The sequence below is a fragment of the Poecilia reticulata genome, chromosome 12 (assembly GCF_904066995.2).
Source record: "Poecilia reticulata chromosome 12, P_reticulata-male-v2, whole genome shotgun sequence".
In the NCBI taxonomy this organism is placed as follows: domain Eukaryota; kingdom Metazoa; phylum Chordata; class Actinopteri; order Cyprinodontiformes; family Poeciliidae; genus Poecilia; species Poecilia reticulata.
The window spans coordinates 27,630,920-27,760,894 of record NC_088841.1 but is presented as its reverse complement, the minus strand read 5'-3'; the positions used below and the strand labels follow the sequence as shown (position 1 = coordinate 27,760,894).

General features: G+C 46.0%; 8 protein-coding genes and 1 long non-coding RNA gene across 14 annotated transcripts; 6 read left to right on the top strand and 3 right to left on the bottom strand.

The window, feature by feature from the left end:
- The first annotated feature begins 8,569 nt into the window (after positions 1-8,569).
- Positions 8,570-22,627, top strand: lmbrd2b (LMBR1 domain containing 2b). 2 transcript variants are annotated; one of them, XM_081613568.1, is made up of 18 exons: positions 8,570-8,772; positions 12,183-12,391; positions 12,468-12,592; positions 13,671-13,772; positions 13,843-14,019; positions 14,116-14,326; positions 14,399-14,473; positions 14,552-14,665; positions 14,735-14,918; positions 14,998-15,179; positions 15,273-15,430; positions 16,397-16,502; positions 16,595-16,692; positions 17,780-17,883; positions 17,960-18,006; positions 18,090-18,195; positions 18,270-18,396; positions 21,215-22,627. In XM_081613568.1, the coding sequence occupies exons 2-18, from the start codon at positions 12,218-12,220 to the stop codon at positions 21,276-21,278; spliced, it is 2,154 nt and encodes a 717-aa protein (XP_081469694.1). In that variant the 5' UTR covers positions 8,570-8,772; positions 12,183-12,217; the 3' UTR covers positions 21,279-22,627. The 2 variants fall into 2 exon arrangements, with proteins under 2 accessions (XP_081469694.1, XP_081469695.1); XM_081613569.1 differs by having other exon boundaries at positions 8,571-8,772; positions 15,297-15,430.
- Positions 22,628-28,993: 6,366 nt separating this feature from the next.
- Positions 28,994-35,130, top strand: LOC145554254 (uncharacterized). Its single transcript, XM_081613785.1, has 3 exons — positions 28,994-29,791; positions 30,478-30,859; positions 32,620-35,130. Exons 1-3 carry the CDS (start codon positions 29,524-29,526, stop codon positions 32,630-32,632), a joined length of 663 nt encoding a protein of 220 aa, XP_081469911.1. The 5' UTR covers positions 28,994-29,523; the 3' UTR covers positions 32,633-35,130.
- Positions 35,131-38,453: 3,323 nt separating this feature from the next.
- On the top strand, positions 38,454-41,509 carry LOC103474048 (uncharacterized). The gene is made up of 7 exons (XM_081613906.1): positions 38,454-38,656; positions 39,624-39,684; positions 39,788-39,869; positions 40,451-40,560; positions 40,632-40,755; positions 40,935-41,005; positions 41,081-41,509. Exons 1-7 carry the CDS (start codon positions 38,454-38,456, stop codon positions 41,300-41,302), a joined length of 873 nt encoding a protein of 290 aa, XP_081470032.1. The 3' UTR covers positions 41,303-41,509.
- Positions 41,510-42,555: 1,046 nt separating this feature from the next.
- On the top strand, positions 42,556-45,776 carry cfap53 (cilia and flagella associated protein 53). Its single transcript, XM_008424765.3, has 8 exons — positions 42,556-42,701; positions 43,114-43,343; positions 43,411-43,584; positions 43,815-44,118; positions 44,191-44,409; positions 44,475-44,691; positions 44,823-44,925; positions 45,481-45,776. Exons 1-8 carry the CDS (start codon positions 42,636-42,638, stop codon positions 45,701-45,703), a joined length of 1,536 nt encoding a protein of 511 aa, XP_008422987.1. The 5' UTR covers positions 42,556-42,635; the 3' UTR covers positions 45,704-45,776.
- A 4,177-nt stretch (positions 45,777-49,953) lies between these two features.
- On the top strand, positions 49,954-77,546 carry myo5b (myosin VB). Of its 3 annotated transcripts, none has more exons than XM_081613428.1 (39): positions 49,954-50,062; positions 57,829-57,939; positions 59,416-59,587; positions 60,624-60,768; positions 60,874-61,030; positions 61,172-61,315; positions 61,392-61,473; positions 61,553-61,660; positions 61,740-61,849; positions 61,923-62,188; positions 62,262-62,343; positions 62,418-62,558; positions 62,686-62,808; positions 63,126-63,209; positions 63,287-63,421; positions 63,492-63,589; positions 64,235-64,321; positions 64,497-64,608; positions 64,864-65,075; positions 65,146-65,302; positions 68,162-68,401; positions 68,534-68,770; positions 68,840-68,933; positions 69,011-69,141; positions 69,734-69,853; positions 69,935-70,069; positions 70,150-70,215; positions 71,159-71,392; positions 71,684-71,748; positions 73,332-73,530; positions 73,606-73,699; positions 73,936-74,088; positions 74,321-74,472; positions 74,569-74,658; positions 75,078-75,228; positions 75,379-75,673; positions 75,762-75,936; positions 76,451-76,531; positions 76,662-77,546. In XM_081613428.1, exons 1-39 carry the CDS (start codon positions 50,033-50,035, stop codon positions 76,812-76,814), a joined length of 5,421 nt encoding a protein of 1,806 aa, XP_081469554.1. In that variant the 5' UTR covers positions 49,954-50,032; the 3' UTR covers positions 76,815-77,546. The 3 variants fall into 3 exon arrangements, with proteins under 3 accessions (XP_081469554.1, XP_081469556.1, XP_081469555.1); XM_081613429.1 differs by lacking the exon at positions 49,954-50,062 and adding an exon at positions 53,663-54,332; XM_081613430.1 differs by lacking the exon at positions 71,159-71,392.
- Positions 77,547-81,927: 4,381 nt separating this feature from the next.
- Positions 81,928-92,275, top strand: il7r (interleukin 7 receptor). Of its 2 annotated transcripts, XM_081613530.1 has the most exons (9): positions 81,928-82,292; positions 82,391-82,583; positions 85,639-85,768; positions 85,846-86,000; positions 89,175-89,326; positions 89,402-89,558; positions 89,633-89,744; positions 89,811-89,883; positions 89,949-92,275. In XM_081613530.1, exons 3-9 carry the CDS (start codon positions 85,758-85,760, stop codon positions 90,423-90,425), a joined length of 1,137 nt encoding a protein of 378 aa, XP_081469656.1. In that variant the 5' UTR covers positions 81,928-82,292; positions 82,391-82,583; positions 85,639-85,757; the 3' UTR covers positions 90,426-92,275. The 2 variants fall into 2 exon arrangements, with proteins under 2 accessions (XP_081469656.1, XP_008422986.2); XM_008424764.3 differs by lacking the exons at positions 81,928-82,292; positions 82,391-82,583 and adding an exon at positions 85,088-85,296.
- Positions 92,194-98,243, bottom strand: capslb (calcyphosine-like b). 2 transcript variants are annotated; one of them, XM_008424762.3, is made up of 5 exons: positions 98,129-98,243; positions 97,346-97,484; positions 94,128-94,305; positions 93,759-93,968; positions 92,194-92,629 (listed from the first exon to the last, which is right to left on the bottom strand). In XM_008424762.3, exons 2-5 carry the CDS (start codon positions 97,480-97,482, stop codon positions 92,528-92,530), a joined length of 627 nt encoding a protein of 208 aa, XP_008422984.1. In that variant the 5' UTR covers positions 97,483-97,484; positions 98,129-98,243; the 3' UTR covers positions 92,194-92,527. The 2 variants fall into 2 exon arrangements, with proteins under 2 accessions (XP_008422984.1, XP_008422985.1); XM_008424763.3 differs by lacking the exon at positions 98,129-98,243 and adding an exon at positions 97,976-98,122.
- Positions 98,244-103,882: 5,639 nt separating this feature from the next.
- Positions 103,883-112,398, bottom strand: LOC103474067 (uncharacterized). The gene is made up of 6 exons (XM_081613905.1): positions 112,369-112,398; positions 112,002-112,283; positions 111,866-111,931; positions 110,559-110,582; positions 109,438-109,501; positions 103,883-107,397 (listed from the first exon to the last, which is right to left on the bottom strand). Exons 1-6 carry the CDS (start codon positions 112,396-112,398, stop codon positions 105,884-105,886), a joined length of 1,980 nt encoding a protein of 659 aa, XP_081470031.1. The 3' UTR covers positions 103,883-105,883.
- Positions 112,399-117,895: 5,497 nt separating this feature from the next.
- LOC145553966 (uncharacterized) lies at positions 117,896-120,173 on the bottom strand. The gene is made up of 3 exons (XR_014090028.1): positions 120,021-120,173; positions 119,237-119,293; positions 117,896-118,652 (listed from the first exon to the last, which is right to left on the bottom strand). It is a non-coding gene; the product is annotated as an uncharacterized LOC145553966 (long non-coding RNA).
- Positions 120,174-129,975: the final 9,802 nt, after the last annotated feature.

Below are 129,975 nucleotides of genomic sequence, written 5' to 3'. Positions count from 1 at the left end.
TTAGCTTAGTTTATCTTAGATTATCTTAGTTTAGCTTAGATTAGCTTAGTTTAGCTTAGTTTAGCTTAGCTTAGTTTATCTTAGATTATCTTAGTTTAGCTTAGCTTAGCTTAGTTTATCTTATCTTAGTTTAGCTTAGCTTATCTTAGCTTAGTTAAGTTTATCTTAGATTAGCTTAGTTTAGCTTAGCTTAGTTTAGCTTAGTTTAGCCTAGTTTAGTTTAGCTTATCTTATCTTAGTTTAGCTTAGTTTAGCTTATCTTAGTTTAGTTTAGCTTAGCTTAGCTTAGTTTAGCTTAGCTTAGTTTAGCTTAGCTTAGCTTAGCTTGGTACTTCCTGCTCCTCTCTGCCTGCTCAGCGTTGCCTCAGCAGGATGTTCTGTTTCTCACTGTTGTTATGTAAGGACTGTGGAACAGAACATTTGGACCGACCCGCTGGTTCCGGCCCGTTTCCCGTCAATATTTGCTCAGGTGTAAGTCCACTTGACGGGTTCAGGAGAGGAGAGAGCAGGTCGACGACCTCTGACCCGGATCCGCTTCAGGTCCTGCTGCTGATGAAAACACTCCTCAGTGTGGCCCAAGGCACGTACTCCTGCACCAGAACCAGAACCAGAACCAGAACCAGAACCAGGAACAGGACCAGAACCAGGACCAGAACCAGAACCAGGACCAGGACCAGAACCAGAACCAGGAACAGGAACAGGACCAGAACCAGAACCAGAACCAGAACCAGGACCAGGACCAGAACCAGAACCAGGAACAGGAACAGGACCAGAACCAGAACCAGAACCAGAACCAGGACCAGGACCAGAACCAGGACCAGGACCAGAACCAGAACCAGGAACAGGAACAGGACCAGAACCAGAACCAGAACCAGAACCAGAACCAGAACAAGAACCAGAACCATAACCAGGACCAGAACCAGAACCAGAACCAGAACCAGAACCAGGACCAGGACCAGAACCAGAACCAGGAACAGGAACAGGACCAGAACCAGAACCAGAACCAGAACCAGAACCAGAACCAGAACAAGAACCAGAACCATAACCAGGACCAGATCCAGATCCAGGACCAGGACCTAGACCTGGACCAGAACCAGGTCCAGAACCAGAACCAGGACCAGAACCAGATCCAGGACCAGAACCAGGACCAGAACCAGAACCAGGACCAGATCCAGATCCAGGACCAGGACCAGGACCAGGACCAGGACCAGGACCAGAACCAGATCCAGGACCAGGACCAGGACCAGGACCAGAACCAGATCCAGGATTAGATTAGTTTAGCTTAGATTAGTTTAGCTTAGTTTAGCTTAGCATAGTTTATCTTATATTAGATTAGTTTAGCTTATCTTAGATTAGATTAGTTTAGCTTAGTTTAGATTAGTTTAGTTTAGCTTAGTTTAGATTAGTTTAGCTTAGTTTAGATTAGCTTAGCTTAGTTTAGCTTAGCTTAGTTTAGCTTAGTTTAGCTTAGTTTAGATTAGTTTAGCTTAGTTTAGATTAGTTTAGCTTAGTTTAGATTAGCTTATTTTATCTTAGTTTAGTTTAGCTTAGTTTAGATTAGCTTATTTTATCTTAGTTTAGTTTATCTTAGTTTAGTTTAGCTTAGTTTATCTTAGTTTAGTTTAGCTTAGTTTAGCTTAGTTTAACTTAGTTTAGCTTAGTTTAGATTAGCTTAGTTTATCTTAGTTTAGCTTAGTTTAGCTTAGTTTAGATTAGCTTAGTTTATCTTAGTTTAGCTTAGTTTAGATTAGCTTAGTTTATCTTAGTTTAGCTTAGTTTAGTTTAGCTTAGATTAGTTTAGCTTAGTTTAGCTTAGCATAGTTTATCTTATCTTAGATTAGTTTAGCTTATCTTAGATTAGATTAGTTTAGCTTAGTTTAGATTAGTTTAGTTTAGCTTAGTTTAGATTAGTTTAGCTTAGTTTAGATTAGCTTAGCTTAGTTTAGCTTAGTTTAGCTTAGTTTAGCTTAGTTTAGATTAGTTTAGCTTAGTTTAGATTCGTTTAGCTTAGTTTAGATTAGCTTATTTTATCTTAGTTTAGTTTAGCTTAGCTTAGTTTATCTTAGTTTAGCTTAGTTTAGATTAGTTTATCTTAGTTTAGTTTAGCTTAATTTATCTTAGTTTAGTTTAGCTTAGTTTAGCTTAGTTTAACTTAGTTTAGCTTAGTTTAGATTAGCTTAGTTTATCTTAGTTTAGCTTAGTTTAGATTAGTTTAGCTTAGTTTAGATTAGCTTATTTTATCTTAGTTTAGTTTAGCTTAGTTTAGCTTAGTTTATCTTAGTTTAGTTTAGCTTAGTTTAGCTTAGTTTAACTTAGTTTAGCTTAGTTTAGCTTAGTTTAGATTTGCTTTGTTTATCTTAGTTTATCTTAGTTTAGCTTAGTTTAGCTTAGATTAGTTTAGCTTAGTTTAGCTTAGCATAGTTTATCTTATCTTAGATTAGTTTAGCTTAGCTTAGATTAGTTTAGTTTAGATTAGTTTAGCTTAGTTTAGATTAGTTTATTTTATCTTAGTTTATCTTAGTTTATCTTAGTTTAGATTAGCTTAGTTTATCTTAGTTTAGCTTAGTTTAGTTTAGCTTAGTTTAGATTAGCTTAGTTTATCTTAGTTTAGCTTAGTATAGATTAGTTTATCTTAGTTTAGTTTATCTTAGTTTAGCTTAGTTTAGATTAGTTTAGCTTAGATTAGTTTAGCTTAGTTTAGCTTAGCATAGTTTATCTTATATTAGATTAGTTTAGCTTATCTTAGATTAGATTAGTTTAGCTTAGTTTAGATTAGTTTAGTTTAGCTTAGTTTAGATTAGTTTAGCTTAGTTTAGATTAGCTTATCTTAGTTTAGCTTAGCTTAGTTTATCTTAGTTTAGATTAGTTTAGATTAGTTTAGCTTAGTTTAGCTTAGTTTAGATTAGTTTAGCTTAGTTTAGCTTAGTTTAGCTTAGTTTAGATTAGTTTAGCTTAGTTTAGCTTAGTTTATCTTAGTTTAGTTTAGCTTAGTTTAGCTTAGTTTAGATTAGCTTAGTTTATCTTAGTTTAGCTTAGTTTAGATTAGTTTAGCTTAGATTAGTTTATCTTAGTTTAGCTTAGTTTAGATTAGCTTAGTTTATCTTAGTTTAGTTTAGCTTAGTTTAGCTTAGTTTAACTTAGTTTAGCTTAGTTTAGATTAGCTTAGTTTATCTTAGTTTAGTTTAGCTTAGTTTAACTTAGTTTATCTTAGTTTAGATTAGCTTAGTTTATCTTAGTTTAGATTAGTTTAGCTTAGTTTAGCTTAGTTTAGCTTAGCTTAGTTTAGTTTAGCTTAGTTTAGATTAGTTTAGCTTAGTTTAGCTTAGTTTAGATTAGTTTAGCTTAGTTTAGATTAGTTTATCTTAGTTTAGATTAGCTTAGTTTATCTTAGTTTAGCTTAGTTTAGATTAGTTTAGCTTAGATTAGTTTATCTTAGTTTAGCTTAGTTTAGCTTAGTTTAGCTTAGTTTAGATTAGCTTAGTTTATCTTAGTTTAGTTTAGCTTAGTTTAGCTTAGTTTAACTTAGTTTAGATTAGCTTAGTTTATCTTAGTTTAGCTTAGTTTAGCTTAGTTTAGCTTAGTTTATCTTAGATTATCTTAGTTTAGCTTAGATTAGCTTAGTTTAGCTTAGTTTAGCTTAGCTTAGTTTATCTTAGATTATCTTAGTTTAGCTTAGCTTAGCTTAGTTTATCTTATCTTAGTTTAGCTTAGCTTATCTTAGCTTAGTTAAGTTTATCTTAGATTAGCTTAGTTTAGCTTAGCTTAGTTTAGCTTAGTTTAGCCTAGTTTAGTTTAGCTTATCTTATCTTAGTTTAGCTTAGTTTAGCTTATCTTAGTTTAGTTTAGCTTAGCTTAGCTTAGTTTAGCTTAGCTTAGTTTAGCTTAGCTTAGCTTAGCTTGGTACTTCCTGCTCCTCTCTGCCTGCTCAGCGTTGCCTCAGCAGGATGTTCTGTTTCTCACTGTTGTTATGTAAGGACTGTGGAACAGAACATTTGGACCGACCCGCTGGTTCCGGCCCGTTTCCCGTCAATATTTGCTCAGGTGTAAGTCCACTTGACGGGTTCAGGAGAGGAGAGAGCAGGTCGACGACCTCTGACCCGGATCCGCTTCAGGTCCTGCTGCTGATGAAAACACTCCTCAGTGTGGCCCAAGGCACGTACTCCTGCACCAGAACCAGAACCAGAACCAGAACCAGAACCAGGAACAGGACCAGAACCAGGACCAGAACCAGAACCAGGACCAGGACCAGAACCAGAACCAGGAACAGGAACAGGACCAGAACCAGAACCAGAACCAGAACCAGGACCAGGACCAGAACCAGGACCAGGACCAGAACCAGAACCAGGAACAGGAACAGGACCAGAACCAGAACCAGAACCAGAACCAGAACCAGAACCAGAACAAGAACCAGAACCATAACCAGGACCAGAACCAGAACCAGAACCAGAACCAGAACCAGGACCAGGACCAGAACCAGAACCAGGAACAGCACAGGACCAGAACCAGAACCAGAACCAGAACCAGGGCACGAACCAGAACCAGGACCAGGACCAGATCCAGATCCAGGACCAGGACATAGACCTGGACCAGAACAAGGTCCAGAACCAGAACCAGGACCAGAACCAGAACCAGGACCAGAACCAGGACCAGAACCAGAACCAGGACCAGATCCAGATCCAGGACCAGGACCAGGACCAGGACCAGAACCAGATCCAGGACCAGGACCAGGACCAGGACCAGAACCAGAACCAGAACCAGGACCAGAACCAGATCCAGGACTAGAACCAGAACCAGAACAAGAACCAGAACCATAACCAGGACCAGAACCAGATCCAGGACTAGAACCAGAACCAGGACCAGAACCAGAACCAGAACCAGAACCAGAACCAGAACCAGGACCAGGACCAGAACCAGAACCAGGAACAGGACCAGAACCAGGACCAGAACCAGAACCAGGACCAGGACCAGAACCAGGACCAGGACCAGAACCAGAACCAGGAACAGGAACAGGACCAGAACCAGAACCAGAACCAGAACCAGAACCAGAACAAGAACCAGAACCATAACCAGGACCAGAACCAGAACCAGAACCAGAACCAGAACCAGGACCAGGACCAGAACCAGAACCAGGAACAGGAACAGGACCAGAACCAGAACCAGAACCAGAACCAGAACAAGAACCAGAACCATAACCAGGACCAGATCCAGATCCAGGACCAGGACATAGACCTGGACCAGAACAAGGTCCAGAACCAGAACCAGGACCAGAACCAGATCCAGGACCAGAACCAGGACCAGAACCAGAACCAGGACCAGAACCAGATCCAGGACCAGGACCAGGACCAGGACCAGAACCAGAACCAGGACCAGGACCAGGACCAGGACCAGAACCAGAACCAGAACCAGGACCAGAACCAGATCCAGGACTAGAACCAGAACCAGAACAAGAACCAGAACCATAACCAGGACCAGAACCAGATCCAGGACTAGAACCAGAACCAGGACCAGAACCAGAACCAGAACCAGAACCAGAACCAGAACCAGGACCAGGACCAGAACCAGAACCAGGACCAGGACCAGAACCAGGACCAGAACCAGAACCAGGACCAGGACCAGAACCAGAACCAGGAACAGGAACAGGACCAGAACCAGAACCAGAACCAGGACCAGGACCAGAACCAGAACCAGGAACAGGAACAGGACCAGAACCAGAACCAGAACCAGGACCAGGACCAGAACCAGGACCAGAACCAGAACCAGAACCAGAACCAGAACCAGAACCAGAACCAGAACCAGAACCAGAACCAGAACCAGAACCAGAACCAGAACCAGAACCAGGACCAGGACCAGAACCAGAACCAGGAACAGGAACAGGACCAGAACCAGAACCAGAACCAGAACCAGAACCAGAACCAGGACCAGGACCAGAACCAGGAACAGGAACAGGACCAGAACCAGAACCAGAACCAGAACCAGAACCAGAACCAGAACAAGAACCAGAACCATAACCAGGACCAGATCCAGGACCAGGACCTAGACCTGGACCAGAACCAGGTCCAGAACCAGAACCAGGACCAGAACCAGAACCAGAACCAGGACCAGAACCAGAACCAGAACCAGGACCAGGACCAGATCCAGATCCAGGACCAGGACCAGGACCAGGACCAGGACCAGGAACAGGACCAGAACCAGGACCAGAACCAGAACCAGGACCAGGACCAGAACCAGAACCAGGAACAGGAACAGGACCAGAACCAGAACCAGAACCAGGACCAGGACCAGAACCAGAACCAGGAACAGGAACAGGACCAGAACCAGAACCAGAACCAGAACCAGGACCAGGACCAGAACCAGGACCAGGACCAGAACCAGAACCAGGAACAGGACCAGAACCAGAACCAGGACCAGGACCAGAACCAGAACCAGAACCAGAACCAGAACCAGAACAAGAACCAGAACCATAACCAGGACCAGAACCAGAACCAGAACCAGAACCAGGACCAGGACCAGAACCAGAACCAGGAACAGGAACAGGACCAGAACCAGAACCAGAACCAGAACCAGAACCAGAACAAGAACCAGAACCATAACCAGGACCAGATCCAGATCCAGGACCAGGACCTAGACCTGGACCAGAACCAGGTCCAGAACCAGAACCAGGACCAGAACCAGATCCAGGACCAGAACCAGGACCAGAACCAGAACCAGGACCAGATCCAGATCCAGGACCAGGACCAGGACCAGGACCAGAACCAGATCCAGGACCAGGACCAGGACCAGGACCAGAACCAGAACCAGAACCAGAACCAGGACCAGAACCAGAACCAGGACCAGAACCAGAACCAGAACCAGAACCAGAACCAGAACCAGGACCAGGACCAGAACCAGAACCAGGACCAGGACCAGAACCAGGACCAGAACCAGAACCAGGACCAGGACCAGAACCAGAACCAGAACCAGGAACAGGAACAGGACCAGAACCAGAACCAGAACCAGGACCAGGACCAGAACCAGAACCAGGACCAGGACCAGGACCAGAACCAGAACCAGAACCAGGACCAGGACCAGAACCAGGACCAGAACCAGAACCAGAACCAGAACCAGGACCAGGACCAGAACCAGAACCAGGAACAGGAACAGGACCAGAACCAGAACCAGAACCAGAACCAGAACCAGAACCAGAACCAGAACCAGAACCAGAACCAGAACCAGAACCAGGACCAGGACCAGAACCAGAACCAGGACCAGGACCAGAACCAGAACCAGAACCAGAACCAGAACCAGAACCAGAACCAGAACAAGAACCAGAACCATAACCAGGACCAGATCCAGGACCAGGACCTAGACCTGGACCAGAACCAGGTCCAGAACCAGAACCAGGACCAGAACCAGAACCAGAACCAGGACCAGAACCAGAACCAGAACCAGGACCAGATCCAGATCCAGGACCAGGACCAGGACCAGGACCAGGACCAGAACCAGATCCAGGACCAGGACCAGGACCAGGACCAGGACCAGGACCAGAACCAGATCCAGGACCAGAAGCAGATCCAGAACCAGATCCAGGACCAGGACCAGGACCAGAACCAGGACCAGGACCAGGACCAGGACCAGGACCAGAACCAGATCCAGGACCAGGACCAGGACCAGGACCAGAACCAGATCCAGGACCAGAAGCAGATCCAGAACCAGATCCAGGACCAGGACCAGAACCAGGACCAGAACCAGAACCAGGACCAGGACCAGAACCAGAACCAGGAACAGGAACAGGAACAGGACCAGAACCAGAACCAGAACCAGAACCAGGACCAGGACCAGAACCAGGACCAGGACCAGAACCAGGACCAGAACCAGAACCAGGAACAGGACCAGAACCAGGACCAGAACCAGAACCAGGACCAGGACCAGAACCAGAACCAGGAACAGGAACAGGACCAGAACCAGAACCAGAACCAGGACCAGGACCAGAACCAGGACCAGGACCAGAACCAGAACCAGGAACAGGAACAGGACCAGAACCAGAACCAGAACCAGGACCAGGACCAGAACCAGAACCAGGAACAGGAACAGGACCAGAACCAGAACCAGAACCAGAACCAGGACCAGGACCAGAACCAGGACCAGGACCAGAACCAGAACCAGGAACAGGAACAGGACCAGAACCAGAACCAGAACCAGAACCAGAACCAGAACAAGAACCAGAACCAGAACCAGAACCAGGACCAGGACCAGAACCAGAACCAGGAACAGGAACAGGACCAGAACCAGAACCAGAACTTAAATAACTTAAGATGAAGTGTTAAATATTTATGTGTTAATTAATTTTGTGAAAATATCAATAAAGCTTCTATAAAAATGTAATTTGATATAATTTGATGTTTGGGAATGAAGAACTTTAAACTCATCTCCAGATTATAATCTTTAATCTGACCTGTTGGGATCAGAGTGTAGTAATTCTGGACCGGACCAACACGAACCACCGGGTTCTGGAGGACCCAGGTCCATTTTTCTGAACCAGAACCGTGGTGACCACCAGGGGGCAGTGACGGCCCGCCCCGCCCCGCCGCGAACCACAGAAGAAGAAGAAGCTGTTGTTTTGCTCAGACGTCACCATCCGTGCTGGAGACCCGGGATGCTGCTCCGCTGATGTTCTCCGGGAGAACCGCGGACTGTGTCGGTGAACTCGGTGGAGGATCCGCTCGGCGCGGCGCGGGGAGCTGCGTGGCCGGCCGAGGAGCCTCTGGAGGCGGACACGGCGCCACTCAGACCGCGGTAAGGGGCGACACGTCAGCGGAGGATGGTGGAGCGGAGAGACCGACCGCCGGAGCGAGGCGGAGGGTCTCCGTTGGTCCGCCCTGGGGGTCCCGGATGGTCCCGGGTGGTTCTGCTCGGACCGGTTCGCAGCTGGACGGATCCAGAACCAGCGACTGTCTGTGTGACTGGGTTGACTCCGGGTTCGGTTCGGTTCATCTGGGTTTAAGGCTCACAGCTAACATCACCGAGTCACCCGGAAGTCTGGACTTCCCTTTTCTGAGACCAGACATGCGCAGTGCGTCCCTGTGAGCTCAGAACCAGAACCGGAACCAGTCCAGTTACCCAGAGCTTCGGTTTCTGTGTTCATGACGCAATGATTCAGCCGCTTATGACCACAGAAGGACCGGTCATCGATTACGTCACGAGTGGGCGGGGTCAAACCGGCTCGAACTCAGAATCAGAACCAGAGGTTCTGGTGTCGTCCAGGTTTATCAGGACGCGGCAGGAACCAGGGAGGAGATGGGTCCGGAAAGAAGGTCCAGTTTGTGTGCATCAGAACCAAACTGGACCTTGAACCCGGTTCCCTTAAACCTCTCTGAGTCAGAGCCACAGAAACCTGTATGGACCGGGACAGGTCCGAACTGAGCAGAACCGGTCCGATCAGAACCATTTATCGCATAATTTACCATGATGATCCACAGTAAATGATTTTTATCATGAATTCTGATTGGCTGTTGCCTCGATAAATCCCCGTTGACCACAGACATGACGCCTCATGGGGCGGGTCAAAGGTCATGGAGCGGGTCAAAGGTCATGGGGCGGGTCGGCCCGTTGCTGCGATACCTAACAGCGTCCGCCATATTGAATGTGGCACATGTGCCAGTAAGCTAATACGAGTAAAAGGACAGAACTTTATAAAGTGCCGTTCTACAAAGTATTTTAAGTTCATTCCTGCCATCAGGGGCTTGGAAAAGGGGCTGGAAAATGATGACTAGGGGCCGTGACCAGCAGGGGGCTGGTCAGGGGCTGGTCAGGGCCTGGCGGCGCCCCTGCACTTCATCGACTCACTAAGAGAGTTTCTAACAATTAAAAACTTTGTCATTGGGGCATTTCTGAATAAATACAATGTTATTATTTGATAAAAAATTATTCTAATTATTCTGATAAAAGTGTTTTATTAAAGAATATATTTACGTAATTCCATAATTTAATGTACATTTAACGTTTCAAGACAAGAAACAAATAATTTTCTTGTTTTTATTTTTTTTATACGTTATTGAGAAATTACTTTAGATTTATAAATCAGTCATTATAAAACATTAAACTATATTTTTCTTACTTTTTTCCAGAGAATAAATATTTATTACAGTTTGTCAACTATTGACAGCAAAGAGAAAATAATTCTAACAGAGTAAATTATGTTTATTTCATTACAAAAGCTACATTATTGCACTAATACTTCAGATTGAGATATTTAAAAATACACACAAAGTGAAAGAATAAAACATGTATTTCTTATACTGGGAACACTGGTCACAGTCTGCTGGTCACACTGGGAGAACTCCATGACTTCTGAGACGTCCTGGTTCACAGGCTAAAGCCAAGAATAAAAGAAATTATCCCAAAGTGAAATAGAAAATACATAAATGTTTCCTTCACATTCATAAAAAGCCATTTTCAGCATGTTGGGCTCTGACTAGTAGCATCTTTATAGCTAAATACCGACATGGAGAAGCTGAGCTGGAAACAGACTGAAGACCAGCAGCTCCATCTCTGATCCTGACTGACCTTTACTCACTAAATCCTCTGGTTTTTAATTCACTTCTCTAACAGCAGTTTCTCATCAGCTCTCAGTAGAAAACAGTATGAAACGTTAGCTGCTACGCTAACAATCAGCAGTTATATTAGCTGCTATGCTAACAATCAGCGGTTATATTAGCTGCTATGCTAACAATCAGCGGTTATATTAGCTGCTATGCTAACAATCAGCGGTTATATTAGCTGCTATGCTAACAATCAGCGGTTATATTAGCTGCTATGCTAACAATCAGCGGTTATATTAGCTGCTATGCTAACAATCAGCGGTTATATTAGCTGCTATGCTAACAATCAGCGGTTATATTAGCTGCTATGCTAACAATCAGCGGTTATATTAGCTGCTACGCTAACAATCAGCGGTTATATTAGCTGCTATGCTAACAATCAGCGGTTATATTAGCTGCTACGCTAACAATCAGCGGTTATATTAGCTACTATGCTAACAACCAGTGGTTATATTAGCTGCTACGCTAAGAATCAGCGGTTATATTAGCTGCTATGCTAACAGTCAGCGGTTATATTAGCTGCTATGCTAACAACCAGCGGTAGCTGCTACGCTAACAATCAGCGGTAGCTGCTACGCTAACAATCAGCAGTTATATTAGCTGCTACGCTAACAATCAGCGGTAGCTGCTATGCTAACAATCAGCGGTTATATTAGTTGCTATGCTAACAATCAGCGGTTATATTAGCTGCTACGCTAACAATCAGCGGTTATATTAGCTGCTACGCTAACAACCAGCGGTAGCTGCTATGCTAACAATCAGCGGTTATATTAGCTGCTACGCTAACAATCAGCGGTTATATTAGCTGCTACGCTAACAACCAGCGGTAGCTGCTATGCTAACAATCAGTGGTTATTTTAGCTGCTATGCTAACAACCAGTGGTAGCTGCTATGCTAACAATCAGTGGTTATTTTAGCTGCTATGCTAACAATCAGCGGTTATATTAGCTGCTACGCTAACAATCAGCGGTTATATTAGCTGCTACGCTAACAAACAGCTGTTATATTAGCTGCTATGCTAACAGTCAGCGGTTATATTAGCTGCTACGCTAACAATCAGCAGTTATATTAGCTGCTATGCTAACAATCAGCGGTTATATTAGCTGCTACGCTAACAAACAGCTGTTATATTAGCTGCTATGCTAACAATCAGCGGTTATATTAGCTGCTACGCTAACAATCAGCGGTTATATTAGCTGCTATGCTAACAATCAGCGGTTATATTAGCTGCTATGCTAACAATCAGCGGTTATATTAGCTGCTATGCTAACAATCAGCGGTTATTTCAGGCCAATTTAGCTACATAGAAAATATTTTCCGGTTGTTTAGAAGCAAATTTCTGGCTGCAAAGTGATTCTGATCTTCCATCCTTACCTGGGAAGGTAATGAGAATAAATCCAGTTTGTTTCGTAAAACAGTTGAAACACAAAGCAAAGGACTGAAGGAGCTCCGATCCTCTGCTGCCACATTCAAGATGGCGGCGATTTAACTTGGGACTCAGCGCTCAGTGAGGTGTCTACGGATTCATGTCTGTGGTTTTAACCCCCATCAGTCGTTGCGGTTTGTGACGGATTCGTTCTTCCGCTGTGCCTGGTTCTGCTGCAGGCTGCTGTGTGACCTGCGGGGGGCGCTGCGGCACCATGAGCGGCGCGGCGCTCGGCCTGGAGATCGTCCTCGTCTTCTTCTTGGCTCTCTTCCTGCTGCATCGCTACGGAGACTTCCGGAAGCAGCAGCGCATGGTTCTGTTCGGCACGCTGCTGGCCTGGTACCTGTGCTTCCTCATCGTCTTCATCCTGCCGCTGGACGTCAGCACGGTCGGTACCGACCGGGCCCGGCGCCACGCCGCCCGCTGAAACCAGCAGGTCCAACCTGTGTTTCTGCCCCCTACAGACCATCTACAGGCAGTGCATCGAAGACCATGAGGAACACCTTCCTGTGTCCACCGTCAGCCCGGCCAACCGGACCGGGTCCAGTGGGCCCAACCCGCCCAACGCCAGCATGGCTCTGACCAGAAGGTAGGAAGATGAGCCTTCCTGTTGTTATGAATATGAATATTTATGGTTCCAGAATAAACCCAAAGTGACAAAGATGATCTCAGCCAAAGACCGTTTTATCAATCATTTAATCTATCGATTATTCTGATGATTAATTGATTAATCGGATAACTAAATTGTCTCATTCCACAGATTCTCCATTTAACCACTTAGTTTTTCACACCATATTGGAAATGCATCAAATAAATAAACACGTTTTCCTCTTCAGAAGCTAAAACTGACCAAAGTGTTTCATTAAGTTCTGGATTCATTTCTGCTCTGAAAATGTTGTTTTTTCATCTCGTGGCTGTTTTTCAGTGTTTGTTCTCCGGTTGACATTTAGGACTTTACTAAAAGTAGGTGATGGTTATTTCAATAATCGATTAGTCAGCATTAATCCTACATGTGTAGGACCCTCTGGTCCTACATGTGTAGGACCCTCTGGTCCTACACATGTAGGACCCTCTGGTCCTACACATGTAGGACCAGAGGGTCCTACACATGTAGGACCGTCCTACATGTAATTACATTGACCAATTACATTAGTCAATGTAATTTTTCTCCTGTCTGCAGGACGTTAGTGTTGTTTTCCTCCTGGTGGTCCGGTACCGTCGGTTCTGTTGGGACCAAACATTTGTTCCGTTTCCAGCTGCTGTGTTTCTCTTTCTAACGTCCTCAGTTTCACTCGCCTCTGGTGGGTTTTGGGTTTTCTGAAGAAGAACGTTTTCCTCAGAGGATCCTCAGCCTGGCGGGCCACCAGGCTTTCCTTGCTCCCCCACCAGGCTGAACACTGTTTGTTTGTTTTCCTTTCTATGTTTGCCTTATTTATGACTTTATTGTTGGTGTTTAGGTTTTGTTGACGCAACACAGAACTGCCCAGTGGTATTTTCAGACTTCCTGACCAGGACGCTCTGGTCATTGGTCAGTGAGGGTCTGGAAGCGTGTGATTGGATGATTTATTTCCTGTTGATGTGCTATTGGTCAGCCTGCCTCTGGAATCTCGGGGATTGGATGATTTTCCCCGTTCTGGTGGAAGCTGACGTTTGGTTTCCGTCTCCAGGCCCGTCCCGTCGCCGTGCCACCGGCCCTGGAGCTACATCCCTGAGGGCATCATGCCCGTGTTCTGGAGGGTGGTGTACTGGACCTCTCAGTGCCTCACCTGGTGGGTTGGACCCGGATCCGCCTCGCCTGCCGGTTCTGGAGCCGCTCTGACCCTCTGCTGCTGTTCCCAGGCTGCTGCTGCCCTTCATGCAGTCGTACGCTCGCTCCGGAGGGTTCTCCATCACCGGGAAGATCAAGACGGCGCTCATCGAGAACGCCATCTACTACGGGACCTACCTGCTGATCTTCGGCTCGCTGCTCATCTACGTGGCGGTTCATCCCGACTGGCTGCTGTCTCACCTGTCCTGGTGAGGCATGCTGACCTGACCCCGGGTCACTGCCTGGTTCTGGGTCAAGCTTGGAGCAGGTTTAGCTTCAGCTGACCCGGTTCCCCCCGTCCCCAGGTACCAGCTGCAGACCATCGGCATCACGGCGGCCAACACGTGGGGCCTGTTCCTGCTGGTGCTGCTGCTGGGCTACGGCCTGGTGGAAATCCCGCGCTCCTACTGGAACGCCTCGCGCCACGGACACCTGCTGATGAAGACCTACTTCAAGGCCTCCAAGCTGATGACGGAGAAGGCGGACGCCGAGGAGAACCTGGAGGACGTGATGGAGGTGAGCGGCCCTGAGGGCGCCGACTGGGTTCTGGTTCTGGTCGGGTTCTACTGTGGCTGTGTTCTGCTGCAGGAGGTGAGGAAGGTCAGCGAGTCCATCAAGTACAACCATCCGCTGAGGAAATGCATCGACACCATCCTGAGGAAGGTAAGCAGCCGGTTCTGGTCCTGATGCAGGCGGGTCCGGTGGAGTCGACCCCTGACTCTGACCTCTGACCCCCCCCAGTGTCCCGTGGACTACCAGGACAAGATGGGTCGGAACATGGACGACTACGAAGACTTTGACGACAAGCAGAACTCGTACCCGACCGAGAAGAGTCTGGTCAAGCTGCACAAGCAGGTGAGAGTCGCGGCCGGCCCGGTCCGGTTCTGGAGCCGCCGTCCATCTCACCCCGCCCTCCGTCCTCAGGTGATCTACGCCGTGCAGAGGCACAACCGGACCCGGGTCCAGTGGCAGATCCTGCTGCAGCAGGCCGTCCACCTGGAGGACGTGGCCAAGAACGAGACCAGCCTGAGCCACCAGTTCGTCCACAGCTTCCAGTCCGCCGAGCCGCCGGGTCGCTTCAGCCGCTACGTCTACACCCCGACCGTAGGTGGGTCGCCGCTCCCCGCCGGCACCGGAGCCCAGAGGGACCCTGACCTCTGACCCGCCGCCTTCTGCTTCTGTCCCAGAGTGGTACTGGGAATGCCTCCTGAAGCGCTGGTACTACCGGCTGGTGTCGGTGGTTCTGACCCTGTTCAGCGTGGCCGTGGTCTGGTCCGAATGCACGTTCTTCAGCACCCGACCCGTCCTGTCGCTGTTCGCCGTCTTCATCCAGCTGGCAGAGAGCGACTACAACTACCTGTACATCGAGGTGAGACACCTGGGTGTACCGGGTCCGGTCCCGACCCGGAGCCGTGGATCCGGTCCCGACCCGGACTCTGTTTCTCTGGTGATTCCTGTTCAGGGTGATGTGCTGTGTGTCCACCAGATGGCGTGCTTCATCACCATCTTCTTCCTCTGCACCTGCGTTTACTCCACCGTGTTCCGGATCCGAGTCTTTAACTATTACTACCTGGCCTCCCACCACCAGACGGACGCCTACAGCCTGCAGTTCAGCGGCATGTCAGTGGGGGGCGCTGCACTTCTTTCCCTACGCTTCATCATCAGGGTCTTTGGTCACATGTTTAAAGTTTCATGGAACTTTTTTATTTATTTTATTTTTTATTTTATTGCTTTTTGCAGTTTGTGTTTTTATCTTATTTAATTTTTATTACTTTATTTTTAAATCTAATATTTGCTACAGTCAGAATGCAGGGAGAGAAACGCTGCTGACCCTGTTCAGGGTCTCTGGGTGGTTCTGGGTCCTGACCCGGTCCTGACCCAGACCCGGTTCTGACCCAGACCCGGTCCTGACCCGAACCCGGTCTTGACCCAGACCCGGTCCTGACCCGAACCCAGTTCTGACCTGGTCCAGACCCAGACCCGGTTCTGATCCGGTCCTGACCCAGACCCAGTTCTGACCCGAACCCAGTTCTGACCTGGTCCAGACCCAGACCCGGTTCTGATCCGGTCCTGACCCAGACCCGGTTCTGACCCGAACCCAGTTCTGACCTGGTCCAGACCCAGACCCGGTTCGGATCCGGTCCAGACCCAGACACAGTTCTGATCCGGTCCAGACCCGGTTCTGGTCCGGTCCAGACCCAGACACAGTTCTGGTCCAGTCCTGACCCAGACCCGGTCCTGACCCAGACCCGGTCCTGACCCGAACCCAGTTCTGACCTGGTCCAGACCCAGACCCGGTTCTGATCCGGTCCAGACCCAGACACAGTTCTGGTCCAGTCCTGACCCAGACCCGGTCCTGACCCAAACCCAGTTCTGACCTGGTCCAGACCCAGACCCGGTTCTGATCCGGTCCTGACCCAGACCCGGTCCTGACCCAGAACCGGTCCTGACCCGAACCCAGTTCTGACCTGGTCCAGACCCAGACCCGGTTCTGATCCGGTCCAGACCCAGACACAGTTCTGGTCCAGTCCTGACCCAGACCCGGTTCTGACCCAGACCCGGTTCTGACCTCTGGTTCCTCCTCAGGCTGTTCTGCCGCCTCACTCCTCCTCTCTGCCTGAACTTCCTGGGTCTGATCCACATGGACTCGGCCATCTCTCACCAGCAGAAGCTGCCCACGGCCTACACCTCGGTGAGGCCGCCCCGTCCAGAACCACGATCAGAACCGGGCTGTTTGGGCCCATCAGGACCAGAACCGGGCTCAGCTCTTCCTCTGTGTTTCAGATCATGGGCTCGATGCGCGTTCTGTCCTTCATCGCCAACGGCTTCTACATCTACTACCCCATGCTGATCGTCATCCTCTGCATCGCCACCTACTTCAGGTCGGCAGCCTCCCGCTCACCTTTAACCTTTAACCCGATGACATCATCCAGTCATCAAACCTTATTAACACAGCAGTAAAACATCCTGTAGCTGCTGCTGAGGGCAAATCAAGAATCAATTAATCAGATTGATTCCTAATCAAAAATGGCAAATACTCAGTGGAACAGGAAGCAGCTATAAACGGGTTCCTCACCGACCCGGTGAGTCCGCCATGACCCGGTGGACCGGTGAGGAAACACCAACCATCAGGGATCAGTTGGGATCAGAAAGGATCAGTTAGATCAGAAAGGATCAGTTAGGATCAGTTGGGATCAGAAAGGATCAGAAAGGAACAGTTGGGATCAGAAAGGATCAATTAGGATAGGTTAGGATCGGAAAGGATCAATTAGGATCAGTTGGGATCAGAAAGGATCAGTTAGATCAGAAAGGATCAGTTAGATCAGAAAGGATCAGTTGGGATCAGAAAGGATCAGTTGGGATCAGAAAGGATCAGTTGGGATCAGAAAGGATCAGTTGGGATCAGAAAGGATCAGTTGGGATCAGAAAGGATCAATTAGGATAGGTTAGGATCGGAAAGGATCAATTAGGATCAGTTGGGATCAGTTAGATCAGAAAGGATCAGTTGGGATCAGTTAGGATCAGAAAGGATCAGTTGGGATCAGAAAGGATCAGTTGGGATCAGAAAGGATCAGTTGGGATAGGTTAGGATCGGAAAGGATCAATTAGGATCAGTTGGGATCAGAAAGGATCAGTTGGGATAGGTTAGGATCGGAAAGGATCAATTAGGATCAGTTGGGATCAGAAAGGATCAGTTAGATCAGAAAGGATCAGTTGGGATCAGTTAGGATCAGAAAGGATCAGTTGGGATCAGAAAGGATCAGTTGGGATCAGAAAGTATCAGTTGGGATCAGAAAGGATCAGAAAGGATCAATTAGGATCAGAAAGGATCAGAAAGGATCAATTAGGATCAGAAAGGATCCTACTCTTATTAAAATAGGTGGAAAATAATTAGATGTACTGTAGAAAATGTAAATTTCTCAGAAAACTTGCTGCCCCTCTAAAGATGTTCTTGCTGCTCTGGCCCAGTCTGGGAACGCGCTGCCTGAACCTCCTGGGCTTCCAGCAGTTTATGGATGACAGCGAGATGACCTCTGACCTCATCGACGAGGGAAAGGAGCTGATCCGACGCGGTGAGAGCGGAGTAAAGATGGCCGGAATCGCAGCGACCCAGAATGTTCCTCAAACCGCCGGTTTCTGTTTCCACAGAGAGGAGGAAGAGGCAGAGGATCGAAGACGGAGAGAACCGACGGAGAGTGAGAGGAAGAACGGCCGACATGACGGCGGTCCGCTGCCCTCTGCTGGAGGAAACCCCTCACTGCGTCTGTCTGTGTTTCAGGAGTGGAAGGAGCGCTACGGCAACCAGAGGGAGGACTTCGCTCCGAGGAACCGGAGCAGCCACGAGATGACGGAGACCAATTACTCCGAGTCCAGCAGGGACAGACGTGAGTCAGAACCGGAAGGGGAGCAGAACCAGAACCGAAACAGAACCCTAACAGAACCTGTTTGTGGCCTTCAGAGGTGAAGTATTCTCGCTCCGCCGGCCGGGCGGACAGGGACAGCATCGAGCTGCTGCAGGACGCCGAACCGCTGGACTTCAACGCCGACACCCTGACCGACGACAGCCTGGAGGCCGAGGCCGGCAGGTAGACAGGAAGTCCGACACACACCTGGTCCAGTCACACCTGGTTCAGTCACACCTGGTCCAGTCAGTCACACCTGGTCCAGTCAGTCACACCTGGTTCAGTCACACCTGGTCCAGTCAGTCACACCTGGTCCAGTCACACCTGGTCCAGTCAGTCACACCTGGTCCAGTCACACCTGGTTCAGTCACACCTGGTCCAGTCACACCTGGTCCAGTCAGTCACACCTGGTCCAGTCACACCTGGTTCAGTCACACCTGGTCCAGTCACACCTGGTTCAGTCACACCTGGTTCAGTCAGTCACACCTGGTCCAGTCACACCTGGTTCAGTCAGTCACACCTGGTCCAGTCAGTCACACCTGGTCCAGTCAGTCACACCTGGTCCAGTCAGTCACACCTGGTCCAGTCAGTCACACCTGGTCCAGTCAGTCACACCTGGTCCAGTCAGTCACACCTGGTCCAGTCAGTCACACCTGGTCCAGTCAGTCACACCTGGTCCAGTCACACCTGGTCCAGTCAGTCACACCTGGTCCAGTCACACCTGGTCCAGTCAGTCACACCTGGTCCAGTCACACCTGGTCCAGTCAGTCACACCTGGTCCAGTCAGTCACACCTGGTCCAGTCAGTCACACCTGGTCCAGTCACACCTGGTCCAGTCAGTCACACCTGGTCCAGTCACACCTGGTCCAGTCCAGTCCAGTCACACCTGGTCCAGTCAGTCACACCTGGTCCAGTCAGTCACACCTGGTCCAGTCAGTCACACCTGGTCCAGTCACACCTGGTCAGTCACACCTGGTCAGTCACACCTGGTCCAGTCAGTCACACCTGGTCCAGTCACACCTGGTCCAGTCACACCTGGTCCAGTCAGTCACACCTGGTTCAGTCACACCTGGTCCAGTCAGTCACACCTGGTCCAGTCAGTCACACCTGGTCCAGTCAGTCACACCTGGTCCAGTCAGTCACACCTGGTCCAGTCAGTCACACCTGGTTCAGTCACACCTGGTCCAGTCAGTCACACCTGGTCCAGTCAGTCACACCTGGTTCAGTCACACCTGGTCCAGTCACACCTGGTCCAGTCACACCTGGTCCAGTCAGTCACACCTGGTCCAGTCACACCTGGTCCAGTCACACCTGGTCCAGTCAGTCACACCTGGTCCAGTCAGTCACACCTGGTCCAGTCAGTCACACCTGGTCCAGTCACACCTGGTTCAGTCACACCTGGTCCAGTCAGTCACACCTGGTCCAGTCACACCTGGTTCAGTCACACCTGGTCCAGTCACACCTGGTCCAGTCAGTCACACCTGGTCCAGTCAGTCACACCTGGTCCAGTCAGTCACACCTGGTCCAGTCACACCTGGTCCAGTCACACCTGGTCCAGTCAGTCACACCTGGTTCAGTCACACCTGGTCCAGTCAGTCACACCTGGTCCAGTCAGTCACACCTGGTCCAGTCAGTCACACCTGGTCCAGTCAGTCACACCTGGTCCAGTCACACCTGGTCCAGTCACACCTGGTCCAGTCACACCTGGTCCAGTCAGTCACACCTGGTCCAGTCACACCTGGTCCAGTCAGTCACACCTGGTCCAGTCAGTCACACCTGGTCCAGTCAGTCACACCTGGTCCAGTCAGTCACACCTGGTTCAGTCAGTCACACCTGGTCCAGTCAGTCACACCTGGTCCAGTCAGTCACACCTGGTCCAGTCAGTCACACCTGGTCCAGTCAGTCACACCTGGTCCAGTCAGTCACACCTGGTCCAGTCAGTCACACCTGGTTCAGTCACACCTGGTCCAGTCACACCTGGTCCAGTCACACCTGGTCCAGTCAGTCACACCTGGTCCAGTCACACCTGGTCCAGTCACACCTGGTCCAGTCAGTCACACCTGGTTCAGTCACACCTGGTCCAGTCACACCTGGTCCAGTCACACCTGGTCCAGTCAGTCACACCTGGTCCAGTCAGTCACACCTGGTCCAGTCAGTCACACCTGGTCCAGTCAGTCACACCTGGTCCAGTCACACCTGGTTCAGTCACACCTGGTCCAGTCACACCTGGTCCAGTCAGTCACACCTGGTCCAGTCAGTCACACCTGGTCCAGTCAGTCACACCTGGTCCAGTCAGTCACACCTGGTCCAGTCACACCTGGTCCAGTCAGTCACACCTGGTCCAGTCAGTCACACCTGGTCCAGTCAGTCACACCTGGTCCAGTCAGTCACACCTGGTTCAGTCACACCTGGTCCAGTCAGTCACACCTGGTCCAGTCAGTCACACCTGGTCCAGTCACACCTGGTCCAGTCAGTCACACCTGGTCCAGTCACACCTGGTCCAGTCAGTCACACCTGGTCCAGTCACACCTGGTCCAGTCAGTCACACCTGGTCCAGTCAGTCACACCTGGTCCAGTCAGTCACACCTGGTTCAGTCACACCTGGTCCAGTCAGTCACACCTGGTCCAGTCAGTCACACCTGGTTCAGTCACACCTGGTCCAGTCACACCTGGTCCAGTCAGTCACACCTGGTCCAGTCACACCTGGTCCAGTCAGTCACACCTGGTCCAGTCACACCTGGTCCAGTCAGTCACACCTGGTCCAGTCAGTCACACCTGGTCCAGTCACACCTGGTCCAGTCAGTCACACCTGGTCCAGTCAGTCACACCTGCAGTGTATTGTTGTAATAATTCAGTATTCTCCGTCTCTCCGTCTCTCCGTCTCTCTGTCTCTCTGTCTCTCTGTCTCTCTGTCTCTCCGTCTCTCCGTCTCTCCGTCTCTCTGTCTCTCTGTCTCTCCGTCTCTCCGTCTCTCCGTCTCTCCGTCTCTCCGTCTCTCCAGGCCTGCAGGTGGACGTTATCTCTCCATGTCTTCGTCTCGGAATCGGATATTTGACGACGTCTAGCGTCTCGGCTGCAGCTCCCCTCCCGCCACGCATGCTACTGACCAGCGCGCCCTCTGACCCCTGACCTCTGGGGTCAGCAATCTGAAGGATCTTTCTGATTATTTATGAATGATGAAGCTGGTTTCCTCCACGCCCATCATCACTGATGAAGGTCACATTAAACTGTATTTCTATTTAATTTTGTCCCCCATGTTGCCGTCGGTTACTGTCGTAGTGAAAACCCTGGATGGCTATGAATAATCTGCACTGACCTGAAATGTCTGGACTGCTGACTGGAACCTCTGTGCTCGTCACATTAAACCACAGGTGTCAAACTCAAGGCCCGGGGGCCAAATCTGGCCCGCCGCAGCTTTTTATGTGGCCCTCTGGACTCCAAATTACATCAATAAGTCCTTCCAGTTTTTCACAAATCTGCAAAAAATCACACAAAAATCAACCAATTTCCACATTTTTCCCTGATTTTACTGCTAATTTTCTCAAAATTGGTCAAAAACGTTGAATCCGTAACCGATATGACGAGTGATGGTCACATTTGACATCATACATTAGCGTAAATATTGTAAAAAAAAAATAATGATTACAAATATTTCTTAATATTCACCACAAAATCTGTCATTTTGATTGCAAAAATAAACACTAAAATAATCACAAATCCCAGAGGAACAGCTATTTATTGATATTTTAACAGTTTTATTGGTTTTATCAATAGATTCTGGTGCAACCGGCCCTTTAAGAACGTTCAGATTTTTGATTCGGCCCAAAATAAAAACGAGTTTGACACCACTGCATTAATCGGTAGCCGGGAGCATTTTGTTGTTTTAGTGTGTAGAAACTGAAGTTTTGAGGCATTTAAAGAACTGAATTCATCAGTTCAGAATCAATCGCTCTCCTTCCTTTCATCCCAACTAAAACTCAGCGCCGCTTTCAGAAGTCTGTCCACCTGGTTAACTTAAAAAAAACTGGGTTTTATTTCGGTTCCACTGCTTTGTTCGTTCGTTTGTAACCTGGGAATAAAACGGTCCGATCACTCGGCCCTGAGGGACTCCAGGCTCTACACATGAAGTCACTGCAGAATAACAGTTTTCACATCACCTGCCTTCTGCTTTCGGGAACGAGAGAGCGATGCTGATGAAGGATGACGGTCGCCACGGTTGTGTATAGATGATGTTTTTTGTATTCTCCGGGTTAGTTGATCATGTGACTTTTGTGTTTGCGGCTCCTGGTGACGTGAAGCCTGGAGACTTTCTCTGTTTGGTCTCTGGAGCTTCAGTTGTACAACAGAAATGTTCAGTTTCCTCTGCTAACCGTGTTCTGTCTGAAAATAAAAGCTGTTCATGCTGAAACACGCAGCGGTTCTCCTGTTCAATGAATGAATGAATGAATGACCCTGGGGATTGATCCGGCGGTCCTTTCACGAACCACAGTTTGGTCCAGTTTGCTCTAATCCAATTCCAGTCCTGTTCCTTTGGTGAGGTGTGACCTCTAATTGACCTCTGACCTCTGCTCCTCCAAACCTCGGTCTGGGTTCGGTTTGAATGTGAACACCAAGTGGACCGGAGAGACCGCTCCAAAAGCAGGAAGTGGACTACAGCGCAGGGCATTCTGGGTACATACAACCCAAAGCTAACATGTTAGCCTAGCGCTAGCAGCAGAAATGGCTCCTGGTCTTTAGCCTAAAGAGAAATCCTCCAACCGCAGCGCAGGGCATTCTGGGTAAATCCAACCAAAGCTAACGTGCTAGCCTAACGCTAGCAGCAGAAATGGCTCCTGGTCTTTAGCCTAAAGAGAAATCCTCCAACCGCAGCGCAGGGCATTCTGGGTAAATACAACCAAAGCTAACATGTTAGCCTAGCGCTAGCAGCAGAAATGGCTCCTGGTCTTTGGCCTAAAGAGAAATCCTCCAACCGCAGCGCAGGGCATTCTGGGTAAATCCAACCAAAGCTAACATGCTAGCCTAGCGCTAGCAGCAGAAATGGCTCCTGGGATGAGTTCATGAACCGCTGCGCTGAAACAAGGAGGAGAACTACTTCCTGTTTGAACTGTGATGGTCTGCAGAGGCGTGGCGCCCTCGGGTCAGTGAGGTCCAGAGTTTCTGTGGGACGGTTCGGACCTCCGTTCCGGACCCACTGAGCTGAGAAACAACGACTGACGAAGAGATTCAGATTTAATGAACGGAGAGAGTGAGACGCTAAAGGTCTGGGGAGAAACTTTGACTAGTCCCTCCTTTAAATGTGAGCAGTAGTGGTGGTGCTGGATGAGGTGGAAGCAGGAGTGACTTCCTGTCTGTGACGTGAAGCTGCAGCGTTCAGTCCGCTGCGTGTTTCAGATCTCGGCTGCGGATCTTCATGCAGACGTTCTGCCGTCAGTCATGCACGTTTCTGAACGACGCAGCTTCTCGCGCCGCAGTGCAAACGTCAGGTTTCTCTCATGTGTACAGTCAAATTCACTCTGCAAAGAAAAACCTAAATATTTACCAAGAATTATTGTCTAGTTTCTAGTGCAAATATCTTTAACACTTTAATTAAGACAAAACAAACTTACTTAGTAACATTTTAGCAAGATATAGGAGATTAATCGTTCTAAACGTTCCTTCATATTGATATTTATTAGTCCCACTGGCAGATTATTCCACTTATTTTACATTTTCCCCACATAATAAATCATCTGCCAGTTAATATTAAATAATTATTTAAAAGAAGCTCCCGTATTTTGTCAGAAAGTTACATGTAAGTTAGTTTTAGCTGCATGTGTGCTGAGCTATTTCCACTAGAAACCAGACAGAAATCCTGGTGAGACTGTATTTCTGCAGTATTCAGTAGAGTAACACGTGCGTAGTTCAATAACTAGCTGAAAAACACTTTGCTCAATTGAAACTTCATTTTCTGAAGATGATTTTCTGGTCTGACAGGTTTATCTGATCTATTTTTAGTGTTTAACGCAGTTTAAACCTTTTAGAACGAGTTTCTTAATCTTGAACAGGTTTGTGTTGGTGATTTAAAACCCGAAGAATTAGTACAAAGGAGAATAGAGATCTGCAGGAGAGTTTCAGCTCAGACCTCTGGAGTCTTATCATTAAAGACAGGAGGTAATAAATTAACACATGCAGGAAGGTGGAGGACAGAATCACCTGAATTACTGTGATAAAGGGAACTTTGGTCGGTTCACGTAACCAGGATGAGAAGTTTTATAAAACTAACATCTGACATGGTGCAAAAAACTGAATATAACATAAAATGTTTTAAATCATCCATCCATCCATTTTCTTAACACCCTTTGTCCCTCAGTGGGGTCAGGAGGTGCTGGTGCCTCTCCAGCTATCGTTTCGGGCGAGAGGCGGGGTCACCTGGACAGGTCGCCAGTCTGTCGCAGGGCAACACAGAGACACACAGGACACACAGCCATGCACACACACACTCACACCTAGGGGCAATCTGGAGAGGCCAATTAACCTGACAGTCATGTTTTTGGACTGTGGGAGGAAACCGGAGTACCTGGAGAAAACCCACCATGCAGGGAGAACATGGAGACTCCATGCTGGGAATCGAACCCAGAACCTTCTTGCTGCAAGGCAACAGCTCTACCAACTGCGCCACTGTGCAGCCCTTGTTTTAAATCACTAACATTTAATTTGTAAGACATTTTTCTTAGTTATTAATAGCATGTTTTTGACTAAAAATTCTATTATCTAGTTTTAGAATTAATTTAGTTAATGATGAATGTATTTGAAATTATTTCTGACTATATTAGAATCACATGAAAATGTTTTGTTTAGTATTAGAAAATACTTAGGTTTATGGTGAATGAATGTCTTAATTCTTATTTGTTTCTAATTCCTAATTAGAAACAGGAATTGTACTTCATTATTTTCTGTTTATTATCTATTGCTTTTGTTTGATATCAGGACTAAACTTTGGAGATGCTGAGTGCAGAAGAACAAATTGGGTTTTTGGAGAACTTTTCATTGAATTAAAAGTACAGAATTAAAGGTTTGTTCCTGGCAGAGCAGAAGAGAAACCAGAATTTAACAGCTACCTGTGAGGTTCTGGTTTCTCTTGGCCCAGATGGCTGTAGAGCAGTGGTGTCAAACTCATTTTTATTTTGGGCCGAATCAAAAATCTGAACGTTCTTAAAGGGCCGGTTGCACCAGAATCTATTGATAAAACCAATAAAACTGTTAAAATATCAATAAATAGCTGTTCCTCTGGGATTTGTGATTATTTTAGTGTTTATTTTTGCAATCAAAATGACAGATTTTGTGGTGAATATTAAGAAATATTTGCAATCATTATTTTTTTACAATATTTACGCTAATGTATGATGTCAAATGTGACCATCACTCGTCATATCGGTTACGGATTCAACGTTTTTGACCAATTTTGAGAAAATTAGCAGTAAAATCAGGAAAAAATTTGGAAATTTGTTGATTTTGTGTGATTTTTGCAGATTTGTGAAAAACTGGACGGACTTATTGATGTAATTTGGAGTCCAGAGGGCCACATAAAAAGCTGCGGCGGGCCAGATTTGGCCCCCGGGCCTTGTGTTTGACACCTGTGCTGTAGAGCCACAGGAGGCCGGATAGTGTTAAGAAAATAAATTTAAAATAAGTTAGTTTTAAAGTTTATAACATATTCTGACCTATTGATCTATATTTTACTGTAGTTAAAGCAGATTGTTTGCTATTATCTCTGATCTGCTCTTTGTCTGTCTGGAAACAATCAGTAGGAAGTTCCAGCTTTTCACACTGATCTGTGAAAGCCATAAACCACCATGAATTCAGAGAGTCTGCTTCCACCTTATTTAACGAAAGGTGTTGATCTTGTGAACAAATCGCAGGAACTTTCTAAATTCAAAAAGGGCCAGAGATGCCTTCCAATTGGTCAAGTAGAGATACGCCCTATTTGAATACATTAAAGAGGAAAACACACCTACAGGTATAAAAGTTTGTGCACAAGGGAAACAATTCAGAAAAAACGCTGATTTATTTTACTTCTGCACCAGCTCTTTCTCCAAGGACGTCCTGGATATTTTCTCTGTCTTCTTGTCTCAGGTAACAATGTTTGTATCTGTGTTTCTTCAGTTTCCTGTTCTATCTAGCAGAGGCAGGACGTGTCTGTAATGAATGCATGTTTTACAGACGTCGATATGAAGCTCACAGGCCTGCAGGAAGTTGGCGTTTTTCTTATTAAATTCTTCTGGGACCAACATGGAGCTGACTCACATTTTAAACCTGCTGGTGTCTAAATGTCCTGAACTCTCAGCTTCTAGGCACCACAGATCTGGAACAAACTTCCAGAAAGCTGAAAAACTGCTGGGTTCCTTTAGATCGGAGCTAAGTTGATTAGCTGTAACTGAAACATTGATCAATATGTTTTTGCTTTTTCATGCTTGATGTGTTTCCTTGTAAATCTCTGTGATGATGTCAGGAACCCAAGCTGCTCCGCCCGAGGCCCTTCTCTTTCTGGATCCGGCTCTGGTTCCAGACATGATCTGCGGGTCGGACTCACCTGAAAGCTGAAGCTTGAACATTTCCCTGTCGTCTTTTTCTGCCTGCAGATGTTTGCTAAAAAGACGAAGGATCTGCTGAGATCCCTGGGAGCCCAAAACGATCTCATATGTGACAAAAACCTGAACTTCCAGGTTGAGATGTTTTCCCTGGTGAAGGTCCAGAAGAAGTTCGTCCACCAGGAAACGACGCACGACTTCACTGAGTGCACATTATTGGATCTGCACGCCTGAGTTGGCTCCTGCAGACTTCGCAGGTGATCTCCGTGTTGCTAACGGACCAAATGTCTCCGGCTGCACCTGACCGCCTCTCTCTGTGTGTGGAAGGGCTGACCGCCAGAGGCCGCCTGCTGGACGACATCAGCAGGTCAGGCGGGGGGAGTGCAAGCGTGGAGGGAAAGGTCCAGATGGGTCCCGGCCCGGTGGCGGCCGCCGCCGTGGAGGCCCAGGTGGAGGCCCAGGTGGAGGCCCAGGTGGAGGCCCAGGTGGAGGCCCAGCTAAAAGATGACTAGCTAATGTTAGCTAAAAGATGACTAGCTAATGTTAGCTAAAAGATGACTAGCTAATGTTAGCTAAAAGATGACTAGCTAATGTTAGCTAATAGATGACTAGCTAATGTTAGCTAATAGATGACTAGCTAATGTTAGCTAAAAGATGACTAGCTAATGTTAGCTAATAGATGACTAGCTAATGTTAGCTAAAAGATTACTAGCTAATGTTTGCTAAAAGATGACTAGCTAATGTTAGCTAATATATGACGAGCTAATGTTAGCTAAAAGATGACTAGCTAATGTTAGCTAAAAGATGAGATGGCTAGCTAATGTTAGCTAAAAGATGACTAGCTAATGTTAGCTAAAAGATGACTAGCTAATGTTAGCTAAAAGATGACTAGCTAATGTTAGCTAAAAGATGAGTAGCTAATGTTAGCTAAAAGATGACTAGCTAATGTTAGCTAAAAGATGACTAGCTAATGTTAGCTAAAAGATGAGTAGCTAATGTTAGCTAAAAGATGGCTAGCTAATGTTAGCTAAAAGATGAGTAGCTAATGTTAGCTAAAAGATGACTAGCTAATGTTAGCTAAAAGATGACTATCTAATGTTAGCTAAAAGATGACTAGCTAATGTTAGCTAAAAGATGGCTAGCTAATGTTAGCTAATAGATGACTAGCTAATGTTAGGTAAAAGATTACTAGCTAATGTTAGCTAAAAGATGACTAGCTAATAGATGACTAGCTAATGTTTGCTAAAAGATGACTAGCTAATGTTAACTAATATATGACTAGCTAATGTTAGCTAAAAGATGACTAGCTAATGTTAGCTAAAAGATGAGTAGCTAATGTTAGCTAAAAGATGGCTAGCTAATGTTAGCTAAAAGATGACTAGCTAATGTTAGCTAAAAGATGACTAGCTAATGTTAACTAATATATGACTAGCTAATGTTAGCTAAAAGATGAGTAGCTAATGTTAGCTAAAAGATGGCTAGCTAATGTTAGCTAAAAGATGACTAGCTAATGTTAGCTAAAAGATGACTAGCTAATGTTAGCTAAAAGATGACTAGCTAATGTTAGCTAAAAGATGAGTAGCTAATGTTAGCTAAAAGATGACTAGCTAATGTTAGCTAAAAGATGACTAGCTAATGTTAGCTAAAAGATGAGTAGCTAATGTTAGCTAAAAGATGGCTAGCTAATGTTAGCTAAAAGATGAGTAGCTAATGTTAGCTAAAAGATGACTAGCTAATGTTAGCTAAAAGATGACTATCTAATGTTAGCTAATAGATGACTAGCTAATGTTAGCTAAAAGATGACTAGCTAATGTTAGCTAAAAGATGGCTAGCTAATGTTAGCTAATAGATGACTAGCTAATGTTAGGTAAAAGATTACTAGCTAATGTTAGCTAAAAGATGACTAGCTAATAGATGACTAGCTAATGTTTGCTAAAAGATGACTAGCTAATGTTAACTAATATATGACTAGCTAATGTTAGCTAAAAGATGACTAGCTAATGTTAGCTAAAAGATGAGTAGCTAATGTTAGCTAAAAGATGGCTAGCTAATGTTAGCTAAAAGATGACTAGCTAATGTTAGCTAAAAGATGACTAGCTAATGTTAGCTAAAAGATGGCTAGCTAATGTTAGCTAAAAGATGACTAGCTAATGTTAGCTAAAAGATGACTAGCTAATGTTAGCTAAAAGATGACTAGCTAATATCAGCTAAAAGATGACTAGCTAATGTTAGCTAAAAGATGACTAGCTAATATCAATACAGCACCTTAAGCTTAACAAGTAGCCTGTAGTTCGATCCCGCTCGCAAACACAGCCAGACAGCTATTTGTAATCCGTAGGGGGCCCAGAAAAGTTTGGGAACCCCTGCATTAAATAAAGAGAACCCATAGCGTTAGATCTGGCCTTAGATACCAGGAAGCTCTACATAGTGCTTCAAGAACAATAAATAAATACAATTCTATAATATCAGGAAGCTGAAGAGTCTATAAATCTATTTTCCAGGTGAGTTGTGGACGTGTAAGTTTACAGGTAAACTGAAGCCACAGGTGTTTACACAATAAAAATTCATGATGACATCATGTTCACCTTTCAGCAGGTGTTTCCTGTCAGAGCTGCTCCCACCTGGTTGAACCTGCAGTCAGCTGGTCTCATCCTGTCAGGTCTGGTCTGGGATCAGGTTTCCATAGCTAACACATCTATCCAGACTCCTGGGAGCTGCAGGTTGCTGATGCTTTATTTTGACAATGGATTGGTTTTTCCGGGACGTCCTGTGGCAACACCGACCTTCGACCCTCAGCAAATCGAGGCGCAGGCTGTCCCAGAACACCGCTTCGTTCATCCAGCTGTGTGACGGCAGCGAAGCCACAATGAGACGGATCCTTTACCACCTTCTGGACCTCAGCGCTCCAGTGGAGCGGATCCAGAACGAGACCAGAACCTGGATCAGGGCAGCAGCTGGTCTGCTGGCAGCTGGAGCTCTGCTGGCTGTATTAGTAGCTCCTGCTTCAAAAGGTTGGAGCTTTGCTGGCTGTATTAGTAGCTCCTGCTTCAAAAGGTTGGAGCTTTGCTGGCTGTATTAGCAGCTCCTGCTTCAAAAGGTTGGAGCTTTGCTGGCTGTATTAGCAGCTCCTGCTTCAAAAGGTTGGAGCTCTGCTGGCTGTATTAGCAGCTCCTGCTTCAAAGGTTGGAGCTTTGCTGGCTGTATTAGCAGCTCCTGCTTCAAAAGGTTGGAGCTTTGCTGGCTGTATTAGCAGCTCCTGCTTCAAAGGTTGGAGCTCTGCTGGCTGTATTAGCAGCTCCTGCTTCAAAAGGTTGGAGCTTTGCTGGCTGTATTAGCAGCTCCTGCTTCAAAAGGTTGGAGCTCTGCTGGCTGTATTAGCAGCTCCTGCTTCAAAAGGTTGGAGCTTTGCTGGCTGTATTAGCAGCTCCTGCTTCAAAAGGTTGGAGCTCTGCTGGCTGTATTAGCAGCTCCTGCTTCAAAAGGTTGGAGCTTTGCTGGCTGTATTAGCAGCTCCTGCTTCAAAAGGTTGGAGCTTTGCTGGCTGTATTAGCAGCTCCTGCTTCAAAAGGTTGGAGCTCTGCTGGCTGTATTAGCAGCTCCTGCTTCAAAAGGTTGGAGCTTTGCTGGCTGTATTAGCAGCTCCTGCTTCAAAAGGTTGGAGCTTTGCTGGCTGTATTAGCAGCTCCTGCTTCAAAAGGTTGGAGCTTTGCTGCGTACGGAGCCGCTGCTGCTTGCGGTGTTGTTGCTCTACTTTGTTTCATTGCAAGGCAGATGGTTGCACAACTGCCTCATGTTCACCGGATGAACAGCCTGACGGAGGAGTTCAGGCTGGTTGTGAAAGAACTGAAGAACTCTCTGGAAGGGGTCAAGAGTTCATGCGGGAACGTCCGGAAGGAGTCGGTCGGAGCTGAAGCCGTAAAATTCATCAGACTGGAAATCGGCATCCTGGAGCTGCTGAGCCTCACAGAGAAACTCCGACCTTCATCCGGGCTGAGCTACGAGCCTCAGCAGGTTGAGGCGGCGGAGAGGATCTCTGACGGCTTCAGGAGGATGAAAACCGACCTGGAAACTTTGTACAGGTGAAGAAACTCCGACCTTCATCCGGTCTGAGCTACGAGCCTCAGCGGGTTGAGAGGATCTCTGACGGCTGCAGGAGGATGAAAACTGACCTGGAAACACGAGAGAACGGCTTCAGCGTGAAACGGGCTGAGACGGTTTCAGCTGATGATTATCAGACGGAGCCCAAAGAAACAAGAACCACGACTGAACCGGTTCAGATCTGATCCGACCGACTGGTGAAATCTGTCAGATTGATCTGATTATTGATCCGGTGACGTTCCAGACTCACACAGCTGAAGTCCAGCTGCTTCACGTTGTTTCACCTTAAGATTTAAACCTGTTTACTAACCTTTCATTTATAAATACTAACAGAAACAATTTCAAACTTTAGGTTTTTCTTTTTACCTTTTAGTTCAAACTTATCACGGCTGTTTTATAAAAACTGTTTATAAAATGCAGTATTGATGATCTTTCTGTCTTTATTTTGGTTTCTGTGTCAAATCGTTTTTCTGTCTGTTACTTTTATTGCTTCTATATTTAAATAATTCACTATTTGATTGTGTGATAGAGCCATTGGACCCGTTTCCCCTGAACTGGGTCTGATTTGCTCATCTGGTCGCTCTGCCTCTTCATCCTCTCAGATGAATAAATGTCTCTAGGATTCTCTAAAGGTTTGTTTCCTGAATTAGAAAAACAAAACTCTAGTGAATACCTGCCTTATTTGGCCTTAAGGACTTTAACTAGGACTCATCCTAGAACCTGTGGCTACATCCAAAGATAGACTTCAGGTCCTCAAGTTTAAGACGCATCATATTCTTCAAGTCACACTTTAAAAAAATGTTATTTTTACAGGTTTTCCCCAGATGATCCAGAACAAATGGTGCAAACAAATCCATGTAGGTTCAGAACCAAACAATCTGAATCGTTCTTCATCACGTTTTCTGGGGGTTTTCTGGGTTTTCTGGGGTTTTCTGGGTTTTTCTGGGTTTTCTGGGTTTTTCTGGGTTTTCTGGGTTTTCTGGGTTTTCTGGGGTATTCTGGGTTTTCTGGGGGTTTCTGAGGTTTCTGGGTTTTCTGGGTTTTCTGGAGTATTCTGGGTTTTCTGGGTTTTCTGGGGTATTCTGGGTTTTCTGGGGGTTTCTGAGGTTTCTGGGTTTTCTGGGTTTTCTGGAGTATTCTGGGTTTTCTGTGGTTTTCTGGGTTTATTATCTGATTCCAGTTTTCATTCATCAGCTTGTTTCTGTTTTACCTCAGTTCTTTCTTACTGATTCCAGGTTTATTAAGTTTATTTCCTTCTTGTGTCTAGGGGCGGCGTGAGGGTCAGCAGTGGCAGGGTGGGGTCATGGGGGTTGGCGGTGGCGGCGAGAGATCGGTGGTGGCAGCGTGGGGTCAGCAGTGATGTATAGATACCGCTGACCCCACGTGATCTATACATAGATGATCTATACATCTATGTATAGATCCCATAGATGTATAGATCTATGTGATCTATACATCACATAGATAGTGAAGTATAGATGGTGAAGTATAGATGTGTAATCAGGAGTTTAGTGTCGTCTGATTGTTCTGCTGTGATTTTCTCAGTGGTTGGTTGTCAGTAGCTTGAAACCCATCATGAACAGAAATAAGTGAATTCAATGTTTGAAAAACTTACAGATATACTCTGCTACCACAGCGCCACCTGCTGACCGGACTGAGCCGTTCTCATTCTCCTGCTACCACAGCGCCACCTGCTGGCCGGACTGAGCCGTTCTCATTCTCCTGCATTTTGTCCTTCCAGAGCCGAGAGCTGAGGTTTTGGTGAAGGATTTCCACGTCTCCAGCTCCTTTGTCTGTAACGTTCAGTGGCGCAGGACTCGAAGTGGCCAAAGGGTGGCGCCCATCAGAGGCAGTGGGATCCTAATCTCTGTAACTCGAATCAAATGCCAGTTATCTCTGAGTCGCTCATTTGGACTGATGGCGCAGTGCTGGATGCGAGCCGCCTGAGGGGAAAACAATTCATTCTAATATAGCGGTTCTCAACGTGGGCGGTACCGCCCCCCAGGGGCCGTTCAGAGGACGGCAGGGGGCGCTGGAAGACATTTTTACAAAAGGGGGGCGCTGGGATTCCTTTGGGGGGCGTTTGGTCGAAGGTAAACTTTACACCTTAAATCTACAACAATACCAGTTTAGACTTTGAGCAACTTGGTAAAACTGTATTGTGTAACATTAAATCATGTTTAGCTGCAACTGTATTGATGGCAGCTCTTCTTCTATTCAGTGTTTGTAGCTTCATGGCTCCGCATCAGTTCAGCGTTACACCGGTTGACCCCCCTCCTCCAGACGCCGATACGTTTAGGGCAAAACTTGCTGCATTTACCCCGTTATGCGCGCGAAGTGTACGGGAAAACATAATCGGTGCGCCGATTCAAAACATCTACGATAGTAATACTAATAATAAAATAATTGTCAGTGCAAAGTAACCTACAAATTCTTTGGTGGGGGGCGGTGAGGGACCTGGATTAGGGCTAGGGGGGCGCTGGCCCAAAAAAGGTTGAGAAACACTGGTATAATATTTATCTCTAGTCAGAAGAAGCTCAGTGGACGTCGACAGTCGTCTACCGTCCTGCAGCAAGAGACCCGGTCTGGGACTGACTGGCATCTCCAAGTTACTCCTAGATATGAATGTGGTTTCTTATTGGACGCCGGATGTCATGTGACACGTGGGACCCCAGCAGGTCACAGGTGACTCTGTGCAATAAGGATCATTCAGAGCCTGAAGCGCCGCCTCAGTCGGCCAGTAGGGATGGAAATCGAACGGCCATCGTCTGAATCAGGAGAGTTAAAGACATTTGATCCATGCAGGCTGAGTCTGCAGGACTTAGAAATGAAAACAGTTCAATGGTTCAACCTTTGATATTTAAATAATCTGATGACCAATAATTTAAATATCATGCATTGTGATTAGAAAACCATCTTATCTGACGGCCTTTGACTCAGGATGCTGGTTCCACTGTGTCGAACGCTTCAGACGGATCAATAAAAAGAGCAGCAGAGTGTTGATCAGTGAAGCTGGTTCCAACTTCTACTTTGGCTCCAACTGTTTCCTGAAACCACCTTGGATCCAATACAAGGTTTTGAAACGGAGCCGTCGTTGTTTACAGCACCTTTTAAAATGGGCTGAACAACAACGAGCTGCAGAACCAGAACCAGGCGACTCTGTTTCCAGCCAGAACAACAGATCTCTGATGCTTCTGCTTGATTTCCAGGGAGAGAAAGCAGATAAGCCCAAGTTCACTGTGCCGCAGGACAAAACCTTCGCTTTTGTCCTGAGAGAGTTGACCACAGAGGACGGTGTCCAGAGTAAGACCAGCGTTTGTGTCCGTCCCTCTGTGATCTGAGACATTTAGCTCTTCATGATCAGTTTGGCTTCATGTTTCTGATTCTCTTTTTAAAAGAACTTCTGTTTGTTTTATCCGATCAGGATTTTCTTCAGAGTCTTCAGTTCGAGGTCTGAGTTTATTCCTTATTTCCCTAGTTTTCCCTTTTCATTCGTCTCTCTGAAATAAATAGGCTGTGATGTTTTCTGTTTCTCATTGATGCTTTTTCTAGCAAGTACTGAGATTTTCCACGGTGAGAAAATCCCGATTCTGATTGAAGGTTTGTTTCTAAAAGTTTGGGATGTTTAGTTCAGGATATTTTTTCCATTCGTCTAATTCAGTGGTGTCGAACTCATTTTCATTTTGGGCCGTATCGAAAATCGGAATGTTCTCAAAAGGGCCGGTTGTTCCAGAATATATTGATAAAAACCATTAAATTGTTAAAATGTTCCAGCATCTAATAAGTGTTTCTTAAAGTGAAATTATATTGATAATTCACACTGATTAGTCCAACCAGGACTTTGTGATTGTTTTTGTGTTTTTTTTGCTATCAAAATCATAGATTTTGTAGTGACAAGATAGGAATATTTGTCAGGAATTTTTACAATATTTGCGCTAATATATGATGTTAAATGTGACTTTTTATTAATTGCTGTATCAGTCGCATATATAACTTGACATCAAGTGAGGTTAAATTAATGTTTTTGTCCAGTTTTGAGAAAAAATGTCAGTAAAATCAGAAAGAATGTGGGGATCTGTTGATTTTGTATGAATTTTGTGTATTTGTGAAAAACTGGAGGGACTTATTGATGTAATCTGGAGTCTGGAGGGCCACATAAAAAGCTACGGCGGGCCAGATTTGGCCCCCGGGCCTTGAGTTTGACACATGTGGTCTAATTGATTTATTTAATAAAATATCACTTACCAACTCAGTCGTTTCTAGAAATGTGTGATTTACTTTGCTAAAATGATGACAAATGATCATAGCAGAACAGATTAAACCATCATTTATTAGAGCCATAATAAGTGAATTTCATTTTCTTGAGTCTGACCTCAGAAAGGAACGATCTCCATGAAGCCGCAGCAGACAGGTGGGATGTGAAGTTCTGGGTTTTTCCTGCAGGACTGCAAAGCAAACACAATGTCCTGATGCCTCTGGCCGGCCGGCGTTACCTGCTGAGGGACCTGAGACAGATTCTGGAGGACAGAGACGCTCTGAGTCTGCTGGAGGACGCGGTAGGAGACATCCAGACCGACCTCGCTCAGGTGGAAACCCGTCATGTGACTGAAAGGCTCCTTGTCCTCCTGGCAGCTGGATCAGATCCGTTATGGAGAATATCGGCGTCCTCAGTCTGAAGCCGTCTTCTGGCTCATGGCTCTTCTCGATGTTTCCTCTGCTTCCAGATCGAAGCTGTTCACCTGCTGGTCAGCGCCTTGGAGGGTAAATCCTCACTTTGCAGCAGCTGGGTCTCTGGACGCTCTGCCTTCCTCCTCCTCCTGCTGCTCTGAAACGTGACTGTTGGGTTCATTTAGTCTGAATGTTGTCCAGGTGTGACTGCATGTTGTCCTCTGATGGACAGGTGACCTGCAGACGGACACCAGTGGCCCTGCGAGGACGAGGCATCATTGATCTGATGTAGCTCATCTTGTTTCTGTGCAGCTGTTCTGGCCAAAAGTGGCCCTGAAACACTGACCTGCATCATCTCCATGGTTGGTTTATTCCCTCGTTTAGATCTTGACTGCATGGATTCTCCGGTTAATCACTCTCCACTGTGTTGGTCTTCAGATGGGGCAGCTGGTGCTTGGTCAGGGCAGACATGTCCAGCCTCAGCTGCGCCCCCTGCAGGAGGACGGTGAGCTCCACTGGGTGGCAAGATTCCTTTGTTCAGCCAATAATCGGAGCGATCTGGTGGCAAACTGGGATTATCCACACTCCTGTCCTGAGGCTGTGCTGGAGCTGCTGTATGTCGCCGTGCGAGGACTCAGCCTGCTGCAGCACAACGTCCACTCATAGGGCCACAGTTCACCACGGCAATGCCCCCTGCTGTGTTTCATTGAGTAAAACACAGAACGGCTCTTTACTGCAGCTAAAACAAAGACGGAGGGAAAATCCAAGATTTTGCACACATGAAAAATTATAAACATGAACAGAGTATTCAGCAGAAATCTTTCTTGAATATCAGCCATTTAATTCACTCAAATGAATGTCTACAGACGACTTCCTGTTTCAGGACCTTTTACAGATTCAGGTTGTTAAATAAGAACCAAGACTATGATGCTTGATAATGTTATTTATATAGCACATTTTCAGCAGCAAAGAGCTTTACAGGAAATTCAAACAGAATGACAAAGGAAAGAACAAAACGGGAAAAAGTATAAAGCTACATATTAGCTCCCCGTGTTTAAGATAATTGGTGAGTAATTTGTAAACTACTGGCGTTTCTCTGGATTCTTGTTCTGATCATGTTGATCGCTGGTAGGAAGGCGAGTTGCTCGGGATTCAAGTTTGTTCTGATTCCTGAAGAATGTAAAATAACCCTAACCCCTAACCCTAACCCTACCCTAACCCTAACACTAACCCTAACCCCTAACCCTAACTCTACCCTAACACTAACACTAACCCTAAACCTAACGTTCCTGTTCTGGGCTGCCAAGCAAAAACAGTCCATAATTTAAACTAGCAGGAGTTTCTCCAGATTCTTCTTCTGATCATTCATTTCTGTCTCTGTGCTCCACCAGGTCCGTTAGTTCCAGAACCCGACCAGAACTGCGCAGTGTAAATTACCTTGAAAAATGATGTGATTTTGTTATGTGAAAACATATAATGACGAAACGTTAGAAACCACGCATGTCATCCAAACGGATCAGAACCAGAGCTACAGTCACCGTCCAGCTCTGGTCCACTGAGCTCCTGATGGACGGAACCAGGAGAGGCAAAGAGCTCAGCTTTCATTCTTCAGTCTGTACCTGAAGGGAAGTTACTCAGTTTCAGGCTGTTTACATACGACTGCCGGCAGACTCACATAAACATGGTTATGTCAGCTGCAGCATGTAAGCAGATAAAAGAAATGGAGGAAAACACAGAATCCATAACAGACACGTATTTAAACTAAGCAAAGACCAAAATGTTTGACAAATCTCTTCTGTCTCCATCTGAACCCAGGATTATTGGGCTGCTGAATTGGTTTATTACTGTTTTATCTTGTGGTTTTGCTACTTCAAAACTTTTGTCTGTCTTCCTTTAGCTTAATATTTTTCTATGTAGCATTTTGGTCATTTTTAAAGTGTGCTGTAAATAAAGAAGGGTAGAATGTTTTTTCTGAAAACTTAGTCAAAACAACATAATAAAATGTAAAACTTGAACTGAAAGAAGCGAACTTCTTCAGGCAGAGCAGACTGTAAAGTGACCTCATTTCACTGTAAGCACCAGAACCTGAAGATCGGACGAGTCAACAGGTGGATATCTAGTCGGAATGATGGCTGACTTCATCTCACATTCTAGCTTTGACAGACGAAACGTCTCCAAGAAGGCAGAGAGGCACCAGATCATAGATCTATGGCTCAATCACAGGTGGAGGCAGAGCCTCAGTTTTACCTGAAGGGGTTTAAAGGTTGTGACTCAACAGGAACTGCAGGAGGAAGTTACAGTTTCCTGACTGCAGACTTTGAGGTTCTGTAAAAGAAATGGGATTTATTATTATTTACAAATAATCAGAAACCTTTATTACTTACTGATCAATGTAGAGTACTCACTTTAACATTCATTGGGTTTCTTCCTGTCTTAAAGGTTGTAAGTGTATCATGAGGATATTTATTAGGATGATGCAACTCCAGGATGGAGACAAGATAAGAAATAAGGATTAAATAAGGACAGATTAGATGGTTTTAGAATCACTCGAGGGTTTTAGGATGTTCTCATGTGTGAATACTGTTTAGTTTATCAGCAGTGATGAGGCAAAACTGATGGGTTTAACAGGGACAGTTATCTCTGGGAACTATTAGACAAAGGCTGGTGTGTTGAACCAGTTCATGATCAGGTTTAGAAGCCGACTGGAAACTAGCAAAACATCTAAAACCAACAAGAAAAACCTTAGTACAGGTCATGAAGCTGTTCTGTCTCATGAAAAATGCTTTAATCGTTTTCTTTCTGTCTAAACACAAGAAGTTGTAAACGTCTCTGATAAATCTGACGCTTTGGTTGCGAATGGATACGATGTGATGATGGTGAGATGAGGAGCAGAAGCTGCTGTGAGAAATGGGGAAGTTGCTTTGGACAGAGAACCGCAGGGAGACTCTTCACAAGAGTTTCAAAGCCAAAAAGGGGAATTTTCCAGTAAAGACGGATGATTTTATCGGTTCGTCCAAAAGGCAAAGGCGTCGCCCAAAGCAGAAGAACTCGCTGCCGTTCGGGGTGTCCCTCAGGGACAGTCTTTGGGTTCACATCGGGAAGAAGAGATTGTGAAAACCATCAGGGTTTTGAGAGAAGAACTGCAACCCTGATGAGGCCGACCAACCGGCCAAAGGTTGAGCGGTCAGGATCTGGACTTACTCTCCAGAATGCTGGTTTTCTCTTTGTTGGATCCAAGAACTTTCACAGTTTTATCAAGAACAAGTTGAAGGTTTTTAATCTGATTTTTGGGGCTGTCTGCCTCTTGGGGACAATGGGATTCTCTCTCTCTCTCTGTCTGTCCATCCTTCCATTTCTTACACCCTGGTCCCTCAGTGGGGTCAGGAGGTGCTGCTGCCTCTCCAGCTAAGGTACCGGGCGAGAGGCGGGGTCACCTGGACAGGTCACCTGGACAGAGAGACCAATTAACTTGTCATGTTTCTGGACTGTGGGAGGAAACCAGAGTACCTGGAGAAAACCCACCATGCACAGGGAGAAAATGGAGACTCCACGCAGAAAGACCGGGAATCGAACCCAGAACCTTCTTGCTGCAAGGCAACAGCTCTACCAACTGCACCACTGTGCAGCCCATATCTCTGTGTTTCCTTGCAAATTTGTTACATTCACAAAGTTCACTCAGCCACAGTTTCAGGGGAAAAAACTTGATTTGATCATTTTTATGTGCTGTTTTCTGGATTTTTACCGTGTGCTGAACCTGCTGAGCTCTGCAAATTACAGCAAGGGACCATCCAGCTCTTTCAAACCTGCTTTCTTGTAGTTCTTGGCAGTGAAATATATGTATTATTGGAAAGAGAGTCGGTTGATGTGTGGGTGGAGAAAGAAGGCAAATGTTGCAATGTGGAACATTTTTGTCTTTTCAGTTGGATCTGGGTGTGGTGATGAGCGACTGCAGGGAGTGGTGGTTGTAACTAACTAAATCTCTTCTGGCAGAAAGTGATACGTTTTTTCAGTAGTTGTTTTCTGTGTGGCTCTATCTGAAGCTCTTGTCTCCCAGAAAACGGTTCTCCGCTGCTCTAGAGTTCGGTACCAGAGCGTTACGCCTCAGCCAGATGCCCAGGGCAGCTCTGGCTACGGTCCAGTAGCTCACCGCCATCAGGCTGTGAATGCCTGAATGTGGTGGGAAGCGTTTTGGGGTTCTCTGGGGGTTTTACCGTTTGTCTTGTTACCGGCTGTGGATGCAGAGTCTGGGCCTTGGAAAGCCTCCATGTCTGGATCTCTGCGTTCGTTCTTGGAGTCTTTGGCTCTTTGCTCTGCAGATTGTTGGTGACGTCTCCACACTGAGCTCCTCTGCATGAGCCGTTTCGCTCTCTCTCTCTCTTACAGCTGTTGTCTCCATATTGGTGAAACACCACCAACCATTCAGCTCCAGTCCATGAGCGCCACCATCCTGCAGCTTTGAGCTGCAGTGCTGCTCCAACACACCCGACTCAGTGGCCTGGTCATGCAGGGTTACATGTGTCTACACGCTTCTCTGTGTTTGTGGTTTGACTTGAGAGGGATTGATATTCAGGAACTTGCTTTTCCTGTTTTCATTACCAGAGAAATGGAATCGTACTATCACAGCCTGGAGCAACTTTTTACTGCCTGCAAAGAATTAGCAGAATTTCTCACGAAAAGGTAGTTTTGTGAGAAATACCTTTTAGTCTCTGAGGCAGTGAAGGAGTTCGGTAACAGCTTCTTCACTTGGCTTTCTGTGAACCTCAAAGTAGATCAAATTAGGAATGCACGGCCAACCGATTTATCTGTGCCAATTTCCTTAATTTTCGGAGATCGATGATTGGCTGATTTTTACATATGAAGCCAATCTTATCCACCAATCTTATCTAACTTGGCAAAGGTCTAAGAATCAACCACTGTCCTCTCTTGCTCTCCAGTGACAGGCTGTGGTCACCTGCTGCCAAAACTCACCGCGGTTCTGGACGAAGGATGTTCTCTGATTCAGCTGGAGGACACGGTAAGACCCAACGTCCGCACACGGCACCGGCTGCTGATCCGCCTGTAAAACTCTGCATGTCCTCCTGTCAGCTGGACCGGATCCTTGATGGAGAAATTCAGCCTGAAGGAGCCGGAGCGTCGTTCACGGATCTGGTTTCGTCTGCTTCCAGAGAGCAGACCGAAGCTCTTCAGCTGCTGGTCTGCGCTCTGGCCGGTAAATCACTTCCACTGACCGTCTCATCCGGTTGGTTCATCTCAAACATGAGATCACGTCCAAGATCAGAGCCGACGTCAACTCACTGTCTCTGATGCTGACTTGTTTGGTGATCACGTGTTTAAATGGCCTAGTCAAAGTTTTGTGGTTAGACTAAAAAACTAAAGTTTCCTGTGCAGATCTACCAGAGGAGATTCCAGCTGCTTTGGCCAAATCCGGTCCGGAAACTCTGGACCACATCATGGAGATAGTACGATCCTCCACTCAGCAACATTTTACTTCAACTATAATTCATTGAATTAATGAAAACTGTGTCTGTCACCAGATGGAGCATCTTAAGACTGGAGCTGCTGAAGTTCCTGAGTCCCTGGTTCGCCCCCTGCTGGAGAAGCAGGAGCTGTGCTGGGCGGGATCCTTCCTGAAGTCAGGACGTTACATGAAAAAACCCGAATTCAACGATTACGATCATCCTCCCGCCCAGATGGAGGCGCTGTACGTCAGCGTGAGAGGAATCAGCGTCATGCTGCGGGCCGGACGGAAACTCTGAGTGTTTCTGGTGCCGACAACAATAAAGATCATTTAATCATTTAATCTGCGGGAAACATGATGATTCCTCACAAATATCTGTAAACATCAACCCAGATGTTCCAAAACGTTTCATCCGAACATTTATTCATAATTCATTATGCAATAAATGCTCCATAAAAATGTATCCAGAGGAATAAAATCATGAATAAAACTATTTGCTTCATCAGTGAAATTTCTCATTTTTATGATAAAAATCCGGGCTGCACAGTGGTGCAGTTGGTAGAGCTGTTGCCTTGCAGCAAGAAGGTTCTGGGTTTGATTCCCGGTCCTTCTGCATGGAGTCTCCATGTTCTCCCTGTGCATGGTGGGTTTTCTCCAGGTACTCCGGTTTCCTCCCACAGTCCAGAAACATGACTGTCAGGTTAATTGGTCTGTCTAAATTGCCCCTAGGTGTGAGTGTGTGTGTCTCTGTGTTGCCCTGCGACAGACTGGCGACCCGTCCAGGTGACCCCGCCTCTCGCCCGAAACGTTGGCAGCAGCACCTCCTGACCCCACTGAGGGAAAAAGGGTGCAAGAAAATGGATGGATGATAAAAATCCAGTTTTATACTTTATATTCACTTTATTTCAATATTTCTTAAGATTATTTTAATTTTTCATGTGAAACAGACTCACGTCACTGTTTTAGGTTTTGTTTTCATTACAGCCAACAGCGCCACCGCGTGGCAGCATGTGAAATTACACCAATGTCCGGAGGATTTGTCGAAATGGGAAAGATTATTGATCATACTGGTTATTGATCATATTTTCTGTTCGGTTCCGGTTCGACTTCAGGAAGGATCCAAAACATCCCAACGTGGCTTTTACAAATAAAAAATAAATTAAAAAATGCAGTTAAATGTGAAAATTGCTCAAAAAAAATCAGGAGATAAAACATGAAGTTTCAGTTCATCTTCATTAAAATATTCTTAATCTGAAAACTGAACGGAGTTCCGCTGCGAACTGGACCGGTACCGGAGGTGATTCTGTCCGTAGCTCGTTGGGGCCCCCTAGTGTCCGGGTAAAGGAAAACAGGCTGGTTGTTTATAAGTTTGATTGTAAACAAACATAAAAAATAGTAAATAGTAATAAATTCTATATATTTTTCTGCTGGATAACAAAAATAAAATCAGCTTTTAGGAAAATCAATCATTTAATTTACGGTCTAATTCAGTTTAGTTTACTGGTTGCCAGGAAACCGTCTGACGTCGGCTCGCGCCTGTTGTCCCGTTGCCATGGTAACCGAGCTTCGGCCCACCGCAGAGACGGTTCTGTTTTCAACTGATCCGGTTCCGTGAGAAAAGAGAGAAGACGATGGAGAGCGACGGGAGATTCAAATGTCGGGACATCCGCCTCATTCTTCCCCAAACCCTGGCGATGGTGAGAAAGGTTCCGGTTTTCTGCTCGGTTCCGGTCCGGCTCCAGGTACCGGCCCGGTCCAGCTTCCCTCCCAGCCGGACGACAGCAGTTTGTGACTTTGTGAATCATAATGATAACAAGCGGAGGGAGGTTTGTTGTAGGACCGGGGCTCCCAAGGTGGGGGGCGGGGCCCGCAGGGGGGCCCGCGGCCACCAAGCGGGGGTCCAGAAACGAGTCGTAGAGATGTGGACAATATTTATAAACTGAGGGCAGAAACTGATTATTAGGAGGTTCTGATGCTGCCGTAAGCTGCTGCAAAGTGCTGCAAAGTGCTGCAAAAACCTCTGATGGGAAGCGAAGCCTGCTCTAAAAGCATCAAACCGGCCGCCTGTCCATCCTGTCGTTTCCTTGCCTCCTTGTCTCCTTCTCTCAGAGATCCAAGGGAGCACGTGAGGATCACCTCCAGCGCCTGGTGGACCGGAACCAGAAACTGAAGGAGATCCGAGACGAAGTTCTGGAGTTCACTGGAGAGTACCGGGACTGCATCATGAAGCTGTGGTGGCTGCAGCGCTGCGAGCGCCGCTACGTCAGAGGAGCCGTGGTGAGGGGCGTGGAGGCGGAGCTGGAGCAGCACGAGGCCAACATCAGCCAGAAGAGAGACAGGTAACAGAACCAGAACCAGAACCCAGAGCGGACCTCGGTGACGCGGCGGCTCCTGTGTGTCCCTCAGGCTCAGGCAGCTGCTGGTGGCCGAGGAGCAGCAGCTGCTGCAGCAGCTGGAGGACAGCAAGGAGACGGCGCTGGAGAGGCAGGCCAAGATGAGGGAGCAAGTGAAGAACCTGAAGGACCAGAGAGAGAGAGAGAGGCTGCAGCTGGTGTCCGACAAGATGGAGCAGCTGTTCACGTAAGAACCGCTGACCAGAACCGAGTCCAGGTACCAACAAACAGCAGCTGCTCACTCAGGAACCAGGACCTGGTGGCTCCCAGTTCCTGGTTCCTGGGAGTCAGGAAGTGGGAGCTGCTAACCAGGAACTAGACGGTGGAGCTAGGAACCAGGAAGTGGTCCACAGAGCCGGTCACTAACTGGTTCCTGCAGCGGTGTGGAGGTGAAGCTGAGCCCCCTCTGCTCCTCAGGGAGCGCTGCGAGGAGCTGCGCAGCATCAAGAGCCGGCGCCGCGAGCAGCAGGTGACCCAGGAGCGCCGCGACCAGCTGAGGGTGCAGCAGCAGGAGCGCCTGCGGCAGCAGGAGGAGGAGGAGCTGTTCCACCGGCTGTGGGAGGCCGACCGGCAGGCCAAGGAGGAGCAGGAGGCGCGGCGGCGGCGGGAGCAGCGGCAGCAGGACGAGGAGCAGCGGCTGATGCTGCAGGAGCAGATGGAGGCGGTGGAGCGCCGGCGGCGGCAGGAGAAAGAGCTGAAGGAGGAGGAGACGCTGCTGCTGGTGAGACCCGCCTCGCCGCGCTCCCTGCCCAGGCCTGACCTTTGACCTCTGTCCTCCTCCATCCTCTGGCAGCTGGAGCAGCAGAAGATGGACCTCCTGCAGCGGCAGCGGGAGGAGCAGCTGCTGCAGCAGCGGCGGCGGCAGCAGCGGCAGCAGCTGGAGCAGGACCTGCGGCTGAAGATGAGGCGCCTGACGCTGGAGCAGCAGAAGGAGCTGGAGACGGACATGAAGATCCTGCAGCAGATCGACAAGGAGGACACGGAGCAGCGCAAGGAGGCGGCGCAGAGGAAGGTAGGCGGCTCAGGGGTCAGAGGTCAGGAGTCTGCTTCCTGCTCCTGCTGCCTGTCTGTCTCCAGGCGGAGCGGTGCGAGGAGCAGCAGAGGTACCGGCAGTACCTGGCCGAGGAGCTGCAGAAGCAGAAGAAGGAGGAGCAGGAGACGGAGCAGCTGATGGAGGAGAACCTGAAGGAGACGTGGAGGAAGAGGGAGAAGGAGAGCCGGCTGCGCAGGGAGGCGCGCGACCGGCTGATGAAGGAGGTGCTGGAGACGCAGCGGCTGCAGATCCAGACCAAACGTAAGGAGGAGGAGGAGGAGGAGGAGGAGGAGGAGGAGGAGGAGGAGGAGGAGGAGGAGGAGGAGGAGAATCCGGATGGAGCCGTTTGGTTTTCTGATTCTCAGCCAGTTTCTCCTCCTGACTCTCCACAGTGGAGGCCAACAAGGACAGACAGGAGCAGCTGCAGAGGGAGAGGGAGGAGGGGAAGAGACAGAGGGAGCTGGTGGCCATGGAGGACAAGGAGGAGAGGAGGAGGTAGGAGCCTGGAGGGACGCCATGTTGGATTTACCATCATCATCACCATGTGACAGGAACCTGGCAGCTTACAGACATACATGAATATAATAATAACTACTAGTAATAATAATAATAATAACATTATTATTATTATTATTATTAATAAACTATAAACTGTGAAATGTGGAAACCAGCAGAAGCAGAAAATCTGTTTCTGATTCATAACGACACAGAAACCTGGAATATGAAATATTTCTGTTTCTGAGCAGCCGAACCTCTCCTGGGTCGCATCGTACGGTTTCCATAGTAACCAGTTCAATACATGAAATGATTAACGAGTTTAGGAAAATATTAATAACTGTGTTCGGTTAAAAACTGAGTTATGTCTTTAAAGCTAGGGGTATAGATCTGTAGTTATCAGTCGATGATGAAGCCCAGAGGTCACTGCAGGTAAAAACCGTTACCGTAGTAACCGCAAACAGAGGACCGGGCACACAGCCCTGAGGAACGCCAAGGAAGCGATGAAATGTAAAGACCCGAAGGTCTGACGGTCTCTTCCCTCCGTCTGCGCAGCCGCAGGCAGGTTGCGGTTGCGTACCAGGCAGACCTGCTGGCCCAGATGCAGCACCAGCAGCGGCTGCGGCGCCACCAGCAGGCGGAGGAGGCCAAGGAGCAGCAGCAGGGCCTGATCCTGCAGCGGCTCTACAACCTGAGGAAGGAGCAGCTGCTGGACAAGATGGACGCCTGCAGCCACCCGCTGAGGAGAGCGCTGCGGCCGACCGCGCAGGCCGACTGACCGACCGACTGACCGACTGAGAGCTGGACCGCAAACCAGCAATTAACTAGTAATAAACCAGTTAACCAGTCCAGTCTGAGTCCTTCATGCTTCTGCAGCAAGTTTCAAACCTGGAGCCTCAAGATCCAGGAGGAAACGGTCAGAGATCAACTGACCAATCAATCAGTCAGTGAATCAAGCCAGATATTCTGGTTCTGGTCCAGTTCTGGCTGACCTGTGGGTTTGTTTTTGAGCTGCTGTTTATGCTTCATTATTATGTTAATGTAAACCAGGTGTCCCCAAACTACGGCCCGCGGGCCGGATCCGGCCCGCCGCCACATTTGGTCCGGCCCCCTGAACAATACCAGAGAGAATTCAGATTTCTTTTCATATATTGTATTTTTCCGGTTTATATGTGGATTTTTCTTCGACCACCAGGGGGCTCTGTAGCAGGAAGTGTGTCCTGTAAACTGTGGGTGTTTTGTTTTGCATGGCTCATTGCTGCCATCTGTTGGACTTTTATGTTATTTAGTCAGTGCGGTTGTTTGCTAGCGTAGAGCAGGTATGAACGCCGCATTCAGGTCGAGTTCTTCAAAGCCTGTAGTAGCAGCTTATACTTCAAAACGAGCCTTTATGTTAACATATGATAAGAGAAGTAACTTGTTTATTGAATTAGTTTTGGAAATACCTGCGGGCGATTTGATTATGTGCTACGTCATTGCTAACTAGCAGGCTGCTAAGATTTCTCAGGTCGCTACGTAGCATTCAGAGGTAGCTGTTGTACTTCTAATGTGTGAAACTGAATGTAAAACACTTCTGTAAGCTGCTCTGAGCTCATCCTGAGTAGTTTGTGTTTTGACAGTTTCACTCCATTCTACATGGAAATAAAGGAAGAACTAATTAATCCTGACTCGTGTGAAAGGAGTTTGGCTGATGGTTAGTTTTGGTACAAGACGCCATAGCGAGACCATTACAAAGTGAATCATTGGAAATGAAAGAAAGCGCCCATTAAAACGGAATTAGGTTTTAATATGTTAAATATGAGAATGTTGTTGATCAGTTAAGTAGCATCAAGGGGAAATAATATTTAACAGTTTTTTAAATAATCCTGGGATCATTATGAGAATCTGAGGTATAGATATTAGGATCCAGTAGGTGGCAGTAGAGCAACAATAATGGATGCAAGCTGCTGTTGGAATCTAAAGAAGAAGAACAGAGCGGCCATTTTCATTTAGCTCATGCTAGAAGCAACACGAAGGATCAGAACTTTGTTAGTTACGGTTCAGAAACTAATCAGTTCAGTTAAATCTAAACGTGGCAACTTTTTGTTTTTCAACGTAATAAATGTGATATTCAATCGACCTGTTATGACTCAGATTTGGTGTCGCCCTCTGCTGCTGCTGCATCGTGTGGAAAACCTGGAGCGGCAGAGAAATCTGAGGCTTAGATGTTTACTGGTTTAAAAATAAAAACTTTGTTGTTGTGGCTTATAGTCAGGAAAATACGGACTATAATCCTTCCTGGATTTTTTCTGTGAAGAACCCAGAGAGGATTATTTGATTGAGTTTTCTGGAAAACAACACATTTTTACATCCAGACTCTCCTGCAAACATCTCAGTTGTTCTGGTACAAACTGACTCCGGCCCCCAGCGGAGAAGGGAAACGTTATGTGGCCCTCAGGAAAAGGTTTGGGGCCCCTGATGTAAACAAACATTGTTGACCTCTGACCTTTAAGACTGCTGCTGTATTTTATTCTTCATTTATGGTGATCAATAATTTAGACACATTCATTTAATCACTTCCTGTTTATTTCTGATTTTTAGTTAAACAGCTGATAGATGACCTGGACCTTCAAAATAAAAGCTGAAACCAATTTAAAGAGTCAGTTTAAAGCTTCTGAGGCCTGGAGCTGATTATTATTATTATTATTATTATTATTATTACTATTATTATTACTATTATTATTATTACTATTATTATTATTACTATTATTATTACTATTATTATTATTATTATTATTATTATTATTATTATTATTATTATTATTATTATTACTATTATTATTACTATTATTATTATTATTATTACTATTATTATTACTATTATTATTATTACTATTATTATTACTATTATTATTATTATTATTATTATTATTATTATTATTATTACTATTATTATTACTATTATTATTACTATTATTACTATTATTATTATTATTATTACTATTATTATTATTATTATTATTATTATTATTATTATTATTATTATTATTATTATTATTATTATTACTATTATTACTATTATTATTATTACTATTATTATTACTATTATTATTATTATTATTATTATTATTATTACTATTATTATTATTACTATTATTATTACTATTATTATTATTATTATTACTATTATTATTACTATTATTATTACTATTATTATTATTACTATTATTATTACTATTATTATTATTATTATTATTATACTATTATATTATTACATTATTATACTATTATTATATATTAATATTATTATTATATTAATTATATATTATTACTATTATTATTATTATATATTATTATTATTACTATTATTACTATTATTATTATTACTATTATTATTACTATTATTATTACTATTATTATTATATTATTATTATTATTACTATTATTATTATTATTATTATTATTATTACTATTATTATTATTATTATTATTATTATTATTATTACTATTATTACTATTATTATTATTATTATTATTATTATTATTATTATTATTACTATTATTATTATTATTATTATTATTATTATTATTATTATTATTATTATTATTATTATTATTATTATTATTATTATTATTATTATTATTATTATTATTATTATTATTATTATTATTATTATTATTATTATTACTATTATTATTACTATTATTATTATTATTACTATTATTACTATTATTATTATTATTATTATTATTATTACTATTATTATTATTACTATTATTATTATTATTATTATTATTACTATTATTATTATTATTATTATTATTACTACAACCAGCTCCGACCTGCAGACGTCACAGTTTGACAATCGATCACCATAATATCCATAAAATGCCAATAATCGGTTCAGCTCTCCCACAGGCCACCGGGTGGCGCTGCCGGCCCGCTGCTCGGAGCGGATCCAGACTCTGGGATCATCCAGGATCAGAACCTGGATCAGGTGAGTCAGAGGGACCAGGATGACTCAGCTGCTGCTCCACCCTCAGGCTTTTATTGTGAAAGAGCCTGGCTGCTCTGACCCAAACCCAAGATTGTCCCCATGGTTCTGTAATGGCTTCAGACTGGACCTGGACCCAGAACCCAGCAGAACCAGAACCAGATAGAATAAGATAACAGCAGCTGTGTTTCTACCAGGCTGATGAATGATTCATTTAGTGAACTGATTCATTTAATGAACTGAATCATTTAGTGAACTGATTCATTTAGTGAACTGATTCATTTAATGAACTGAATCATTTAATGAACTGATTCATTTAGTGAACTGATTCATTTAGTGAACTGAATAATGAACTGATTCATTTAGTGAACTGATTCATTTAGTGAACTGAATAATGAACTGATTCATTTAGTGAACTGATTCATTTAATGAACTGATTCATTTAATGAACTGATTCATTTAGTGAACTGATTCATTTAGTGAACTGATTCATTTAGTGAACTGATTCATTAAAAATGAATCTTTTACTAAACACTGAATAAATGTTTGAGTCCATAACGGCCCAGTTCATCCTTCCAGAACCTACCAAGCCCAGTTCTGTCCGGTTCCACTCAGAGACGAGCCTCCAGAACCGGGTCAGTTCTGGTTCTGGTCCTGGTCCAGGAGTCCAGCTGCAGGCAGGTGAGGCTCCAGAAAACCTCCCATTAATGAACACGGGCAGCATGATGCTGCCACCACCGTGCTTCACTGTATCCCACCTGGCTCTGATAGGATCTGAACTGGTTCTGATCCGATTCACATCAGTCAGCCCTGATTCCATCTCTGCTCTGTTTCACTGCTTTCTCTTCACCGTAAAAGTTTAATGTTCACCTGTCCGGACCAGAACCAGAACCCGGATCAGAACCAGAACCCGGATCAGAACCCGGACCGGGCCGGGTTTTATTTAGGGGCGCCGGTCAGCAGGGTGCCCCCCCCCCCGCAGTGTCTGATCTCTAGCAGCGCTGTGACGGTGTGGGAAGTGGGCGGGGCCTCCAGGTGAGCAGCTCATACCTGCAGCAGGTGTGTCTGGGAGTGGACCGGTCCGGATAAAAGCTGCGGCTCAGACACGTCTGGTTCTGTTCTGAACCGGCAGGATGGCGTCTGATTACAACCCGTACTGTCAGGTAAGGAGCCTCTGAGTGTGAAGACATGAGATGTTCAGTGTTAGATGATTGGAAAAGACGGAAAATGTTGATTTTACTGTAATTACAAGAAGTTATTATTGAAATGGAGAAATGGGCGTTAAATCTGGATTTAAGTTCTCAGTTATGATATTTAAAAATAAACAAAGAGTTGGAGCAGGTAAAGTGTATAACATTTTTATGGCTATGGTTGAAAAGTTACAATGGAAAATATTTAAAGTTGTTGATAAATGTCAGAAAATGTTGAATATTTTGAGATGCTGGCAGATAAAAAGTCAGTAAAACAGATTATAATAAGCAGCTAAAATCTGGTAAATTAGACATTAATCAGCCTAAGATTATAAACTGCAGCTTTTAAAGAATAGAAATGATGTTAGATTAAGAAAAACTACATTAGAACTAATATTGGTTAAATTGATCATTTTAAATCCATGTTGGGGAAAGAAAGAAAGAAATGAGGAGTTTTGGATGGAAAACTGAAAATAAAACATTTAAATGAGTCAAACACCAATATCGATTATTAAACCTGGATTTTACCAGAAGCAACAATAAATATGTCAATAATGAAATAAACGATCAATCTGACAGTTCAGTGCAATTATATTTACATAATTATCATCAATATGTTCACATTTATACTGATGCATCAGAAATAATGGAAAATATGATAATGTTAGTGAACCAGAATTCAGTATAAAAGGGAAAATGATACAGATGGAAATATTATTAATTTATTAGCTTTACAGTGATAGAAGACATAAACGATAAAATGTTCAGATTCAAGCTCTGCATTAAGTTTAACACATAAACAGATGGTAGGACGGACATTTATTAGAGATATTTCATTTATTTTCATTACTCAGATCCAAAACATGGTTTAATATTTATGTTTCAGCGCATATTGGAAACGAAGGAGATAAATGGCAATCAGATAAATTACAGTTAATTGAGGAAAGATATTGTTGAAGAGAAACTGAATGAAGTTTGGCAAAAGGAGGATGAAGATAAAACAGGAAGAGGTCAAAGGTCACACAGAAATTCAGAAGATTGTAGGAGAAGAACAGAAACGAGGAAAGAAGGAAACAAGGTGAAGATTTGGACATTCAGGCCTTAATTATACACTTTAAAATACAAAAAACATGAAAATGTGATCGTTGTGGAAAAATATGAAACAATAAAACATGTTAGAATGTCATAAATATGAAAAGAGAAGATATACGAGGAGAAAGTTAATTTATTAGATATTTAGAGGAAGAATTTAGGGAGTAAACATGCAAATAATTATTCGATTTCTAAAGAAAACTAAATTATTTCATAGAATTTGATTATAGTGTGTTTGTGAGTGAAGGCATGAGATACAAAGTTGTGCACAAGTTTGTATGTTTTACCTGTAAATGTGTGATTAGATCAAATTTATGGTAGAATATATGAATATATAGATGAGATCCGTACCAGTGGTGGTAATGCTACTAACACTTTCCTGCCAACCGCCATAAAACCGACAAGAAGAAGAAGAAGAAGAAGAAGAAGAAGAAGAAGAAGAAGGCGCCTCTGACGGGGTCAAAGTTCACTTACCGTCACGTTACACAAGCGGGCCGATAACAGCCAGGAATTCTGCTGTGGGGAAATATTCACTGTCTGTTTAAATCAGGGAGTCAAACTCCGGTCCTCTGCTGTCCTGCAGATGAGAACCAGGTAGAAACCCTGGAATGAACCGGGGTTAGCGTTAGCGTTAGCACCTCTGGTCTGCAGAGCCTTAATGACCTGATCATGAGTATTCAGGTGGTGCAGCAGAGGAACATCTAACAGGTTCAGGGCAGGACTGGAGTTCACACCTGTGGTTTAAATGACGTCATGCGTTAGCTGGACCGAGAACGGAGCTAGCTAAGAAGCTACGCTGTAAACTAACGGTAAAGTGTCCCAAACATTCTTCCTCCGACTTTAACTGCTCCATATGGGAGTCTGGTCAACACAACGACTTTGTTCACTATTATTATTATTATTATTATTATTATTATTATTATTATTATTATTATTATTATTATTATTATTATCATCTCTTCGTTCTTCTCTTTCTGTTCTGTGATTGGAGGAATTCAAATCAATGGGAGAAATCTCAGACTGAGCTGTGAAGTGAGGTTCGAATCCAGAGTTGAGCCCCGCAGGCCAGAATGTTCCAGGTTCTGATCGGTTCTGATCGGTTCTGATCACAGGTTCTGGATCACAACCTGCTGCTCCGGATGTAAAACAGTAAACTGTCCTCCGTCATGACGGCCGCCATCATTTTCAAATTTCAATTCAACAAGATAATTAATGATGAGTTTGCATCTTAATGATTTAATTACATTTTTGTAAATTGGATATTAAAAGAATTAGGTAAACATTTAATCAATTAATTAATAATATCATTATTTACAAGGCCTAGACACTATCTTTTTAATTTTCATTTTATTTTGATAATTTATCAAAATTATTTAAAAAAATAAAATACCTTTGTTTTTTAAAACACCCATGAATCTGACGCATAGCTACGTCTGCTAACAGCTGCTTCTCTGGGCCACTGGGGGTTAAATTGTGCTTCCAAACAATCTGATTGGACGCTGGAAAAGACTATTGAATTGAAAATGTTGCTTATTTTGTTATATTTTTTGATTAAATGTGATTTATTACAGACCCTGAACTGAACTGTATTAAGAATTGAAGCCATTCCCACTACTAGTTAACTTAGTTTTGTCCCTCTTGGCCCTCCATACAAGCCGTGTCGTCCGTCTGGGTGGAGCAGAAGTTGCTCTTCAGGACAAACCTGAGCGAAACGTCCAGAATTCACTGATGTTCATCAACCTGGAATAATCACAACGAGCAGAAATGAAGCTCCCAAACATCAGGGATCCTTCCTCACTGTGTTTTGGACCCGGTCGGCCCGGTTCTGCCACATTCCTGCTCCTCACCTCTCACTGTTAATTTAACCACAAATAGACGCAGGAAACACAGCAGAGCAGACGAGAATTTATTCATGACAGCTTCCTGTCGGAGACGTTTGGAGACATCAGAGACTGTGGCAGGAACCCCCCCCACTGGCAGGACGCCCCCACCCCCCGACAGGACCCCCCCCCACTGACAAACCCCCCCACTAACAGGAACCCCACCAGGACCCCCCCCAATCGACAGGACCCCCTTCACTGACAGGATCCCCCCCACTGGCAGGACCCCCCCACCCCCCACAGACCCCCCCCCACTGACAAACCCCCCCCACTAACAGGAACCCCCCACCAGGACTCCCCCAATCGAAGGACCCCCCTCACTGACAGGACCCCGCCCCCCGACAGGACCCCCCCCACTGACAGGACCCCCCCTCACGGACAGGACCCCCCTCACTGACAAGACCCCCCCACTAACAGGAACCCCCCCACCAGGACCCCCCCAATCGACAGGATCCCCTCACTGACAGGACCCCCCCGCCCCCCGACAGGACCCCCCCACTGACAGGACCCCCCTCACTGACAGGATCCCCCACTGACAGGACCCCTCCCCCCATTCACAAGACCCCACCAATCCAGTGCCAGGACCCCCCCACTGGAATTAGACTATTATTTAATTAAGATTCATGAGTTGAGTGACATTTTCAGTATTTGTAAAACATTTTAGTGATATAAATGCATTTTATTTGAACAACACCAGGTCATTAGTTAAAATGTAATAAAAGCCTCCAGCTCCTGTTTTTAACCTCTGACCCCTCAGACTGATCCCGCGACCCCTGCGGGTCCCCGAGCCTCCGCTTGAACCGCTGCTCCATGTCTCTGCGCGTGCCCGTGAGTGTTTCCACATTTGCGCGTGCCTTCAGTAGAAACCTGGCTGGGATTCAGGAAGCAGCCAATCAGAGGGCTCCTGGCGGAAAACACGGCGGTCAGGAAGAACCGGTCCGGACGGATTCGGTTCAGCACCTGCTGGCGCTCCTGGTTCTACTCCCGGCTCGGTTCCGGTTCGTCTGGGCCGCATTCCCATCTGACCCGGAGAGAGAGGCGGTACCGACGGACAGCGGGAGGCAGCACCTGAGCGGATCCCGACAAAGTGAACGAAACTCCGGCGGACACCTGCTGGTGCTGGCCGAACCGGAACCGGGGCGCCCCGCTGCGGGTCCAGAACCGATCCGGATCAGAAGGACTCGGTGGACTCCTGATGGGGGTCAGAGGTCATTTCTAGACGGATTACGGGTCTGGGAGGAAGAATGTCTGTGAACGAGCTGTTCACCAAGGTGAGTCCAGTTTACCTGTCGCACACCTGCCGTCCAGAACTCCGTCCAGCTTCTGACCCGTTCTGGGTCAGCAGAGCGGCTCTATCCGGTCCCGGTTCGGTCCGCTGGAACCGAACGTCATGGAGTTTCTGCGGGTTTTTGCGGCTGTGGTCCACCTGTTGCTGCCGGAGGCTGGAAGCGCCGCAGGTTGGGGGAAACGGGACGGAGAGGCAGGAAGAGGGCGGAAAACTGGAAAACTGCGGCGATGTGGAGCTTCATCTGGGAGCCGAACCCAGCAGGAGGGTCAGCAGAGTTCGGATGGGTTCGGAAGGTCAAAGTTCACCTCTTAAGATTCACACGTTGTTCAGATTAGTTTAAACACGGTTGATGTTGAGGAAAGTTCAGCGGCAGAGACGGAACAAAGGGATTAAAAAGAAAAGCCGGTGAGATGTGGGGCTTCCCGCGGTACCCGGATGTAGGAGGACGGTTCGGAAAGTTCTGATCAGTTCACAGGTTCCGAGTTAACCCCACCAAACTGGACTTGTCTGCGGTTCGGGTTAAATTCGGCTGTTTTCCAATGGAAATCTGAATGAGCCAGAGCTGAATCCCTGGAGTGGAACAGAACTGGGGTTCTGGTTCTGGTTCTGGACCCGGTCCAGCTGATGATGGGTTGTGAGGTCATGGTGGATCATCAGCCGGGTTCTGGAGAAGCGGTGATGAACCAGAACCAGAACCGACCCAAAGGCTGGTTTTGGTCCAGATGAAGGTTCTGATCGTTTGTGTCAATCAAATGTTTCTGACCCGAAAGTTTCTCAGTTCTGGAGGAGATGATGTTCTGGTTCTGGTTCTGGACCATCATGACCTCATCCGGTCCAGAAGGTGCTGACCTCAGCAGTAAAGGGGCGGGGCTAAAGGTTCTGCAGGATAATCCGGACAGAACCCCTGTGGCCCAGTTAATCCCACAGATTATGTCTGTCTGGTTTCTGGTTCTGATCCGGTTCTCATCAGATCCGTCTCATCTGAGGTTCTGGTTCCGTCTGGTCTGGGTCAACCACATCAGCAGATCCAGTTCCTGGTTCCCCTCGGGATTGTTGCTGCGGGTTTGGACCCGGACCGGGTCGGACCAGAACCGCTGCAGGTCTCTTTTGGTTCTGGTACCAGCAGGGAACCTCTGGGTCCAGATGATAATGCTCACCTGGCCTCTTTCCAGTCGGATCTGGTTCTGACCCAGTAGACTGGGTTCTGTTGCCGTTAGCAACCATCCAGCAGCCATGTTTCTCTCTGCGGGTCCATCAGAACCGACCCTCTGTCAGAACCCGTCCTGGTGTTTCACTGAGGTCTGGATCAGAACCAGCTGCAGGTGTTGACCTGGTTCTGGTTCTGCGCTCCGGGCGTGTCTGACTGTGACCTTTGACCTCTGCTGCTCAGATCAAAGTTCCTCGCCAGGCGCTGTGGCGCGCCCAGGGCTGCCGTCGCCATGGCGACGCAGCAGGGGGTGGAGTCTGAGGGTGGAGCGGCTGGGTCGGGTTTCAGTCAGAACCAGAACCTCTTGGAGGTCTAGTCCAATCCTCCTGCCTGCTTCCTCAGCTGCTGACCTTTGACCTGGAAGGAAAAGGTTTTTGTTAACATCTGAATAGTGTGGAGTGTTTTCTGCTCAGGATGGAAAGCAGCTCAGGTCTGGGCTTTGACTAGGCCATTGTAACCTTGAATTTGATCTGAGCCTCCACCCAGCATGATGCTGCCACCACCACGTTTGGTGCCTCCTCCCCACTCAGACCTGAGCGCGGTCTCTCTGCAGCTCCTCCAGAACCGCTGCAGACTGACGCCCCGAAATAAAACAGAAAGCAGCCGAGTCAAGAAACACGCCGCACTTTTCAGATTATAGCTGCAGAAAACGTTAAACTGATTCATTTTCCTCATTTCAGTTGTTCACACAAAATAATTTAAGGGACGTAAATACACACACACACACACACACACACACACACACACCCCCACACACACCTACACACACACACACACACACACACACACACACACACACACACACACACACACACACACACAGCTGATAAAAGGGAAACCTCCATGTTTGCCATCCAGCTTCTCCCTCTGTGCCAGGAGGAAATGTGTGTGTGTGTTAGTGTGTGTGTGTGTGTTTGTTAGTAGTGTGTGTGTTTGTTAGTGTGTGTGTGTGTGTGTGTGTGTGTGTGTGTGTGTGTGTGTTTGTTAGTGTGTGTGTGTGTGTGTGTTTCCTGCTGAGAGCCTGCCGGCGGCACGCTGCTCTCTGATTGGCTCCTGCCTCTGTGTGTGTCCCAGATAAACAGGCTCTTATTGTCCCCAGGCCTCTGATTGGCCGAACCACAGTGTGACCCGGCAGAACCAGAACCTCAGATGCTCCAGAGCTGGGCTGTGATTGGCTCCTGTGGGTCATGTGACCACAGGTGACTCACCTGCATGTAAACATGATGGAAATGAGCGGCGGCACATTTACATGCTGATGTCACTTCCTGTGGTCTTGGTTGCCTTGGCAACAGCAGCCGGTCCGGTTCGGCAGAACTTTGGACCAGTAAGATTCAACAGCAGGTTCTCTGGTTCTGACCCGGTTTGCTGTTTGCATCGGATCAGAACCGTTACTGGGTCGGAGGGGTTCAGAACCAGACTGCTGTTCCCCGCTCCTGGTTCTGGGTCAGATCTGGATCAGAACCTTCCTGGTTCTGGGTCAGGAAGTCGGTTCTGACCCGGCAGGGTTCAGCAGGGGGAGCTGGACCCGTTGCATTGTGGGATATGTAGTTCTGTGCTGCCCGGCCCGGTTCTGACCTGTGGAGCTGAAGCTTCCAGCCTGTATGTAAACATGTGGACCTCCATCAGAACCGCTGACCCGATTAGCCGGAGCCGACTTGATCTGCAGAAACTCATCGACACTCAGAGGTTCTGTCAGGGCCCGGATCAGAACCAGACGATCGGATCAGAACAGCTCATCACCATCCAGATGTTCTGATCCAATGAGCATCTGATCAGAACTTCTGGTTCTGATCAGATGGTTCTGATCCAGCTGAGGCTGTAGAACCAGAACCATTCTGGGAACAGATCGGTCTGTTACCGCTGGCAACCGCCGAGCTAGAATTCTGCAGAACCAGAACCAGAACACATCCCGGATCTTCTGGACCAGGAGTCCAAAAGAATCAGAACCAAACAAACAGAACTTTCTCAAACATTTGGACCCAGAAGCAGAAGGAGACATGCAGTAGAACCTGGTGGGTCGGGTCCAGTAGGCCCAGTAGAACCAGTATATTCTCTGGTGTTGATCCCAGTCAGCAGCTGGGAAACTTTCCTTCAGTTTCAACAGGAAGTGCTCCTCCATAGTAAAAGCCCTCAGCTGTTTCACTTCCTGTTTGCACTTTCAGGTCTTCCTGCTGCAGGCGGTTCTGGTTTTGGTCCAGATCCGCTCCTCTAACATGTGGCCTGCTGTGGGTCTGGTTCTGTTTCAGCTGACCCGGTTCTGGTTCTGTTTCAGCTGACCCGGGTCTGGGTCCCGGATCCGGACGATGTGTGGAAAGCTGCAGAAATCACCAGAGACTACAAGGAGGGCGAGGCGGTTCTGCACCTGCAGCTGGAGGACGGGACGGTGAGTGGTTCTGGTACCAGACGATACCACCTGGTACCGTCTGGGCCAGGCGTTGGTTCTAACAGAGGTCAGCCATGTTATTGATTATTGATGACGATCAGCTGCTTTGTTAAGCATAATAAATCAGGATCACAGGGTACTGATGAGTCAAGATGGCTGCTGCTCATGAGGTCAGAGGTCAGAGAGACGTAAATGTGGTTCAAAACAGGAGAAAAGTTCTGGAAACGAGCGAATCCAGAATCCTCTGGACTTTCCGGATGTTTCCTGGAAGCTAACGAGTTAGCTAATGAGTTAGCTAACGAGTTAGCTAACGAGTTAGCATCCTTTATTCTGACAAGCTGGAAAATAAATGACTCATTCAGTCGTATTAATTAGTCACTGACAATTAATCCAGTAATCGATTCATCTGATTAATCATTTCATCCCTGTATGATCAGGACCCAGTAGGATTCAGTGGGACCCAGTGGGATTCAGTGGGACCCAGTGGGATTCAGTGGGACCCAGTGGGATTCAGTGGGACCCAGTGGGATTCAGTGGGACCCAGTAGGATCTAGTAGAACCCAGTGGGACCCAGTAGGATCCAGTAGAACCCAGTGGGATTCAGTGGGACCCAGTAGGATTCAGTGGGACCCAGTAGGATCCAGTGGGACCCAGTAGGATCCAGTGGGACCCAGTAGGATCCAGTGGGACCCAGTAGGATCCAGTGGGACCCAGTAGGATTCAGTGGGACCCAGTAGGATTCAGTGGGACCCAGTAGGATCTAGTAGAACCCAGTGGGACCCAGTGGGATTCAGTGGGACCCAGTGGGATTCAGTGGGACCCAGTAGGATCTAGTAGAACCCAGTGGGACCCAGTAGGATCTAGGAGAACCCAGTGGGATTCAGTGGGACCCAGTAGGATTCAGTGGGACCCAGTAGGATCCAGTGGGACCCAGTAGGATTCAGTGGGACCCAGTAGGATCCAGTAGGATCTAGTAGAACCCAGTGGGACCCAGTGGGATCCACAGTTTGCTACCGTCTTTATCAAACTGTTCAGACGCCTGAAGCTCACCGGGCTCCCTGATTGGCTGCCCTGATCTGAAGCAGTTTTCCTTTTATGGGCGTCGGACTGTAAATGATCCAAATCAGACCTGAGCTTTTGACCCGACTCTGTGGCGTCTGACGTGTTGCTTCCAGGATCTGTTATTTCAGCTCATTTCAACCTTGTTAAATAATAAATCTGTGTTTAGTCATCCTCGTAGTTATTTTGTCCTGACAGCTGCAGCCGTTAAACCACGAAGGAAGAATGTTTTTATTGTTTTATGACTTGTTGATTTTCAGCTGCAGTTCAGAGGAAATAAATCAGTTCCTCCGTCTTTATCTCGGTTCAGGTCAAACATGTTTCAGTATTTAGCTGTGGACAGAAATATGAGACGCCAAGCAGAAACGGCTCCAACATGGCTGCTCTGGGTCCTGACTGTGTTGTGTTCTGGTCCAGCCCCTGGAGTACCAGGTGGGTCCGAAGGCCAACGCCCTGCCGTTCCTCAGGAATCCCGACATCCTGGTGGGGGAGAACGACCTGACGGCTCTCAGCTACCTTCACGAACCCGCCGTGCTGCACAACCTGAGGGTCCGCTTCCTGGAGTCCAACAACATTTACACCTACTGCGGTCAGTCCGCCCAGAACCAAAACCTTTCTGACCCCCTGGGCCACTTTCATCACACTTTATCATTTCCTGTAAACATCTTTCATTATAAGTGATATTTTAATAAAACAAATTTCTAAATATTTTTTCTTAATTAAAGTTCCTATCCTGTTGTGTTTCACTCTTTAATGTGATGGCTCCCTTGTTATTGATCATTTAGTTACAGTGAACCCTCAGTATTCATGGTGGTCGGGGACAACAGGTGGCAGCTAGCAGCTAAAATACCTGAACTCCCTCTAAAAATAATTCTATTTTAATAGAAATAGTACATGCTCCTTAATATGCAGAGTAGAAACCACCTTAGCTCCACAGCAGAAGCTAATGTCTTTCTGATCTCTGCTGTTGGGGGTTCAGCCAATCAGCTCAAATGCACAAAGGTTCACGGTAAAACGTCCTGATCACACGTTGAAGCTCCGCCCCCTGCAGTCCTTGGATTTAAAACTGGAGTTTTTCTGCAGACTCCAACACACTCTGTGTGTTTGGTGCGGACTCTGCCAGCCCTGTCTACAGACAGTTGAGATTCCACAGTCCAGCGTTTGCAATTCTCCTGACAAATTTCTTAATTCGCACAATGTCAGCCATGGTGTCAGCAGACGAGGAGAACGAGCTCATTGGCCTTTAAGAAACAGAAGAATAGAAGAGTAAGGATGTAGGTCACTGGTGAAGGAAATGAAGACAAAGGACAGCGACCAACATTTGAAAACCAGAAAGTTTGATGAGCCATTTGGGCGCCCAGCCTCGTCTCCCATCCACAGGGTGTAGTTACCACGCTGTGACTGGTTGCTTAGCAACACGCTCTACATTATCACCTCTGTGTTGCAAACAAAACAGTGATTCTGTGCCACACTGAGTATGCAGTCGTTACGACCTTAGCATGTACGTCCGGTGGAATGAAGGCAGTGAAGAGCCTTAATGTCATTTCTATCAGATCGCTAACGGCTCAGATGATCTCGGCTTCCTCCAGAAGATGTTTCTCCTTAATGATGTCTCTGGGTTCCAGGTATCGTCCTGGTGGCTATCAACCCGTATGAGCAGCTGCAGATCTACGGGGAGGAGGTGATAACCGCCTACAGCGGTCAGAACATGGGGGACATGGATCCTCACATCTTTGCCGTGGCCGAGGAGGCGTACAAACAGATGGCCAGGTACGCCTGAGGCTGAAGCACCTCCAGGTTCAAGGCTTCACAAATTTCTCTGAGTGAAACAGAATAAACCTGGTCACATGAACACCTTTGCCTTATTTACATTAGAGATGAGAAGAACCAGTCAATGATTGTGAGCGGAGAATCTGGAGCAGGAAAGACTGTTTCGGCGAAGTACGCCATGAGATACTTTGCCACGGTGGGCGGCTCCTCCAGCGACGCCAACGTGGAGGAGAAGGTTCTGGCCTCCAACCCCATCATGGAGGTCAGAGATGTTCAGCTCTTTCTAGAGAACCAGACATGAGCCAGTTTACTCTGGAGTTGCCTCTATGCCAATTACACTGTCTTTAAGACATGGCAAAGATTTAACAGCTAATGTCTTCCTCCCAACTAACTTTCCCTTCAGGCCATCGGGAACGCCAAAACCACCCGAAACGACAACAGCAGCCGCTTCGGCAAGTACATCCAGATTGGCTTCAGCAGACATTACCACATCATTGGAGCCAACATGAGGACCTACCTGCTGGAGAAGTCCCGCGTCGTCTTCCAGGTGAGTTCTTCTCCCTGCAGCGCACCCTGCTGCCGATCCACTGCTGCTGCCTGAAGGTCTATCGTCTCTTCTCCAGGCTGAAGACGAGAGGAACTACCACATCTTCTATCAGCTATGCGCCTCAGCCAGCCTGCCAGAGTTCAAAGACCTCAGTCTCAGTGAGTCTGAACGCTGGAGACGTCCAGGTCTTCATCAGAGGATTCTGATGATCTGCTAATTTCTCTCATGTTCTCTCAGTGAGTGCAGAAGACTTCACCTACACGTCTCTAGGAGAGAACATCTTCATCGAGGGAGTCAACGATGCCGACGACTTCAAGAAGACCAGAGAGGCTTTCACGCTGCTGGGTAAGACATCTCCTTCAGCCGGAGGAGTGTGAAGGGGGAACTGTGTGTGTGCATGCGTGAACTCTGTGTGTGTGTGCAGGCATAAAGGAGAGCAATCAGAGCAGCATCTTTAAGATTGTGGCCTCCATCCTTCACCTTGGCAACGTGGAGATCGTTTCTGAGCGGGACGGAGAGTCCTGCCACGTCGCAGTATGTCCCCCAGCAGATCGGAGACTCTTCGGGGTTCTGTCGGTGCTCTGACTCGGTTCTGTTTGTGCTGCAGAGGAACGACGTCCACCTGCAGCACTTCTGCAGACTGCTGGGTGTGGAGCTGAAGCAGATGGACCACTGGCTCTGCCACCGGAAACTGGCCACCGCCTCAGAGACGTTTGTGAAGACCATGTCCTGCCAGCAGGCCGTCAACGCCCGCGACGCCCTCGCCAAGCACATCTACGCCCGGCTCTTTGACTGGATCGTGGAGCACATCAACAAGGCGCTGCACACCTCCACCAAGCAGCACTCCTTCATCGGGGTTCTGGACATCTACGGGTACGTGGCGAGCTGGCAGAGCGCCCCCCAGTGGCGGCTCCACATCGTGTTAACTCTGTCCGTGTTCCTGCAGGTTCGAGACATTTGAGGTGAACAGCTTTGAGCAGTTCTGCATCAACTACGCCAACGAGAAGCTGCAGCAGCAGTTCAATTCAGTGAGTCCTGCAGAACCGACCCGGTCAGAGAGCCCTGGCCGTGTTTCTCACTGTCCTGCTGTCCGTGTCCACAGCATGTCTTCAAACTGGAGCAGGACGAGTACATGAAGGAGGACATTCCCTGGACACTCATCGACTTCTACGACAACCAGCCCTGCATCGACCTGATCGAGGCCCGGCTCGGCATCCTGGACCTGCTCGACGAGGAGTGCAAGGTAACCACCTGGTTCTGCTGGTCCCGGCTTCCGTCCTGACTGAGGTTCACTGCTGGAGAAGCAGATTTCTGAGGGACCAGAACCAGTTTCTTCTTCACCTGGACTCTAACTGGACTTTGTTTTTCAGGTTCCAAAAGGAACGGATCAGAACTGGGCCCAGAAGCTCTACAAGCAGCACTCCAGCAGCGGACACTTCCAGAAACCCAGAATGTCCAACACGTCCTTCATCATCATCCACTTCGCTGACAAGGTGAGCAGAACCGGGTCGGCTGCCGGGTCCACAGAACCAACTTCAGGGAACTTCACAGTCCAGAAGAGTTGAAGTGGGACAAACTTAGAACTTGGATCAGAACCACAGTATCCGTCATACATAGAGTGGAATATGTAGCTTTCATTTCCTGTGGTTCTGGTGCTTTTCGCTCACAGAGAATGAAAACCCAACATTTAGAACCTCAAACAAATATGTAGTGGGACATTTCTCCAGCAGAGGGCAGTGTGACTCAGGTTCTGATTGGACTTCAAGGTTTTTGTCTCCTCTGCTCCCTCCTGATTGGCTAAATCCTGCAGGTGGAGTATCAGTGCGAAGGCTTCCTGGAGAAGAACAGAGACACCGTCTATGAGGAGCAGATCAACATCCTGAAGGCCAGTGAGGTAGGAACCAGAACCAGAGGCAGGTTCTGACTGATCCGAACCCAGTTTGGACCGCTCTTCTTCCTGTTTCCTCCCAGTTCCAGCTGGTTGCTGATCTGTTCCAAGACAAGAGTGACGCTCCGCCCTCCAAATCCTCCAAGGTGAACGTCCGCTCCCTGAAACCGGTTCCCAAAGTCCCAAACAAGGAGCACAGGAAGACCGTGGGACACCAGGTGAGTCCGGTTCTGGTTCTGCACCGACATTCTCTCAAGGTTCTAGTTCTGAAGGTTGGTTCTGTTTCAGTTCCGCTCGTCGCTCCACCTCCTGATGGAAACCCTGAACGCCACGACACCGCACTACGTACGCTGTGTCAAGCCAAACGACTTGAAGGAGGCCTTCTCGTGAGTCTGTGTTCTTACTGAACCACTCGGTCCAGAACCACCAGGATGGTTCTGGTCAGACCCATCCAGAACCAGCAGGGTGGTTCTGGTCAGATCTGACCAGGCTACAGAGCTGCTGGAGGAAAACTGTTGAGAGAATGAAGATAAATGTTATTGCTTCATGCAGCAGGTATCGGATGGGTTCAACAGAACCAGTTTAAACCGAACCAGGTTCAACAGAACTGTGTCCATCAGAGCAGAACTTTCTGTGAGTCAGTGATTCTGAGTGACTTGGTACCGGCTGGAAGTTCCTGGTGTGAACTAGGCTATGAGGTTCTGTGGTTCTGATCAGCTTCATGTTCAGAACCAGAACCAGTGATCCTGCGGTGCTCTCAGAGCCCTCAGGGGTTAAACTGCTCTGGTTCTGTCTGGGTTCTGCTCTGCAGCTGATAAACATCAGTGAGGAATGTGATCTGAGCGTCAGAACTAATCTAATTTGGGTCACATGTTTTGGGTCGGGCTGGACTCTCAGCAGTCAGTCGGCCGTTTCCAGCGGCTGTAGAGGTTCTGCTGATGTCCACCAAAAAGATGAGGTGAAGTTCTGACCCGACCCGACTGAGAGTCCTGATTGTGCTACAGTTTTAACGTGTGTGTGTGCACATACAGGTTTGACTCCCGGCGGGCTGTGCAGCAGCTCCGGGCCTGCGGGGTCCTGGAGACGATCCGGATCAGCGCCGCGGGATACCCGTCCAGGTGAGGAGCATCTTCATCACCGTTAACTCGGCCTGCTGTGGGTCATGTGACTGCCAGGTAATCTGGAGTGTGTGTGTGTGTGTGTGTTTGTGTGTGTGTGTGTGTGTGTGTGTGTGTGTGTGTGTGTGTGTGTGTGTGTGTGTGTGTGTGTGTGTGTGTGTGTGTGCGCGCGCAGGTGGACCTACCCCGACTTCTTCAGTCGGTACCGGGTTCTGATGAGAAAGTCAGACCTGACATCAGCAGACAAGAAGCAGGTGTGCAAGAACCTGCTGGAGACGCTGATCAAGGTGAGACATGGCTCAGATGAAAACAGACTGCTGCTGGACCCGGCCAGTTCAGAACCTTAACCTCTGGGTCTGAATCACCCAGAACCAAGAGGTTCTCCAAAGACCTGGAACCAGAAAGATCTCAGGTCCAAAGGTTCTGTTTGGGTTCATCAAGTTCTGTTCAGTCAGGTTAAGCAAAGACGGAGCAGGCCTCTTATCAGAACATCTTTTTGTTTCTGGGTCAGTACTGACCCGCTCTGTCTGTCCTCCCACCAGGAACCAGACATGTTCCAGTTCGGGAAGACGAAGATCTTCTTCCGGGCCGGCCAGGTAGCCTACCTGGAGAAGCTTCGGACCGATAAATTCCGCTCTGCCTGCATCAAGATCCAGAAGACGGTCCGTGGCTGGCTGCAGAGGATCCGGTACCGCCGGGTCCGCCAGGCCGCCATCGGCCTGCAGAGATATGGCCGAGGTTACCTTGCCCGCAGGTGAGCTGTCCTCCTCGGCCTCTGATTGGCGCAAACAGATTGTAGCGTTGACAGCTGCTGTTCCCTTCAGGTATGCAGAGTTCCTGCGTCGGAACCGGGCCACCCTGATCTGTCAGAAACAGTACCGCATGGTCCGAGAGCGGAGGGAGTTCCTGAGGATCCGGCGGGCCACGGTCACCATCCAGGCCTATGCCCGAGGCATGTTCACCCGCAGGATCTTCTGGGAGGTACGGAACCGGACAAACAGCCGTACTCCGGGTCAGGATCGGGTCAGAGGCAGCAGGTTCTGTAGTACCGACTGGATCTGGGGAGTAAACGGATGCTTCAGCTCCTCCTTGTTTATTATCTCCTCAAGAGTTCTCAGGTTTCAAACTAACAAAGTGAAACAGATTAAAAGTGAAATGATTAATCAGGAAATGATCAAAATGTCATCAGCAGCCAAGCAGGAATTATCTGGGATTATGTGCTGTTCTGGAGCTGCCAGGCACAACCAGAACCAAAACCAGGCTCAGGCCTATGTGCTCATCCAGAGTTTCAGGCAGCTGAGGTGGGGACTCGAGTCATTAAAATCAAGACTTGACTTGACTTGAAAAATGCTGAAAGGCTCTGACTTGACTTTGACTTTCACATCATTGACTTGGGACTTGACTTGAAGCTCTTTACTTGAAAAGACTTGATAGTTTACTTAAGTCAAAAATTTAAACCACATTATTTATAAAGTGGCCTCATTAATTTTTCACTCATTCCATACCGGCGCAGACCGTCACTCAGTTTTTTAACACTGTATGTATAGCATAGTGCGTAGCTGCAGCACAACCAATCAAATTAACTGGATTTAAAAATAACAACAGGTAAAAAAAACGAGAGACGAAAAAACGCTCGAAGCAGATATGCTCCTGTGAGTAATTTCTTTTGGGTACATCAATCATGAAATATCCAACTAAAAACGGAGTAAAACATGCAAAATCTGCAAGACCAGGATCTCAGATGGAGATGCAACTTCCAACTGTTTGGTATTTGAAGTTGCACAAAGAGGTACTTCCGCTTACCTCTTTTCACCAAGCTCCCAAAATTAAAGAAATCTACACCGATTTACTGGCTGGTTGATTTATCGGTGCACACCTGACACACGTCAATGTCTGTTCGGTCACTGTTGCTTCACACTTTGCTTTGGTATGATGGAGCGTTAGGGCCAGACTGGGAGAATTTGGTTTCCTTCTCTGAGACTGGCTAGCTAAAGTCATGTTAGCAACACTGGGTTACGTTAGTGATACCGCTTATCTTTCACCTCTATGCTATGTTTAGCCATGCTGTATAAATCCAGTGATTCAAACGTATCGACATTAATGTGCACTGTGTTAGCTCAGGAAGCTAATGTTTACCGCATTAGCTCAGGAAGCTAATGTGCACCGCGTCAGCTCAGGAAGCTAATCTGCTCCGTGTTAGCTCAGGAAGCCGGTGGACAGTGAGCGGGTCCGGATCAGAAAGCAGGTTCTGTACTGAACTCAGGGAAGATAAATGTGACCTGAACATTAGGTCTGTCCCATCATAATGATGATCAGGGTCCAGTTCCATCACAGGATGAATGGAGGATTCATAAGGGAAACTGTGTTTTTTACACCCCTTTCCCACCCTGCTCCTGTTGTATTTTCCCATAAATATCCCCTCCTCCCCCCACAGCTCTTACATTAGTTTTACTGCCCCCCTCCTCTGACAGTAGCATCGGACAGACATTTCCCATATTCTCAAATCCAAAATTTGACAGGTATATGTATATTTGAAGACATCTATGTTGAGAAATTATATTGACAGTCACTCAATATGTACACTTCATGCAGTCAGTGTATTAAGTCTACTCTTTTTTCCAGTTACAACTCTTCAAATGGCTGCATGATGGTCGTTGAAATACCATCTCCAAGTGGTTTAATTTTGCTAGAAAACCAATCAAAACCCAGTAATTTTGCTCTCCTTCAGAAATCGCTGTAAAATTAAAAAATTGTACAATGTAAGGATCCTGAAGGTAACGCTGTGGGGCAGTTCTGCGTGTTTCTGGATGGTAATGCAGCTCATTATTTGGTGTCTTGGTTAGTGATTCTGGCAAGTTTGATTTATACAAAATGTTTTCATCAATACTGAGATGTGAAATTGGCTGTAGATTTAACTCACTTGGACTGATGGATATTTATTTTAGCATCACATCCAAATTCAAAACCAGTGTTCTTTATTTGCAATAAGTGCATTTCGTGTTTGATTTTTAAAAATAACACATGGTCTATTATTTACATATGGCATAACTAACTGATGCTGAGCCGGAACATCTGAGAAATGATCCGAGTTCTTCCTTTAGATCAGCTTCTTCTCTAAGATGGCCCAATAATTAGAGTTCTGCTCTGTTGGCTCCCCCTGCTGGTCGCTGCGTGTACTGCAGCAGCAGACGGTAAACAGGATCATGTGGATGGAACAAAGACTGGCCTTGTTCTACTGGGTCAGAACATCCCGGAGGTTCTGGAGGGAAACAAGAAATGTTTCCAAATAAAGATGTCGTTCTTACTGCTGAGGATAGAAAAATCTTTTCAGTTTTCTTCAACTGAGCCCAAAGTAAAATAGTAAAGTGGTTAACTTTTAACAGAATGAGTTACATATTTCTGTTCTACAATATTTTAATTTTGATTAAAATATTTAATTCTGTTTATTGTTGAGCAGAAAAAATTCCAGTAACTAAAATATCTAAACTATGAGACTCATGACTGCTTTTATTTTCTAGATATATTCTGAATAGAAAACATCCATGATAATATAAGAGTCTAAAGCTGTGACATATTTTTTATTTTGAAAGTTTAAATGAATCCCTTGTTGATTGCTAGTTTAGGCTCAGCCTAATCCAGCCTACTAAATCTAACTCATGTAGACTCTTATTTTGAAGGATAAATACTTCCCTGTTGATCATTGGTGTTGATCAGTAGGAGCTGGAATCCGTCTTCTGTTTATAGTTCTTCCTTAAGCTGGAGGCTTTTATTTTGAAGAAACTCCTGGTGTTTCCATGTTGCCTTTCCTCTGTTTGGTGCTGACTGCTGGTTCGTCTGCAGTTCATGCTGCACCACAAGGCCATGCTGATCCAGAAGCACGTGCGCGGCTGGCTGCAGAGGAAGAAGTTCAGGCGGGCACGCAACGCCGCCATCATCATCCAGTGCGGCTTCAGGAGGATGCAGGCCAAGCGGCAGCTGAAGCAGCTGAAGATCGAAGCGCGTTCCGCTCAGCACCTCAAGAAGCTCAACACGGGCATGGAGAACAAGATCGTCCAACTGCAGAGGAAGATGGACGAGCAGGTACCTGTGCACTCACACGGTTGACCTGGTTGTTATACAGGTCACCCAGGTCATTCAGGTTCCAGGTCATTCAGGTCATTCAGGTCATTCAGGTCACTCAGGTCACAGCCTCCAACTCTCTGTCGCTCTCAGTCCAAGGAGCTCAAGACCCAGAACGAGCATCTGGTGACGGTTAACGTCTCGCTGGGGTCAGAGGTCACCAAGCTGCAGAAGCAGCTGGAGCAGATCCGCATCCAGCAGCCTGACGGAGGCCAGGTGGAGTCGCTGCAGGAGGAGGTGGAGAGGCTGCGGGAGGAGCTGCAGGAGGCGCAGGCCCACAGGAAGAGGATGGAGGAGGAACACGGCAGCGAGAAGCTCAGCCTGAACCAGGTGAGAACGCAGCAGGACGCATCCATGGAGGACTCGGCTGACCTCTGACCTCTGAACTCTGCTCTGCAGCGGGTGGGGGAGCTGGAGGCAGAAAACGCTCTGCTGAAGGCGGAGAAGGACCAACTGAACCGACGGATCCAGCAGCAGGCCAAGAACTCTGCAGGTGAGCCCGCCTCCGTCTGGAGGCCCGGTGGTACCGGTCCGTGTTCCCTCATGACCCGCTTCCTGTTTGTCCGCCAGCCGACGAGAGCAGCGCCTCTCTGGAGACGGAGCTGAACCAGGAGCGGGAGCGGTACCAGAACCTCCTGAAGGAGTTCTCCAGGCTGGAGCTGAGAAACGACAACCTGAAGGATGAGATTGCTGTCCTCAGGGTGAGCTGGACCAGACCGGTTCTGATGACCCGACCCGGACCGGTTCTAATGAGTCGACCCGGACCGGTTCTGATGACCCGACCCGGACCGGTTCTAATGAGTCGACCCGGTTCTGATGACCCGACCCGGACCGGTTCTGATGAGTCGACCCGGACCGGTTCTGATGAGTCAACCCAGATCGTTTCTGGTTTGAGAACCGGTTCTGGGTTGAGAACTGGGTTGGGTCAACCAGTTCTGATGACCCGACCAGGACCGGTTCTAATGATCTGATCTGGACTGGTTCTGATTATCCTGACCCGGACCAGTTCTGTTGAGTCGACCCGGACCAGACCAGACTGGTTCTGGTGCCCCTGACTGGATCAGAACAGGAGTTTGGTTCTGCCACAGGCGGCGGGCCGGACCGGGTTTTTAGATCCATCCAGAACTTTGAATCAGAAAACGACCAGAAACGAAACAGCAGTTCTGGTTCTTCTACAGACCGATCAGTCAGACGTTCTGGGTCTCTGATCGGATCCTTTAGTCTGGATCAGGACTACTGGACCACGTCTAACAGAACCAGAACCAAAGTTCATCAGTCCATCTCTCCCTCCAGTTCCAACCCGGCCACCACAGGAACCCGTCCAACCAGAGCAGCCTGGAGCCGGACTCTAACCCCCCGTCCGTGTCCATGTCCGAGGTCGGAGACACCGAGGGCGCCATCGAACTGGTGGACGTGAGTCGGGGGGCGGAGCCTCGTGAGTACAGGTGTGTTCTGTTCGGATGAGGTCCATTCTGTGTGCTGCTGGGTTTTCAGGAGATGGGAGTGGAGAACGCTGCCATGGACATCAGCCTGTTCCTGAAGCTGCAGAAACGAGTGAGGGAGCTGGAGACGGAGAGGAAGAGGCTGCAGGTCAACCTGGACAAGATGGAGGAGCTGGCAAAGCCCAAGGTGAGCGGGACGGTTCTGCTAGTGCAGCCTCCGGACCCGGAGTCCAAGCAACCAGAGTAACTCCTGATCTTCCTCTGAAGGGTCCGGAGCCCAAGACCCCAACGCCTGATGTGGCAACAGGAGATCTGGCCTACAACAACCTGAAGGTACCAGAGCAACCGGAGCCGATCGGGTCCTCAGAGATCCACGTGGTTCTAGATGATTCTGCTGCACCAACACCAGTAAAACCAGTCACTGCACAGAACCAGTCCAGAACCGGTCTAGTGGTTAGTGTTGTCACGGTGATGGGAGTAATAGCTCATCCACCAATGAGAACAGGCGAGACTGAGACGTCAGGGACAGATGGCAGAGAGACACGCCGGCTGTAGATTTACGCAAACTCGGCAGAACTGACCATGATTGAAATGTGTTAAGAATGACAGAGAACCGCTCCAGGTCCGGTCCAGGTCCGTTTCAGTTCCGATCCACAACCGGTCCAGATCCGGTCCAGGTGTGACCAACAGTTGCTGTGTCTGATCAGCGGATGATGACCACCCGTCTCAGCTTGGTTGTTGTCTGCGTGTGAAGATGTGACACAGCCAGTGTTCACCTTTGACCTCTGCAGAACGGCCCCATTCTGACTGATGCTCCATCAGACAACCAGCTCATGGTTGAACTCTGGGAATGAATTATTACCGAACCATTTCCTTCTTCACCATGTAAAATATCAACAGCATCAGGGGAAAAACTGTTGGTCGACCTGAAAATTCCCAGAATGCTTCATTTTACCTACAACATGACCAGCCCCTCCCCCACACGTTGCCCAGCCCGTACTAATCAGTCTGGATGAGACGGACTTCCCTTTCCTGGATTTACCTCATCAGTTCAGTAATGTGCTGCAGTGGAGCCACCTGGTGGTGGGGGTGAGACTTACAGGATTAATTACAGGAAACATTTTCTAGAGTTGTTCATGGTTTAAACTTTCTTTAGCAAAGTAGCTAAAAATGTAAAATAATTATCATGTTGAATGATCATTAAACTACAATAATGTCCGATTGTAACCAGTGAACCCAGTTAGTCTGGATGGTAACAGCAGCTGTTCCTCATCAGAGACAGGAGCTCGAAACTGAGAACAAGAAACTGAAGAACGACCTGAACGAGCTGAGGAAGATCATCGTCGAGCGGGCGTCGCAGGACAGCTCGTCCAATGAGCTGCGGGACGGATACAACCAGCTGCTCGGTCAGCTGAAGTCGGCCAACGAGGAGCTGGAAGCCCGGAAGGAGGAGGTGCTGATCCTGCGGACTCAGATCATCAGCAACGCCGAGAAGAACAGCGAAGCCAACGTGAGTCTCCATCGTTCAGTCAGTGTGGAGAGGAAACTGGTGATCCAACATGGCTGGATGGAAGCTTCCAGCTGCTGCTGCATCCTGTTCACCCTTCATAAGAATCTCACTCATGTTTCTAATCAGAGATGCATGAATACAGAATCAGTTTATAAAATGATAAACTGAATCCATGTTTTCATCATGTGAATGTTTTTACCGTTTCACTTGGTCATATTTCTGTCTAGGCTTCCTCCCTTCATTATGACCAGTTAAAATGTCCTCCATGTCCTCTTGTCTCTGTCTGATCAGGAAAGTGAGGTGGACGGACGACTGGACAACAGCAAGGAGCCGCTGGACAAAGATGAGGCCCTCAAGTAAGTCCTAAGAGAGACTGGAGTCAGATTACAGCAGGACTGTTTCCTCTGGACGGGTCAGGGTCCCTCTGGACGGGTCAGGGTCCCTCTGGACGGGTCAGGGTCCCTCTGGACGGGTCGGGGTCCCTCTGGACGGGTCAGGGTTCCTCTAGACGGGTCAGGGTCCCTCTGGACGGGTCGGGGTCCCTCTGGACGGGTCAGGGTTCCTCTAGACGGGTCAGGGTTCCTCTGGACGGGTCAGGGTCCCTCTGGACGGGTCGGGGTCCCTCTGGACGGGTCAGGGTCCCTCTAGACGGGTCAGGGTCCCTCTGGACGGGTCAGGGTTCCTCTGGACGGGTCAGGGTCCCTCTGGACGGGTCGGGGTCCCTCTGGACGGGTCAGGGTTCCTCTGGACGGGTCGGGGTCCCTCTGGACGGGTCAGGGTCCCTCTAGACGGGTCAGGGTCCCTCTGGACGGGTCAGGGTTCCTCTGGACGGGTCGGGGTCCCTCTGGACGGGTCAGGGTCCCTCTAGACGGGTCAGGGTCCCTCTGGACGGGTCAGGGTTCCTCTGGACGGGTCAGGGTCCCTCTGGACGGGTCAGGGTTCCTCTGGACGGGTCAGGGTCCCTCTGGACGGGTCAGGGTTCCTCTGGACGGGTCCGGGTCCCTCTGGACGGGTCTGTTTCCTCTGGACGGGTCAAGGTCCCTCTGGACGGGTCAGGGTCCCTCTGGACGGTCCGGGTCCCTCTGGACGGGTCTGTTTCCTCTGGACGGGTCTGTTTCCTCTGGACGGGTCTGTTTCCTCTGGACGGGTCCGGGTCCCTCTGTCTTTTGTCCCAACACTCTGCTTCACCTGCTGCTCCTCAGTCCAGAAGCTTTACAGCTGCTGATGTCCAGCGCTACGTTGCAGTTGTGATTTTGTGTTTTCATCCTTGATGTGTTTGTGGCCTGTTGGCGTCTGTATGTTTAACATAATAATAATAATAATAATAATAATAATAATAATAATAGTTATTATTAGAGAACCTCCATCAGGCTCAATTTTCCTAACAGAACTGGCGCCTCCTGCTGGTTATGTGTAAAAACTACAACAGCAGCCAACAGAACCAGAGGAGGTTCTGGAAGTTCAGCTCAGGTTCTAGATGAGAATCAGTGAAGTGGATCTTCTGTGGTTCCGGATCGGAACAGCGACCCGGTCCAGGCCAAGTTTGTTTTAGGGTTTCGGACCAATGAAGACGAGTTTGTTAATGAAACCTGTGAAGCTGCTCCTCATGCTGACTGTCTCTGCTGCTCTGTCCTCCTGTCTGTCTCCTGTCCTCTGCTGCTGGACGCCAGTAACCTGCAGGACTGGTGTCTTCTGAACGAGGACGGCGAACTGGGCCTGGCCTACCAGGGCCTCAAACAAGTAGCCAGGTCTCTGTGTGCTTCCTGCTAGCTGCTAGCTCCTCCTCCCTCTGCGCTCTACACGCCTATCTGTGTGTGAAGTTGTTGTGGTGGACCTCTGGTTCTGGTTCTGATGTCTGGATGAAGAGGCCTTTCATCCGGAGTCGGTCCGGTTTGTCCAGCCGACGTCTCCTGGTGTAACTGAGCTGTGTGTCCTGCAGGCTGCTGGAGGCCCAGCTGCAGACCCAAACCCGGCAGCACCGGGACGAGCTGGAGGCGCTGCACACCCAGATCGAGCTGCTGAAGGACGACCTGGAGAAGAAGCAGGAGCTGCTTGACTACATGTCCGCTCTGTCCCCCGAGGCCAAGGTGGACTACACCGTCCAGCAGGAGCTGACCCGGCTCACCAACAGCAACCTGGTGAGCACCCTGGACCATCAGAACCGCTGGCCCGACCCGGTTCAGCCAGCCTGACCCGGTTCTGTCTGCTCACAGGAACTCAAGGGGATTGCGGAGAAAATGGAAAAGAACGAGAGGAAGCTGAAGAAGCAGCTGAGGATCTACATGAAGAAGGTCCAGGAGCTGGCAGGTAGGGGGCGCCAGCACTGTGTCCATGGTGGACATGTCCCTCTGGTCCTCAGCTTGATCTGTCCATCCTGATGTCAAAGGGGGACAGGTGTCCACATGGGACATGTTTTCTCTGGTGTCTTCATGTGGACGGAGAAGCTTCGTCTTTAACAAACATGAATGCATGTCTTCATGTCTCGGACTCGACATGTCTCTATGTCTGTCTCTACCTGACTGGTTCTGGTTCTGGTTCTGCAGCTCAGGCTGCGGCTCACGATGTCGATCAGAACAAGGATGACAAGAACAAGATGATCCGCCAGGAGACCCTGAAGAGGAAGGACAAGGACTTCGAGGGGATGCTGGAGTACCTGAAGGAGGACGAGGCCCGGCTCATCAAGACCCTGATCACAGGTGAGACCGCCACTGGACCTCAGGTTCTGACCGGAGGCAGGACCGGATGATGTCAGAACCACGAGTTGGTACCAGAACAAGGTTTGAACACGTAGACTGGGTTCAGAGGTCAATGAGTGATCCAGAACCGATGCCAGCGTTTGGTCGTCAGAACCAAACCGGACCTATTTGATGCCTGATGAATCAGAACCTGAAGTAGTTCAGAACCTGGGGTTTGTTGTTCCGTCCTCAGACATCCGACCCAGCACGGTGTCGGCCACCGTCCCCTGCCTCCCCGCCTACATCCTCTTCATGTGCATCCGCCACGCCGACTACATCAACGACGACCAGAAGGTCGTCTCTCTGCTGACCTCCAGCATCAACGGCATCAAGAAGGTCCTAAAGGTCTGTCTCTCACACACACACACACACACACACACACACACACCCTGCTGTCTGAGAGGCAGCCTGGTTCTAACTGTGTTCCTGTTGGTTCTGCAGAGGAACAACGACGACTTTGAGATGATGTCGTTCTGGTTGGCCAACAGCAGCCGCCTGCTGCACTGCCTGAAGCAGTACAGCGGTGAGGAGGTGAGCTGCTCCGTCTGAGGAGCGTCAGGAACGTCTCCTCCGTCTGAGGAGCGTCAGGAACGTCTCCTCCGTCTGAGGAGCGTCAGGAACGTCTCCTCCGTCTGAGGAGCGTCAGGAACGTCTCCTCCGTCTGAGGAGCGTCAGGAACGTCTCCTCCGTCTGAGGAGCGTCAGGAACGTCTCCTCCGTCTGAGGAGCGTCTGGAACGTCTCCTCCGTCTGAGGAGCGTCAGGAACGTCTCCTCCGTCTGAGGAGCGTCAGGAACGTCTCCTCCGTCTGAGGAGCGTCAGGAACGTCTCCTCCGTCTGAGGAGCGTCAGGAACGTCTCCTCCGTCTGAGGAGCGTCAGGAACGTCTCCTCCGTCTGAGGAGCGTCAGGAACGTCTCCTCCTCTGAGATGATCTGTCTGGTTCTCCTCCAGGCCTTCATGACCCAGAACACGCCCAAACAGAACGAGCACTGCCTGAAGAACTTTGACCTGGCCGAGTACCGGCAGATTCTGAGCGACCTGTCCATCCAGATCTACCAGCAGCTCATCAAGGTGGCCGAGGGCATCATCCAGCCCATGATCGGTGGGTCCCTGCTGGGTTCTGGTTGGGTCCCTTTATTCATTGGTCCATCTGGGTTTCTGGTTCCATCTGAGTCATGAGGATCAGTCATCAGGTTCACCAGATGGGTCTCTTTCTGGACCTCAAGGTTCCAACCTATGTCTCTACTCTTAGTGTCGGCCATGTTGGAGAGCGAGAGCATTCCCAGCCTGGCCGGAGTCAAGTCCATGGGCTACAGGAACCGCTCGTCCAGCATGGACATGGACGCGGACGGGCCCACCACCTACACCCTGCAGGGCCTCATCCGGCAGCTCAGCCAGTTCAACAGCATCATGAGGGACCACGGACTGGACCCTGAGGTGGTGGGCCAGGTGGTCCGCCAGCTCTTCCACTGCATCAACGCCTTCACCCTCAACAACCTGCTGCTGCGTAAGGACGTCTGCTCCTGGAGCACGGGCATGCAGCTCAGGTACCACCAGAACTCAGACCGGAGCTCAGACCGGAGGTTCAGGTCCGACCGCTGGAGTCTGACTGCTGCCCCCTGTCTGATTGTTCAGGTACAACACCAGTCAGCTGGAGGAGTGGCTGCGAGCCAACAACCTGTTCCAGAGCAAAGCTTCGGCCACGCTGGAGCCCATCATCCAGGCCGCCCAGCTGCTGCAGGTCAAGAAGAAAACGTCTCAGGACGCCGAGGCCATCTGCTCGCTGTGCACGGCTCTGACCGTGCAGCAGGTCAGTGGTTCTGCAGCAGGTCAGACGTTCTGCAGCAGGTCAGACGTTCTGCAGCAGGTCAGAGGTTCAGCTCCACACCTGGCTGCTCAGCTCTGAATGGATCATGATGAATTAAAAGCGTCTTTAGTTTGTGATCCAACAGTAAAGTCTTGATTTGCTGGATCTGAGCAGCAGCTTGATGTGGTTCCACCGTTTAGATTTACTGTCACAAAAGTTGCTCTACTCCAAGAACGTCCTAAACATAAATGGAGTCAAAGAAACATGAAGATCATAAACACAACAGTGATGAAGATTTTATAAAATGATGAAAGAAAAGCAGGAAAACAGAAACGATTAGAACCAAGAACAGAACCGTGTGGAACTCCAGAGTCCTGTTGGCTGAGGAAGGTCAGCTGATGGAGTCGAGTTTAGAAAAGAAACATCTGTAATATTCTCCCAGTTAGCCGCTTCGGGTCCGACTGGTGGACCTGAACATGGCAGCAGGTTGTGACCACTTCCTGTCTGATTCCTGCAGATCGTGAAGATCCTGAACCTCTACACGCCTCTGAACGAGTTCGAGGAGCGGGTCACCGTGTCCTTCATCAGGAACATTCAGGTCAGTCTGAGCTGAAACCGACCTAGTCAAAGTCTGGGTCCTGATTCCTCCTCGGACATGTTCACCAAGTGAAACCACAAGAGTTCAGGAGGAACTTGTGTGTTTTCTGACTGACTGTTTGTCTCTGCAGAGTGTCCTCCAGGAGAGGAACGACCCGCCGCAGCTGCTGCTGGACACCAAGCACACCTTCCCCGTCCTGTTCCCCTACGCCCCGTCCGCCCTCAGCCTGGAGGCCGTGCACATCCCCGCCACCCTGGGGCTGGACTTCCTGGTCCGGGTTTGACCCCGCCCCCTGGGGCTGGACTTCCTGGTCGGGATGTGACCCCGCCCCCTGGGGCTGGACTTCCTGGTCCGGGTTTAACCCCGCCTCCTGGGGTTGGACTTCCTGGTCCGGGGCTGACCCCGCCCCCTGGGGCTGGACTTCCTGGTCCGGGTTTGACCCCGCCTCCTGGGGTTGGACTTCCTGGTCCGGGGCTGACCCCGCCCCCTGGGGCTGGACTTCCTTGTCCGGGTCTGACCCCGCCCCCTGGGGCTGGACTTCCTGGTCCGGGTCTGACCCCGCCCCCTGGGGCTGGACTTCCTGGTCCAGTGTGGCCCCACCCCCTCAGACTGACGCTCGGCACCAGCCTTCATTTCCTTCCTCTGGTTCTTCCAGGTCGATCTCTGACCCTTCAGCAGAATCGGGCTGTGGTTCGGCCCGGTTCTGCTTCTCTCTAGGTTTAGTTTGAGGAAGGAGGCGGAGCCAGTGACCCAGGAGGGTTAAAGGTCATTTCCAGGTTCTTCCAGATGGATGTTGGATAGAAGCTCCGCCCCCCACCCCTCTCTCTCAACCAGAACCAGAACTCTAAACCAATCAGAACTCTTCATCCTCCAGATTTCTCACTAATCAGAACCAGAAGTTACCAAAATAAAAGCATGTTAGTCTGCTTCCTGTGTGATTCCTCCAGCTGTGGTCAGGTTTAAACCAGCTGAACTTTCTATCATCTGTAATAAAAGTTTTAATATTTCTGTGTAATACTTTGAGTTTAGTCGGATTTTTCAAACTGCAGAACTTTTCACTGTAGATCCTAGTTATGAATCCATCCATGTTCTAACACCCTGGACCTTTAGTGGGTCAGAGGAGCTGCTGCCTCTCCAGCTAATGGTCCAGGTGAGAGGCGGGGTCACCTGGACAGGTCACAGCTCTACCACTGCACCACTGTGCAGTCCTTTATGAATTCATAATGTATTCAAACTTAATCTGCTGGCGTCCATCCCAGAACACTTCCTGTCCATCCCAGAACACTTCCTGTCCATCCCAGAACACTTCCTGTCCATCCCATAACACTTCCTGTCCATCCCATAACACTTCCTGTCCATCCCAGAACACTTCCTGTCCATCCCAGAACACTTCCTGTCCATCCCAGAACACTTCCTGTCCTTCCCAGAACACTTCCTGTCCATCCCAGAACACTTCCTGTCCTTCCCAGAACACTTCCTGTCCATCCCAGAACACTTCCTGTCCTTCCCAGAACACTTCCTGTCCATCCCATAACACTTCCTGTCCATCCCATAACACTTCCTGTCCATCCCATAACACTTCCTGTCCATCCCATAACACTTCCTGTCCATCCCAGAACACTTCCTGTCCATCCCATAACACTTCCTGTCCATCCCATAACACTTCCTGTCCATCCCATAACACTTCCTGTCCTTCCCATAACACTTCCTGTCCATCCCAGAACACTTCCTGTCCATCCCAGAACACTTCCTGTCCATCCCAGAACACTTCCTGTCCATCCCATAACACTTCCTGTCCATCCCATAACACTTCCTGTCCATCCCAGAACACTTCCTGTCCATCCCAGAACACTTCCTGTCCATCCCATAACACTTCCTGTCCATCCCAGAACACTTCCTGTCCATCCCAGAACACTTCCTGTCCATCCCAGAACACTTCCTGTCCATCCCAGAACACTTCCTGTCCATCCCAGAACACTTCTTGATTCCTCACCTGAGCAGCAGGTGGACTAACAGAACTCATCCTTTAATCTGGATTCTGTTCGGTTTCCTGAATGTTGCACAGAACCAGAACCAGAACCCACTCAGGAAAAGTTCTGGGCCATTCCGGGATGGATCCCTCCAGAACCCAGGAGAACCGGGTCCAGCTGGAGGTTTGATCGTTAGTAACAGTTACTATGTTTGTGATGATCCAGGAGAGCCTGGATGCCTGCAGAGGTATGAGGCGGGAAATCAGCCGGACCGGACCGGTCCGGTCCACTATCTGTTCAAACACCAGGAGACCCCGGGAGAAGACTGTTCAGGTCGCTCTGAGTCCAGATGGATTCTGGGTAATGAAGTGTTACTATGGAGCTGTCCGCCATGTTTATCTGCTCTGACGTCTTTGAGGAACCTGGATGTCGGATCAGAACCTCTTCCGGTCCCGGACGGGCCGCCAGCAGTTCGTTTCGAGCTGTGAAGCAGAAACTCAGCGGTTCCCAGCGCCGCCGCGGCAGTTGGAGCAGCTGCAGCCGCCAGGTGCCGCCAGCAGGCTTCCTGTGGGAACCCACGGAACCACAGCAGGGTTCTGCATCGGCCCGCCGACCCGCTCAGGTCCAAACCACCAACAGCAGCAGCGAAAGCCTGAGAGTCTGAGAACCGGGCCAGAGTTCTGTTCATCAGAGGTTCTGGTTGATGAAGAGGAGACGATGAGGAAGACATGTTGTCTCTGCTCAGCCGACCAGAACCGACACGGTACCGGAGTTCTGCTCCCAGTAGGCGGTACCTTCACCTGTCCAACGGTCCAGAATGACGACATCAATTTGACATTTTGAAAATAAATTAGTTTTAATAGAAACTCTGCGGTAATGAACCAGATTTCTGGATAAAGTTTCCTGTGTGTTTTATTTTGAAAACTGATCGATGATTCACCACCTCATTGATTTCACAGGAGTCACATGATCAACAACCGGATGTTGCCGCTGGCGCCAACCACGAAGAAGAAGTGGACAGGAAGTGATGGGAGGAAAATGGCGCCTCATGTTTTTAAACGTTTATGATTTTAAAAGTTTCTTAAAACCAGAATTAGGAAATTTGTTTTTCCACATTGATTGAATGTTGACCAAGTTTTATGCAGCCACTGGCGGTCAGACAGTCTGTAGGGTAGGACAACATATCCAACATGTCCAATGTGTCCAGATTGTCTCCGTCTGTTTTCTTTTTTCAAAGAACTTTATTTAAATGAAATTACATCAAAACAACATCATGACAGGACTGATAATTAGATAAGAACATATTAAAATGAACCTTAGAGTTGATTTGATATATAGTTCCATATCTTTAATGAAAAGAGAGAAACAAGGTGTTTTATTAGCATTTATGAATATAACATTTAGCAAAGAGGATTAGCAGGTTTATTTATGAGTAGTTGAAATGATCATTTCTAAGGTTTAGCTGGGAAGATTCTGCTGATGAAGCTTCGGCCTCCAACCAACTCAGCTGCTCTGCTTTCCTTCTGGCTCCGTCTATCAGGGTCAGTTCATCACGTCGTTCTCTGTCGTCCTTGGACTGGTCCTCAGTTGGTCGTCCCTCAGGTCTTGGCTGCTTTCTATGTCGCATCCCTGAGGTGAACTGAATGATGATCCCTGTAGGTTCGGCTCCAAGTCCATGTCGATCTGACTGGCAGATTTCTGTCTTCTCTCTGTTTCTTCAGCTCCTTGTAGTTTGAGATTCCACCTCCTAGAATAACTTTCCAGCTCAGCCAGTTGTCCACCTGACCTTCCTCTCTGGTTACTTTTTTTCCACGTTCATACATCACCTGTCAACAGATGTTTTACTAACATGGACGGTTATTTTTACTTGAAGCCGTGATACTCTGACAGGAGGCGCCGCAGGCCCCGTGTCTCCCAGCAGGGGGCGCCGCAGGCCCCGTGTCTCCCAGCAGGGGGCGCCGCAGGCCCCGTGTCTCCCAGCAGGGGGCGCCGCCGGCCCCGTGTCTCCCAGCAGGGGGCGCCGCAGGCCCCGTGTCTCCCAGCAGGGGGCGCCGCAGGCCCCGTGTCTCCCAGCAGGGGGCGCCGCAGGCCCCGTGTCTCCCAGCAGGGGGCGCCGCAGGCCCCGTGTCTCCCAGCAGGGGGCGCTGCCGGCCCGGCCCGCTGCAGAGCAGCCTCTGCTCAGCTGGAGCTGCTTGTTGTTGTCAGAGGATGAAGCTGGAGGAAGAGGATGTGGTGACGAGTCATTTCTCAACAAGTGGAGCTTCGCTCGCACGGCGTGCATCACCTCTGTTCAGAAACGCAGCAGCAGGTTGAAGCTGCAGGCCTGATGAAGGCGAGGAGGAAGAGGAGGAGCAGGAAGCTGCAGCCTCGGCTTCAGACGCTCTGCAGGAAGGACGACCTGCAGCTCAGCAGTTCATCCTTCATGGATTCATCTCTGCGGCGGTTGGAGCTGAACACGCTGAACGGAGCTGAATTCAGCTTCCTGCTCATGTTGACATCAAGTCAGACGTGGAGAAATAAAACGGCAGGAATGTTTCTCTGAATCAGACCAGCTATCACACGTTCACACACCTTTATGGATCGCCATGGCAACGACTCGGTCCAGGATCAGGTCAGGGTTCGGTAGATGCAAAAGGATGAAACTTCCCCGGAGGATTTGACTGGACATTAAAGGGGCGGGGCCATGTAACTGTTACATATCAAATATGACTTCAATAAATCTGACTTCCTGATTTAACGCCTTCAAATTGGGTCTCTGTCTCTTTAAGAAGCTCCTGCTCTTCCTCAAGCTCCGCCTCCAGGAAGTCATCCCAACATGGCTGCTCTATTAACCCTTTAATGTTTTCACCAGCGCCGCTCTGAGCAGCAGCTCAGCTGCTGTTTGCTATTTGCTTCTGGCTAGTCTGGAGGAGCTGAGAGGGGGAGGAGCTCCATCTCGGAGGCGGGGCTAGGTCCACCCAGGCGTTCAGCAGCTGAATGGTTGCCATGGAGATTAAAGGATGTCTTAAACATGCCTTGAAAGCATCAAGGGAACATTCCAGGTTAGTTTTGATGAGGGAATAGTTAAAGTATATTTTGATGATGCTGCGTCTTTGAGCCGCCGCCAGGCTTCCCAGGTCCGTTCGTCTTGTTGGGCGGCGCTGAGGGGAAGTTTGCTGCTCAGCGACGATAGAAGGTTTCTCCTGCCGTCGCCTTCCGATCCGGAACGTTTCCTCTAAACTCTTCGGATCCGTCAGAACCTGAGCGGCAGCAGAGACTCCAAACCGCAGCTGAAGATGTTTTTGATGCTGAGCTGAGATACGAACCTCAGCCTGTGGTTTGATGGGGGCGGGGAGAGCGCCGCGCTGGAGCTGCAGCAGCAGAGGCCCAAACAGCCGGTTCAGGTCGGAGAGGCAGAACCTGCCAGAACCTCCAGAGCCTCCTGGACCTCCAGAACCTCCTGGACCTCCAGAACCTGCCAGAGCCTCCAGAGCTTCATCCTCTGGGATGTTTTCCTTCCCCAGGATTTTCTCGCCTCCTGAACCCTGAACGCAGCACCGTAACCACAGCAACCGCCCACACAGAACCAACCGGGCCCGGTTCCTCCCACCGACTCCCTGCCACAGAACAACCTGCAGAGCCGGACCCGTCTCCATGGAGACGGCTCTGAACTCTGGATCGCAGCGAATCAGAACCAGTTTGAAAAGTTTCTATGAACTAAAACGTCTAGTTTCAGTTTTACAGTGTTTTCCTTTCATCGCTGTGAAGTCCTGGGGTCAGAGGTCAGGGGTCGTGACCTTCAACCTGCCAAGGTGACGATGCTCCAGGAATTAGACCAGACCCACATTCAGAGCTCAACCATCAGGTCATCAGGAACTGATGATGTTTTCATGTTTCTGTGTTTTTACAGTGAACGTCTCAGTTTCCATCTCCTGGTTTTAGCTGAATGGTGCGGCCTGCAGCTTCACGTCTGAAGGCGTTCTGAATGTTGGACTTCCTGTCAGAGCAGGAAGGAGGAAAGTTTCAGTCTGAATGGATCTCAGACCGATGGGGCCCATCAGCTGTTTCTGTTGCTGAATGTCAGGATCCTCAGTTGGTTTGAGGTTTGGTTGATACTCTTTGTTCCTTACTTTGATTAGACCAGACCTGTTTCACTCCTCAGTGTTTAAACTGCATTATGTTTATTTCTTGTTGTAGTTTCTGTTTCTCAGCTCTGGAAACAGTTTGGACCAGAACCAGAACCAGAACCGTCTGAGCTGAGATGCGTTCAGGAGCAGCAAGAAACGGGAAACGTTCCTGTTTTGACCCAGAGCAAATAATTCAAGAGTGTTGGATCCGAACATCTGCACCCGGCAGAGGAAGGTTCTGTTCAGGTTCTGTTCTGGTTCTGTTCAGGTTCTGTTCAGGTTCTGTTCAGGTTCTGGTTCTGTTCAGGTTCTGTTCTGGTTCTGCTCAGGTTCTGTTCTGGTTCTGTTCAGGTTCTGTTCAGGTTCTGTTCTGGTTCTGTTCAGGTTCTGTTCAGGTTCTGTTCAGGTTCTGTTCAGGTTCTGCTCAGGTTCTGGTTCTGTTCTGGTTCTGTTCAGGTTCTGTTCAGGTTCTGTTCTGGTTCTGTTCAGGTTCTGTTCAGGTTCTGGTTCCCTAACAGAACCAGGACCGACCTGGCTCACCCGCGGCTTTCCCAGCATGCCCTGTGGCAGAGGACGCTGTATCCATGGAGACAGAACCACAGCCAGGCCCAGCAGAACCGAGGCTGAGGCCCGATTGGGTCAGAAGTTTCTGGTGGTCATGTGACCCGTTTTCCTGTCGACGGCGGCGGCTCAGGGCGTCTCATCTTCATCTTCATCTTCATCTTGGCCTCGTTTCCAAACAAAGCAGCTCAGACAGACAGGAAGTGGTTAACGGGTCGGGTTAGAGCCGGTTCTGCTGCAGGTTCTGATCGCTGCAGCTGACAGCTCTGTGGTCTCTGCTGATGGCATCATGTGACCACCAGCTGCTATTTCTGGTTGACATGAATTTATTTAAATCAGGTTCTGCTGCAGCTCCTTGCTGGCTGACCTCTGACCCCAGGGTCTTGCTGCAGCTGCGACCCTCCAGGCTGCAGAAGGGAAACAAGACGACGAGTTCTGATTCCGGCCGAGCTGCAAGGAAGTCCAGGATGCTGCAGCATCATGACCCTGCGTCATGTGAAGCAGCGTCATGTGAAGCAGCGTCATGTGAAGCAGCATCATGTGAAGCAGCATCATGGCGTCATGTGAAGCAGCAGCCTCATGTGAAGCAGCAGCCTCATGTGAAGCAGCGTCATGTGAAGCAGCGTCATGTGAAGCAGCGTCATGTGAAGCAGCATCATGTGAAGCAGCATCATGTGAAGCAGCATCATGTGAAGCAGCAGCCTCATGTGAAGCAGCATCATGTGAAGCAGCAGCCTCATGTGAAGCAGCCTCATGTGAAGCAGCAGCCTCATGTGAAGCAGCGTCATGTGAAGCAGCCTCATGTGAAGCAGCAGCCTCATGTGAAGCAGCGTCATGTGAAGCAGCAGCCTCATGTGAAGCAGCGTCATGTGAAGCAGCCTCATGTGAAGCAGCAGCCTCATGTGAAGCAGCGTCATGTGAAGCAGCCTCATGTGAAGCAGCCTCATGTGAAGCAGCCTCATGTGAAGCAGCGTCATGTGAAGCAGCATCATGTGAAGCAGCCTCATGTGAAGCAGCCTCATGTGAAGCAGCATCATGTGAAGCAGCATCATGTGAAGCAGCAGGAGCCTCATGTGAAGCAGCAGCCTCATGTGAAGCAGCAGCAGCCTCATGTGAAGCAGCCTCATGTGAAGCAGCCTCATGTGAAGCAGCAGCAGCCTCATGTGAAGCAGCGTCATGTGAAGCAGGAGCCTCATGTGAAGCAGCCTCATGTGAAGCAGGAGCCTCATGTGAAGCAGCATCATGTGAAGCAGCCTCATGTGAAGCAGCATCATGTGAAGCAGCATCATGTGAAGCAGCCTCATGTGAAGCAGCATCATGTGAAGCAGCAGCAGCATCATGTGAAGCAGCCTCATGTGAAGCAGCGTCATGTGAAGCAGCCTCATGTGAAGCAGCCTCATGTGAAGCAGCGTCATGTGAAGCAGCCTCATGTGAAGCAGCGTCATGTGAAGCAGCCTCATGTGAAGCAGCCTCATGTGAAGCAGCAGCCTCATGTGAAGCAGCGTCATGTGAAGCAGCCTCATGTGAAGCAGCCTCATGTGAAGCAGCCTCATGTGAAGCAGCGTCATGTGAAGCAGCCTCATGTGAAGCAGCGTCATCTGAAGCAGCCTCATGTGAAGCAGCCTCATGTGAAGCAGCGTCATGTGAAGCAGCGTCATGTGAAGCAGCCTCATGTGAAGCAGCCTCATGTGAAGCAGCGTCATGTGAAGCAGCCTCATGTGAAGCAGCCTCATGTGAAGCAGCCTCATGTGAAGCAGTGTCATGTGAAGCAGCCTCATGTGAAGCAGCGTCATGTGAAGCAGCCTCATGTGAAGCAGCATCACATCCAGCTGCTCTGCTGGCCAATCAGCCTCCTGCTTAGATGTTTTCTGATCCACAAACTTCCTGTCTCTGAAACCTCAGTGAACCCGGCGCCGCCTCCCTCCTTCCCCTGCCGGTTGGCCCCTCCCCCGCCTGCTGCTGCTGCTGCTGAGTGCTGCGGTGCCGCCGCAGTTCAGGGCGAGCGGAGAACAGGTGAGTTGGTGCTGCTGCATGCAGACGATGCTGCCTGGCTGGACGAGCGTCCTGATGCTGCTGCTGCAGGCGGCCGGGAGCCGGGCCCAGAGCGGAGACGGCGACCCGGACTCAGGTGAGACCGACTGGACCCGGCTGGGCCGAACAGAACCAGACCGCTGGGTCAGAAACACACAGGAACATCTCTGCTGTCTGCAGCAGGAAGGACCTGAGAGAAACTCTGGTTCTGGTTCTGGTTCTGGTTCCAGACAGCTGAAACCCTGATCTCCTATAATCAGACCAAAGCAGCCGATCAGCAGATTAGATGTTTGATGTTCAGTGAATCGTTTGTTTCTGGTTTCATGTTTTATGACGTAAAGCAGCCAAGCTGCTGAATCAAACATAAATAACTGGCTGGTTGAGGCAGAACTTTGACTGGTCCCCTGCTGTCTGTGGTTGTGGTTCTGCTTCCTGCCAGAACCGAGCCTCAGCTGCAGCTCTCATGTCAGCGTCCGGGCAAACAGCCTGACCTGCCACCTGCTGGGACGCCATAGAGACGAGGACGACGAGGACGGAGACAGAGACGCCATCGACAAGATGATCGTCTGGTGAGGCTCTCTGCTCCGGTTGCTCCTGACGGAACCCACCAGCAGAACCTGACAGGACCTTCTGCCCGTCTCTGCAGCCAGGTGAGGATGGAGAACGACAGGATGGAGGAGAAATGTGTGAGGGCTGATGGAGGCACGGTGAGCGGTCTGAGTACAGTGGCCGTCGCCAACGTGACGGTCCACCGGCGGGGAGGAGGACGGCTGTCAGCCACCGTGCTGCTGGAGAAGATCGGTGAGTCCAGAACCGGGCCGCGCCGGCCCACAACGCCACAAGACGATTCACGAGTTTCAGCATCGAAGTGAAAAAGTTTCATACCCTAACCCCTTTACTCCGACACCCTGAAACAGAAACCAGAGCTGCTTCAGCGTTTCCCTCATGCAGGCCCCCCACACTTTTCAGATTTAAATGTTTAAAACGTTCAGGCTTGTTTTCCTTCCTGTCTATAGTTCTGTGGGTCTGTTACAAGAAGTGAAACATGTAAAGACATAAAGAATCATATTTCCTGTGAAAAAGCAGTGAGTGATTGAATGTTTGAGGAAAAAAAACAAGAAAAAAAAAACAGTCAACAAAACGTCAGACAGAAAAACCAGATAGAGAAAAAACCAGATAGAGAAAAAACCAGATAGAGAAAATACCAGATCCTCCTGCTGACATGAAAAACAACATCCTGCAGATTTAAACGTAGTAAAATACTGATCTCATGTTGAACAATCTAAACAGTGAAGACAGAAATGATTTAAAACTCATCTGCTGCAGTAATATTAGCATATAAGCTAACAAGAGCTAAACGCTAATGTTAGCTTACGTGCTAATATCAGATTTTCGTACACCTGCATGTTGGGTAACATTAACTCAGACCATCCAGAAAGTTAACTATAACTTTTAGGCCAAATTAGCTAAAATGCTAATGTTAGCTTAGATCAAAGGTCGATGAGTGGGGTCACCTGGACAGGTCACTGGTCCACCGCAGGACATCCTTCACCTCAATCACATTCTGACATGAAAAGTAAATAATTCATATTCAAAGGGAGGAGGAAGTGATTCTGAGTGTTGAGCTGGTGAACCCTGTTCCTTTGGGGTCAAATGAAGTGACACTAACCCCGACCTTAACGAACCGACCCCGAGCTTAACAAAATGACCCCAACCTTAACGAACAAACCCGACCTTAACGAAACGACCCCGACCTTAACGAACGATCCCAACCTTAACGAACCGACCTAGTCCCTAACGAACGATCCCGACCTTAACGAACGATCCCGACCTTAATGAACGACCCCGACCTTAACAAACGATCCCGACCTTAACGAACGATCCCGACCTTAACGAACCGACCTAGTCCCTAACGAACGATCCCGACCTTAACGAAACAACCCCGACCTTAACGAAACGACCCCGACCTTAACGAACGACCCCGACCTTAACGAAACGACCCCGACCTTAACGAACGACCCCGACCTTAACGAAACGACCCCGACCTTAACGAACGACCCCGACCTTAACGAAACGACCCCGACCTTAACGAAACGACCCCGACCTTAACGAAACGACCCCGACCTTAACGAACGACCCCGACCTTAACGAAACGACCCCGACCTTAACGAAACGACCCCGACCTTAACGAACAACCCCGACCTTAACGAAACGACCCCGACCTTAACGAACGACCCCGACCTTAACGAACGACCCCGACCTTAACGAAACGACCCCGACCTTAACGAACGACCCCGACCTTAACGAAACGACCCCGACCTTAACGAACGACCCCGACCTTAACGAAACGACCCCGACCTTAACGAAACGACCCCGACCTTAACGAAACGACCCCGACCTTAACGAACGACCCCGACCTTAACGAAACGACCCCGACCTTAACGAAACGACCCCGACCTTAACGAACGACCCCGACCTTAACGAAACGACCCCGACCTTAACGAACGACCCCGACCTTAACGAAACGACCACGACCTTAACGAACGATCCTGACCTTAACAAAACGACCCCGACCTTAACAAACGACCCCGACCTTAACGAACGACCCCGACCTTAACGAAACGACCCCGACCTTAACGAAACGACCCCGACCTTAACGAACGATCCCGACCTTAACGAAACGACCCCGACCTTAACGAACGACCCCGACCTTAACGAACGATCCCGACCTTCACGAACGATCCCAACCCTAACGAACGATCCCGACCTTAAAGAACGATCCCAACCCTAACGAACGATCCCGACCTTAACGAAACAACCACAAACTTAACGAACCAACCCCGACCTCAACGAACGACCCCGACCTTAATGAACGACCACGACCTTAATGCACAATCCCGACCTTAATGAACCAATCCCGACCTTAACGAAATGACCCCGACCTCAACGAACGATCCCAACCTTAACAAAACGACCACGAGCTTAACGAACCAATTCCGACCCTAACGAACCAATTCTGACCTTAACGAAACGACCCTGATCCTAACAAAATGACCCCAAACTTAACGAATGATCCCGACCTTCACGAACGATCCCAACCTTAACGAACCGACCCTGTTCCTAACGAACGATCCCGACCTTAACGGAACAACCCCGACCTCAACGAAACGACCCCGACCTTAACGAACGACCCCGACCTTAACGAACAATCCCGACCTTCACGAACGATCCCAACCCTAACAAACGATCCCGACCTTAACGAACCGACCCCAACCATAACGAACCGACCCCGACCTTAACGAAATGACCCTGACATTAACGAAACGACCCTGACATTTACAAACCGACCCAGATCCTAACGAACGATCCCGACCTTAACGAAACAACCGCAACCTTAACGAACCGACCCCGACCTCAACGAACGACCACAACCTTAATGCACGATCCCGACCTTAACGAAATGACCCCGACCTTAACGAACCGATTCCGACCTTAACAAAACAACCGCAACCTTAACGAACCGACCCCGACCTCAACGAACGATCCCAACCTTAACAAAACAACCGCAACCTTAACGAACCGACCCCGACCTCAACGAACAATCCCAACCTTAACAAAACGACCACGAGCTTAACGAACCAATTCCGACCCTAACCAACCAATCCCGACCCTAACGAACCGATCCCGACCTTAACAAAACAACCGCAACCTTAACGAACCGACCCCGACCTCAACGAACGATCCCAACCTTAACAAAACGACCACGAGTTTAACGAACCAATTCCGACCCTAACGAACCAATTCTGACCTTAACGAAACGACCCTGATCCTAACGAAATGACCCCAACCTTAACGAATGATCCCGACCTTAACGAATGATCCCGACCTTAACGAACCGACCCTGATCCTACTGAGAGCAGTTTGACAGTGAATACTTGTGAACATTTCTTTCTTTTCTGCCTCTCCGTGTTCCAGTGAAGCCCAAAAGTCCGAGGATTTTCAACGTGACAATGGATCCGATGAAGAACCGGGCTGAGATCTACTTCCAGATCCCCTACAGCAGAGACTACCTGAATCTGAACACCCAGATCTTCCAGCTCAACCTGTGGACCCACGGCAGCAACATCGTATGGCCCTCGGCGCTACCAGAGAGTTTGACCTCTGACCTCTGCTGGATCTGACCTGCTGATCTCGTCCTGCAGACCCAGAACGTCACGTCTAAGAACTTCCTGCATATCGACAGGCAGCACCTCCGTCAGGACTCTGAGTACCAGGTCAGAGTCCGGTCCATCCCTACCGGCGTTCTGCAGGGAACCTGGAGCACCTGGAGCCCCGAGTTCCCCTTCCACATGCCGCCTGGTGAGAACATCGGACCTCCAGCAGCGTAGAGCTCTGAGCTGCCGCCACTGACATCATTTCCTGTCCCTCCTCAGAGGAGAAGCTGCCGAGTTCAGATAAGACGGAGTGGACCGTCTCCGGACCCGTCCTGAGCTTCGTCTCTGCGCTGGTGGTTCTGTGCAGCATCATCATCGTCTGGAAGTCGGGGTAGGCCTCGATGTCCAGCCGGAGCTTCAGGTGTGTCTCTGGTTCCTAACTTCCTGTTTCTCTCAGGATCTTGTCCTACATGTGGCCCAGCATCCCACACCCCAAGCAGGCGCTGGTCCAGATCTGCAAACCGAACAAGGTGACTTCCTGAACCAGCAGGTTCTGCTCACACCAGAACCCGCCTAACCATCTGCTGCTCCCCAGGGCCTGTTGCTGGACCTCAACCCTGAGGTCTTCAGCTCCCTGCGAGTCCTGCCGCTGGAGAAGCCACAGGCGGAGGAGGCAGAGCCGCACAGGAGGCCCATTGGGACCGGGTCCGCCACTGGGTCCCAATCTGAATCCCAGTCCGCCGCCGAGTCCCAATCCAGATCCCAGTCCGCCGCTGGGTCCCAATCCAGATCCCAGTCCTCCGCCGGGTCCCAATCTGGATCCCAGTCTGGATCCAGGTCCAGCTCCTCCCACAGCACCACCAGCAGCGCCTCCAGCGCCGTCACAGAGGAGCTGGAGGTCTCTGCGCTGCTGAGCTGCTCAGACGGCGAGGACAGCGTCCCCAGCAGCGCCCCGTCCCCCGTCGACGTCCTGCGGCGCGAAGACGAGTCCCAGAACCTTCTGGCCCGGCGTGGCGGCCCGGGGCAGGAGGAGGCCTACGTCACCATGTCCAGTTTCTACCAGAGCCAGTAGCACAGCGCCACCAGCTGGAGGACCAGCGTCTCATCTGTCCTTCACATCTGACTCCCAAAGCTGGACTCATACGACCTTTGACCCTTCCTCAGGCATCTTTGTTCATTCTTCAGGGCTCCTCTCAGTATTTGACCTTTGACCTCATATAGCTGCTTCCTGACTGGACCCTAAGCCCCCAGTCCCCCAGAACCTGAGAACAACCAGTTCCTCTTACTGGTCCCAGCGCTCACATTCACACTAACAGGACGAGTCACATGGTCTACGGCAGCCAATCAGAGGCCAGCTTCTCCTCTGTCCCTGATTGGCTCAGGAAACGATTTTATTTTAGCAGTTTGATCGAATATTACAGCCTGAATGAGGATAATAAATAATTTAATTTGGGGAATAAAGTCATAATATTATCAGAATAAAGAGAAAAACCTGAAATGTTATCAGATGTGAACGGCTCAGCTGCAGGTTTTCATTTCTAGTCAAAGTTTAAATCCTGTGACTGATAATCTGATGCTGATATGATAAAAACTTATTTATAAAACCCATAAAGATGTTCCTCATTTTAACACAAAGATCTAAAAAATGTTTTAAACGGAGGAACTGAAAAAATTTACAAGATGATTCTGACAAAACGACAAATTTATTCTCTTATTCCGGCTTTAATATCATGTTATTATCATTATTACTATCATTATTATCGTTATTACTATCATTATTATCGTTATTACTATCATTATTATCGTTATTACTATCATTATTATCATTAATACTATCATTATTATTGTTATTACTATTATTATCCTCTCCTGTTGTTTCGGCTTCATGCTGGTAGAGTTTCTGTCTCACACCGGACCTGCTGCTGGTTCTGAACATTTGGGTCAAACTGGTTCTGATGGTTTCACAGGTCCTGCTGTAGATCCAAACGGACTTTGGTTCTCCATGAAGCTCAGTTAAATCAGAAGGTTCTGTTGGTGGAACATGGCAGCAGAACCAGAACCAGGCGGTCCATTTGACCCGTTCTGGAGGTTCTTCATTCAAGGTTCTGGTCCCAAAGTTCACAAACGTTCCTGATCTCAGAAGAGAAACTCAGAGACCCAATCAGAACCAACCAGAAGGTTCTGATGGACTTCCTTCATCTGGCTCCAGAACCTTCTGATAGAACTGAACCGTCAGAAGAACCAAAGCATCCAAACCCAACAGAACCAAGAGACAGAACGGTTCCTCTGGTTCTGATCCGTTCAGTTCAGATTGAAGGTCGTCTGAAGGAACCAAGGAATCATCATTCAGTCCGATCATTTGGGTCAGAACCGGGTCAGAAGCCAATCACAGCCCAGATTGGGTCGAAGTGATCATAAAGGTCGTTTCCATGGAAACCAGCTGGTTGCCAGTCATGTTCAGCCTCCAGAACCTTCAGAGTTCTACATGTTCTGTGGTTTGACCCGGTTCTGTTTGGGTTCTGGTTCCTAACAGCAGTAGAACCTGTGGAAACATCAGAGACGTTCTTTAGAAGCTGCTCCCATCCGGACCCGTCCGGTTCTGGACCCGTCCGGACCCTCAGAACCGGCTGCTGCTGCAGAGTTTCGTTTCCCCTGCAGCACTCAAACGCATCGCGTGCCGAGTGGGAACTTCCTGTTGCCACGGCGACCTGTTTGTTCTGATTGTGGTCGGGTCGGGTCGACGTCGCTGCTGTAAGATCCGACCCGGTCCAAACGTCACGAGCATCCAGACCAGAATGTACGGCTCCGCTTTGTCTGTATTAATGTTCTGTACATACTGCCAGGTTTGAACTAGGACCTTTATTTAACCGCTGTTAACCAGTTATTGATTGTGATCAATAAAGTAAAAAATTCATATGAAAAGTTTCTGTTGAAATGATGAAGCAAAGTTTCACATCCTAGAGATGGAAATCAATTATTTGATATCAGTGATCACTGTAAAACATTAATAACATTATTATAGTGATCACTGTAAAACATTAATAACATTATTATAGTGATCACTGTAAAACATTAATAACATTATTATAGTGATCACTGTAAAACATTAATAACATTATTATTATTATAGTGATCACTGTAAAACATCATAAATGCGTCATAATTCACGCGGCGTCAGAGCTTCCAGGCGTTCCTCATCATCAGGATGAAGTAGGCGTCGCTGTCGATGGAGGCGCTGACGCCGCTGTAGTAGTTCAGGAACTCCTCTTTGCTCACCTGGAGGTCAGAGGATGAAGATGGTCAGTGAGGAAGAGGAGTGCGTCCAGAATCGGTTCTGTCCGACGTTCTCCGGACCGACGGCAAACCGAGAGAAAGCTGGAGAAACCCCGAGTAGATCAGAGTAGACATCATCCTACTGACTGAACCACGGATAAAATACAGGAAGGTAAAGTTTCTGAGACCCAAAGGTCTGGAGGAAGTCCTGACCTTTGGGTCTCCCAGGAGGACAGAGGGACAGATAGACAGGAGGACAGGGGGACAGATGGACAGGAGGACAGTGGGAGAGATAGACAGGAGGACAGTGGGACTGGTTCAGTGGCGCAACTACACATTATTCAGGTGGATGCGAAAACATAGATCGGCGCCCCCCCTCCGGGGGAAGGAGCGTCAGGGTGAAGGAGCGACGCTCACCCCCCCACCCCCCGAGGCGACGATACGTGAAGGGTAAAACTCGCTACATTTACCTCGTTATGTGCGAGGTGAAGGAGCGTAAGGCGTACGGGAAAATATCATCGGCGCGCCGCCCCCTCCAGACGGGGTTTTGGCGCCCCCTCTGGTGCTGTGCCCCTATGCGTTGCATACCCTGCATACCCACTTTTTGCGCCACTGGAGTGGTTTTACTGTCTTAATGTGTAGAAAAATAAAAACAACCAAAACAAAAACCTGGACATGGAACCGAGGAACTTGATTGTCCTGCTGGATCCAGGAAAGTTCTGTTGAGGCGTGATGTCGTCTACCAGAACCGAATCAGAACCAAACTGTCTGGTTCCGGTCCAAATGTTGGATTGTTCCAACCATACAGCACAGATCAGGAGACCCACAGCCATCCCCACCAGCAGACATAGCTAATGCTAATGCTAATGCTAGCACCAAGAAGATGCTGGGAGAATGAACTGTGTGATTTAAAACACCCAACATTTTCTCTGACCCCTTTAAACGGTGGATCCCTGAAACTGGACACATTGAACGATACGACCAAGCAGAACATAAATACATGAGACCGGTTCATCCTGTCTGCTCCCCCAGAGGCTCCAGAACAAACATCATGTTTCTGGTTTCGCCTTGTTTCCCTTTCAGAGCCTCTCTGAGGACCGTCAGACTCTGGACCACGGACTCATTCCCGTACCTTCCCGTCTTTGTCGTACGGAGAGTCGAAGCTGTCCAGGAAGGTCCGGAACACCTGCTCCTCGGTCCACTCCCCGTTCTGGTACTTTGGGTGGTACTTGGCGTTGTAGACGCCCCTCAGGTCGTCCACGGTGATCACGCCGTCTCCGGTCTTATCCAGCTTCCTGAACGCCTCCATCACCACCTCCTTCCTGGACTTGGACATGGGAGGCTGCAGGACAGAGGGACGAGTTCATGCTAAACCAGTGGAACCAGTTGGTTCCGAGGTCAGAAAAGACACTGGGTTTCATCGAGCAGCCGGACGATTAGAACCAGACAGGAGACCAGTGAGACCAGGACAGGTCTGGTGGTACTGGTGGTACTGGTTTACCCTCAGGGTGATGAGGAACTCGTCAAAGTCGATGGAGCCGCTGCCGTCGTGGTCGAAGTGTTGGAACATGGCGGAGGCCTCGTCCTTCTCGATCAGCAGCCCGTAGTCGCTCAGGCCCTTCAGGAACTCCTTGAAGTCCAGAGAGCGGTTCTCGTTGTCGTCCATGATCCTGAAGATCCTGACAGGAAACAGACTGTTGGAGCAACACTGCCCCCTGCTGGCCACCCCAGATCAATGACCACAAACAGACTCATCCTCAGGGATTTATGTTTAACTCCCTGTAGATCACAGCATCTATAGGGAGACTACAAACTGCTGAACTAAAAGTTTTTACATTTATTAAAGTATCTCCAGATTCTCACTAAAACTAAAACTGAGCTCCAAACAGAACAGAAATACAGGAAGTAAAAATACTTTTTATGTTATCATCTGTATAAAAACTGTTACGGTATGTGTCTGTGGTTTCTAGTTCTCAGCCTTGATGACACATTTAGAGCCGAACCGAGAAACTACGATCGCAAACTGCTGATCTGATGTAGTAAATGAGCTCAGAGTACCACAGAGTACTACAGAGCTGAGATCAGCGGCTGGAAACCACCGACAGCAACAGAACGATGAAAACAACAACATCCTGCAGCAACGCCGAGTCAGCACAGCCCACAGCATGACTACTGCAGACACACAGAACTCTGAACGACACGGAGCAACACTGGAGTAATCAGAGTACTACTGGAGTAACTAAAGTACTCGTGGTGTTTTGGATCAGTTTTGCTTTTACTGAACTGAACCTGCAGAGACGTTAAAACCTTTGATCAGTGTTTGTTTCTTTATGAAGTTTATTAGTTTTGACTCTAGTTATAAATGCAGGGTTTCCCAGAGTGCATTATAGGCCTGGCGGCCGCCATGCTTTAGTGGCCCCACCGCCAGGCTAAGCCTTTCTTGTTTATGGTTTTAGGAAAATAATAAAAAAATTAAAAATAAATTTTAAAAAAAGTTGTTCTTTTCTTGTTCTTTTATAAGATGGATTGCAAGCGTCTCTGTTGCTCTAATCGCTTCACTGGCGGAGCATATTTATTCCTAAAAGATATGTTTATAGAAGATAGATTTATAGTTTATGCATTTAAAGCCGGACCGATCACACCGCTGGGCCTCTGCGCGCTGCAGCAGCTGGATTAAGTTTACCTCAGCGCGCCTCCTTTCACTCAAACTGGACACAGGCTGACCTGTATGGATATTTACATCCATCCCTGTGAGGAATTATGATTTTTTCCAGAGTTTTTTATCAAGGTAGGACTTTAAACACCACTCTGGTTGGCTCTGGTTGTGCAGCTCTACGTGAACTGCAGGAATAACTTGTAGTCGCTCTTTCAGAGGTGCGTTAAGGAGCGGTGAGAATGATTTATATTTATGAACAAAATGTTATGCGGCTTTTCCATCTCAACACGCTGCCCAGCGCTTGACTCTGCCTGCCTGATAAAGTTCATCTATGTGTTCCCGGTTGGTGGGTGTATTAGTTAACAAACTAGCATTAACCTGATCATGCTGGTTCAGCCTGGTGAGGAGCTTTCGCGCTCTCCTGTCTGTAATGCATCAAGCTGATTTTATATTATTATTTTTAGTCTCATTTTTCTGGTTATACAAAGCATCAAACCGTATCAAATGCTTTGTCCACTTAGACAGAGTTAATGTGCACAGCGGCGCAGAGATCTGAGAAACTTGTCCCATAAATTCGACCAGTCAGAACAGTTTCTGTGGTTCTTATTAAAAACTCAACAGACATGAAATGAAAGAGCTACTGAAGCCACATTAGCAGCATTGAATCAAATCTCCCGTTTGTTGCTCATCTCTGCTCAGTGCAGCAGGTTTAACTCATCCTGCAGGGCCGGTCCAAGGCTGCATGAGGCCTGGGGCAGAATCTGATTTAGGGGCCCCATCAGCAGCTCTAACAGATGTGTTGGATTTAATCTGAGAGAGGGGGAGGAGTTTAATTGGCCAACCTAAAAAGCAATAAATTATAATTGCCGTTTACTAAATTGTATTTGTGAACAAACAGCTCAAATTCAAAGATTAGGCTCACAGTGTTAGATTGTTGCCATGGTAACAAAACAATCTACCTATGAATATTGTTCTTTGAGCTTTTACAAAGTAAACCTATCAGATCCTTAAAATCTTACATATAAATGTTAAACAATTTAAAATCTTTTCATTTATGTATGCTGAAATTGAATCAAATTTAAGAGCATTGATCATCTCGATAAACAAATGTTACATGTATATATCTGTGATTTCTGTTAAAATATTAGCATTTATGGGGCCCCTGAAGCCCTGGGGGTCCTGACGGAGCTGCTGACTTAATTTGGATTAAACAGAAGTGCAAATAATTGATATTCATTTTAATTGTAATATTTTGATTTGTTGTTTTTAAGACTAGTTGTGGGTTTAAATAATGTTTCACTGGAGATGTTTTCTCGTAACGTATAATTACCGAGTGATATTCTTACATTTCCTGTCACCTTTAACTTCTTTTAATATAAAAACACGGTGGACCGACGGCGGACCGACCACCGGCTGAGCAGGTTTACTGGGGGAAACCCTGAAATGTTTTATAAATATATTTATAAATATCCATCCATTTTCTAACACCTTGTCCCTCAGTGGGGTCAGGAGCTGCTGGTGCCTCTCCAGCTAATGTTCTGGACGAGAGGCGGGGTCACCTGGACAGGTCACCTGGACAGGTCACCAGTCTGTCTCAGGGCAACACAGAGACACACAACCATCCACACACACACACACACACACATAGGGATAATTTATAGAGACCAATTAACCTGACAGTCATGTTTCTGGACTGTGGGAGGAAACCGGAGTACCTGGAGAAAACCCACCATGCACAGGGAGAACATGGAGACTCCATGCAGAAAGACCAGGAATCGAACCCAGAACCTTCTTGCTGCAAGGCAGCAGCTCTACCACTTCTCCACCGTGCAGCCCTTGTTTATAAATGTATTTTATTAATTTGTTTTAAATGTTTCTCTTGTCGTTTTCTCGTTTCTTCTCTCTGGTTCCAGGTGAGTTGAAGAAATGTTTCCTCTGATCCGACCAAACTTTGACGTTTCTGCATTCGAGAGCCACAGAGACCCGGTTCTGACCCGGTCCTGGCCCGGCTCCACTGCGGTCAGAACAGCTGTAACCAGGTGAGTGAAGTGGGCGGGGCTTACCTGCCCAGGCCTTTGATCCCAGACGAGCCGCGGGTCAGACACTGCAGCCGGAGCCGCTCCACCGGGTCAGAACATTCCGACAGCTGCTGCCTGGCCTTCTGGGCCATCGCTCGGTCGTGTCTGGACGTTCCTGCCATGACTGAGAGCCACACACAGCAGAGGGTCGGTTCTGGTTCTGGTACCAGATGTTCTGGTTCTGGTACCAGAGGGTCGGTTCTGGTTCTGGTACCAGAGGGTCGGTTCTGGTTCTGGTACCAGATGTTCTGGTTCTGGTACCAGATGTTCTGGTTCTGGTACCAGAGGGTCGGTTCTGGTTCTGGTCTCCAGATGTTCTGGTTCTGTCATAAAGCCAGGTCTTTTCATGACAGAATGAAATTTTGTCTTTTTATTTTTTTCAATCAAGAAACAATAAATTATTTGTTTAATTTGTTTTAAACTATTAAACAATGAATTTCTCCTTTTTATGACTGAATATGTAAATAGTTAATAAAGTATCAATAATAATATCTGTATCATTGATAAAGCATCAGGTCAGAACCCGGATCAGAACCATCCGAACTTATTTAAAGTTTCTGTTTATCTGCTGGGCGGACAAACGGCGCCACCTGCTGGTCAGAAGCAGGAACTGACCTCAGTGTTCCGTGCTCTTATTGTGAAGGTCTCCTCCAGGTGTGGCGGCCTGAAACTCTGATGTTTATCTCTGGAACAGGAAGCAGCAGCCGCCGCTGCGCGCGCAGCGACACAGACAAACAACCAATGAACCAATCAGCGGCTCGGACTCACCAGTTTCTCCTCCAGTTCTCCCAGTTGAACCAGTTTGTTCTCAGCTTCAGTTCGACGCTGCTCTGCTCCAAACGATCCGTCGTTACCATGGAGACCTGCTGCTCTGGGCTCTGATTGGCTGCTCTGTCTATAGCGGTGACGTCATGTTTATCAGGAAACAGAAGAGCCAATAAAAACCCAGAGACACTCAGTAGCGGTAATTTTTTTTTTAAAAAGATCTTTATTGACATACAGAATACAGAACAGTCAGCATACATTGTTTTATAATGTCCGCCAGGGGGTTACAAACACTGAGACAATATATCGCCATAACATTACATTTTCATAAGAATTCATAATGACTGATTTTTTAATATAGTGTTTTTCCAAATAAATTAAAATGCTTCTGCCACTGGGTCAAGTTTTTCTGGGTCTTGTCAGTAATGGGGTTAAAATTAAGGAGACATCTGGATCTCTGTTTTTTGTGATAATTCCTAGGTAACTAATAGATTCTTTTACAGATATGCCACAAATAAATGAAATGTTGCCGTATTTAAGAGCACGTAGTTCACATTGCTTATATATTTAGACAAAGTCCAGATGCAGCAGAGAAAATGTTAATCACATCAAGTGCTAAAGATATTTGAGAGGAGTTTTTCAGAAATAATGTATAATAATAGAAAAATTAATAATGTTAATTTCTCGACCGGCCCCTGCGATACCTTTTAGTTTTCTCAGTTTAATAGAGTCTGTGAATAACTGAGTGCAGAGGAGGAAAAGATAAGGCGATATGGGACATCCTTGCCTGACTCCTCGTTTAAGGAAGAAATCAGGTGAAGTACCACCATGTAGTCTGACTGAGCAATTTCCATTTGTATACATTGCTTTGATAGCACTGCTAAAGTAAGAGCCAAAAACAAACTTTTCTAAGGCGTGAAATATGAAATTATGTTCGACGGCGTCATCGAACATAATTTATAAAAGACTTATAAAAGTCCAGAAAAAGAATAAAGCTGTCATCAGTGCATAAATCTGAATAATCAATTAAATCAGGTCTAATCTAATGTTACTAATAATACTAGTCTAATGTTATTGTAAATACGTCTGTTTTTCATGAGTCCAGATTGAGTCATCAGTTATGCAATCCAAAACGGATTTGATCCTTTTAGCAAATATTAGTGCAAATATTTTTTTAATCATCATTTAACAAGCAAATTGGGCTCCAATTGTCAATGAAGAGTAAATCTTATTTTGGTTTTGGTATTAGAGTTATGAGACCTTGGGTCCTGGAACGTTAGCTGGAGATGGGCACCAGCAACCCTCCTGACCCCACTGAGGGACAAGGGTGAAAGAAAATGGATGGATGGATGGATGGATGGATGGATGGATGGATGGATGGATGGATGGATGGATGGATGGATGGAGACCTTGGGTTAGAGTAGGAGGGAGGGATTATCTATACATTCTAGGAAAAGTTCATGGAAGAAGGGTGCAAGCTAAAAAATGTTTTCCAAACGGAAAACGTTTTACAGAATTCAGAGGTAAGGCCGTCCGCACCAGGAGGGTTATTGGACTTGAGATTTTCAATAGCAAAATGGATTATTATCGGCTCATCACAAGATTTTTTGATTATCTGTTAGAGAACCCAGAAAATGACAAGTAGAATTTTCATTATATTTTGATTCATATAATTTAGTATAAAATTCTGAACAATTTTTGGCTATTTTTCAATGGTCATCTGTGATGTCTCCATCAATGTTTAATTTTTGAATAGTGTTCATTTTAACATGGAATTTTTCAAGTCGAAAAAAGTACGGGCTATTCTGCTCTGTTCCTCTAACCATCTTTTTCTGCTTCTCACAAAGGCTCCTTCAGCTTTCAGTCTGAAAAATATTATCCAATATATTTTGCAGATAAGGCGACTCTGTTAATTTTCAGCCAGGTTTTCTGGCATTTTTTGGGGTATTGTTATTTCTGAAATTTCATTCACTTCTGTTCTTTTAGTCTTAGCAATTGAACTTGCATATGTTCTCAAAATTATCTACAATTCAAATTTTAGGAGTTTCCAGTTGTTACAAAATGTTCTTTCTACCAAAGATTTATACCAGAAGCGTTGGATTAAAGAAGGAACGATTTCAGAAACCACCTCATGTTTAAGGATGGAGCTGTTCAGTTTCCAATAAGACCCCTAGGATGAGTATTGGGATTCACAGAAATTTGCATTAGTATTGCTTTGTGGTCAGATAAAAGAGTGGTGAGGATATTAACATTAATAGCATTGCTATCCAAACAATTGAAAATCAACCAGAAATCTATATGTGATAAATTAGTAAAGGCTTTGTTGCTCCACGTATATGAACTTATATCAGGATTTTTTTTCTCCCTCCAAATATCAACCAGATTAAATTTAAGCATGAATTGTATCAGATTAGAAGCCTTGAAGTTAAGGTTTGAGGAGGCCATCTGTCTTTAAGGCTGTCCAAAGCGATATTAAAATATCCCCCATCACTATCAATGCATTTGGATAAACAGAAAGAAAGTGTGAGAGAATGGACTCTAAGGCAGTGAGCAACATATCATTATCACATTTTAAATGATATCCATATAAATTGACTAGCAAGATTATAGTCTCACCGACGTCAATAATTAAAATTAAAAAATGACCTTTGGGATCACCCTCAGAGTGTAATATCAGTAATAATATCAGTACCAGCAGCTCTTTCTGAGCCATGTGAAAACCAAATGTCATTGCCCCATTGAGCTTTTCATAACTGTACATCATCCTTAACAGTGCCTCCTGGAAAAAAAGAAAAATCAGGTTTTTGCTGCTTTGCAAATAAAAATAAAGCTTTGCGTTTTATATTCTGTCTCAACCCCCTGGCATTAAGAGAAAAAACAGAAAATGACAATGTACCAAAAGTACAAAGAACAAGTACTATAAAACGTAGGGAAATTAGAGAACTAGAAGTACTAGAGAACTAGTACTAGTACTTCTCTAGTACTTTATTAGTGCTTTTATTAAAACACTAATAAAGCATTTATTAGTGCTTTAATAAATGAAAGCACTAAGATTCTATAACTTAGTGTTAAACAATCTCTAAAATAAGGGGGGAAATAAAAGACAACATATTTTACAGCTACAAAAAACAATATATAGCTATTGCTCTTTTTGATCTTTATCTTCTAACACCCCCATGACTAAAGTAACAAGCATATTGAATCACCTCAAAGTGAGGTCTTCAGAAGGCCTCAGTAAAAGGAACTGAGTATGGAATACAATGTGAGGTAATCAGTTCACACAGAGCAATGAAAGAAACGTGTATATTGTCAGAGTGAATCATCAAGTTGACATCTCAGAGGAAGTCGACTGAAGTGTAGGTATGGGAAGTCACATCAGCAGAGGATTTATCCATAAGGAAGCGATCAGGCTGCTCCAAACGTACCCAGTGACGTGCGGTGAGGCTCTGACTTGTGACGTAGACACCATCCATGTTATTGAACGTATGGAAATTTCGCGCATGCGTACAACGCTGGGGGGCAAAAAGACTAATCATTTACATTCATCCATAGCCGCGTTAACTCAGTGAAACTTAGAAATGTAGGTATTAATTTGGTGCTATGATCCACAGCAAAGTGATCTGTAGTGGCCAAGCTACGCAGACTCGTTGCCATAGCAACTGACAACAATGCCACTTCATGTTTTAGGATTTAACACCAAAAAACATTCAAGAATTTTGCACACAGAACAAAACATTAAGTTTGTTGTTGTACGTTTTAGACCTAATGTTTTATTAATAAATAATTGCTGTGGTAGATTAGCTTCCGCTTCTACTTTACTGCATTATTTGAACATTAACTGTAGCCCACAAAACGCACATTTAATTAAAAAACTAAACAAAAGCATCTTATTGCTGTCTTACCTTTACGTATCAATGAAATCCATGCGCCGCTAATTCTGTATAAAAATATCCGTTCATCCAAAGCCAAGTTTATCCTCCATGTCTTTTCTACTCCGTCTGAGAATCAAACTGTCCTGAAGTAAAACCTTCAGCTCCGTGTTGGTCTAACTTTAGTTATCATCTCCTGCTTCAGTTGAAAATCCACTTTAGAAAACTGTTCAAGTGTAGAAATGTAGTCTTTCATGTTGAAGAGAGAAGAAAACAAATATATCGCTGTACTTCACTTATTTACTGTGTGACTAGCTCCATGGCTAGCTCGCTGTGTCTTACTCTGCAGTTGTGCAGTCACAATATCTGGGATCATGAGCGCCCCCAGCGGTGAGGCAGGCAGTTCTCTTGGACGAACATGCTGTCATATAACGGCGGCCAGTGCAGTGAGTGAGAGGTTGAGCAATCCCAGGTGAGGCTCAGCTGCTGCTGCCTCACCTGCTTCACTTCTGAGGATTTGAATGGGAAAATGCGAAAATCCAGCGATTTTGAAGAAAAACTAATCAGACTTGGTTAAGCTAAGTAATAAATAGATACTTTATAGTATATGAAAATAGCAATATAAATGATTTTATATTATATATTATTTTTCCATGATGCCTCCCCTGACCGCATGACACTGCTCCTTTCCCTCAACGATGACGCGGGTACCTGCAAAATTAACCTTCCTTCCCTCTTTCTTTGCAGCTTCAATCATGGGCCACAGCTTGTTTCGTGTTGCTTTGTCGTCAGCAGTTAAATCTTCAGCAAACCTGAGTCTGTTCTTGAGATATTCGCTCTTTGTTGCCATCTTCCACAGTAAGTCTCTTGTAGATCTATTCGTGAAGCGGATGATGGTGGTCCTGGGCCTCCCTGATACATTCCCAGGCGGTGGACAATGTCCATGTCATCTGAGATTTTATGTTGCGAGTCAGGTAACATGGCACAGCAGATGTTCATGATAGTAAAGGTATGACATCAGCATCTGCACTGCAAGCATGAGAATCAGAGACTGTAGTCATGATCCGTGTTAGCTAATGTAGCAGCAGCAGATGCGGCTTCAGCTGCGGAGCTTGTTGTTATATTTGAATTATGCAAGTATCTAAATCCTCTATTGGTCCATTTGAACTTTACTTTTTCTTTTAGTTGTGTTGGGCATTCACCTGATAGCATCATTGCTACCAACTTACTTTCATTAGTTGTATATCCAGAAATATTCCCGTACTCTTTAAGGTTTTCTAGTAGAGCTGGCACTGATTGGAGTGGTTCTTTTAAAAGTACTAATAGATCTTCGGCAAACAATGATATTTTATGTTTCACCCCTCTTTCATCTTTTATTCCCTGGATTTGTTAATTCTGTTTGTTTGTTACTCTGCAGTAGTAAGCCCCGCCTATGTCTCACAACTCCTCGGACTTGCTACTGCCCAGTTCTCTGTCTAACAGGTCCGGAAAATCCCCAAAACTTGGGTCTTACTCTAGAGGCAGTTTATGAAGGATTATCTAGTCAAACTGGGGTCGGAAAGGACTCGTCTAGCTCTGACTACCTTCAATCCAGAAGTTATGACCCTTTACAGTTGAGGAACAATCAGCTGAGTAGCCCTCACAGCTGCATAACCCCTACAACCACTCCTGTTAACGGTAGCTCCTTTCCTAAAATAACGGCACTTGTTAACGGCTAGATTAGGTTTAGTGACTTAAATTGAAGTCCCAGGGTCATTATTCTAAAACTCACCAGAGGAAAATACAAAGCCACCACATCTCTAGAATCATGTATGCTAATTTCACTACATTCAGGAGAACCAATAATGATCACAAATGACACAATTAAACTCACTGTCCACAACTCTCATTAATATTTTAGAATATAATTTTTATTAAGCAAGCTTTAGCAGGGGCATATGACAAGCAGGTTTACTCTTCCAAAGATTATAACATTGGTAGGAATATAATAAAATCAATTTAAAATCAAATACTTCCTATCTCCATTCCTATCCCTAACCTGTGTCACTAAGTTCACTGAGCGAGGCTTTGGGGAGAGGGGCAGGTCAACTCATACCCGATGTCACTTGGTCTCGGCAGCTGTATTCCTCAGGTATCCTCGGTCAAAGTCTTTGTCCAGGCGGAGCAAAGTCCTCTTTTAGAAGAGATGCAGAGCAGATCTGTTCGTTATTTTTCCAACGTGCAGAATCTTTGTCTTTAAACGACCTCCGTCTCTTCTCCGAATCGGCTGCAGTAGGGTGGAGAGCGTTGGGTGGAGGCAGAGGAGTTGGTCGGATCAGGAACCAGGGTCGGGGCTGGTGGAACTCGCCCCTTCTCGGCAGCGTGAAGTCTTTGAGCTTCCCTCGGTCCCGGGGTGTAGTCCTCTGTTAGTCTTTAGCCTGCTTCCTCTTGTTGGCTCCCCTTCTGCGCCGCGGACGAAGAACCACTTTCCTCCCCTGTCCTCTGGTCTTTATGCCCTCTCAACCCAGGGCTGTCCACAGGGCAGGGCTACGCGACTTTAGAGCCTTCCTATTGTCTGTGGAAAGTTCCAACCTTCCCCTTCATCCATCACCTCCCTTATGACTCAATTATGCCTCATTACAGCAACTCTCCGGTAATTTCCTCCTTCCACTGGCCATCTGTTGCTCCAGCCCCCCCTCCTAGCTCAGTGTACTCGTTGCAACACAGTATATTCTAGTCCCTAAGTCTTTCTACATTTTATCCCTTCATTACAAAACATAATCAATTCGTTACTTTATCAACCTATTGCTTCAGTATGATTCTTTCTTACTCATCATATCTGTTTCTTTAATAATCAATGATCCTTATACAACAATCAAGTTGTTACTGTTAACTCAAAAGTACAACCTAAGTTTCCATAATGTATTATAACATTTAACTGATCAAAAATACAGAACATATATTTTGATTACACATTACAGACATGATTACATATTACAGACATTCCTACTTTGACATGTGTATTATTATTTTATACTTGTTACTTTTAATCATCATTAAATCAACATACAAGATTTACTGTTATTTCTCAGGCCTTTATTCCGTTTTCTGCGTGCACCTGGACAGATCTCACATTCTCATACCAGTTTTCACGACAGACTACAATGTTTAAAATAAAAAATAAAAACTATTCAGCAAACACCTGGAAAATATACATTATTGTGCTCACATGACCCAGGTTAGTTTAGTCAGATATTTGAATAAATTATATTTTGTGTATATTTTATTCCAATTTTGTGCTTTATCCATAGGACCTGCTTTGTCCCTATTCTCAAGAATCACTGTCCTACGTTTTTATTCACAGACCAGTGTATTTGGTTTGTGAATAAAAACATTCTTGCCCATAATTTGATAGTTATTGGGCACAGATCCGCCCCCTCCTCACGATGGACCCGGTGCCTGAACAACATGGAGGCTCTGAGAGTCATTATGAGACTGAGGGCAGCCAGACGGGTTTATTTAGTTATTATATTTAGGTAAATATTATTGCTGAGGGGCACAAGCAGGCATTCTGACATACAGATAAAAACAATTATAAATTGAAAAAAAAAAGCTCAAAAAGGCCACTAGGGGCATCAAAGACAAAAGGAGCAGGGGCTCAAGTGCCCTCTACCTCCCTCCCCTCTACACATGCCTGGATAAAGCAGTTTGATTATATGAACATGGTTATACGACAGCCTTTTAAACATCATGCAGCTTTTTAAATGTTACATTTATAGTATATATGGCAGCTTTAGCAGAGACTAGACAGCATCAGGGCAGGTCGTCTTCCAGATCCAGGTCAGAGAGACGTTTCTCCAGTCAGATCCTCTGCAGACGTCGGCCTGGGAGATTATGATTCTGGATTTGGTTATACATATGACCTCACTTTACCATACCAGGATTTCATCACTGACAGAACTCCTGGATCTTGTCTTTTCATTATCTTCTCCAGTTTCTCAGCCTTGGCTGTTTCTCCTTTCTCCTTCATTTTCTCAATCAGAAACTCCAAGTTGACTGAAGTTGACAGTGAGTCAACATTCAGGGCGATCTCTTCCAGCTTCATTACATGTTGGTAAGCTTCTTCCATAAACTGATTCTTCTCTTCCTCTAGTTTCTCTGTCTCTTGTTTCAGAGCTTCCAAGATGCCAGTCATCCCTTCTTGTTTTACTTCATATTTTTCTTTCACCTCTTCCAGGGTTTTCTTCACTCTCCTTGTTTTGCTCACATATCTCCACTGATCTTTCACATGATCTGAAACAGGACATTTCTTGGTACAAACGGTGCACTTTCCCCAGCTCATGACTTTACATTTTGAAGGAGACGGGGCTGTTGTGCATGGAAAGTGACAGGTCTCCTCGCAGACAGTACAGCAGGTGGCACCATCAAATAAACCCAATAGCCATTTTCCAACACCTATGTTTTCTTTGTCCTTATAAACTTCATCAACTTCTATTGTGAAGTTCTTATCATTCTCCAGTTTCTCCTTATTTTTCTTCAGAGCTTCCTCAGTCTGTCTGATCTCTCTTTGTTTCAGATCCCTCTGGTAAATTCTGTCTTGCAGGTTGTGGATGGAGGCTGCCAGATGGATTCGGGATGTTATAACATCCAAAGTTGTGTCCAATCTTTGGGGCTCAACTGTTTCCATGAACTTTACCAACTTGTTCATTTCCTCCTCTGCATCCTCAAACATCCTTTTGAGTATCTTCATGTTGTTTGGATGTGATCGCTCTTTACTTTGGCAGTTATCAAACAGGAAGTGAACCGGATCATTCCTCTCATCTCTGGCACATTTAATCTTTGCAGCTTCAAGAGCTGTCAGAACATTTTCAGGGTACATTCCATTTGAGTGGGTGCAGAGAGCAACAATGTTTTTCTCCAGGTCTTTTCCAAATAGAGACAGAACCGAGTCAAAGACGTATCTTAGATGTTCTTTCACTCGATTCTCAGTAGCTTTGACCACCAAACCCACTGCATGAAGCTCATGGACTCCATGTTCTGACTGGAACAGTTGAAGCAGTTGCTCCCTGATGATAACATCCCGTTCAATCCCTCTGGTGTCTCCATAACCAGGAGTATCAATGATGGTCAGAGAAAAGGGCAGAGCTTGACATTCATAGACCTGATAGACCTTCACATCAGATGTCTGACTTTCTGTCTGACTTTTTTCTTCTTCTATCACTTTAAACCAGACTTGATCCTCAAACTTCACTCCCATGGCGTGGTTGATCAGAGCGTCGATCAGAGTAGATTTTCCTGTTCCTGTTTCTCCAACAACTAAAATGGTTTTATTTGGAGTGTTGGGGTTTTTTTCACCAACAATCAATTTTTTCAAGGATCCCAAAGTTTCTACTTTTGGTTTCAGCTTGTAGACAGCAGGACATCCTAAAGGAATCAGAGTGTATTTGGAGATTATGTCTCTGTATTTGGATGAGATGTCAGAACGCCTGGAAAAAAAAAATATATATATATATATATATATATATATATATATATATATATATATATATATATATATATATATATATATATATATATATATATATATATATATATATATATATATATATACAACATTATCGTGCTGTGCAGAGAGAACTTCCGGATCAGACCACTTGTAAAACGTTAAGTAATGGAAATTGAAATTGAGCGCTCGGTCCGTGTATTTTCAGGCAGTCGGTTTTTCGTTTGAAATGGAAAATGAAAAAACGAAAATAGACTCGTTTTTTCATTTTTCATTTAGAAAACCTAACTCGGAAATCGGATTTTTGGCTCCGTTGTCCGATTTCCCATTAAGCGCACTAAACGAAAATGGAAAAAAGAAATCGGATTGGATAAAGAGCGGTTAATTTCACCTGAGTGAAGTTGGCCCCCCGACCTTCTTCAAATCAGACAAAATTGGTGTCAAACGTTGCTGGCCCCTCAACTTTTATGAAATCCAACTTTCTTACTATACTGTAGTATTTCCTGCCAGCAGCAAGTCAGTTTAAGTAAAGCTCCCGTGAGAAACAAATAATACCTCACAAATCCTGCCACCGAGAAAAATGGTTAGCCTGAGTTTTTAGTTTAGGTTTTTATTTTGAAAGGCCAGAGCACCGGGGCGTGGCTTTCCACTGCAGCCATATCCGTCTCGTCTCTGGTCCAGCAAGATGGCCGCCATTGTACTGCGCCACTAGCAGCGATAAATGGAGGTAAGTTTGTCACAAAAAGTTGTTGTAAGTTTAGGCTAGAAAGTAGCCCTTATAGCTTCATGTACAAACTTAGTTCATGCGCTTTCTTTGAAATATACTCCGGTTTTCGGAGCAGCGCAGCTCCGCTAACGGGGCCCGGCGGCTCCAGGCCCAGCGGTCGGGTGGAGGTGTTTACCCCGCTAACCGCGGCCTGATCTCGGCAAGTGACTTTGTGGTATTGTGCTGCTATTCATCTGAGCTCCAAACTGTTTTGGAGCTTTGCTCCCAGTAAACGGTGCCCAGTGCAAGAAGACGCCACCGAGGGAGAAGGACAATGCTCCCACTGAGCTTTTAGTTTTTGGAAATTTTATTTTCCTTCAAACAAATAATGTAGTTATTTTTGAATGATTTTTTGGTGGTGCCACTATTTCTTCATCTATTTTAGGGGGAGAGTTTGTCATTTTGGATTTTTTATTTTGAATTGGGACTTAAAGCACCTAGGAAATATTTTTAAAAAACAAACATTTTCAGGATGTTTTTTTTTCAAGGATGTATATGGGACTCTGTTATGGACATCATTCTGATTAAAATTAATTGAATTTTGGGACATTTCTTTTTTGCACTGACATGAACTATGGTATTTAAATATAACTGGAATATTATTGTTGAGACATTTTGGGTACTGATCAGTTATCCTTACTATCATTATGGACTTTTTAATAAATCTATTATTGATAATAATGAACAATTTCCATGCTAATGTTTGAATATTTATTTTGTTAATAAATTAAGCTGAGTACCATATTTTACCTGTGCCACGTTTCTGGTTTCATTTTTACCCAGGAAGCAAATTGGATAAAACGTTAGTCAAACAGTCACTGGGACTGACTACTATATATATTCCATTGAGGGACAGTAACTTTAACATTACATACACCTTTCTGAACAGGCGAGGGCGCAGTTTCTCAGTCTATAATCAGACATTAAAGCGACTTGAAACCATTCCTCCCTCCCTGGCACCTGCAGACCCGGGCCCCCATAGGCCCCCATCCCGAGCCCGGGGGGCAGCCGCCTCCCCAGCACCCCCTGTACCTCCGCGCACCATGACTAATATGTCTGCAAAATTTGGTACATTTTTATATTTTTTGTAGGCCTCCAAAGAGCCAAATCATTTACAGTAAGAACAATAAACACAGTGAGCCTTTGCGCTTTTGCTGCTTGGGCCTGATTATTGGTGACTCAAGTTTTTACTTACTGTGAAGCCATCTTCTTTCCAAGATTTCCACTGAGACACAATCAGATGCTTGATAACTGTCAGCCTGTGAATTGAGAAAATGTGCGGTTATTTCTTATTTTTTTGTATGATAACAAAACATTGTTTGACATTTGGTTCAGTGGCAGATCTAGAAGATTTTACATACATGGGGTGAAAAGGGTGGCAAGAGGCCTGGTGGCAAAGCTGGAACTGCTCGGTGAAATATATTAAAATATATATATATAAATGGAGTCAAAACCACTTCAAAGTTATTTACTGTGTCACTGTCTCATCTGAGAAAACAGGTGTTGGTTATAAAGGATCTTCTGTTTCTCTCCTGTCCCTCTGTCCTCATCTTATCTAAACATCCCAGAACCTCATTCTGAGAGATTTTGCTGATGTATTTTGTCTTTCTGGAACTTCAGACATCAGATTTTACCGGTACCGGTCCAGCAGCAGCCATCCTCCAGTGGAGCCGCCTGCTTTGTGAAAGCGCCTTATGGACAGCAGCTTAAATAAATTATATACTTATTATTATAAATACTAAGATGTAAATTAGACAACAGACCAGCAGCTGCTCTGTTTCCCCCAGATCAGGATTAATAGAGGAAAGTGAGCAGGTCTGAGCGTAGCCCAGCTTCATGCATCCGGATGTTTTTGTGCATCACACTTTTCTAAATTTGTCAGTACGCCAAGTTCTAGAGTGAAAACTGCGCAGGGTTTTATACATGAGGCCCCTGGACAGGTCGCCAGTCTGTCGCAGGGCAACACAGAGACAGACAACCACGCACACACCCAGGGATAATTTAGACAGATGAATTAATCTAACAGTTACGTTTTTGGACTCGGGGAGGAAGCTGGAGTAATACAAAAATCTATTTTTGCTATTTGTATCTTATAACCATTCAGTGTAAACGGATTTAAGGTTGGTTTCTGTTTTCAATATCTATCTAATAATAAAAGAACAGTGCCAAAAGCCTATTTATGAATAAGATTAGTTATTCCAGTTAATGTTTGTGTAAAATAAAAAACCTAAAGATGTCTGATGTCAACTAGTATTTTTAGATTACATCAACATTAAATAAAATATTAGTTTCGTTTCACTTTAAAACCTGTCTTACCTGAGTTGTTGGGTCAGTGAAGCTCTGTCATGCAGCAGGGAGCAGGAAGAGCACAGAGGACGCAGTTTGCAGAGCTTTTATATTCCAGCAAATGAGGGCTGATGGGTGGTGCAATGAAATGAAATCACATGACTTCTCAGAAATATTCCGTCTCACAGGTGCAGACTGTGTGTGTACAGGTGTCCAGTGTCAGTGGTTTAACACACCCTATATGCAAACTTTTCCCTTCATACCACAATTCAGTTCTGTTTAGTTATGTAGATCTAAATTCAGACCATGTTGTCTTAAGGCATTTTAGAAAAAGTAATTTTAGTCCAATCATATAATCATATACATACAGTTTTTGGAGCACTTCATGCTTCCATCTGCTGAAAAGCTTTATGGAGATGAAGATTTCATTTTTCAGCACAACCTGCTGACAGAGCCAAAACCACTGGTATACTCACCATGGTGCTACTGTTGGCCTGCCAACTCTACTGACCTGAACCTCATAGAGAATCTGTGGGATATTGTGAAGAGAAAGTTGCTACATGTAGCAAGAAACTGTACCACTTTCTTGCTACAGTTCAGACATTAATCAGAATCATCAATTCAGGCTTTTTAAAGCTTGGTGATCGGTCAGAAAACTCCCTAGTTACCAGAGCGAGGCAACAGGTGATGACCTGACCTGGACAGTCGGGGTCGACTTCTGATCCCACCTTCATGTGAGTGTAAACATCCCAGATTAACAGATTAACATTCGGGCATAAACGTCAGTCAACGTCAAACATTCATCTGTGGAAACTCAGATTATTTCATCTCCTCCTGAGACGTTTGAATGTTTTAACTGACCTGAACTGAGGCGTCAGCCAGGCTGTTTAAAACCAGTGGATGGACTGACTGGTTGGACTGGATGACATTCCTATGTGACCTGGATCATTATGTTCATCAGTTGCTGTGAAAGGAAACTTGACGTCTTTAACTCGGGACCTGAAGTCGGATAGACGTTCAGAGCTGTGTGTGAAAAGTTGCTGAACTTTGAGCAAATTGTTGCTGAGAAGTAAATGAATTGATAGGAATTTTTCCTGAACCTGCATAAAGAACCACAGACAACGAATATGAGCTTTAAAACCACTGACCTTTTATCCTTTTAAACATTAAAGTGTCATTTCCACACATTTTCCACCTTCATCTCATGTTCAATGTTTCATTTCTTATCAGGTATTTTTGTTGGAATTGAACTTTTATCCAAACTGAATGATTTAAACTTGTAAACAAAGTTTGCAGCTTTATTGTCTCTCCGTCGTGTTGAGATTAATTTTTCGAACCCACATGTGCAGAACACACTCTGGAGACGGGTAAAGGTTAAGGTGCTCGTCTTTGTGGTTCTGGGTCTGGGTGGAAATGAGACAGGTAAGGGGTGTTCAGGGGTTGTGGGAATTTACAGTCCTGCTATAGACCTACTTGCTGATGAGCTTGTCTCAGCACGGGGAGGCAAGGATCCGAGCTGCAGGTTGGAATGAGGGGCGTGAGCTTCTCTAGAGGGCGGACAGGTGAGTGGAGGGTTGATCTCACATGAGGAGCCAGGAGGGATCTGCTTGACCAGGGATCTGCCACTGACAGAACTGAGAGCTGGTCTCTGGGATTGTGGCCACCAACAGGTAAGATCTGCGGGGTCTTGAGGACCTTCGTCAATTTGCCGAGTTTCGTGGAAGTTCGTGTTTCAGGGCTTCGTGGAATGACAACCTAGGAGAGGCAGCACAGAAGGAGATTGCTGGAGAACAGGTAGGTCGGAGGTGAGCTAACAATGGTATTACCATCTCAGGCTAACACTCTGGCACAGGAGTGTCGGCAGCTCCATCCTCATAAACTCCTCCAAACAATGTAAGTGGCAGCAGGTGTCCACGCCCTCCAGAAGGTTATTATTAAGGTAATTATCTCATATAAATGTATTGTTTACTTCATTTTTTCTACAGCAGAAGTTGTCTCCAGAGTGTAACAGACTAAATTTCAAAATGTTGGAAAAACTTTATTTTTTTAATGAAAATTTGTGGGGGAAAAACCGAGTCCATGAGGATCCTCATTCCAAACACATTCAAGTTTTCACTTTATGTGACTGAATCTAAGAATATCAAATATATTTTAAATTTAACTGAATATATGACACAATATATAATAAAATACAAAGACTTGCATCTTATTGTATAGGTTATTAAATCACCACGTTGCCTGTAGTGATTATTAATGTCCAGCAGGTGTCAGTATTCAGTTTTGCTTTGGGTCGAAACGCGAGAACAACAAGGAGGGATGAGCTAGCGCTAATGCTAAAGCTAATGCTAACAGCCTCCACCTGCCCAGGTGAGTCAAAATGAGACGCATGTGAGCACAGCCAGGTTTTCATGTCTTCAATACGTCAGAAACTCAAGATTCAACCTGCATGTTTCTGACTTTTAACTATCCATTCAGTCATATTTCATGTTAATCAGCCAATAATTCATATTGATCTGATCTGGATAAAATCCAGTTTGATCCATTTAATCAGGTTTGTAGATGAAACGTTCAGGCTAAAATAATTCACCGAAAGCAAATAAATAATGAATCATTTTAAAAGCCTTATAATATTAACTATTTGTTCATTGATATAAAATGATATTGAACTTGATTAAACACCACTTTGTTTGTCATTTAATGAATTTAATTCTTTGTGAATCCTGAAGGAAGAATCAGAACTGAACCCAAAACCCAACAACGAATCCATTCAGAACCAAAGACATTAATCAGAACCAAACATGAAATAAAACATCAATAATCAGTTTGAGATCATCCACAGAACTAGAGAAAATCATTCTGGTCATTTAAAGTTTAAACAGGAAATCTGAACTAACCTGGTAAATAAAGACATGAAGACGCGCCGATCATTGATCAGTTTTTATCAGTGGTGGAGAAAGTACTCAAAAAATGTACTTAAGTAAAAGTACAAATACACAGACAAAAATGTACTTAAGTAAAAGTCAAAGTACCACATTAACATTTGTACTTGAGTAAAAGTAAAAAAGTACTAGCTTTTAAAAATACTTAAGTATTGAAAGTAAAAGTACTTGCTTAATGGATTACCTAATCGCTAATATCATTAAGTGAACCGATCGTATTTAATTTTAATAAATTAGAAGTATGCCATTTTAATGAACAATGCCACAGGTAAAGCATGTTGTGTTTACTCTCTAACATAGTTTAGACTTGGATATGTGATTCTATGCATCATAATTTCAGGGATGGAAACATCTGGTCTCCTGTCCTAACACAGCATGAACTTCACTTTTTTGCCACTAGTGGCTTTTATTTTGAAAGAAATCCAACAGAAAGGGGATGGAAAGAAGGTGGGTGAGGGAGGACATGGAACCAAGGAGCCACGTAGCAGAGTTGTAGTCAAGACCAAGTCAAGACCAGCGCCCCGCGCTATGTGATTCAAAAAAAGACTTTTACCTATCAAAATTGCTTCTCAAATTGAACTGAAAGATCCACATTCCCATAAAAAAATCTAGATATTTAATACTTAGAGCTGAAATGAATTTAATCAGTAAAGATCCGTCCAGAAGAATCGGATCGTTCCTGAATGTCATATCACTATATTGCACTTTGGTCACAGCGTTGTCCCATATCTGCGACACCTCAGTCAAAACCTCCACAAAGTAATTCAGCGCATGAGTGACAACTTTTTTCATCGCAGATGCAACATGTCTCTCTGTACAGCTAGCTTAGCTAGCATCACGTCCACAGATCTTACCTTTCTTTAAGCTTTCCTTCCAAGTGACGCTAAAAGTTGGACGAAGTCCCGCCGTCTGTGAAAGCGAAGCGCTGCTGATTTTACATGTCGCCATATCAATTTATGCAGCTATTATATTACTGACATTAGACAGACATCTTCTCCGCTCAGAGGAAACCACTGCGCATGTCTGGAGCTCCGCGTGCGAGTAAAGGTGGAGCCGATGGGTGACAACAGACACTAAGTCACGTTATTGCTGGGATTTTACGGCGCCATCTTAAGTCCCTGAACTTCACATTTTAACGGACAAAAAGCTCAACGAGACTTGGATGTAACGAGTAACGCGACAGTTTGTAGAAATGTAGTGAAGTAGAAAGTACAGATACTTACTGTAAAATGTAGTGGAGTAAAAGTAGAAAGTACCCATTATTAAATCTGCCTTTATATTATTTAAATATTTAAGTAACAATACCAGAGTATTTCTTTCAGAAACAGGAATATGAAATCCATAGCTAACACCAATGTTATGTAATAGTAAATAAAGGTTTACTTTTAATATATTTGTGTCTTATCATGAACTATATAAGATTTCAGTTTTAGTTTTTGTACTCTGTGCTTTTCATCTAGAAGGAAAAAGCTCAACTGTTTTTTTGCAACAGCAAAATGTTCCTTTATTGGTTTTTGAACGTTTTAAAGTTTAGATTAAATATGCATTGATCTGTGGGTTGTGTCAGTAAAACTCAAAAACTCTAAACTTTACATTTTGATGTGACAAATTACTGATAAGAGAGCAATTATAAATTTGTTCACAACATTTATTTGTTGTTTTCTGCTGTCAGAAAATCTGCCTGACCAACAGATTTACACAAAAATGTGTAAATCTGTGTTGTATAACACATAGTGTTATAATGTTATGTACATTTTAACACTGTGTTAAAATGAACACAAAATGTGCATTAAAGGTTATACATTTTTGTGTTATTTTTTAACATATCTTTATCAAGAGAGTTGGTCCTGGCACCCTGCTGTGCCAGGCCATTATCCTCAAGAGCTGCTGACTCCCAAGTGCGGATTTCAGCCTTGGTAATTTATTACCAGCTGAACTGCCTCCAATGGCCATCAGCTAAGCCGAGCCGCATTCACCGTAAAGTTTGTTTTTATTCAAACTTCTGCAGTTTTCTAGCTGTTCTGTTGAGGTAGTGACATCCATTTGTGACATCACGCAAATTGATGTCACAAAGAGTGATGCATTGATGTCATAAGGCTGCAGACGTGAATTCTACGGTCATTGCCGTTGCAGAAGTCGCAGAGCAAACTACCCAAGATCAACATTTGAAAGTTTTTTGTTTCTCAACAATGGATTCAAACGTGAGTGAGCAGAGCAGGTCACCGCTTTCTCATTCAGAAAATTTTCAAATGAGCGCAGCTGGATCCCTAACTACGAAGGCTGAGAAGCTGTTTGGGATTTTAAAAAAAGTAAGTATGTTGAGCTTCAACAGACAGACTCCAGATAGAGAAGATGAGGAGGAGAAAGATCAGGATTGGAGAAAACAAATCAGAAATTTGATGGAGGCTAACGCCAAACTGGAGGAGGAGAAGACGTTGCTGGAGCAGAAAAGCACCTTCTTGCAGAAGAAAAGTGACATCTTTGAGCAGATGAGCAATGCCCTGCAGCTGAAAATCTCTGCCCTGGAGCAGCAAAACACCGGCCTGAAGGAAAGAAGCAGCAGTCTGGAGAAGAAAAGCAACCTCTTGACACAAATGAACACCAACTTGGAGCAGGAAAACACCAAACAGGAGCAGAGACTCAATGTCGTTAAGAATATAAACATCGCCCTGAGCCAGAAAATCACCACCCTGGAGCAGAAAATCACCACCCTGGAGCAGGACAACAAAACACTGGAAAAGGAAAAGACCGCTCTGGAGCCGAAAATCAGCATCTTGGAGCAGATAAACAATGCCCTGGAGCAGAAAAGCACCGGCCTGGAGCAGCAAAACACCGCCCTGAAGGAAAGAAGCACCACTCTGGAGAAGAAAAGCACCATCTTGACACACATGAACACCAGTTTGCAACAGGAAAACACCAAACAAGAGCAGAGACTCAATGTCGTTAAGGATATAAACATCGCCCTGAGGCAGAAAATCACCACCCTGGAGCAGGACACCAAAACACTCAAGAAAGAAAAGATCACTCTGGAGCAGAAAAGCACCATTTTGGAGAAGATAAACACTGCCCTGGAGAAGGAAAACACCGCCCTGGAGAAGGAAAAGACCAATCAGGAGCAGAAAATCACCACCCTGGAGCAGGACAACATCACCTTACAGAAAAAAAGTACCGCTCTGGAGCAAAAAAGCACGGTTTTGGAGCAGATAAACACTGCCCTGGAGCAGGAAAACACTGCCCTGGAGCAGGAAAACACTGCCCTGGAGCAGGAAAACACTGCCCTGGAGAAGGAAAATACTGCCATGAAGGAAAGAAGCATCACTTTGGAGCAGGAACCAATAACCTTGGAGAAGAAAGGCACCATCTTTCAGCGAATATATAACAAAACATGCAGCTTTAAGTGGAACGGTTGAACAAAAGGCTGAGGGACACAGAGAAGCAGCAGATATAGTTTCTTCTCATGTCTGGGTTCTCTCCGGGTACTCCGGCTTCCTCCCAAAGTCCAAAAGCATGACTGTTAGGCATCTATCCTACCCATGGGATCACTAATCACACCACTAATCACGTGTTTAGTGGCTGTTTCAGACACAGCCACAGAAACAGCCACATGTATTCAGACATGTGGTCAGAGATTTCTCCACTACACATTTGAAAATGCAATATGCTTCTCTAGGGCTTCATAGCGAGTCCTGTGGGTCTCCTGCCCAACTTCAAGGCCTTTATAGTAACTGCATGGAGTTTGCATGTTCTCCCCATGCATGTCTGGGTTCTCTCCGGGTACTCCGGCTTCCTCCCAAAGTCCAAAAGCATGACTGTTAGGCATCTATCCTACCCATGGGATCACTAATCACGTGTTTAGTGGCTGTACATGTAAACAACCTGCACAGTAAGAAAAATTCCGTAAAAAAACAGGAAAATGTCCTGGTAATTTTCAGTTTTTTTACGGAATTTCCAGCAGAATTTTTTCCGCAATTTAAAAGCTTTTTCAGTTAAATTTTAAACATATAAAACTGTTAAATTACGGAAAAAATTCCGCTGAAATTCCGTAAAAAAACAGAAAATGTACTGGCAGAAAATTACCAGGACATTTTCAGTTTTTTTTTCTTCCAGAATTTCCATCAAAATATTTTCCATAATTTAACAATTTATGTCAAATATACCAATATTTTGTTAACCCCAAACTGAAATTCTGTCTTTTTACTCTGTCTTTTGTGATATTTTCACACACTTAAAAAAAAAGAAACCTTGGATATTTCCAAATACTTTTGTCTTCCAAATCATTAAAGTCTGTATTCTATATTAATTATAGTGTAAAATATATTAAAGTTAATGTATTTAATATATTCTTAGCATAATTTTGAAACAAAACTAAATTTTAAGTCTACAGGAAATGTAGTTGAACACGAAACATTTAGTTTGAAAGTAGTTAATGCAAAGTGATATAAAAATAAAACCATTCGACAATTAGCAGATTTTATTTAGCAATTAAAGACCATAAATTGACGTCATCTAGTCTTTATAACTAACCTTTGCTATTATATATTAAGAGTTAAACATATTATTGAGCTTGCTAATGTTTATCTTCTGCACATCATAAGCTAATTTATTGCATTTTACTATACAAGTTTCAATGTATAAATTAAATATAAAGCAATCTTGACTCTAGTCTTTGTAGTCAAACAATTTTGTTAATTACTATAAGATGGAACATTCAAAAAATTGCTTTGGATCATGAAAATCATAGTTGTAAACAGGACCAACATACTTCAAAATAAATGAAATACAGGTATAAATATTCAGTTAAAAATCAAATGCTACATAAACAGCCTAATGCCAACGACAGTGGAAGACACTGGATGCATGAGTGTGTGCTCTCATTACCTCTAGTCGCTGTGAACATAAAACAAAACAGTCCATTTAATGTTTATGTTCTGCAAAAAAAGGTTAATCCAACTCTTAGGTCCAGTTACCAAGAGCTTGAAATGTTCTGTGACCAGTTCTTGGTGCACCAGGTTTGATGAGATGATCCATCACGTTTAAACTTCAAAAGGCTCAAATTTTCCATGGATTCCCAGTCATTCAGTTCATTAAAGGACTTGAACCATCTGGTTGGGATGCAAAGCTGCTTCTTCACCTTCGTCTGCATCGTGTCAGTCGACCTCATTCAGGGTTGGAGCCCAGAAAATCTCTAAACAAAGAGAATGGATACTCAAGTTTAACACAGAAACACTTCATGTTATAAACATACTTTTTACAAAACGCTTCTGAATTACATTACAGCAGCACATCACCTGGCTCCTCAGCCGTCGCTGTCAATCAACTTATCATTACAGGAAAACTGTTTATCCACCGTCATCGGTGTCCATGCTAACTATCCTTAACATTCATCTTTAACAATCATGACAGGTTCCGTTAGCTGCAGCGTAGCCAAATTCAAGAGATCAGGGAGAAGTGGGATGAGCAGCACCACAAGAGTTTGTGATTGACACCTAAAACCTGCCCCGTGGCTCTGACTGTTTGAATCCAGTTAGCACTGGCTAACAGAAGAGATACATTTTTTTCACAGATTATCTCTCATGCAATATCACGACACAGTGACAGTTTCAACATATATGTAAAAAAATGTATCATAAGTTACATAGTGCTGCATTAGACATTATTAGAAAGACACATAACAAAACATTATGCCTGTTATTGTAGAAAACATCACACACTTCTTAATTTAAACTAAAGGTTCAACAGGTTGAGTAAAACTAAAACAAATGTACAAACCTATTTTAAAGATGTCTTGTTGCTTTCCAGGAAAAGTTCAGGAGTGTCTGGATGCAGCTGTTGAGGAGAGGAAACAAAATAACCATATAAGGAGAAAGAAATATAAACACCAACACATGCAACTCTTACAACAATTAAATCAATCATTGGTATTTTTAACAATTAAATAATTTGTTCTGACAAATTTAACTAACAGTTTATCCACCTAATCTAATCTCAACACGCCTGATTAGATCACCGAACATGCAGCAAGTTTAACGCTGACTGAAACACGAGCCCCAGTCTAACCGTCGACCCCTGGTCTAATGGCCGCTCCCAAGTTTACGTCCGTCGGTGGTTCGACCCCCCGCGACATTTCCCATATTCTAAAACCCCAAACTTGACATGGAAAGTATATTTACCGAAGTTAAATGGCCACCTGCTTTTATGTTAACAACCGGGACGTCAAATCATGTTTAGCAAACAACCAAACCGCAGCTTGACATTTTTAAAAAGCAGGATTGAGACATAAGTAGCATGACGCCATTAACGGTTAGCTTTCACGCGCCCCGTTCAGTTTGACTTGAAAAAAAATGGCCGGTACTTTGAGTTCGGTTACATACATGAATAGTAATACAACAATCACCGCGTTTTACTTTTATAATACACAAGCAAACACAGCATTTTAATAAAATATACCGTTTTTGTAAAAAAAAATAAAATAAAGACGGCAAAATAGTTTGTAAATTTAGACTGTGCCGCATTATTCACAGAAAAGAATGTGTTTTTATTTATTTTACTATACCAGGGCGGTGCCAGAAAGGTAACTCCAACTCTTGGCGAGCTTGAAATGTCGTCTGACCAGATTTCGCGCTTCGTGAAGGTTCTTGTTCCCATGATGCAATGCGTAAAATTGAAAATACAGTACAAATACCTGTTAAAACTAAAAACGGAAAAATTCCTTTTTTTTTGTTTTTTTTTACAGTGAGGGTTAAATAGTTCATTATTTAAAATGCGGAAACATCCAACAGGAAATTATGATTGTTGTCTTCAAGAAGAGACAATAAAACATGTTTTGTTCTGCTCTACATATTCTGTTGAGAGAAGGAAATTAGAATGTCGATTTATAGGAAATAAATGACATTTAAATATACAAGATATTTTGGACAAAATTCCTTACTGCTGAATTTTTTTAATTAATAAATTACCTTAGGAAAACCAAAATGATAGGATATAAGTGTTATAAATTGTTTTATTTATTTATTTTCTTTTGTGGGAGATTATATATGTTGCATCCCGATCCACACTCCATTCCTGTAGATGGCGGTAATACACATCAATACGTTGCTTGCCAACCGCCATAAAAGAAGAAGAAGAAGAAAATCCTCTTGGGGCGGAGTGACTCCAACAGGAACATCCGGGAAAAACCGGAAACAGTTTAGAGAGAAAAGTCGGAGGAGACGCACGTGGGATCATTTTCGGCTCGGACTGAAATCAAACTAACACTGAACAAGGAGAACAGAGAGAGAACTGAGCGACTAGAGACACAAACTGCTGGAGGACGAAACAACAAGCAAACCAAAGTAAAAGTAAGTTCATAAAGTTTCTACAGGAGAGAAAGTGACTTCCTGGTTTAACTTTCTGTCTGTTGTGTTTTCAGCTTCACTCTGAGGAGACAAAATGGCGTCCAGATCAGACGATGATCTCTGCTGTCCGATGTGTCTGGATGTATTTAAGGATCCGGTTCTTCTGTCATGTAGCCACAGCTTCTGTAAGGAATGTCTGCAGAAATGTTGGAGAGCAAGACCTGGTCGCTCATGTCCTGTTTGTAGGAAAAGATCAGCATCAGTTGCTCCTCCCTGTAATCTGGCTCTGAAGAATCTGTGTGAGTCTTTGTTACAGCAGAGAAACCAAAAGCTTCAGGGATCTCTGCTCTCTGCACTCTGAGAAACTCAAACTCTTCTGTCTGGACCATCAGCAGCCAGTTTGTCTCGTCTGCAGAGATTCAGAAAACACACCGACCACAGATTCAGACCCATCGATGAAGCTGCTCGGCCCCACAGGAAGAAGCTTCAGGAAACTCTGGAGCCTTTAAAGGAGAAGCTGGAGCTCAGGAAGAAAGTTCAGGAGGAGTTTGATCAGACAGCAGAACACCTGAAGGTCCAGGCCCGACACACAGAGAGGCAGATTAGGGAGCAGTTTAAGCAGCTTCATCAGTTTCTAGCAGAGGAAGAGGAGGCCAGGCTGGCTGCACTGAGGGAGGAAGAGGAGCAGAAGAGAGGGATGATGAAGGAGAAGATGGAGGCTCTGAGCAGAGAGATAGCAGCTCTTTCAGACACAGTCAGAGCCACAGAGGAGGAGCTGAGAGCTGCAGACGTCTCATTCCTGCACAACTACAAGGCTGCAGTGGAAAGAGTCCAGCGCTGCCCCCTGCTGGAGGATCCACAGCTGCCCTCAGGAGCTCTGATAGACCAGGCCAAACATCTGGGCAACCTGGCCTTCAACATCTGGAGCCACATGGAGACCATGGTGACCTACACTCCTCTGGTTCTGGACCCAAACACGGCTGGTCCAGAACTCCATCTGTCTGAAGATCTGACCAATGGGAGGAGAGGAGAGGAACAGCAGCTTCCTGATAATCCAGAGAGATTTGATTGTTATTGCTTCTCTGCTCTGAGTTCTGAGGGTTTTAACTCGGGGAACCACAGCTGGGATGTTGATGTTGGAGACAGTGAAGGCTGGAGACTTGGTGTGTTAGAAGAGTCTCTAGAGAGGAAGGGAGACATGGAGTCTGGATTGTTGGATTTATTTAACTCTTCAGGTCAACTCTTTGCATGTTCTCCTCAAGAACCTTCCACTCGTCTCTCAGTCCAGAAGAATCTCCGGAGGATCAGAGTGAATCTGGACTGGGACAGAGGAAAACTGTCCTTCTCTGATCTGGACACTAACACACACATACACACCTTCACACACACCTTCACTGACAGGATGGTTCCATTCTTCACCACCACTAAAACATTAAAGATCCAACCGATGAAGATCTCAGTGATCAAACAGCAGCTCTGATGATCTCAGCATGAAGAACAAATGAATCATTATTGATCAGATGATTGATTGGTTTTATGATTGATAGTTTGCTGGTTTGGTGAATTTATTGTTTTTACTTTTAAAGTCAGGAAACTGGAGACGATCTGATCATCTGTGTTCTTCACATCTTTCTTTAGACAAAAATCAAAATATGTAAAAACAACAATTTATTATTCATGAAAGTTTCTGATTTCAGCATCTGGACATTAAAAAATAATGAATTTTCTTTTGTTTTAATATTGTTTGTACAAAATGAGCCGTTTCTGATCCAAACTTGAAGTAATTTTGTGTTTTTGTTCATTTTGTAAGAATTTCATGTAACAAATATATCAGCTGCTTCATGGGAACAAATGATTATTGATCCATCCATCCATCTTTTCCAGGCTTCGTATTTAAAATAATTCACGGTAAACTTGTTTTTATTCTCCCAGGTTTGTTTTCAGACTTTTGGCCCAAAAGTTGATATAAATCAGAATTTCAGTTTCAGAAAAAAATAACCAAATGTTTTGTTTCTTTTCCCTCCATTTAACAGTAAAAACAAGCTGCTAGGTTACAAACAGCAGGGCTGGATTTAAACTGAATTATGTTTTTATAAGTTCATCCAGTTTGAACCAGAAACCAGATTCAGAAAAGAAAAAGAAAATTTAAGCTGATTAACACCTTATTGTTTCTGATTCTCAGTATCTGAAACATCATGTAAAATCTGAGCGTTTCTGGTTGAAGATAAGTGGTAAAAACATTCAAATGCTTCCAGTCTGCAGATAAGTTGATTGAATCAACGAGTTTCTCCTTCTGCTCCTGTATTAGAAAATTTCGTTTTCAGTCTTACTTCATTTTTGAAGGAGCTGATGATACATTTCATTAAGTTCTTTACGGATTATACCTGCTTTGGTTTTGTATTTCTGCAAGATGTGTTTGTCCATTAAATAAGTAAGCAGATGTTTACGCAGCTGAGATGGACCTGAAGACATCTTGGGTGAAATGCTTGATCTGATTATTGTGGAATGTAGATTGTACCTTGTTTGACCTGAACCCATGACTAACTGACAAAGAAGAATTAGACGTTTCTCCTGAAATCCTTATCGGTTCTCTTTGCTGCCATAAAATCATCTCCTCCAAGAGGTGAGAGATAGTTCATGAGGTGGGGTCAGGGTGTCTCTGTGGCCATCTGGTAATGGAGATGAGATCAGACTTTGGGAGGGTCTCTGTCTTGCTGTGACTCTATAACGATGTGATGTGTGTCGCTCAGGGCTCTTCTACTGACTGCGCTCAGTGAGACGGGTCTTCGAACGCTTTTGCCTTCGAATAAAGAAACTTGTAAAGACAAAAAGTTTAATCGTTCTCTTACTATTGAAATAGCTTCTCATTCCTTGATAATGAAATTTCCGTAACACTCCGAATCTGTTGAGCTCAAGAAGCACAAAGCTTTGATCATCTGGGGTTCTGACTCCGTCACTCTGACTGAAATACAGAAACGGCAGAGAAATAATTGGTAAGAAGCAACAACACAGATTCTGATCAACATGAATGTCCAGATAAATAAAGATATTTAGCTGTGAAGAAGCCGCCAGCATGTAGATAAATGTGTTAAAAGCAGGTTGAGCTCAACCTGCGTCTCAATTAGAAACCCTCAGATTAAAACGCTGCTCCATCTTCAAGTCAGTATTACTTTCCATTCAGTTCTGCACTTTGACAGGAGAACCGAACATGAGAGCAACTGGGAAGTTAAACTGATAACAAATCATGTTCTACACAAAAGAACGTTTTTAAATAAATTTAGCCTCTAAAGGCTTGATGGTGATTTTAATTGTAGAGTTAAATCAGGTTGCAAGACGTTTACAAATTGCTCTAGAATAAATCAGATGCTTAATCTGAGCCCAGTTTGGATTAAAAATGAGATTAATTCTTAAATGAAACCAAGTAAACCAGCAAATCTTGGGTTAGACTTCGTTATTAAAGCTTCAACTAAATAAAGTAAAATGAGTTGAACCACGGGCTGCACAGTGGCGCAGTTGGTAGAGCTGTTGCCTTGCAGCAAGAAGGTTCTGGGTTCGATTCCCGGTCTTTCTGCATGGAGTCTCCATGTTCTCCCTGTGCATGGTGGGTTTTCTCCAGGTACTCCGGTTTCCTCCCACAGTCCAAAAACATGACTGTCAGGTTAATTGGCCTCTCCAAATTGCCCCTAGGTGTGAGTGTGTGTGTGCATGGTTGTGTGTCCTGTGTGTCTCTGTGTTGCCCTGCGACAGACTGGCGACCTGTCCAGGTGACCCCGCCTCTCACCCGGAACGTTAGCTGGAGAGGAACCAGCAACCCTCCCGACCCCACTGAGGGACAAGGGTGCAAGAAAATGGATGGATGGAGTTGAACCACCTGGATCTGAACTCATGTAGTAAAGTTGATTGTTGTATCGAAGGAGATGCTTCAGGGTTACTAATTTAATCCAAAGTGAAATCCAGGCTGTAAACGTTAATATTTATAAATGCTGAGGTCTGGTTTCAGAATCATAATGTCAAAATCTGTACATGGTGAGAGAAATACTCCTGGATATGGACAGCTTAAGATTTCATTATTTTAAAAAAAGTCCCTTTTGGGATTTCAAACTTTTGTCATTTAAATGTTTTATTTCTATAGATCTATAACACAAGCTGTTCATTTCAACAGGGTGTCATGAAATCTGGTATGAGCATGTGAGATCTTTCCAGGTGCACGCAGAAAACGGAATAAAGGCCTGAGAAATAACAGTATACCCTGCATATGATTATAAGTAATAAGTGATTATAAAGTGATAATACACATGCCAATGAAGAAATGTCTGTAATGTATGATCAAAACATGTATTCTGTACTTTTAATCAAGTGAATGTTATAATAATGTATACTCTGTACTCTTAATCAGTTGATCTTATTACATTATGGAAGACTGAAGGTTGTACTTTTGAGTCAACAAACAAACAAACAACATGATTATATAAAATCATCATGTATTATTAAAAATCATAGATACTGAGGTAAGGGGAAGAATACTCCTCACTGAGCGGAAGGCGAGGAACCGAAGGATGAGTCATCAAATGAGTGAGCGAGATGCAAGGATGGGGCAGAATTGGAAACAGATGGCCAGCGAGTCATGAGTGTTGGGGAAGTCCGGGACTTTCCGCAGGCAGCCCTGCCTTGCATGACATCAGGTAATGACATAATGCAATGGGCAGGCTCCATGGAGATACAGTCCTGCCTTACAGACCGCCCTGGGTTAGAGGGCATAAATACTGATGTTCGGGGGAGAAATAGTGTTCTTCGTCCGCGGCGCAGAAGAGTAGCCACCAGAGGAAGCAGGCTAAAGACCAGCAGAGGTCTACACCACGGGACCGGGGAAGGCTCCAGGACTTCACGCCGCCTAGAAGGGACGAGTTCCACCCGCCATCGACCCTGGTTCCAGATCCGACCGACTCCTCTGCCTCTACCCAACGCTCTCAACCCAGTAGCGGCCGACTTGGAAAAGAGACGGAGGTCCTACAAAGACAAAGAGTCTGCACGTTCAAAGGACAGCGTGAGTCTTCTCTCCGCTTCTCTTCAGTAAAGAGGACTTTGCTCCGGCCGGACAAAGACTCTGACCAAGGACATCTAAAGAATTACAGCTGCCGAGACCAAGAACCATCGGGTATGAGTTGACCAGCTTCCCCCCAAAAAAAGCCTCGCTCAGTGAATTTAGTGATACAGGTTAGGGATAAGAACAAGGATAGGATGTGATTGACTCTAGTTGATTTCAATATATTTTGGCTTCTTTTATAACCTTTGGGACTTTAACCTGTTGTCATATGCCCCTGCTAAAGCTTGCTTAATAAAATCATATTCTAAAATTCTAATGAGAATTGTGAACAGTGAGTTTAATTGTGTCAGTCTTAATGATTGTTGGTTCTCCTAAATATGGTAAAGTTAACATACATGATTCTAGAGACAGGGTGGCTTTGTGTTTTCCTCTGGTGAGTGTTAAAATAATGACCCTGGGACTTAAATCTAAGTCACTAAACTTAATCTAGCCGTTAACAAGTGCCGTTATTTTAGGAGAGGAGCTACCGTTAACAGGAGTGGTTGTAGGGGTTATGCAGCTGTGAGGGCTACTCAGCTGATTGCTTCTCAACTGAAAAGGGTCATAACTTCTGGATCGAAGGTAGTCAGAGCTAGACGAGTCCTTTCCGACCCCAGTTTAAACAGATAATTCTCCACAAACTATCGCTAGGGTAAGACCCGAGATTTGGGGATTTTCCGGACCTGTTAGACAGAGAACTGGGCAGTAGTGAGTCCAAAGAGTTGTGAGGAGTAGGCGGGACTTACTATTGGGTGATAACAGACAATATATATATATATATATATATATATATATATATATATATATATATATATATATATATATATATATATCCATCCATTTTCTTGCACCCTTGTCCCTCAGTGGGGTCAGGAGGTGCTGGTGCCCATCTCCAGCTAACGTTCCGGGCGAGAGGCGGGGTCACCCTGGACAGGTCGCCAGTCTGTCGCAGGGCAACACAGAGACACACAGGACACACAACCATGCACACACACACTCACACCTAGGGGCAATTTGGAGAGGCCAATCAACCTGACAGTCATGTTTTTGGACTGTGGGAGGAAACCAGAGTACCCGGAGAAAACCCACGCATGCACAGGGAGAACATGCAAACTCCATGCAGAAAGACCCCTGGCCGGGAATTGAACCCAGAACCTTCTTGCTGCAAGGCAACAACTCTACCAACTGCACCACTGTGCAGTTTTTATATATATATATATATATATATATATATATATATATATATATATATATATATATATATATATATATATATATATATATATATATATATATATATAAGCTGGGTAGCTCTTGAATTGCTACAAAATAAAGCTGTATTTCCTCCTTCAGCCCACTGGCTGCAATGTTGACACCTTGAGATGCCATGAGACCTAAATCCTGAACATCATGGCATGGAGAGCATCCCAGTTTTCCATGTCTGGCATATAACCATTAATTTTAGCCTTTAAACTGGTTCTATTGATCCTGTGTCCAGACAGAGGGATAATCAGTAGCCCAGCATCATGACCTGTTTGTTCTGAAGATCCTGCAGCTTCTCTTCCTAACATGGCGCCTCCTCACCCTGACTCTCATACTGACAGGAGGAACCACAGAGCTCTGTTAGGTTAAAGCTCATCTTCTGAAGTTGGGATGTTTTTCCTCCAACAGGTTCCAGAGGAATCACCTCAAACCAGATGTTGGACTGGATTTTATTTCACTGTTATTTGTGAATGTTTCTCATTTTCAACAGTGGAGCTATAAAGGTTGAAAAAGGTTATTATTTTGGAGAAAATCTCATCAACATCTATATTTCCATTAAATAAGAGGCAAAAAACAAAATAGTTTGATAAAGAAAACGCCTCTCAGTTCTGAACCCGACAGCACCAAACTATTTTTTATATTAGACAATTAATTTAATTTCACATAATTATCGCGGTAAGTTAAATACTTAATGAAACATATTTACCGTGTTTGATGTTTGTTGTAAATGACGTATATTCACAAAGAACGAGGTAATTAGTCCAAGTTTGTCGTTTATTGAACGTTCAGAAACTACAGCGGCTGTGATGAGCCACAGCAAAGGTAAAACAACCTGAGCAGGTGATCAACTCTAAACCACTCGCACATTTTTACTCTCCGTCTCTCTTTGTCATTTAAGCACACCCGTTGCCATGGCAACCTCCTGCGCTCCACAAGCCGACCCGAGATTATGTTAAAAACGTTCAGTCCATTATGATATCAGGTTTGCAGGCTTGATATTTATTTAGCGATCATTAATAAGCCTCTCATGAACACAGAGGTGGTTGATGAGTTAATTTTAAACTCCTGCTCTGCTCGTTATTTTGGTAATGGAACCGAAACGCACAGAATTGTGCAACACCTTGTTGAAACAATAATCACTGAGATTATATCATTAATTTGAACATGTTTTGTTGATTTTTTTTTGTTCTTTAATAAAGTTACGAACGTTTTGATAAGGACCCAGAGGAGGACGTTCTGCTCTCAGCCTCCTGGCGCCGTTCAGTTTGTCACCTCATGCTGAGATCGACTCAAAACCCTCAGCGATCCACGTGTTGCAGCCCTCTATTTATTTTACTTATTTTTTTGACAACTGAGCCAAACTGCAGGGAGTGACAGTGACGATAAAAACATCAAATTACCAGAATTAACAGTGGCAGTAAATAAGTCTATGTTTTAACAATGTTGATTTAAAATGTGGGGTGAAATTAGTTATATTGGTGCAAAAATCTTCCTAGATTGTCGGGTTGCAGGTTTATTAGCCAGGATTTATTAGCATGTTGCTAGCTTTCAAGTTAGCTAGTTAGCTGTCCAGGGTAGTAACTTTTCAGGAAGCTAGTAAGCTAGCTAAGTTTTCATCAACACATTGGATATATTGCTGAATTTCTGTAAGAAGCTGTAATTAGCTAGCTAGTTTGCTTTTAAGATATATAGCAAGTGAGGATCATAGCTATTACTAGCTACAATCGTCTGCTAGCTGCTAAGCTAGCACAGTTCTTTGCAGGCTGTTTTCTCTTTTACTCATTAATTTCTTATCTATTCATATTTTTGTAGCTCCAAGCCCAGAGTTAATTTTCATAATATAAGAAATAAGAAATCTCAGTTTTTATGTAAATTATTTATAAATTATCTCCTTAAAACTTTATATTTATTCGTGTTTTAGCTGATTGTGATTGTGGTGCAGATTTTCTTTTCAGAAAAACATTCAATAAAATCAAGTTATGATGTAAAAAATACAAAATGTGTTATTTCTTAGGAAACACTCTGTAGCAGTTTGTCTTATTCTCCTTTGTCTGTCTGACTTTTTCCTAAAGTAATGCTTTATAAAGTGATAAAGAACAAAAATGAGCTTTGCCCCAGTTTGTAATGAGAGAAAAACAAATGTAAATGCTCCATATTAAGCCCAATTAACTGCACCATTAACCATTATGTCTGTTCATTTTGCTATAAACAACATTCAATAAAGAATCGAGCGGAAACACTCGAGCTGTACGTAGTTCCGTCTTTATGACTCGCTCCATGAATGAATTGGCATCTAAACTGCAGGGATTTTACAGCCTTTTCCTCAGCGAGTCCAGGTTCTGCCGCTCTGCTGGGCTGGCATCGGTTCCTGTGATCCATCATCTCGCAGAGTCACCTCCGCCTCACGCTTCTCCACAGGCTGCTGCTAATTAGGAGAAGCACAGAGACGCAGCGACGCAGCTCCGGTCTGATGAAGAGACATCCAGAAGCAGAAACGCTTCGGGTTTAATTCACTGCTTAAAAAGTAAAGTTCTCAGAAAATCTCAGGTTTTCTTTATGTTTAAGCTGAAATGTTAAATCATCTGTGGGACTTTTTCTGTATCGGCCACACCGGACGGTTCTGTATGGAAGCCCATTTCTGCCATGCAAAAAAAAGATAAACAGGAAGTCATAATTTTGACTTTCTAAGTCATAATTATGAGATTTAAAATCATAATTTCGACTTTCAAAGTCATAATTATGAGATTTAAAATCATAATTTCGACTTTCAAAGTCATAATTATGAGATTTAAAGTCATAATTATGAGATTTAAAGTCATAATTTCGAC

Excerpts from the sequence above, each read along its gene's own strand:
- lmbrd2b (XM_081613568.1), top strand. The coding sequence starts at position 12,218 with ATGAGCGGCGCGGCGCTCGGCCTGGAGATCGTCCTCGTCTTCTTCTTG. Across the intron at positions 13,773-13,842 it reads ACCTCTCAGTGCCTCACCTG|GCTGCTGCTGCCCTTCATGC; the intron begins GTGGGTTGGACC and ends TGCTGTTCCCAG. Across the intron at positions 14,919-14,997 it reads CGTCTACACCCCGACCGTAG|AGTGGTACTGGGAATGCCTC; the intron begins GTGGGTCGCCGC and ends CTTCTGTCCCAG.
- LOC145554254 (XM_081613785.1), top strand. The coding sequence starts at position 29,524 with ATGGATTGGTTTTTCCGGGACGTCCTGTGGCAACACCGACCTTCGACC. Across the intron at positions 29,792-30,477 it reads AGTAGCTCCTGCTTCAAAAG|GTTGGAGCTTTGCTGCGTAC; the intron begins GTTGGAGCTTTG and ends CTGCTTCAAAAG.
- LOC103474048 (XM_081613906.1), top strand. The coding sequence starts at position 38,454 with ATGGGGAAGTTGCTTTGGACAGAGAACCGCAGGGAGACTCTTCACAAG. Across the intron at positions 38,657-39,623 it reads CACATCGGGAAGAAGAGATT|AGTTCGGTACCAGAGCGTTA; the intron begins GTGAAAACCATC and ends CCGCTGCTCTAG. Across the intron at positions 40,756-40,934 it reads GCTGGTCTGCGCTCTGGCCG|ATCTACCAGAGGAGATTCCA; the intron begins GTAAATCACTTC and ends TTTCCTGTGCAG.
- cfap53 (XM_008424765.3), top strand. The coding sequence starts at position 42,636 with ATGGAGAGCGACGGGAGATTCAAATGTCGGGACATCCGCCTCATTCTT. Across the intron at positions 44,692-44,822 it reads GCTGCAGATCCAGACCAAAC|TGGAGGCCAACAAGGACAGA; the intron begins GTAAGGAGGAGG and ends GACTCTCCACAG. Across the intron at positions 44,926-45,480 it reads GACAAGGAGGAGAGGAGGAG|CCGCAGGCAGGTTGCGGTTG; the intron begins GTAGGAGCCTGG and ends CCGTCTGCGCAG.
- myo5b (XM_081613428.1), top strand. The coding sequence starts at position 50,033 with ATGGCGTCTGATTACAACCCGTACTGTCAG. Across the intron at positions 71,749-73,331 it reads GACAAAGATGAGGCCCTCAA|GCTGCTGGAGGCCCAGCTGC; the intron begins GTAAGTCCTAAG and ends TGTGTCCTGCAG. Across the intron at positions 75,937-76,450 it reads CGGCTCTGACCGTGCAGCAG|ATCGTGAAGATCCTGAACCT; the intron begins GTCAGTGGTTCT and ends TGATTCCTGCAG.
- il7r (XM_008424764.3), top strand. The coding sequence starts at position 85,200 with ATGCAGACGATGCTGCCTGGCTGGACGAGCGTCCTGATGCTGCTGCTG. Across the intron at positions 89,327-89,401 it reads GGACCCACGGCAGCAACATC|ACCCAGAACGTCACGTCTAA; the intron begins GTATGGCCCTCG and ends CTCGTCCTGCAG. Across the intron at positions 89,559-89,632 it reads CCCCTTCCACATGCCGCCTG|AGGAGAAGCTGCCGAGTTCA; the intron begins GTGAGAACATCG and ends GTCCCTCCTCAG.
- capslb (XM_008424762.3), bottom strand. The coding sequence starts at position 97,482 with ATGGCAGGAACGTCCAGACACGACCGAGCGATGGCCCAGAAGGCCAGG. Across the intron at positions 94,306-97,345 it reads GGGATCAAAGGCCTGGGCAG|GATCTTCAGGATCATGGACG; the intron begins GTAAGCCCCGCC and ends GTTTCCTGTCAG. Across the intron at positions 92,630-93,758 it reads CGTACGACAAAGACGGGAAG|GTGAGCAAAGAGGAGTTCCT; the intron begins GTACGGGAATGA and ends TCTGACCTCCAG.
- LOC103474067 (XM_081613905.1), bottom strand. The coding sequence starts at position 112,398 with ATGGAGCTGCCGACACTCCTGTGCCAGAGT. Across the intron at positions 110,583-111,865 it reads AGTGTGTTCTGCACATGTGG|AGCTTCACTGACCCAACAAC; the intron begins GTTCGAAAAATT and ends GCTGCATGACAG. Across the intron at positions 107,398-109,437 it reads GGAAAGAAGATGGCTTCACA|GATGTCCTGCTGTCTACAAG; the intron begins GTAAGTAAAAAC and ends TGATTCCTTTAG.